At 38.0% G+C, this 122,803-nt stretch overlaps 3 protein-coding genes across 8 annotated transcripts; 2 read left to right on the forward strand and 1 right to left on the reverse strand.

Moving 5' to 3' along the window:
* The first annotated feature begins 37,881 nt into the window (after positions 1-37,881).
* On the forward strand, positions 37,882-65,791 carry SLC24A5 (solute carrier family 24 member 5). Its single transcript, XM_047736856.1, has 9 exons — positions 37,882-38,002; positions 38,699-38,878; positions 57,632-57,715; positions 57,809-57,912; positions 58,251-58,351; positions 60,061-60,344; positions 62,629-62,835; positions 64,729-64,830; positions 65,323-65,791. The coding sequence occupies exons 1-9, from the start codon at positions 37,882-37,884 to the stop codon at positions 65,643-65,645; spliced, it is 1,506 nt and encodes a 501-aa protein (XP_047592812.1). The 3' UTR covers positions 65,646-65,791.
* On the reverse strand, positions 61,459-97,579 carry MYEF2 (myelin expression factor 2). Of its 5 annotated transcripts, XM_047736850.1 has the most exons (17): positions 97,309-97,576; positions 90,957-91,165; positions 89,675-89,727; positions 88,422-88,429; positions 88,225-88,318; positions 84,071-84,262; positions 83,218-83,371; positions 82,618-82,667; positions 82,435-82,498; positions 78,169-78,270; positions 76,613-76,663; positions 76,248-76,316; positions 75,908-76,006; positions 75,545-75,607; positions 73,597-73,805; positions 73,466-73,517; positions 61,459-66,379 (listed from the first exon to the last, which is right to left on the reverse strand). In XM_047736850.1, exons 1-17 carry the CDS (start codon positions 97,467-97,469, stop codon positions 66,216-66,218), a joined length of 1,794 nt encoding a protein of 597 aa, XP_047592806.1. In that variant the 5' UTR covers positions 97,470-97,576; the 3' UTR covers positions 61,459-66,215. The 5 variants fall into 5 exon arrangements, with proteins under 5 accessions (XP_047592806.1, XP_047592807.1, XP_047592809.1 ...); XM_047736851.1 differs by lacking the exon at positions 76,613-76,663 and having other exon boundaries at positions 97,309-97,577; XM_047736853.1 differs by lacking the exon at positions 75,545-75,607 and having other exon boundaries at positions 97,309-97,577.
* A 15,795-nt stretch (positions 97,580-113,374) lies between these two features.
* On the forward strand, positions 113,375-121,248 carry CTXN2 (cortexin 2). Of its 2 annotated transcripts, none has more exons than XM_047739098.1 (2): positions 113,375-113,499; positions 120,946-121,248. In XM_047739098.1, the coding sequence occupies exon 2, from the start codon at positions 121,003-121,005 to the stop codon at positions 121,246-121,248; it is 246 nt and encodes an 81-aa protein (XP_047595054.1). In that variant the 5' UTR covers positions 113,375-113,499; positions 120,946-121,002. The 2 variants fall into 2 exon arrangements, with proteins under 2 accessions (XP_047595054.1, XP_047595055.1); XM_047739099.1 differs by lacking the exon at positions 113,375-113,499 and adding an exon at positions 115,167-115,215.
* The last annotated feature ends 1,555 nt before the right edge of the window (positions 121,249-122,803 follow it).

Consider the following 122,803-nt stretch of genomic DNA (forward strand, 5'->3'; position numbering starts at 1 on the left):
TGCAAGCAAGGTGGAAGGGGTAGAGGGAGAAAGAGAGAGAATCTTAAGCAGGTTCCACACCCAGCATGGAGCCCAACACGGGGTTCCATCTCACAACCCTGAGATAATGGCCTAAGACAAAATCAAGAGTTGTATGCTTAACAGACTGTGCCACCCAAGCACCCCAGCAGGACTACTTTCTTACTAATTCCAACCTCCACCACTGTACCAACCTCAGAGAAACTAGATCTTAATGAAGGTGTTTAGAGATGTAATGTGGGACCTCAAGTCACACGTGTCCTATTAAGAAGGTTTAAGACCTTCTAAGTCATCCAGGAGGAAAGAGTAGATCCCTGTATGTCCCTTGGAAGGGAGATACAGTTCCTGAAGAGAATGGTCCACAAAATTCAGGTGCCCGCTTCCCCCATTTTGGAAAAAGTAAAATCACTGGTGCAATTGAGGGGTTGCATTTAGTGACTTCTTGGAACAGCTGCATCGCAGCCATTCAGTTTTTGCCCTCAACAACCCCCAGCCACTCCTGCAGTTAACCAGTGGGAAGCAGGATTGCATGATGGAAAAAGGTCCTTAACAAAAGTACAACAAAGAAGCAGATGCTGCAGTTAACTTCAAGGTAACTTTGAATATTTCAAGACTAGTTTCAGTTTTTTTTTTTTTTTTTTTAAAAAAAGACTAGTTTCAGTTTTTGATGGTTTTAAACGTATGTCGAAGGAGAAGTTAAGTCCCTTCTCTAAGCCGGTGCAGGAGACAGCTGTCAGGACCCATCACTGTCCTGTGTCTGTGGCACTTAGGCAACTGTCCCTGCGGTCCTGCTCACCTCACACTCCCAGTCCCTGCTGCCTGCACACCAGAAAACCCTCTATGCCAAATGAACGACACATTGCTTTGTTTCTACGAGGATGCCTGTCACTTTTTCACCTGCCACAGTGTAAGCAAATACCCAGCGAGGACTGCAGCCCCCGCTGCCTGCCCTGAAGGGGCAGGGGCAGCCAGGAGCCCTGTGCTGTGACTGCAGAATGCTTCTCCTGCCAGAACTCACCTGGAACCTGCAGGAAAGGAAATTGGCATTTATCGAGTGCCTACGCCCCAGTTCTGCACAGAGCCCCTGCATCGCTTAGCTCAGGGATGGGCAAAAGTTCTCCGTAAGCCCCAGGTAGTGCAAGTTTTAGGCTGCCCTTGCAGCATCAAAGCAGCCCTAGATGGTCAGTGCACAGAAGGGCGCAGCTGTGTTCCCACATAATTTTATTTACTAACACAGGATTTGGTCAGCTGGCTGTAGTTTGCTGACCCTTGGGCTGGCTTACATCACCCTCATAAGCACTCATGGTGGTAAGTCCTCTCGGGGAGTTTCTCATCAAGGGTCATCACTCTGGAGAGAAATCACTCAGCAAATCTCAAGTGTCTTAGCATGATTTAATTCACCATCTGCACTTCTAGAGATGAGAAATGGAGGAAGGAGAAGCAACTCTCCAGAATAAATATATCTGGAGATGAAAAAGAAAGAGGGAGAAGAAAGGAGGAGGTGACAAGCTGAGCTTAGGGTGGGGAGGAAGGAGAAGGGCAGCTTTAAGGGATGTTGTCACAGGATTCTATCATCCCAACTTTTCCCAGGATGACTGGAATCAGTATCCACTGTCACACGAAGGTTGAGAACATAGTCTGGAAGTCAACAGCATTGATGTCACTGGCCAAGTTTCTGCAAGGTGGTGGGAACTTGGATAAATTGTGAGTCCCGGACATCAGGTTTCTCATCTGTCAAGTGTGGACTCATAAGACTGAAGTGAGGATTCAGTTAGATCATTAATGGAAAGGGCATGACCATGTCCTTGGTGTGATGTGAGCACTCAGTAAAAGCTGGTTGTTTTAACCATTTTTACCTAGAATGAGCCCAAGGAAGGAAAGGCTAGCAGAATGAAAATGTCAGCTCTCGGTTCACAGATCCTCTTGTGGATGTTCTATAGCTCTTCCCTCCTTCTAAGAAACCTATCAGTGAGTCAGCTGGCATGTCCGGACCACTGCTAATCCTAAGCAATGATAGGCATTCAGACAGCAGTTCCTCTGTAAGCCAGGATCCATCAGACTTTGCCCTAACGTAGTTTCCCTTCCATGGTTTTATCCACTTAAACGTTTGTGTTATGTCTTAGCAGTTGATCACTGATACTAGAGGGAGTGCTTCTGTTGATCCAACCTAAATGCTGGGGCTTGTTTTTCCAGTCATTTATTTCAAGCATGCTTTCTGGAGGGCTTACTGGGGCTTGAGTGGGAACACAAAAAAGGGGACAAATTAGATAAAATATAGATTAGATAAATTTTGGGGAACACAAGACTAACTGCTTTTTAATTTTATTTGCATGAATTCTGGCGAGCCCCTGTTTGCAAGCTCTTGAACCTAAGAGCATTTAAGATCAAGTTTCTAAGGAATCAAGTTTCTAAACGAAAATGTAGCTACCACCAGAAAAACAGGAAAATGAGAATTGGAAATTGAATGTTTCCCGGGCTCAAAACACTCATTTATTGTGTGGCTCCACTGCCCTCATCAATCCCTCCTAGCCTTTGAGGACCCATGCGTAGCCTGCCCTCTCTGGGAAGCTTGAATTCACAGCTCGAGTCTACACCGATTGTGGGCTTCTCTCGCTGCCTATGGGACAAATAACAGTTGCTCTCTCCCTCTTGGGTGCACATTAGTATAATCTAGGGAGCTTTTAAAATTACTAATGCCCAGGCCCTCCTCCAAGAAACCTGATTTAGTTAGTCTAGGTAGGATTAGACATCAGAACAGCTTTTAACTTTTGATTAAAATATAATATTACTTACAGAAAGTGTGTTAGAGTGTTCATTTTGGTCAATTCTCACACTGAAACGTGCCCATGTAATCAGCACACAGATCAAGACACAGAATGTTACCAATTCCCTACTGTCCCCTCATGTGCCCTTCCAGAAACCACTCCTCCCAAGGTAAACATTTTCCTGACTTCTAACAGCATAAGACAAATTTTGTCTGTCTTTGTATTAACATAAACAGAGCCATACAGTATGATATTTTATATTTAAATTAATTTTTAAATTTTAGAAGAGTTTACTTTTACAGAAAATCTGTACATGGTGCAGAGAGCTTCTGTGCCAAGGTTCCTGTGAGGTGAATATCTTACGTTACGAAGGCATATGGAGGCGTGATTTTTTTTTATCTGGTTGCTTTCACTCTACATTATACAAAAGAGATGTATCCATGTCAATGTGTGTAGTTGTCATTCTTTCCATCTCATTGCTGAATGGTACTCCATTACGTGAATAATCCATAACTATTTATCCAAACTCCTGTTGATGTGCTTTTGAAGACTTTCCAGTTTGGAGCACTTACAAGTAGTGGTCATACTATGAACATTCTAGTAGGCATCCACATTTTGTAAAAAGCTCTCTAGGGATTCTAATATGCATCCAGAACTGGAAACCACTGCTACAATCTAGTCCAAATGATTTATCCTCTTGGATTTTTGTTCTGCCATTCCTTGTCCCTGTCTTTTCTCTTGTGTGTGGGGACGTGGGGGGAGGATAAGGAGCATGGTGTTCTCATCCTCTGGTGCACGGGGTAGCGCTGGAGACAAAGTGGGTCTTCAGTAAATGGCTATTTCTTGATTATAATCAACTGATCATGCTTTCATAGTCCCCATCACCCTTTGTTCCAGGTTCGAGGAAACCCTCTCCAGGTAGCAGCACCTGGCCTGCTGATGGGTAACGAGCAAGTGGTATGGTGCCCATCTTTACTTTATGTGGCCCACTCTGAGCCTTCTCTCTGGTCCTCATAAGCTGGGTCCTGGATGTGCATCTTCAGGATACACTTAACACATTTTGAGTACAAATTTAAGAGGAGAGAAGAGGCACAATGAGCCCAGGTCATCCCAGTGGTGATTCATCAGCTTTTTCCTTTCTGTATTGATTGTTCCTCAATTTTCTTCACTTTTCTAAAAGACATTTGTCTTTTCTTTCCTGATTTTTTTGTAGCAGCTTTTCCTATATGAGGAAATCAACCCATTTCCCTATCATATCTGTTCCACTTATATGCAGTGTGTTTGCTCTTGGTCTTTGTAGGTAGTGTCCCCTGGGAGCCCTGTATCTAAGCCTTTCTTTTCTTTCCACAGTCCTCCCCAAAGCTCTGCCAATGTGCCTGGCACCATGAACATCCCAACCGAGTCCCAGAGTGGGACAACAGACCCTAACTTCTACTGGGAAATGTGGCTGGGACACTGTTGAGTTTAACTACGTATTAGTTTTCTTGGGCTACTATAACAAACGACCATAAACAACGGGGCTTAAAACATCATAAATGTGTCCTTTCACAGCTCAGGAGGACAGAAGTCCAAAATCAGGTTATTAAAACAATAACAACAACAAAATCAAGGTATTGGCAGGATGGATTCCTTCCGGAAGCTCTGTAGGAGAAACCAGCCTAGACATCTGTCCTAGCCTTACATAGTTGCCAACCGTCCTTGGTGGTTCTTGGCTTATAAACACATCACTCCAATCTCCGTCTCCGTCTTTACAGTATCTTCAGCCTTGTGTGCCTGAGTCTCTGTGAGAGTCAGTTTTGTGTGTCAATTTGGATGGGCCACATTGCCCAGATATTTGGACAAATGTTATTCTGAATGTTTCTGTGAGGGTATTTTGGGGTAAGAGTACCATTTAAATTTGCAGATTTTGAATGAAGCACATTGCCCTCCATCAAGAGGCTGAGCCTCCTTCAATCAGTTGAAGGCCTAAATACAATAAAAGATGGACATCCCATCGCCCCTAGCCCCCTCCCAAGAGGGAATTCCACCAGCAAGAGATCCTGAACTGAAATACCCGCTGTTCTTCGGGCTTCCAGACTGACGGCTGTCTCTAAAGATTTAGGGCTTGCCTGCCTCCATAATCCATGAGCCAATTCCTTAAAAAGAAACATCTTCAATGTGTCCTTGTGTCATTTTTCCTTACCACTCTGTTTACCTACCTGTATTCATCATAAAAGAAACATTCAAACATGCTCCCATTATCCGCCCTCCTCACATGCCTTACTGAGTGGGGCTGAGTCATACCAGCCCAGCTCTGAAGGCATGAGTTAGCCAGGCCACACGTTTCCAATACTGGAAACCTCATCTTAGCCCTTCTCATTGCTGTTGTGCCTACATTATTGCACAAGAATATTCCTATCCTTTGGGAATATGGCAAATTTACCTGTAAACTGACCTGTCCAATCAGAGAAATTAGCCAAGTTCTTACCTGAGGGATCTAAAAAACATAAACAACTGAGACATGAAGCAGAATCCCAAAGTGTTTGAGTTCCACCCCCAGGCAGATGGTAATGCAACCAGGTAGTGTCCAAAGAGTCAGCCAGATGGCTAGATAAGTTTTTTAGGAAGCCCAAAATATAGGAAGAAAACTGGCATCAAAATTCCTTATGCCTCTGGTGAGAGATGATGAAGGATTTTCTTTAAAGTATATTCTTGGATTCTTGGCAATGACATTTAGGACTGCTAGCCAGTAGGCATGATGGAAACAAGCAACTCTGACTCCTCTCTCTAAGCTACCCTCTCTACACTGTGACCAAAGATGTTACTCTGGACTCTGACCATACCCCTGTACTGACTCAAATGGCCCAGCACTCGTCCCTATTTCATACAGAGCCAAGCATCATCCAGGTTCAAACCTCCTCTTGAGCGGGGGGTCACTCCATGCTTCTCACCCACACCTGACCGTGCTGCTCTGTTCTTCCTCCATGCCTTGGTCATGCTATTCCTCTGTGTTTATTTCCGTCTTCTTTCATCTTCCTGGAAAATGCAACTGTCTCTCCATGTATATGGAGAGATACAATAATAATAATAATATATACATCCCTTTATTTCCATATTTCCACTAAACTACATTATACAGTGAATCAATCAGAACTGGAAACCATGGTAAACTTTTTTGGGGGGGTAGAATGGGGGTGTGAGAACAGGTGTTACAAAGATAGTCATAGCCTATGGGCATGGAAGAGCTTCGGAGAAGTCTGGAAGCACGTTCTACAACAGCCTCCTACCTTCCCCCTGTTCACACTGCTTCAAGTGGGGTTGCTGCTCAGTCCCACCGGTGAGGAAGGCTGGAACACGTAATAATGCTTTCGGTGCTTACTCGCCATTAGGGCTTAGTCACGAACTCCTGTTATATTACTTAGACAACCAAATGACCTAATCAGATTCCAAGCTCCTCTGAGGGCTGTCACTAAAGCTTTGCATCACATAAAACACGACCTCATGAAGCAGCCAATTTGAGTTGTGAAATTGGATTGAAAAAATGAGTCTTCACAGCCCACAACTCTGATTTGTACACCACCTGTCATCCTACCTAGCTTTGACTGCCCACCATTCCTGCCCATCCCCGGACTTCATCAAAGCCCTAACTCCTGCCTTCTCCCTTATCTTTAATGGGGTGAGCATCAGAGCAGCTGAGGGACGGGGTGAAGGAGTGCAGTGATGCCCCCATGCATGTGTGTTATTTGATAACATCTTGCAAGGTGAAAGTTTGATTGTTTTACAGTACAGTCAAAATACTCTCAAATTATATGAATCAACACATCATGTGACACAAGACAAGGAAACAGTAATTGCTGTGGCTAGGGGAGAGGGTTGCAGGGACCTCACTTTTCAGTATAAATTACTAACACCTTTTGCATTTTGTATTATGTGCATGTGTTACCTTTACCAAAATATAAGTGAATTTTCTTTAAGATTGTGTATTCCCTCAAGAAACCCCTTGCACTCGAGTCCTAGAGAATAGTGAATGACAACTCCAGGAGGGGACATATTTAATTAAAATTCCTATTAATTCCAATGTATTTGCACCATCCCTTTGGTGGAGATGTAAACTTGAAGGTTCTCTTAGAAATTTTCTCTTTTTCTAAAATTGGAATTGGAGCCTAGAATTGGCTGTGAACTTGTAAATAGCAACTGAACATAGGATTGAGGTTCAACATCACTCCTCCCACAGGAAGCTGAAGAATTATACAAACATGTGTCTGAAAAGCAAAGGCCTGTTTAGGGATGCAAACTCACGTTTCCTGATTGGTGAATAAATATTACAACCCTGTAACTCAACATAATCTTCAGTGGTGGAGTTTACTGGCTTATGTATTTTTCGGAAACGAAACCAGCAAAATACACCAGACTGCAAATACGTGTCATGTGCTCTCCTCCGTCAAGTCCGGGTGAGTTATTCAGAGTGTTACTCTTTCCTAGGCTATCGATAGTTATTCCATCAAAAAGCTATTTTAATTCATTATGGATGCTTTTTAAAAATGCCTCTGTCTAGCCACCACCCTATTGATGGCAGAGGATAAAAGAGAAAACATCTGAGGAAATGTGAAACATGAATACAACCATTGCTTTTGTTTAAAATGGTTCATTTAATGATCTCTGCCAATGCAAGTAAACTCAGTGATGTCTCCATTACCAAGCAAAATGCTGGGAGTGCTAACAGAAATTCCCTGGGCATGCCCTGCTCTGCTCTCCTGAAAGCAGACAGTCGCTGTGGCAGAAGAATTACACTCAGGGGCTCTGGAGCCAGACTTCGGTGCTTTCCTAGCTACTAGCTAATAACCTTGGCTAATTGTCTTAACCCTTCTGCCTAAATTTCCCCATCCGTAAAATGGGGCTAACAGTGGTAGCACCTGCATGGGGTTGTTTTGTGCAGTAAATAAGATGATGCATGTCAAGAGCTTGGCAGCAAGTCAGTGCTCAATAAATTGCACTATTATGGTTATGTGATAATAGAATGGCCAGATTTGGTGCTATTAAATCTGGAAATTTTTCTATCTGGGTACTCCTCCATTTCACCATTGTCTCCCTGATGATCCAAAATGTGTGGGGAAAGCATGCTTCCATTGGTCGCCATGTTCCTCACATTTCATTGTTGCATTCTGCCTCGGGTCTTTCCCATGTTTGGAATTGGGCAATTTATATTAGCTGAGCAACCTGGAGACATTCCCTCTCTTCTGCCCTCTCCTCCTGTTTGCTCTGACATGGTTCTCAGGCATAGACAGGCTGGTGAGGGCTCATGCAGTAGCACTCTGAAGGAGAAGGGAGCTCTAAACCGCTCCCCGTCCCCAGTCATCCCTGATGGAGTATGTCTCAACTCACCCCTGGCTCAGCTCAGTCTTCAGTTAAAAAGGTTGGAAAGGAAAAAGGAAATGGAATTAAAGCCCTCCTAAAAAGAAAAGGAACACAATCTTTCCTTGCTCCAATCTGCCTCAAACTCAGACTTAAGATGTGATGGGAAAATATGGTGTTTTGGATTGCCTATGGGTTATCTTAAGAACCAAATCCATAGGCTTTATTATAAAACTTCATGAGTAATAAAACATAAATATTTTGCCTTCTTTCTTTTTTTAAAGATTTTATTTATTTACTTGTTGGGGAGGGGGGAAGAGAGAAAGAGAGAGAGAGAGAGAATGAGCACACAAGCAGGCAGAGTAGCAGGCAGAGGCAGAGAGAGAAGCAGGCTCCCCACCGAGCCTGATGTGGGACTCAATCCCAGGACCCTGGGACCATGACCTGAGCCAAAGGCAGTGTCTTAACCGACTGAGCCACCCAGGCATCCCAATTTTTGCCTTCTCCCTACACAAATCCTCTGCATCATTCAGAACTATGCTACACACATTCCATCCAGGAATGAACTCTCCCATTTTTAAATGCCCATAATGCTCTGCAAGTTGATTATAGCCCTTATTAATACCTGCCTTATATTAAGGTTGTGTGTTACAGGTGTTGGGGACTATGTTCTAACTTTTCCACTGAGCTGTCGGAAAGCTGAGATCAGGGCTGCTACCTTTATTTTTCAGCCACAGCTTGTAATCCAAGCTCATTTTCATGGTGTGCCATCCTTATTGCCCCAGCCTGCACTGATAGCCCCATTTAATCCATAAGCAGCAACTATCAGAGCTCCAAACTTACAGTGACTTTATTATCTGCACAGCCTTAGACACCATGATATAAACCAAGGAATAATCAATGGCGTCATTTTAAATAGCGCAACTAAAAATGGATTACCTGCTCCGACACAGAGAGAAAAAATTAGAGCTGGCGCTGCTACAGAGGGAATGGATGAGGCTTACCAACATGATAGACAAAATCTCAGAAGCTACAGAAATGGTCTGTGTCTGCTCAGCTCCAACCTGGAAGTGACTTTTCCTGCACAAAGGAGTTGCAAATCCCATTAATAACTGAAGTCCTTAAAAATTCAGCTTCTGGGGGGGGAGGAGTCAAGATGGCGGAGAAGTAGCAGGCTGAGACTACTTCAGGTAGCGGGAGATCAGCTAGATAGCTTATCTAAAGATTACAAACACCTACAAATCCAACGGGAGATCAAAGAGAAGAAGAACAGCAACTCTAGAAACAGAAAATCAACCACTTTCTGCAAGGTAGGACTGGCGGAGAAGTGAATCCAAAGCGACGGGAAGATAGACCGCGGGGGAAGGGGCCGGCTCCCGGCGAGCGGCGGAGCAATGGAGCACAAAATCAGGACTTTTAAAAGTCTGTTCCACTGAGGGACATCGCTCCAGAGGCTTAACCGGGGTGAAGCCCACGCAGGGTCAGCGTGTCCTCAGGTCCAGCAGGGTCACAGAAGGAGCGGGGGTGTCTGAGTGTCGCAGAGCTCACAGGTATTAGAACGGGGAAGCCGGCTACAGAGACAGAGCCGAGGAGTGACTCTCAGCTCGGGGTTACCTTGAACCGGTCGCAGGCTCGGTCAGCTTGGAGCCCGGCCGGAGGCCAGGGTGGCGGGAGTCATTGGGCGCTGTTCTCTGGGGGCACGCTGAGGAGTGGGTCCCCGGGCTCTCAGCTCCTCTGGGCCGGAGACTGGGAGGCCGCCATCTTCACTCCCGTCCTCCGGAACTCTACGGAAAGTGCTCAGGGAACAAAAGCTCCCGAAAGCAAACCCGAGCGGATTACTCAGCCCGGCCCTGGGGTAAGGGCGGTGCAATTCCACCTGGGGCAAAGACACTTGAGAATCACTACAACAGGCCCCTCCCCCAGAAGATCAGCAAGAAACCCAGCCAGGACCAAGTTCACCTACCAATAGCAAGGAGAGCGGCAGAATTCCAGAGGAGGAGAAAGCAAAGCATGGAACTCATGGCTTTCTCCCCATGATTCTTTAGCCTTGCAGTTAAATTAATTTTTTTCTTTTCTTTTTCAATTTTTTTTCTTCTTCTGCTAAATTTTTTTAACTTTTACTGTTTTCTTTTTTAACATTTGTAACTAGTTTATCTAATATATATATATTTTTTTTTTCCTTTTTATACTTTTTCTTTATTGGTTTTCTTTTTTTAATTTTTTTTCTTTCTTTCTGAACCTCTTTTTATCCTCTTTCTCCCCCCCCCCCCCCCCACGATTTGGGATCTCTTCTGATTTAGCTAAAGCATATTTTCCTGGGGTTGTTGGCACCCTTTTAGTATTTTACTTGCTCCTTCATATACTCTTATCTGGACAAAATGACAAGGCGGAAAAATTCACCACAAAAAAAAAGAACAAGAGACAGTACCAAAGGCTAGGGACCTAATCAATACAGACATTGGTAATATGTCAGATCCAGAGTTCAGAATGACGATTCTCAAGGTTCTAGCCAGGCTCGAAAAAGGCATGGAAGATATTAGAGAAACCCTCTCAGGAGACATAAAAGCCCTTTCTGGAGAAATAAAAGAACTAAAATCTAACCAAGTTGAAATCAAAAAAGCTTTTAATGAGGTGCAAACAAAAATGGAGGCTCTGACGGCTAGGATAAATGAGGCAGAAGAAAGAATTAGCGATATAGAGGACCAAATGACAGAGAATAAAGAAGCTGAGCAAAAGAGGGACAAACAGCTACTGGATCACGAGGGGAGAATTCGAGAGATAAATGACACCATAAGATGAAACAACATTAGAATAATTGGGATTCCAGAAGAAGAGGAAACAGAGAGGGGAGCAGAAGGTATATTGGAGAGAATTATTGGAGAGAATTTCCCCAATATGGCAAAGGGAACAAGCATCAAAATCCAGGAGGTTCAGAGAACCCCCCTCAAAATCAATAAGAATAGGTCCACACCCCGTCACCTAATAGTAAAATTTACAAGTCTTAGTGACAAAGAAAAGATCCTGAAAGCAGCCCGGGAAAAGAAGTCTGTAACATACAATGGTAAAAATATTAGATTGGCAGCAGACTTATCCACAGAGACCTGGCAGGCCAGAAAGAGCTGGCATGATATATTCAGAGTACTAAACGAGAAAAACATGCAGCCAAGAATACTATATCCAGCTAGGCTATCATTGAAAATAGAAGGAGAGATTAAAAGCTTCCAGGACAAACAAAAACTGAAAGAATTTGCAAATACCAAACCAGCTCTACAGGAAATATTGAAAGGGGTCCTCTAAGCAAAGAGAGACCCTAAAAGAAGTAGATCAGAAAGAAACAGAGACAATATACAATAACAGTCACCTTACAGGCAATACAATGGCACTAAATTCATATCTCTCAATACTTACCCTGAATGTTAATGGGCTAAATGCCCCAATCAAAAGACACAGGGTATCAGAATGGATAAAAAAAACCCATCTATATGTTGCCTACAAGAAACTCATCTTAAACCCGAAGACACCTCCAGATTTAAAGTGAGGGGGTGGAAAAGAATTTACCATGCTAATGGACATAAGAAGAAAGCAGGAGTGGCAATCCTTATATCAGATCAATTAGATTTTAAGCCAAAGACTATAATAAGAGATGAGGGAGGATACCATATCATACTCAAAGGATCTGTCCAACAAGAAGATCTAACAATTTTAAATATCTATGCCCCTAACGTGGGAGCAGCCAACTATATAAACCAATTAATAACAAAATCAAAGAAACACATCAACAATAATACAATAATAGTAGGGGACTTTAACACTCCCCTCACTGAAATGGACAGATCATCCAAGCAAAAGATCAACAAGGAAATAAAGGCCTTAAATGACACACTGGACCAGATGGACATCACAGATATATTCAGAACATTCCATCTCAAAGCAACAGAATACACATTCTTCTCTAGTGCCCATGGAACATTCTCCAGAATAGATCACATCCTCGGTCCTAAATCAGGTCTCAACCTGTATCAAAAGATTGGGATCATTCCCTGCATATTTTCAGACCACAATGCTCTAAAGCTAGAACTCAATAACAAGAGGAAATTTTGAAAGAACCCAAATACATGGAGACTAAACAGCATCCTTCTAAAGAATGAATGGGTCAACCAGGAAATTAAAGAAGAATTAAAAAAATTCATGGAAACAAATGATAATGAAAACACAATGGTTCAGAATCTGTGGGACACAACAAAGGCAGTCCTGAGAGGAAAATATATAGCGGTACAACCCTTTCTCAAGAAACAAGAAAGGTCTCAGGTACACAACCTAACCCTATACCTAAAGGAGCTGGAGCAAGAACAACAAAGAAACCCTAAACCCAGCAGGAGAAGAGAAATCATAAAGATCAAAGCAGAAATCAATGAAATAGAAACCAAAAAAACAATAGAACAAATCAAGGAAACTAGGAGCTGGTTCTTTGAAAGAATTAATAAGATTGATAAACCCCTGGCCAGACTTATCAAAAAGAAGAGAGAAAGGACCCAAATAGATAAAATCATGAATGAAAGAGGAGAGATCACAACGAAACCAAAGAAATACAGACAATTATAAGAACATACTATGAGCAACTCTACGCCAACAAATTTGACAATCTGGAAGAAATGGATGCATTCCTAGAGACATATAAACTACCACAACTGAACCAGGAAGAAATAGAAAGCCTGAACAGACCCATAACCAGTAAGGAGATTGAAACAGTCATCAAAAATCTCCAAACAAACAAAAGCCCAGGGCTGGACAGCTTCCCCGGGGGAATTCTACCAAACATTTAAAGAAGAACTAATTCCTATTCTCCTGAATCTGTTCCAAAAAATAGAAATGGAAGGAAAACTTCCAAACTCATTTGATGAGGCCAGCATCACCTTGATCCCAAAACCAGACAAGGATCCCATCAAAAAAGAGAACTACAGACCAATATCCTTGATGAACACAGATGCAAACATTCTCACCAAAATACTAGCCAATAGGATTCAACAGTACATTAAAAGGATTATTCACCACGACCAAGTGGGATTTATTCCAGGGCTGCAAGGTTGGTTCAACATCCGCAAATCAATCAGTGTGATACAACACATTAATAAAAGAAAGAACAAGAACCATATGATACTCTCAGTAGATGCTGAAAAAGCATTTGACAAAGTACAGCATCCCTTCCTGATCAAAACTCCTCAAAGTGTAGGGATAGAGGGCACACTCCTCAATATTATCAAAGCCATCTATAAAAAACCCACAGCAAATATCATTCTCAATGGAGAAAAACTGAAAACTTTTCTGCTAAGGTCAGGAACACGGCAGGGATGTCTGTTATCACCACTGCTATTCAACATAGTACTAGAAGTCCTAGCCTCAGCAATCAGACAACAAAAGGAAATTAAAGGCATCCAAATCGGCAAAGAAGAAGTCAAACTATCACTCTTCGCAGATGATATGATACTCTATGTGGAAAACCCAAAAGACTCCACTCCAAAACTGCTAGAACTTGTACAGGAATTCAGTAAAGTGTCAGGATATAAAATCAATGCACAGAAATCAGTTGCATTTCTCTACACCAACAACAAGACAGAAGAAAGAGAAATTAAGGAGTCCATCCCATTTACAATTGCACCCAAAACTATAAGATACCTAGGAATAAACCTAACCAAAGAGACTAAGAATCTATACACAGAAAACTATAAAGTACTCATGAAAGAAATTGAGGAAGACACAAAGAAATGGAAAAATGTTCCATGCTCCTGGATTGGAAGAATAAATATGGTGAAAATGTCTATGCTACCTAAAGCAATCTACACATTTAATGCAATTCCTATCAAAGTACCATCCATTTTTTTCAAAGAAATGGAACAAATAATCCTAAAATTTATATGGAACCAGAAAAGACCTCGAATAGCCAAAGGAATATTGAAAAAGAAAGCCAAAGTTGGTGGCATCACAATTCCGGACTTCAAGCTCTATTACAAAGCTGTCATCATCAAGACAGCATGGTACTGGCACAAAAACAGACACATAGATCAATGGAACAGAATAGAGAGCCCAGAAATAGACCCTCAACTCTATGGTCAACTAATCTTCGACAAAGCAGGAAAGAATGTCCAATGGAAAAAAGACAGCCTCTTCAATAAATGGTGTTGGAAAAATTGGACAGCCACATGCAGAAAAATGAAATTGGATCATTTCCTTACACCACACACGAAAATAGACTCAAAGTGGATGAAGGATCTCAATGTGAGAAAGGAATCCATCAAAATCCTTGAGGAGAACACAGGCAACAACCTCTTCGACCTCAGCCGCAGCAACATCTTCCTAGGAACATCACCAAAGTCAAGGGAAGCAAGGGCAAAAATGAACTATTGGGATTTTATCAAGATCAAAAGCTTTTGCACAGCAAAGGAAACAGTGAACAAAACCAAAAGACAACTGACAGAATGGGAGAAGATATTTGCAAATGACATATCAGATAAAGGGCTAGTGTCCAAAATCTATAAAGAACTTAGCAAACTCAACACCCAAAGAACAAATAATCCAATCAAGAAATGGGCAGAAGACATGAACAGACATTTCTGCAAAGAAGACAACAGACACATGAAAAAGTGCTCCATATCACTCGGCATCAGGGAAATACAAATCAAAACCACCATGAGATATCACCTCACACCAGTCAGAATGGCTAAAATTAACAAGTCAGGAAATGACAGATGCTGGCGAGGATTTGGAGAAAGGGGAACCCTCCTACACTGTTGGTGGGAATGCAAGCTGGTGCAACCACTCTGGAAAACAGCATGGAGGTTCCTCAAAATGTTGAAAATAGAACTACCCTATGACCCAGCAATTGCACTACTGGGTATTTACCCTAAAGATACAAACGTAGTGATCCGAAGGGGCACGTGCACCCGAATGTTTATAGCAGCCATGTCTACAATAGCCAAACTATGGAAAGAACCTAGATGTCCATCAACAGACGAATAGATAAAGAAGATGTGGTATATATACACAATGGAATACTATGCAGCCATCAAAAGAAATGAAATCTTGCCATCTGCGACGACGTGGATGGAACTAGAGGGTATCATGCTTAGCGAAATAAGTCAATCAGAGAAAGACAACTATCATATGATCTCCCTGATATGAGGGAGAGGTGATGCAACATGGGGGGTTAAGGGGGTAGGAGAAGAGTAAATGAAACAAGATGGAATTGGGAGGGAGGCAAACCATAAGTGACTCTTAATCTCACAAAACAAACTGAGGGTTGATGGGGGGGGGGGGGGTTGGGAGGGGGGTGGGATTATGGTCACTGGGGAGGGTATGTGCTATGGTGAGTGCTGTGAAGTGTGTAAACCTGGTGATTCACAGACCTGTACCCCTGGGGATAAAAATATATTATATGTTTATAAAAAATAAAATTAATAAAAAAAAAAAATTCAGCTTCTGACCACCACATTACTTATCCTCGCAAAGGGAATGCAGTAGTCCAATCTCATTTTAGATCTACAAATCTCAGAAATGTATATGACCATCAGCACCATGTTGGAGGAATATTGAAAGGAAACAGGTGTTCTAAAAATATATATATCTGATGGACTCAGAGCCAGTAACATCAGAGACAGAAACAGCATTTTCTTTCCATCCACCTAAGTCTATCTCAAAACTCATGTCATTCAGAGCTGGAGATACATGGCCTCTCACACTTTACTCCAGTCTCCTTCCCCTCCACTATTTGGAAGATTTATCAAAAAAAAACCCTAAACTAGGGGCAGGTCCTCATTTCTCCCAACAGCTTCTTCTGACATGTTCAAAGGGCCCACAGGGTTTCTTGAAGTGTGACTGCTCCAAAGCATAAGGTCTCTGCCCATCTTGCTGGTGCTGCAATGACCTTTACCCTCCTGAAGCCTTGGTCCTCCCAGAGCACTGCTGGGAACAGGGTGTAGGTCCCACCCCACCTCCATTCTTTGTCACGGCCAGCGCGACAAATCGACCAGGAACGTGAGGGTAAGAGGATGCTGAAAAGAAATTAAGAGACAAAGAGATGGGGGCAGGAGGAGCACCAAGGAGGATGTCCAATAGTGCCAATTTTATCCAAGGCTGTGAGGCATTATACAGCTAACAGAAACAATCATAAGAAAGTATCTATTTTTAGCTGATTACTAAAGAGTTTGCAACATGCACAGAAAATCCTTCAAGCTTTCCCATTATCTATTTCTCAAGCACCAATAGCAGACCTTCTAGCGCCAGATGTACTGACTTCAAGGCTACTCAAGACATAGTTTATGTAAGCACAGCACAGTCTTACAGTGGTGTAGTCTATAGCCCGTGCAAAGACAGCAAGGACCAGCCAAGAATTTCTGACCCTGGCCAAATCGTCTCTATCTGACTAGCAAATGTGTGGGATGTCACGTAGGCTAGCGCACAACACACAGCACAGACCCTTTCTCAGTGCTACTCGACTTTATCGACCTAAGCCTTTTGTTCAGCTATTCAGCCTTTAAAGGAGGCACAAGTCAGGGCCTGGTTTGGTTCTCGTCTCAAGCCTTACTGTGGCTCCCACAATTCTTAATACCTGGGATGCCCCTACTCTCATCTTGTCCTCAAAGGTTCTCCCCCGACATCACTCTTCTCCAGAATACCCAACACCTTCTCTGAGGAGCTCAAGATTTTATAACACACTGGGCTTTTTGCCCTCATGAAGCTTCCCCTCACTGCTCTGCAAGTTTCCAGGGCAAAGAAACACAACACCCTTGTTTCCCATCTGAACCAAGAAAGGAGGAGGGAAAACTTGCACCAATTAATATCTCAATCCTTTGTTCTGCCATAAATAAAGTCTTTGTAATAAAGGTACAAGCAGGTTGTAGATACCCCAGGGCAGATAAGACCTTCTCAGAAAAAAGCAACAGGAGACTTGCAGAAAAGAATCTAGTTTGGACCAGAGCTAATCTAGTGAAATGTTATCTCCAAGTTCAGCAATGAGGAAGGCAAAGAGAAATGGGCAGGATCTGCTATGTATCTTTCCTTGCAGCTTGAAATCAATATGTAAGAACAATGAACGACATTTCAATTCATTTTCCATAATGTGTTTATGACCTTCATAAAATCCAAGGTAGATGTCCATCAACAGATGAATGGATAAAGAAGATGTGGCATATATATACAATGCAATACTGTGCAGCCATCAAAAAAATGAAATCTTGTCATTTGAAAAGATGTGGATAGAACTAGAGAGTATTATGCTAAGCAAAATAAGTCAGTCAGAGAAAGATAATTATCATATAATCTCACTGCTATGAGGAATTTGAGAAACAAGACAGAGGGTCATAGGGTCATAGGGGAAGGGAGGGAAAAATGAAACAAAATGAAACCAGACAGGGTGACAAGCCATAAGATACTCTTAATCTCAGGAAACAAACAGGGTTGCTGGAGGGGAGGAGGATGGGAGGGATGGGTTGGCTGAGTGATGGACATTGGGGAGGGTATGTGCTATGGTGAGTGCTGTGAATTGTGTAAGACTGATGAATCACAGACCTGCACCCCTGAAACAAATAATACATTATATGTTCATTTAAAGGAAAAAGAAAGTCATGGTTTTTGAAAAACAATCCAGGTGTCTGGGTGAGACTTTTGCACAACACAGATGACTTGAAAAATAGCAGATGCTTTTATCCAATTTATTACCCTGCTCAGTTACTAAGGAAATGGAAATTCTGGAGTTTTGCCAGCAATGTTTAATCTAAAGATATGTGCTTTCCAGAAAGGAATGAAGATAAGCCTAGCTTATCTTTCTGATCACAGACATGGCCTACACAAGGCAGAAGTTTTCCAAACATAATATACGGTCCCCAGACTCTTTTTTTTTTTTTTTTTTCATGTTCCTGAGTTGTTGGCCAAACAGTCTGGATGGAATAACAGAAGAATTTTTAAAAGGTGTGGTAAACAGTCAACCAGCCAGTGTGCACACACGTGGGGAAATTAATTATATTCCATAAGCTATACAGTAATACAAGTCTATTGTTAAACAAACAAAAAACCCTAGAAATCATATAGATAAACCAGTAGTAAGACTTGAGAATTATTTATTATCCTACTACCACTATTAACATCTTTGTATATAATTTTTTGGACTTTTTTTTTATACATACACATAAGTAGACTATACATCTAAGTTTTACAAGATTAGAGTCATCATATATATTATTTTATAAACTGTATTTTTCACTTAGGAACACATTTCCATAAAAACAAATAAACTTCTGTTTAATCCCTTTAACATCAACAGTGCTCTCCATTATACTGTATTTTATTAGAAAATGTAGGTGATCTCATTTTTTGACATCATAAAAAATGCTACCAAGAATAAATACTCTAGATGCATCTCTGGTCATTCCTCTAGGATAAATTCTTTAAAAAGGAGTTTGAGGTCAATGCTGTGTAGATTGCATAGGTTGTTTTGATGCACGTTGCCAAATTGCTCTTCAGAAATGCTGTTCCAATTTATACTCCCACCTGCATGGTGTGGGTGAGCGTCCAAAGCATCAGTCTTCATGCTGTGCAGTGAACTCATTGACAGAACCAACTTTTCATGACTGTAAGAATCCACAGCCCTTATGACACATTGTCCATCACTTGCACACAAGCATAGCTAAGGGAGAAAAATCATACATAAATGATACATACATGTGCAAACAAAACAAAAATCTTCAGGAATTTCTCACTTAGCAATATCTCCTAAATCATATTCTATTTTTAAATATCTAGTTTAATCAAGTCACCATCTGAGTGTCAGTTTCTTTTTTTTTTTTTAATGTTATGCTAGTCACGAAAGAGTACATTGTTAGTTTTTGATGTTGTGTTCCATGATTCATTATTTGCATATAATACCCAGTGCTCATTACAACACATGCCCTCCTTAAAACCCAACACCAGGGTACCCCATCCCACGACTCCCCGCCCCTCTGAAACCCTCAGATTGTTTCCCAGAGTCCAGAGTCTCTCATGGTTCGTCTCCTCCTCCAACTCCCCCCACTTCAGTTTTCCCCTCATGTCCTTCGCTATTCCTTATACTATATATACATATACCATATGTGGAACCACATATGAGTGAAACCATATGATAATTGTTTTTCTCTGCTTGACTTATTTCACTTAGCATAATCCCGTCCAGTTCCATCCATGTCGATGCATGGGTAATCATCCCTTTTTTTTTTTTTTTAAAGATTTTATTTATTTATTTGTCATAGAGAGAGAAGCGAGAGTGAGCACAGGCAGACAGAGTGGCAGGCAGAGGCAGAGGGAGAAGCAGGCTCCCTGCCAAGCAAGGAGCCCGATGTGGGACTTGATCCCAGGACGCTGGGATCATGACCTGAGCCGAAGGCAGCTGCTTAACCAACTGAGCCACCCAGGCGTCCCGGGTAATCATCCTTTTTGATGGCTGAATAATAGTCTATTGTATATATCGACCACATCTTCTTTATCCATTCGTGTGTTGAAGGGCATCTTGGCTCCTTCCACAGTTGGGCTACTGTGGACATTGCTGCTATGAACACTGGGGTGTAAGTGCCCCTTCTTTTCACTACATCCATATCTTTGGGGTAAATACCCAGTAGTACAATTGTTGGGTCATAGGGTAGCTCTAATTTTAACTTTTTTTTTTTTTTATAAATATCTATTTTTATCCCCAGGGGTACAGGTCTGCGAATCGCCAGGTTTACACACTTCACAGCACTCACCATAGCACATACCCTCCTCAATATCCATAACCCCACCCCCCCTCTCCCAACCCCCCTCCCCCCATCAACCCTCAGTTTGCTTTGTGAGATTAAGAGTCACTTATGGTTTCTCTCCCTCCCAATCCCATCTTGTTTCATTTATTCTTCTCCTACCCCCTCAACCCCCCATGTTGCATCTCCTCTCCCTCATATCAGGGAGATCATATGATAGTTGTCTTTCTCCGATTGACTTATTTCGCTAAGCATGATACCCTCTAGTTCCATCCACGTGGTCGCAAATGGCATGATTTCATTTCTTTTGATGGCTGCATAGTACTCGGCATCAGGGAAATACAAATCAAAACCACCATGAGATATCACCTCACACCAGTCAGAATGGCTAAAATTAACAAGTCAGGAAATGACAGATGCTGGCGAGGATGCGGAGAAAGGGGAACCCTCCTACATTGTTGGTGGGAATGCAAGCTGGTGCAACCACTCTGGAAAACAGCATGGAGGTTCCTCAAAATGTTGAAAATAGAACTACCCTATGACCCAGCAATTGCACTGCTGGGTATTTACCCTAAAGATACAAACGTAGTGATACAAAGGGGCACGTGCACCCGAATGTTTATAGCAGCAATGTCTACAATAGCCAAACTATGGAAAGAACCTAGATGTCCATCAACAGACGAATGGATAAAGAAGATGTGGTATATATACATAATTTTAACTTTTTGAGGAAACTCCATACTGTTTTCCAGAATGGCTGCACAGCTTGCATTCCCAAGAGTGTAAGAGAGTTCCAGCTCCCCTTTCTCCACATCCTCTCCAACATTTGTTGTTTCCTGTCTTGTTAATTTTTGTCATTCTAACTGGTGTAAGGTGTTATCTCAACGTGGTTTGAAAATGGGCAAAAGACATGAACAGACACTTCTCCAAAGAAGACATATAAATGGCTGACAGACACATGAAAAGATGTTCAACATCATTAGCCCTCTGGGCATCAGGGTTTTTATCCACTAAATGTTCCCAAAACTTACGGTTCCACTCCACAGAGGGAGAGAAAAAGGCCTGAGCTCCTTGGCTGGGAAGAGAAGGCCCTGCATCTGGGCCAGCCAGCTTCCCCTCCAGCCATCCCTCTTTTGGTTCCCTGCAGAGGCATCTCATGCCCCATTGCTGTTTCCTGAGTCAGCCAGGCCACTTCTGAATTCTGCCTTTGGACATGCCATCCCCTCTATCTTAGAAAACTGCCTTCATTCTTTCCTTCTCTGGCAAATTCTACTTCTCCACTAAGGTCCACCCCCAAGAACACATCCTCTGAAGCTACTCTGAACTCCCCAGCAGTCACTTTTTGTGTTTCTGACATCACCCCATGTGTACCTCTTTTGCACCACTTGTAATACTGAATGCAATGGTCTTATTCAAATCTGTCTGTCCCATGAGACCACCTTCCAGGATAAGAACAGTGCTGTGGTTATGGAAGGTGCCTAATAAGTACGTGGAAAATGTACACGTGAGCAAATGAACAAACAGTCTAGAATTCTACTGAGCCCTTCTATGACCTCTCCAACAACTTCAGAGGTTTATTCAAATCTACATCAACTCAAAGACTGTTATTTTGCATATTTAGGGACCAGGCTTTCCTTGGGGACTTACCTCAGCCTGGGCTCCCACCAACAGTATGCTCTCCCCTCCTTCTCATGAACAAACACTACCACCAGGGCTCATTCCTACCTTGGAGGAGGTGATTAAACACAGTCTATATACACAGTACCAGGGGACCAGCCAGGGACTGTCCATTCTCCATATTGAGGGGATCAGGGAGAGAAGGGTTGGTGACAGGAATTCTAGCTGAACAAAGGTGGGTTGTGAAGTGTAAATAGGACAGTCTTTGCATCCCCTTCTAGCAGCCACTATAATATGTTAGGGAAAACTAGTGAGAAGAGGTTAAAAGAGGCAAATGTGTTTTCACTCTATCAACTTGATCCTGTAGGACTTGGGTGCAGGACACAACATGAATTACCCTCAAGCAATGTGAACATTCTGCAGGTACCTCATCAAGTAACGCTTTAGAAGTGCCGACACAACACAACACAGCTCCCAAAGACACTCCCCTCTCACTATTTTCACACGGCAGAACAGATCCCAGCTGGTTTTCAAATCTGTTTTCATCAAAGACATGTTTACCTTTTTGCCGTGAAACTGAAGCCAAGCCCCACTGCTGTGGCCACAGCAGGGCTGCCACCACGCAGCAGCGGAAGCCCTGACTTTGGAAGATGGAATTCCAGGAGTTGAGATTTTACTTTCAAAACCATCCTTGAGGCATCTGGTAGAATTAGCCCAGAACTTGGTGTTTATGAAATGACTGACTTTCTCACCATATGCAGGTTTCTTCCCAAATGTCACCTCAGCAGAGGGGCTCTCCCCAACCACTCTTTGTGAAAATGTACCCCTTGTCCCTCTCCATTTCCTTGTCTAGCTTTACATTTCTCCCAACATTTAGACATTTATTACTATTGGTATTCTGTTAGATTCTGTATTTATTGTCTTCCTTTGGTAAGGAAACACATGAAAGCAAGGTTTTTGTCTGACTTATGAGAAAAGTTGCCAGTGCATAGTAGGAACTCAATATTTGCTGTATGCATGAATGGGAATCCTGATCATTCCTGTAATCAGATTACAATGAGGATTAAATGAGTAAGACAAAAAAAAATGTTTAGCCTTTGCTTAGCACATTAGAAGCACACCATATATGATAGTTAATAGATCTAATAATATTAATAATAAACATTCCACTCCCAGAGTCATTTTTTAAATTCAATACTGAAAATATAACTTTATATAGTCTGGTTTTACATTCTTTAATGAACAGCCCTGCTTCTCCCAAGAAAGGATGCAAGGTAGCTTATAAAAATATGTAAAACTTGCCTTGCCAACATAACTTATACCATTCTGGAATATTTTTACACTTGTTGATAAAATATTGATGTATTTTATTTTCCTATGCATCTATTTCATGGCCAACACAATCAACAATCTCATTCTTCTCAGATACAATACTTAATGAGACCACTGATCAAACTTTACAGGAAGAAGGTTACAGTCGTCTCCAACCAAATTACAAATGGTGGTCTGGTCTTGGCCTCACTGGTGTAGGCACCATTGCTGAGCTGTACTTGTGTATCCTTCTCTACCCTGTGAGTTCCACATTTCCATCTGCAGAAAGCAACTCTTGTAAAATATAGTAGGTATCTCAGCTTGTGTTCTGGAATAAACTTTCCCATAATGACAGTATTTATGTACTCTCTCAGTGTATTTAATGACTCTCCAATATCGTGTATTGCAAAGCTCATAGCTGTGATATGTTTTCTGTTTTTCCTTTTCATTTTCTTTCATGTGTAGATTTTTGTGTCCAGTATTCCTCTGTGGCTGGTCCTATAGAGTTTCTTACGTCCTCTTATTTCCAGTTATCCTTCTCGTTCTTCAGTGGCCTTCGTCCATATTTGTCATCTTGATCTCTGCCTTATTATTGCATTTGCATTTGTAATAAGGTTCCCAAAGTCCTTAGTCATGATTTAGTTCTTTTCGCACTTTTTCAATTATTTGATTAAGCAAATATATGCTCAAAAAATTCATAAGATTCTTTAATTAAATTAATAAAGGCTCAGATAGGAGCTTTTGATTTAATTGATAAATGCTCAAAAATGTGTTTACTCTTTGTAAGCAATTTTGTGCTTGTTATTAAGCCCCAAATAGGTGACATGTTTAACATTCTATGTAGAAATTCCGAACTTAACTCAAAAAGATTAGGTCAATAAATTCTGAGAAATGTGTATTGTTTATAAATTGTTATAAGTTAAATCTTCACTATTATAGGTTATGAAATAACAGGCTCACTTTTAACCTGATCACCAGAAGCATGCACCAGTCGAAGTGGTCAAGATAAAATCCAACCAGCTAAACCTTGGGGAAACAAACTTTAGCTTTACATATTCAAGAAATATTCTAGAATAGAAATTAAATGTGAGAAGAAATCACCGACTTGAGGAAACCAGGAAAAGAGAACCAGATAAAGCAAAGGGTAAAATTATTCCTAAGAAATTGATAGCATATTTTTCTGCATAATTGCTTAGTTGAGCCTGAGCCACAAATCTGACTATAATGGGCAAAGCAAAGAGGAGTACATATTTGCTTACAAGGTACACAAAGTGTCAGTTCACTTAAGAGAGTCACAGGTCTTCCAAGCAATGAAATCTTAGAAAAGTTTCCCTTGTGGGTCCTAATGAAGGGAATACTGGGTAAGAGAGTGAATTACTTCCTCAGCAAGCCCTATATTAAATACCAGGGAGAATTAGACAGGAGTGCTTCCATAGAAGCAGAAAATGTCATTACTGACAAGGCAGCTCACAGAAAGATGTCCATAAGGAGTCAAGACAATTGTCCTAGGGTGCAGCTCTCAATTCAGAAACAACTTCTAGAATTTTTTAAAAGAATAGACCTCTTTGCCCATTCAGTAAATATTTATTGAGTATTTTATGGGTCAGGTACTGTGCTGGGCATGAGGGAGAAAGCAGTGACAAGACAAATGTAGTTCCTTCCTTCAGAGAACATACCTGTTGGAAAGATAGACCAACCACCACAAAACATTAAGATGTGTTCAAAATGAGATAAAATATAAACCACTAAATTTTAGCTCCTTAATGTTCTCATCTCCAATTGCATTTCCCTCCACCCTATTACTGGTAAGCTAGTCTTACTGTCACCCACTCCTGTGTTACTGCTGCAGCACACCACCTCCATCTTTGTTTCACGAAAGCCAGTCTCTAATCCACACCTCCTCCCCTAGCTCGTCCTCACCAACATGATTCTTTAACCTCTCTGCTATCTCCAAACCATCAGCCACCTTCCCATTATCCGTCAGTCAGTCAGTCCCCTCTTTCTGTTATCCTTCTGAATCATTTCGATTACGGGCTCTATAATTATTATCGCCTCCTTGAAAGTTTCCTCTCCTCCTTTACACCTCTCTCTTCTGTCACACTTGCCTGGAATAAAGCCAAGCCTGGTGTACTCCAGTTTATCCATACCTATACTTAAAAGACAGAATACTCCTGGAGGAAAAACACACGCACGAAATACAGCAAACCAGGTTCACTCTAAATTCATGACCAGAAACCTGGAACAAAACCAACACTCCTCTTCTGTTTCCTCAGTAAATTAGCTTTTCTAATCTTGTTATGATTAGTTTATACCTTCTACAGTCTCTTTTCCCAAACCGTCTTTATGAATTAAACATGATTTTTTAAATGCTCTGATTAAAAGATAGACACTGTCAGGTAAGAATTCCTACTTTTCCTCTCCGCTAAATCTGTGAATCTGCCTCATCTCTACCTGTTTCTACCCCATTTCTCGTTTTTTTTTTTTTTTTAAAGATTTTTATTTATTTATTTGACAGAGAGAGATCACAAGTAGACGGAGAGGCAGGCAGAGAGAGAGAGGGAAGCAGGCTTCTTGCTGAGCAGAGAGCCCGATGTGGGACTCGATCCCAGGACCCTGAGATCATGACCTGAGCTGAAGGCAGCGGCTTAACCCACTGAGCCACCCAGGCGCCCCATTTCTCTTGTTTCATGGGAGAAGAAAATCTCCTCCAACAATGGCCCATCTACCACCTCTGGAGCTCTGGGGCCCTGATCCTTCTAAGGGATTCCCTTAGTTTGTTGCCCTTTCACTCTCTTGCTTGTTATTGGATCATCCCATCAATGCATAAGCATGCTGTAGAATTTCCCATGGTAAAAAACAAATGAAAACCCAAATCCCCTACCCAATATTCTCAATTTCTGTTTCACATACATTAACAATAAGTAAATAAATAAATAAATAAATAAGATTTTTAAAAAAATAAACCCTACTTCTTTCCTTCTCAAAGTTACTCCCATTTTACTTATCCATAGGACTCTAATGAAACTTTTCTGTTAAGGTCATCCTTGATCTCTGTGCTGCCAAATATACTGGACTGTTCTGTATTTCACCTTAACCTCTAACCAGTCCCTCCTTGAAACCTACCCATCTTCCACTCTAGCAATACCACAACTCTCTGGCTTTCCTCCCACCTCAGTGACCTACTTGCTGAAACTCATTTGCTGGCTCCTCCTCTTCTATCAGGCTGCACCTCTGAGTTCATACTCCTATATTCAACTGTCTGCTTGACTCACAAGGACAGTGGGATACAGGGGGGCAAGAGACATGACACCCTGTCAGAAGAATTCTGGGGAACAAATGATGGTAACAGTGGACATGGAGAGAAGCGTGTTGACCCAAAAGATGTTCAGGAGAAAGAAATAGCTGGACCCAGAGACTGAGAGATATGGTAGGGGGTGGGAAAAGTAGGACAAGTAGTCAAGGATGCCAAAAGGGTGATCTCATTCACTAAGACTGGGAATTTGGGAGGAAAATGGGCTGCATATAATACATTCTTTAGAAGTTTTCCAGAAACCTGACTTTTCTCAGCTTAGCCTTTAAGAAAAATTGGACAGCAAGCAGAGGGTTAGAGGTAGATTCCCCAGCCAAAAACCTTGATATGCAGGTATTGCCCCTGAAGAACGAGATGTTCTGACCGTCTCTGACTTCCAACAGTGCAGAGACCCTGTCTGCTTTATCCAGCACTCTATTCTCCAGTGCTGGCATTGCACCTGACCCACAACAGGTGCTCAGTGAATAGTTATTGAGTAACTGAAAAGAAAACATAGTTATGAATAGAATAAGGAGATTACCTGCACCCTTCCCCACAAAAAATAAAACAATAAAAGAAAACATAGCTAGCAACTTCTTATGAACAGTTAAGAAATGAACCAGAATAGATGGATGCCTTTTTCCTTTGTCTCTTTCTTCATGACAAAATGGAAATATTAGTATCAACTTTCTTTTACAGTTATTGGAAGAATATAGTAATAACTAGAAAAGCTTAGAACAGTGCATGGATCATAGTAGATGCTCGATAAAAGCTATTTTGTCATCTTTTTTTTTTTTTTTACCACAACCTCTACTTGGCCATGAGGAAGTACCAAATGACTTTTATGATTTTTTTTTTTTTTTTAAAGAAAACCATGAGTCTTAAAGAAAGAGAAGAAGAATCCTGAGACTTGGTTAGAACTTCTGAGCTCTACTTTAGTCTGCCAGGCACAAAAAAAGAGACTTTACTTGCAGGGCAGCCCTATTTCTGTTTCTGTCTGTGACCTCGCCTCAAAGAAAGCCAAGTCTCCTAAGGGGGTGCTGGGTGAATCTTAAATGTTGCAGTGAAATTCCTTGTGAAGGGAATCCAAGGCTGCTGGTCTTTGGGGTTCTCCCAGGTCACACCTCCCACAGACATGAGTCCACATGCAGGACAAATGGACAGCTGCACAAGTCACATTCAAAAGGTTAAGCACACAAGGCACAGGAGAGGCAGCCCTCCAACAATGAACCTCTCACTACCTTTGTATCTAGGAGGAAAGTCTGAAAATCTCCAGATTAGAGGGATCAACCAGAGCCACAAAATAAGCACATGAGCAAAAGGAGAGTAGAAAGCATGATAGACAATAGACACAGCAGCTGAAATTAAAATACCCTAACTTGACGAAAGCCATTTCTGCCATCATAACCACTGTTCCCTCCCATCTAAATCACCTTCCAAAGTATCTGAGAACAACCAAGTTGGCTGAGGCCAGCCCAGTTATTCAGTGGACTGCAACATGGTGAAAGGGATAGCCCTCATCCATGAAAAGAGCCACAACCATCAAGGTTTATCCAGTGCTCTACAGTTTACAAAGCCATGTAATAGGGATATAATGATACTTTCCAACTCTTTCTTTTCCCCCATTTCTTCTTGCCCTGTGACCAACTACCCATCCATGGAATCAATGGCATTCATGGCTTCAAGGAAAGTGTAGACGCAGCCTATAACAAAGGAGTCATTCCTCAACATTGAGTTTCAAGCTCATCCTGTTTTTTTTTTTCTTTCCAGAGACAACATTTTTGAAACCCAAGATACGTTGGAAGAAAAAAAGCATTTTCTAAAATCTAAAACTCACTTGTTTATACACCTAGAATAAAGTTTGGAGTTCTGAGCATAGAACTATCAGGCAGGTTAGAGCCCCTCACATGTAGGTTTCTCTGAAGTTGTCACTGAGATGGAGTTGGGGTATAAGATGTTTACTGGGGCTCAGCATCTGTGAGAGGAAAAGGAGGAAGCAGGATTTGGGGGAGGAAGAATTTTAACTTGGGGGCAGATGAACGAAGCTGTAGCCAAACCAGTGAGAAGCTCTGAAATGAGTAGTGCCCATCAGAGTTGTCTATGTCAGGACAAAATGTCTGTGCTTCCACAGCCCTCCCTTATTTAGATGTGGGCTGCCCTGGTAACAGCATGATGGCAGGTGAGGCAGCTCTCTGCAGCTCAGGCTGCCCTTCAAGGATCTGAGAGGTAGAGGCCATCCACTGACAGCACCCTCAGGGCTGGGGCAGCAATCTTCCCTCAAAGGGGATCTGGGAGACACAAGTTCATGTCTCCCACAGTGACCTTCCAGTTGGAGAAGAACTGAGAAGGGAGGCAGAGAAGAGGAAAGAGTGAGAAACGGGCGTCCTTAGGTTCCGGGCGGGGGTGGGCGGGTGCGGGTAGTAATATTGTTCTAGTTCTTTGGGAATATCTAGCCAAAGACAGAGAAGTACGAGTAGCCCAGCATTCTGGAAGGCGAGGGCCTTTTTCACAGATACTTGTGCAGACCACGCCTCGAGAGATTGATTTACAAAGACCAGCCACGGTCACAGTCCCATCAGCTGTCCTGGACTGCATGGGTATGGTGTACTAAGCTGCTCTTATTACGGTGGCCCATCTTTTTGGTCCACTTCCCTACTTCTCTTCTAGCTCCATACCCCGCCCCCATCACAGCATCTCCCTTCTCTGTTAGCTAAGCAAGGACTTCAAAGCACATAATATAATCTGTACAGCCAATCCCAGCACAGAGAGACATTACAGAGCACTTACTGTCTTTCTCTCTTCAGGACCAGATTCTCTTACATTCAGTCTTTATGAGCTCTAGGGCTTTTGAGTTCCAAGCCTACTGGGGAGAAGTTCTAAGGCCAGCAAATTTTGAAGAATCCCTGATAAATGCCTTCATCCCGATTATTTATAGTAAAGGAGGCATCAATCTCTTCACGTAGGGTTGGCAGCCTTCAGAGAGCAGACTAAGGAAAAATGATGATGCTAACTCAGACCCTGAGGGGGTTTATTATATTAAAGTGAAGAAAATAAATCTTCACACTCCAGCATATTTTAGTCAGGGGCCCTCTACTTGTCTCACTTGCCACCCCTTCACAGCACCTCAATGAAATAGAGTGGGAGGAGAAAATGCAAAGTCAGGCTACGGCAGGCCCTTTTCCGGATCATTCATTCAACCACCAGGTACTGAATCACTCAGGGAAGGCTTTTATTTGCACTCAGAGAGCAAAGACAAAGAAAGGCTACCACAAATTAAGTGGCAGTAACAAGTATCAAAAAGCAGGCTAGGGACACCTGGGTGGCTCAGTGGGTTAAGCCTCTGCCTTCGGCTCAGGTCATCATCCCAGGGTCCTGGGATGGAGCCCCGCATCGGGCTCTCTGCTCAGCGGGGAGCCTGCTTCCTCCTCTCTCTCTCTCTCTCTCTGCCTGCCTCTCTGCCTACTTGTGATCTCTATCTGTCAAATAAATAAATAAATAAATCTTAAAAAAAAAAAAAGGCAGGCTAAAAGCAAAATTTCAATTTTTGTAAATATAGCTAATAAAAATCCTTTATCATTTTGTTCCCAGATGATGGCCTGCCTGATGTATTCAATTTCATTGAGAGCTAAGCACTCTGCCAAGTTCTAATAACATAAAATGTGCTCTCATGGAGTTGCAACACAGAGGGAAGGGGGACGAGTATTTATATTTAGGTCTATAATCACACAGCCTAAAAACAAGTGGTATTATCCCCACTTACTAAGTTTCAGAAATAATGAAGAAGGGGAAATTTAACTGAGATTTAGTTAATTCTAAAATTATTTCTATGCTATGGTAAGTGCTGTGAATTGTGTAAGACTGATGAATCACAGACCTATACTCTGGAAACAAATAATAAATTATATGTTAATAAAAAATAAAATAAAATTATTTCTACTCCAAAATGTTTTTTAAATAATATTTGATCTGAAAAACTTGAACTCCCCTTCAGGACTCAGAGAACTGAAATATGCCCTCCCATAAAAAGGGGGGAAAGGGAGAAATTCTGAGAAAACTGTGAAGGCCTTCTAGGAATTGAAAATGTTTTTGAATAATTTTCATGGAGTTGGACACACACATCAGTGTGTGTGACCAACCTGTCCTGGGTTGAAAATTGAACATACTCAGTCATATCCTAAACCAATGCTCAACCCTGATTTTTGGCTTATAAACTCCCTGAGGATGGGAGTGTGGGAAAGATGGCAGGCACCTTGTGAATGAATATGTGAACCATGAAGCAGAATGCTGCTCAGCTCACAGCCGTGGCTATGGCTTAAGCTGGCAGCTCTTGTGATGGCTGGAGACAAAACAGGAAGGTTCTTGGTGGACTGAGGTAAAATTTCCTTGTCCTGAGGATTCCCAGGCTACTCTCCTAAGTGAGCAGCCACTCATAGGACAGCAACAACTGAGACCCTGAAGGCTCCCTGTAACAATGCATTCCCACACAACACTCCCTTCCCAGGCTGTGCTGAACACACGTAGGGACACGTAATCCCTCACCTTATTAAGGATCACCTATGGGGCTTGATTCTGCTGTCTAAACTGCAAAAGGCATTGGCAAAATACACACACTTTTCTGTATATATATGTCATATCCATGTGTAATATGTGTATATATATTATATATTACATAATATACAATAAAAAGTTAAAAAATAAAAAAGTTCTATCAAGAAGCTAGAGTCAGAGCACAGGGACAGCCTTAGTCATGTGATTCTTTCTCCTCCTCTGTCCTCAGAAGAAGAGCGCAGACTGTGAAAGCTTTCATTTAAGGGAGCAAATACTCAAAGGCAGGAAGTAGCAAACATCCCTAGCTCTGATTCTATGGAGGAGAATCAAAATGTCTTTTCAAATGACTGATTTCACAGGGCTTCTTAGAGTAGATTTTTCCATATTTCCTCCAACAGGAAGTTGGAGAGCCCAACTGTGTTTGAAGCATCAGCAGGTGGAGCTGGAGAGCTAACTGAGCTGCTCTGTTAGGGGACACTCAGACAAATACTCAGACAATGCAGCCAATGGCATTGGAACGGGACAAAAGACCCTGCACATTCTTGTGGGTCCCAGGGATGTTGTCAAGGAACAGTCACTGTGAAATTCCCTATGTACTTCATTCATTCATGCCTTCCACAATATTTATTAGATATCCACACCATGTGCCTGGCACCAGCTGAACACTGGAAATGCAATAGGAAATTAGATAGGCATGGGTTTGCCCTCATGAAACTCACTTTCTGAGGAGCTGGCTCAGGTTGCAAGTGAGGATGCCATGTACTTTGGCCTTAGACAGACCTTTCCCTACATCCTGGCTCTGCCACTTTGGTGGATGCTATGTAACCTTAGATCTTAGGCAATCAATTCAATCTATCCTTTTTAAAGCAAGGATAGCAATATCCATCCTGGTAGTTCTGGTACCTCTGGTACCACTCCTGGTACCAGCTGGGAATTTTTTTTAAATATCCATGCTTGAGTCATGCCCAGAAATCTTGATTCAATTCGTCTGGGTAAGTGCCAGATCATTAGTAATTTTAAAAGCCACCAGGTACTTCTACTGAGAAACCAGTGAGAACTCCTCTTCTGTCCTTTTGGGCTGGTAGGAAATTTATACTGCATGATACACAAGGAGATCTCAGGTTTAGTAAACACGGACTGTTGGCTTTGATTCCTAAGCACAACTGGTGACATCTTACTCAGCAGAGGCCCAGGTATTCCAGAGAAGACTGTTAAACTGAAGTTGGTCAGTAAGTAAGGAAGAGCTGAAGGTAATTCTGAGAGTTTTACACCTTAAAAGAAAGGATGACTACCAGTCTACAATTTGACCACAGCTCAATAACCATCTCTGTACCAATCTGAATGGATTAGTTCCTTGGCCACTTCAAGAGATGGCTTCTTCTGGAGATTCTCTATTTTTTGTTTATTTTAATTTCCATTTCAATACAAACCACCACTCAAGAGTCTGATAATGTTGACTACTAGCAAATGCTAATAAAAAGAATTAAGAACATATCTAGCCCAGCCCTTTCGTTTTACAAATGGGCACGAGAAAGCCCTAGAAAGTAAAGTCATCATCCCAAGATCAAACATCCAATAGCTTCATGGTTTTGTTTTGTTTGCACAGCAGGAACCTCACTAACAGTTTGGCTGTATGCGACTTTACATAATAGATGAGTTTCCTACTGGTTATATGTAAATAGAATCTTTGTCAAGTAAACCATATGTTCAATGGACTAAAAAAAAGTTCTGGTTAACAAAATACAACTATATGTATTCCTTTGCTTAAAGATGAAAAGGTTTTTTAGGATGGAGGCAGGAGTGGCATGGCTTCTCAATCTTTCCAAATCTCCAATAGAAACAGACAAAGCAACTAGATAGCAAAGACCCATTAACAGCATTTAACAGAAAGCTGTTTGGAGCTACTACCAGCAGCCCCAAACACAAATGAGTGGGGATGAAGCACCCTCATGACACCAAATATACATGATATCAGCTTCTATGTGGGAGAAAGTACAGGCAAGGCACAGGCAATCTGACCAAACTGAGAACAGGACACCCCAAAATAACAACAAAAATTTGATGAAATAGGACTATTTGCAAACACCAGTCAAAAACAAAAACAAACAAACAAACAAAAGTTTTGGCTCAGTCTAACATTGGTTGAGTACAAGGGATCACAATAGGGTCTGAAACATATGAAGTCTCAAAACTAATCAAGCAGAACTCCCTTCCAGGATGGGGCTGACATACAGAGATTTGAAACTTCTAGTCATGGAATAAAAGCTAACCAGGATAGTGATAGTAGGGAAGAAAGGAAAGAGGAAGTCCCAATAAAAGTAGGCATGGAGGACAGAGCCAGTAAATTTCAGAGAGCAAGTTGTGATTTTTTTGAACACTACAAGAAAACAATAGAAGAGCCATCTCTGCAAATTGAGAGAAGTTACACTAAACAACACCTTCTTCTTAAAGTTCAGGAAAAATTTGTTTCACATAAAAATGAAGAAAAGAAAGATGTGAAGGTCAAATCCCACACAAAATTACCATAAGAAAAAAAGAGAATAAGGGGGGAGAAGAGCCTTGCTTCAGACACAGAAAGCATGCTAGAAAGACATGCCCACACAACAGATCAAACTGTAACTAGAATCTAAAAGACATGAAGAAAATCACACGAGATAACAACACAAATCAGATTTAGAAAGAAAAAACTCAGAAATGAGGCATTAGTCATCAGTAAATATTAGATATAAAAGAAAATTTTTTGAAAAAATGAGTATGAAACTAGAAAGAACATAGGAGCAATAAACACAACAGATAATATCTTAAAAGAAATAGAAAAGGAAAATGAAAAAATTTAAAATCAAAAAGAAATGAAAAAAAAAAGATAAAAAGAGATGCATGACCAAGTAACAATACTGATGATACCCAAAGACTATCCAACATAAAAATAGTGGAAATCCCTGAGAGAATAAATCCAAAGAAAGGGAACAGAACAAATACTGAAAACTATAATTCTCTAAAACTTTCCTGAAATCAAGAAATCTGAAACTACACACTGAGAGAGCACATTCTATACCTAAGAATAGTGACTTAAAGTGACCAACATTATGATATTCTCATAAAATTACTGAACTTTAAAGAAAGAGAATAAAAAATCTTCTGAGTATCTAGGGAAAAAGAGCAAGTGACATCTAAGGGGAGTAAAATTATATATATAATTATCAGCTTGTCAACAGTAATGCTTTATGTCATAAGAAAACAGAGCAACAGAAGATACTTAAGGGAAAAAAATGTGAGCCAGTGATTTTATATCCAGCACAGCTGACTTTCAAGTATAAAGACCATTGAGAAATCATTACAGACAGGAAAGATCTCGAAGAACACAGTTCCTATGAGTTCTTCCAAGGGATCTATTAGAAAATATGTTTCAGGGACGCCTGGGTGGCTCAGTTGGTTAAGCAGCTGCCTTCGGCTCAGGTCATGATCCCAGCGTCCTGGGATCGAGTCCCACATCAGGCTCCTTGCTTGGCGGGGAGCCTGCTTCTCCCTCTGCCTCTGCCTGCCATTCTGTCTGCCTGTGCTCGCTCTCTCTCCCTCTCTCTCTGACAAATTAAAAAAAAAAAAAATCTTAAAAAAAAAAAAAGAAAAGAAAAAAAGAAAATATGTTTCAGGCATCAAATGTCTAGAGAAACATCAACCTTAGAACAGTGGCAAAGATTAAAAAAATTGTAGTTACTTGTACTACCAAGACTAAATGAGGATTAAAGGGAGCAATGCAGATAGGCTATAGCTCTTGGAATAGAAGGAGAATGGAAAGAGTATAAGCAAAAATTTTGGACTTTTCTTAGTGATTATATTAGTGGTGGTAGAATCAATGTCATCATTTTGAGACTCACATATCTAACATAGGACCAGGAAATACATAATTATGAAATTCTAGATATGCCAATTCTATCATCCAGGACCCTTGAATAGGAAGTATGAGTATGAACTCATGAGATATTTTATAAAGAGATATGGTGAGGGGTGGGGCAGGGGGGATTACAAATAATGAGCAATCTAGTAGCAATAAGCATTGCTAGTAACCCAGATTCTTAGATCATGATATGGATATACTTTCCACTTAAAAAAATAAAGGGTCATTTTGAAGAAATGATTGGTTTTGTGTGTAGGATGAGCCTGGAATATTTCTTTTATATCAGGTAATAAGAAAGCAATTAAAACCTATTAAGGTCATGTCAAAGGCTCTCAGAAGTCAACCCAAAGATGAGGCTAAAGATGAGATGATTTGAAATTTAAAAAGGATAATCATGGCAATTGGAAGCCATCAAATATATTTAAATACATTGATTCAAAATCATTTTTAAAATCTAGCTGGTTATTTTTGGAAGAAAATTGAAAACCAATTAACTTGAGAAATGATCAGTAGAGGAAAAGGATCAAGCACATATCTTACCTTTTCCATATAAACTGGGTACCCCTGGGTACCCAAAGAGTAGATGATAGAAATCATCTCACTATAAAATATTCCAAGTAATAAGTGAAAAAAAAATTATAGAATTAGAACATGACCCTTTTGTGACCTCTAGAGAAGGAAAGGCTGCTAACATCACAAAAGAAAAGACAAATTGACCTCATGTGCTTTCTAAGGAAAGGCCACACTGCCTACCCACTTTGGTCTTGCCAGTGGGATAGAACCCAGTCTGATCAAACCTCTGTATCCAGCGGCCAATTACCAAAACCAAAAGAAATGGAGGGATATGTTGAGCTATACCATAGGACACACTCAACAGAATCAGGACTGTGGGAAACTCTACAGATCAAGTGCCCTGGGGTTTCCCAATAGATAAATTATAAAGAAAAGAAAAAGGAGGGGAAATCTGTAAACTAAAAGAAACTTAAAGGTATTTTTTTCTAGGGCTAAGCTATAGTGTCCTGAAGATGCTCCCATTTAGGGATGGGTGATAAACAATTAAAAATACACAGACACTGAAGTGATTACTGTGGAAGTCAGTGGCTGTCTACTTTCCAAGAAAAGGAGGAGGTGGGATTGAGGCACATGAAGGGGTTTCTAGGGTGGCTGGCAAAGTTCTAGTTCTTGATCTACAGTGTTTACAAGGGACTCTATCTTATAAAATAATAATAATAATAATATAACAATAAACTACACATTTATTTCATTGGGCTTTATCTATGCTTTATTTTACAATAAAAAACTTTTTAAGATCCTTTTGTAAAATGAGCAATAAATGTATAAGGTATGTATAATTAGCCTCCTAAATTCTCTTTCCTCAATAAACTCCTATTTGATTTTATCATTTGTTCAGAGCAAGTACATATGTGCTCTGGGAAATGTGTTTTGAAGAATCGTTACAATGGAGGCACCTTGGTGGCTCAGTCAGTTGGGTGTCTGCCTTCGGCTCAGGTCATGATCCCAGGGCCCTGGGATCCAGCTCTGCATCAGATTCTCTGCTTAGCAGAGAGTCCGCTTCTCCCACTCTCTCTGCCTGCTGCTCTGCCTACTTGTGCTCTCTGTCAAATAAATAAAATTTTTAAAAATTAAAAAAAAAACATTACAATGTAATCAATCAACAAACATTTTTTAAGTACCTACTATGTGTAAGCACTCTATTCCATTGTAATTAGCTGGTATCTTGAGATATGTACTATTTCCCAGATTGATATTGGGCACTGGAAATACTATGGTTTGAATGTTTGTGCTACTTTGTTTGTTTGTAATGTTTAGTTTTATCAGTTGGTGGAACTACTGCATTTTGGAAAGGAAAGGCTCATGCAACACATCCACTCAGCACAAAATTAAGTGGCCTCTGCTGGCGCTGAGGTCACGGTCTCGTGGTCCAGGGCACCGCCTTCTATGGGGGTCAGCAGCCCAGACACTGCTTGTTGAGAATCTGCTCTATTCGAGCTACACTTTGGTGACTCATCGTCCCAACCTCACAACCACACCACACATCTGGATAGACAGTTCCTAGAAATGACCGTTTCAGAGAGGTTTATAATGGCTACCAATTCCCAGCAAAACAAAAGGGCGTTTGAGAATTTTTACCAACCCAGAATCATAATAAGCATCCGCAAACAACTTACTCTTTTCCACCAGAAAAACCCAGTTTCTAAATCTAAAACTTAGCAAACACATCAATTTTTATGCTTTTTCTGCAAAGCAAAGGAACCACGAGAATTGCAAAACTTAAAAAAAAAAGAAATCCTTTGGCCAAGAAGCTTTTATTTTAATCAAAAGTAACACATTAATAATAATAAAGACAGATGATAGATAAATAGGTAACACTGACCACGTGGCAGAGGCTGTTTTAAGCAGATTACATGCATTCATTTGTGTCATTCTCACCACAGGTGAAGTGACCTACCATGCCCTTTTTACAGAGAGTAGAACTGAGAAGCAGAGAAGTTAAATAACGTGCCCAAGGACACAGAGCCAGGAAGTAGCAGTGCTACGACCCAAACTATGTGGTCTGTGCTATTAAGCACAAGTTACTTCATTGCCCCAAGTTCTTAATGCCTTGGCAAGTGCAATAAATGCTAGGGTAGGGGAGTTAGTAGTTTGTGTTTGAAACCCCCTGGCCTCTTGAATTTGCATTTCAAAATCTCTGGAAGAGAGCACAGCTAATCAATGATCAAATAGCATCCACCATGTCTCCATACAGTTCTTGAAGCTGTCCGCTTCTCCCCACCCCCATTGCTACGGCTCTGGTTCAAGCTCCCATCATTTCTCCACTAGATTATTGCAAGAGCCTCCAAAATTACCTTTCTGTCTCTAGCCCTAATGGGAGAGGAGGTAGAGAGGCCCAAAAGAAAGATAAAAATGTGCATACCTAGCCAAAGAATTCACATACACCAGTCCCAGCAACTTCTAGAAGTGAGGGCTGGAGATGAAGCAGTTGCAAACTCAGGTCATTCCAAATCTAGAGAAAGTCAAAATCACAGCCACTGTGAAGACCAGTAAATCAAACCATGCCAAAAAGAACAAGCCGCCTGGATCTGCCTCAGGGACGACTACAGCTGTACACAGGAATCATCTGCTCTCCTCCCCACCTCCCCCAGCCTCTCTGGAGCTTGGGGCTCCTGATCAGAGGAGACTGCCTGGCTCCTTTCACCCTCCCTCCTGCACAGGCCTGGCTGAGATGTGTCCTGGGCAGGGCAGTGAGCAGGAAGGAGACTCCTCACATGACCCAGCTTATTCCACCCTTTCCCCCTTCCCAAAGCAGCACTCTGCAGTAAGAGCACAGCAGGAATGCCGACCCAAGGGGGCCCACGGTGGGCAAGAAGGGCTCTGCTCCTCAGCATCCTCGGGGCTACTGCACGCTTGCCTCCCCCGAGTGCCTCCCTGCCCCAGCGTCTCCTAAGGGCCACAGGTAGGTGGACACTGGGGTCAGTTGCCCCTGCCGCAGCTGCCATGTACAGATGGAGGGACAAAGAGAGGAAAATACTCACTTGACTTACTTCGGCTCATGCTTCCTCCTCTGATTTTTAGCATTTGGAAGAATATCAAACGCTTTTGATCCCTCGGATAAGTTCTCAAAGATAGCTCAGAAAGAATTCACAGGCTTCATGAAGCAGGCGAGTCTCCAGTTCTTATTGTTGGAGACTTCATCATGAAAAAAAAAATCTTCTTTCATCTTAGAAATTCTCTCTGCAACAGTGGAGGACTCTTCACAGGCCCGTGGGCAGCTTGGGCTCTGAAATGGGAAAATGAAATTGTACAGATATTAGGAATCTTTCTCACCAGAGATACAGTTTCTCTCTGAGGAGGAGGAAGGGTTCAGAATTCCCTTTTAAGAAATAAAGCAGACAAGGAAGAGTGATTTCATGATTTTTTTAATTCTTTCATTATCATCAGCTTACTTCATTAAAGCTCCTCTTTTGAGCCCCAATAATTATTTTTTTCAAAAGCTCTACATCATATTCAAAATGCCTTATACATTTCCACTAGGGTTCTTAAAATTCCATCTGGTGACCGCACACTTAGTTTTCTTAAGAAATCTCTCTTTGTGGGCTTGGAACTAGCGACACCAGCATACTTCGAATTTTCACCTTCTTTTCCTTACCAGGAAATAGCACCCAATGTGTTATGTCTTCATCCCTGGACTTTCCCGAAGGGTTTTTCACGAAACAGGAGCGCACAGATGGAGGCATTGTCATCTACTTCCTGATTATCCTTTACATGTTCATGGCCGTGTCTATTGTCTGTGACGAGTACTTCCTACCCTCCCTGGAAATCATCAGTGAAGGTAAGTGATTGGAAATCTCCCCCATAAGCTTCCGAAATGGTGGTGCCACATGCCCGTGGCTGTCTTTAAAACAGCTCAGCAACAGTTTTGTCCATCTCAGCTGGTCACAGAGCACAGACTTCTGTGGTGAGGGGTCCTACCTCAAGGAACGGGCCTGTGTGTGGTTTTTCTTGGTAGTTCATGAGCAGCGTGGCATCTTTAAATGAGTACCCAGCACTTATTACAATGGGTCTCTCCAGAAACTCTTTGTCTCCTATACTCCTGGCCATTTGTTAGTAAACTGTTCCAAGTTTTCACATTTATGCCCTTGATGTGTATGCTTAAGGCCTTCCTAATGCTCATTTTATACTTTTAAAAACCTGCAGTTTTGCTCTAAAATTGTTTCAATTTTTTTTTAAGATAGATGGGTGGTAAACAAATGACATTTTTCATTTCAGCCTTATGCTAATAAGGAGACTAACTGGTGTTTATGAACCAATAAATAAGTAATAAGTCCTGCATCTTATGTAAAGTGACTTCAGGTATCAAATAATTGTAAATTCAGTTATTAAACTTTAAGCTCAGTCACTGGTTTCTGAAAATAAGATCTGCCAGGCCAAACCTCTCTCTTCTGTCCCCTCAGCCATGTAGATCACACAAGAATTCTGAGCATAGACCTTTCCTTGGTATCCTAGTCCCTTAAATCAGGATGTCAATGATGAGTCATGCCCTATGCAACAGAAGTGCCAGCAGAAATTTCCAGTCTGTCTCCAGCTTGGTTGGTTTAGTTGACTGAGCATGCTTACCTCAGAGAATGTCAAAGTTAAGGGTTGGGTGTCCAGCCACATGCTTACAGGATTGCACAGAAATAGCATCCTCCCCCAACTCCCCCATCCCCACCCCCACATACACTCTGCTAGCATTTCTTCCCAGAGAGAGCTAGAACATTAACTCTCCCTTTTCCCAGGGCCCCAGCCCACTGACCCTGCTGAAATGCTCCTGATTTTCTCTCCTGTTCACTGCACCATTGCAGTATCCTTAAGACCTACAACAGGACCTGACAAGAACAGAGGCTCTCAACACATATTTGTTTTAAGAAAAAAAAAACAAATTCATAGAACGGGTCAGCATAAGTTTGTTATAATTATTATGATTTAACTCAAGTAGGTCTAAATATCGTCATTTTTATATTGGCATTCCATTTTATGATGACCTTGATATTTTTCTATAAAACAGATTAAATTTCTTTAACATAGTATTTTTACCTAGACTGATAAAATGCAAGGAAAAAAGTAAAATCACCTAGAGATCCCCACAGTCAGCATCCGATGTATTTCCTTTCGGGCTTTTAGGTCTTGATATACAGTTTGAGTTTTTTTTTCTTTTTCCTCATATTTTATTCCTCACACTTTCCCATATTATTACTGCTCAAAAACATGATTTTTAATGGTAGCATAATTTTGTAAATGATGTAAGTATCTAACACTGGGTTTTATACACAGTAGGTACCCAGTAGAGATGTATAATTCTTAAAATTATTTTCTTTGGACATCTGGAGGTTTTTTTTATTCCAAGCAATAAAAGCCTGTATTTGTATAAAATCTTTGCAAAGTTCTTTGATCATATTTTGATATACAGAGCTGTGCATATTTTGAGCTTTATTTTATACATTGCCAAAACACTTCACAAAGGGTATGCTAACTTAAACCTCCAGAGTATGGGATAGCTTCTACTCCAGAAAACCACGAATAATAACATAATATTTTTGTTAATTGCTTTAAAAATGGAACTTCATTTTATAAAATTTGGATTTATCCTATTCTTTGTGAGGTTGAACATTTCATGTTTATTGAAATTTGTGGTTTTGCTTTTTGCTTTTTTGCCCATGTTTTAACAGGAGGGTATTTGTCTTTTTATTATTGATTCCCAAGACTTTTTTTTTTTCATATAAGGATATTAACACTTTTCCTAATATAATTTTATATCATATGGTTTTTCATATTCCGCTGTTTGCTTTTATATTTTGTGTTTCTCACATTGAAGTTTATTTATTTTTAAGTGAATTAATAAATATTTTCTTTTATGATTCTCCTTTTGGTTTTATATTAGAAAGATATTTATCCCCAGGTCAGAAAAATTGTCATATTTTCTTTTACATGTAGTTTCTCTCTCTCTTTTTTTTTTACACTTATTTCTTTCTTTCACTAAGAATTTGTTTTACTATAGGTGCAATGCTATCTTCAGAAAGTTGACCAATTTTCACATACTAAATTCTTACATATAGATGTATGTACATCCGCTTCTATACTCTTTTTTTTTTTTTAAGATTTTATTTATTTATTTGACAGAGAGAGATCACAAGCAGGCAGAGAGGCACGCAGAGAGACAGGAGGAAGCAGGCTCCCTGCTGAGCAGAGAGCCCGATGCAGGACTCGATCCCAGGACTCTGAGATCATGACCCGAGCCGAAGGCAGCGGCTTAACCCACTGAGCCACCCAGGCGCCCCACGCTTCTATACTCTTAACTATTGTAATAATCTCCCTTTTGCCAAGACTGAACCTTTAGTTAGAAAACCTACATAGATCATGTTAATTACATTAAAATAAGAATTTTTTCATTTTTATTTATCTTATTTTTTTAAAGATTTATTTATTTATGGTAGAGAGAGAAAAAGTGTTCAAGCAGGAGAAGGGCAGAGGGAGAAGGAGAGAGAGAACCCCAAGAAGACCCCATGCTGAGCTCAGAGCCTGACTCAAGGCTCAATCTCATGACCCTCAGGACCATGACCTGGGTGCCTGGACTGCCTAGATGATTTAGTCAGTTGAGCATGACTCTCAGTTTTGCCTCAGGTCATGATCTCAGGGTGGTGAGATCGCACCCCTCATCAAGCTCTAAGCTCAGCACAGAGTCTGCTTAAGTTTCTCTCTCCCTCTCCCTCTGCCTCTCATCCCCCCACTCCCAACTCCAGGCTCACACATTCTCTTTCTCTAAAATAAATAAATCTTTAAAAACAAAACAGAAAAAAAAAATAAAAACAGAAACTAGGAAATTCTAAATTCAAGGTACTTTGTCCCACCCTGAAAATTTCTCTTCCTGGAAAATAGAAAGTCAAAAAGTGTTGTTGTTTTTGTTTTTGTTTTTGTTTTTCGTTTTCACATTTCTAAACAATGACTTGACTAAAAGAATAAATTCATCAAGAATTTTGTTTATAGAAAAATTGTCTTGGGAGCAGTAAATAAATAAATAACTTTTCTAGGCCTGCAGCAGAAACTGCATTAAAATTTAGATTGCTACTTCAAAATAATCTTCATTAAGTGACTTCACAGACGATTTATAATAATGACTTCCACCAGGCCACTTGTGGAATTACTCTGAAACATCATCAGCAGACAAGTGAATCGCCCTTTGCTCTGAAATATGATAACAGTAGATATTACAAATGTGTAAATTGGTATTCAGTCCAGAACTGGGTCCACAATTCCAACATGTGGGAGGTAGGGTGGCGGGGGGGGGGGTGCAGTTCCCCCAACAGCAAGCAATTCTGACACTATCTACCGAAAGATAGTGTCTGATTTCAGAATGCCCCCACACTTGGCCCTCACTGCCTTTAGATGGCATCTGCAAGCGCAAGTATTATCTATGCTTCTGACTGACTGGCTATTGATTGGGAGTTCCAACAACCCCCTTCTTGGGTTTTGGATACCAGGCATAAGGCTAGGTTCTTACCTATACTTCTGACCAATGGGCTATCAATCAGAGGTTCCCATGACCTCCTCCTTAGGTTTAATTAATTTGCTAGAGTGACTCACAGAACTCAGAGAAACATTCTACTTACCAGATTACTAGTTTATTGTAAAAGGATATATACTCAGAAACAGCCAGAGGGAAAAGATCATGCCGCAAGGTACAAGGAAGGGAAGCAGAGCTTCTATGTCCTTTCCAGACATGTCACTCCCCCAGCTCTTCAAATCCCATCTTTTTATTTTTTGCTTAGGGAGGTTCCATCACATAAGCATTGACCACTGACAACTGATTCAGCCTCCAGCCCTTCTCTTTTCTCCTCCTCTGGAGGCCAGAAGTTAGGACTAAAAGTTCCCATCCTCTAATCACGTGGTTTGCTACCTTGGCAACCAACAGCCATGCTAGATAGTGTCCAAAATATGCCTTGTTAACATAACAGAAGGCACCTTTATCACTCTCTACACTTAAGAATTTCCAGGGCTTTTGGGAGCTGGAAGCCAGGAACTATGGATGAAAACATATATATATATATATTTTTTTTTTAACTACATCACAATATCACAGCCCACTTCCTGGTCTTCACACACATATTCCCCTTATGGCAAAACAATCATGGCAGTCCAAAGATACTGTGCCATTACCAGACTCTCATTCAGTCATTGGTAACTACCCAGCCCACTGTGCTGGTCTAGATCACGGACAGCAACACGAGCAAGCACTTCTCCCTCAGCCCATTCCTCATCGCACAGTGTAAGGCCACATGGTGCACAACTAGTGAGCTATTTTTACTACAAACAATAAAGCTGAATTCACTATTAACCCCAATTTGGCAAAGGGGGTGAAGGTACACCCTATCCCACCAGGCTCTCAGCAATCATGACAGAAGTGTTAAAAACATGGTCCCACAGTTTCTGGCTTTTCATCCTCCCTGCTTCCAGCCCTTGTAGCTGCAGCCCTGGTCCTGGGACCCCCTGCACCTAGCAGGGGAACAAAACAAACAATACATAAGTTGAGGCAACGTGCAGAAGAAAGAATACCAACAGCTCCCCTTCCTGCTCTTGCCCAGACCCACCAGAAACCAGGAAGCTATCAAGCGGGGCCACCCCTTCAGGACTCCGCACTTTTAGGGTGAGCACACTCTGGTGATAGCTGGTGAGCCAGTCCTCCGTGCCCTTTTCTTTTTTCTTTTTTTTTTTTTTTGTTTGTTTGGGGTTTTTTTGTTTTTATTTATTTGACAGAAAGAGAGAGAGATCACAAGTAGGCAGAGAGGCAGGCAGAGAGAGGAGGAAGCAGGCTCACTGCTGAGCAGAGAGCCCGATGCGGGGCTCAATCCCAGGACCCTAAGATCATGACGGGAGCCGAAGGCAGAGGCTTAACCCACTGAGCCACACAGGCGCCCCCTCCGTGCCCTTTTCTTCCCCCATTTTCGATAACCAGTGTTTCAATCGCCCACTCCAATTCTCCATCAAACTTATCTCTCTGCCCATTGTTGGCTGTTATCGGTTGCAAAATGTGTTCCTTGGTCTGGAGGAACCATGCAATTATTTTCTGCTGCTATTGTTTTATAGTATTTTGAGCATTTGCATCTAATACCAAGGAAGCGACACCCAGTCTGGAGGCAGTAAATACTCCTGTAAGGCAGGACCCATTTGTAGTCCCCGAAGGTTACCAGCATCAATCTCACTTGCCAGCTATGTTCAGGACCTTCCCACCAGGGAATCTGACACATAGCCGTCTCTGTCTCTCTTGTTGGCAGGTAGGACAGCTCTTATTGGCATTTTGTGCTTCAGAGGGTGCGAGAAAAATGTGTCTGGCTTCAGCCCATCTTTGCACTGCTGCAGACACTCCTGTCTAGTCATTTCATGGACCCCCAGGCAGCCATCTCAAGGGAGCACACAGGCATATCTACTTATCTATTTCAATCACCTTCCAGACTTAAAAGGGCATTCTTCTTATAGGCTCCTCCTTTGACGCACCTTTCACATTTTCATAGTGATTTCCACAGGGTTATGTCTTATACAGGCATACATTTAGTACCCAGGTTCCTATTGCCTTTCTAATCTGACCATATGGCCAGGCCATTGGGCACTGCCTTGGAAACTACTCTTCTCCACCACTGCCCAATTTATCCACACTTGCACATAAGGTCCTCAGTGGTCAACCCAAGGGACTTCTGGCCCCTTCATCAATCTTTAATTTGATTCATCTGCCTAACCACTGCCCCAAGTGGTTGCTGGTCCATTTTCTCATAGTAACCGCTACATTCCAGTTTTTATAATTTCTCCAGACAAGGTAAATAGAACACATGTGTTTGGGGTCCTTTAATGATGGGTGACCAATAGGGGGTCCCACGGGCCCACCAACCGTAGGTAACACTCATTAAAACCTTTGTTTTAACCCAGTCAATGTCTGCTTTATTCATCCCATTTCCTTTTTTTTTTTTTTTTAAGATTTTATTTATTTGTTTGTCAGAGAGCGAGCATAAGCAGGGGGAACAGCAGGCGGAACAGGCAAAGGGAGAAGCAGGCTGCCTGCTGAGGAGGGAGCCCAATTTGTGACTCGATCCCAGGACCCTGGGATCATGACCTGAGCTGAAGGTAGATGCTTAACCGACTGAGCCACCCAGGCATCCCTATTCATCCCATTTACTAATAATCATCTAAAGACTTCCACCCCATTGCGACAAGTCCTACCACTTTCTCCTTTCTGATTCTTTTGTTTTGTCCCTTTCAATATTTGGTTTGTTAATGTATTTCTTAATAACCTTCTAGAAATTTTCATTCGTCTTCTTGGAAACAGTCCCTTGACTCTCCCCTTGGCCTCTTCCCATTTTCTTATTAATTAACCTAATGTTTTCATTAGCATCTGTAAGACCCAGGCGAGGAAGCTCAGCAGATTTGATATAGATTCCCTATTTTTCCATTTTGCAACAATAAGGTGATATGGGGTGCTCATGAAAGCTCCCTTAACTACAGCATTTGTCATGACATGGGTAATGGACATATTCAGTGGGTGAATACCCTAATCTTCATAAAGCCTACATACAAATGTATGGCCTACATACAATGGCCTACATACAAAGCATTATCAACAGCTTTATCTGGGATGTCCCACTTGATATTCATAGGGGAAACTGGGCAGTCTGCATTCTCAGGGTAAACAGACCTTTCCATGTCTTTTATCCAGTCCTTCTCTCTCTGGAATAATTTCCTATGTGTATGGATCACATATAGCCATCTGTAATTTTTTCACAGTGAGCTAGCTCTATGTCCCATTAACAACCTGAACATGCTCTTTCACTCTGCAGCGTCCAAAACCAGACACAGCCCCCAAACCACCCTTACAATGCCCTTAGGAAAGGTTCCTCGGGAAGCTACTGATACCAATACACAAAACGAAACAGTTCCTTCACACTATACCCTCTGGTTTCAATGGTTTCTCCTTTTTGCTTATTGACCACTTTCTTGGCAACCAGAGGTCTTAAAAGTACTTTCTGATACCCCTGCGTCATTCTCCCCTTGCTGGGAGGCTCTGAGGCTAGTAGCCTATGCTCAGACTCACTGAAATCTGAGCTTGATTTAGCATCAAGGTCTGGTCAGGCATCCTCTTTTAGGTTAGCTATTACAGATAACAACTAAGGGGTAGAATATTTTGCTTTTTCTCATACTTCACATTTCCTTATGCATTAAGTGAATCAACCACAGGAGTTGGATCCATCTCTAAATTCCTGGCAACTTTTTTTTTTTTTTTTTTTAATTTGTCAGAGAGAGAGAGGGAGAGAGAGTGAGCACAGGCAGACAGAATGGCAGGCAGAGGCAGAGGGAGAAGCAGGTTCCCTGACGAGCAAGGAGCCCGATGTGGGACTCGATCCCAGGACGCTGGGATCATGACCTGAGCCGAAGGCAGCTGCTTAACCAACTGAGCCACCCAGGCGTCCCCCTGGTAACTTTTATCTTTAGTTAACTTTTACTCTTAGTAACTGACCACAGCACAGCTGTGGCTCCATACCATGGGTGACCACATGGCCACCCAGAAATCAAAGGTTCCTCATTCCCTGTCCTTTCACCTTTTCTCTTTCCAAACCAAATGCTTCTGTGAGCCAGAGTCATTCTAGCAAACCCCACTTCACCGATGCCAAACTAAATAGGTTCTGAACCCAATTCCAATGTATATGCATGGGGGTGGGGGAGGGTTCCCACACCAGCAAAAGCAATGCTCAGACACTAGCACGGTGTCCAAGATATCAATTCAATTCTGACAGTATTAGCCTGGAAATAGCATCAAATTTCACGGGTAAGGGCTCAGGCCTACAAGACTTCTCTCCCACCCCCCAACTCAGATGCCATTGCAAACCTGTGCTTCTGAAAACTAGCCATAGATTGGGGATTCCAACTGACCCCTCCCTGGGTTTCAGACACCAGTTATAATCCCAGGTTGTTAGCCCTACTTCTGGCCAATGGGCTATCTATCACAGATTCCCACAACCTCCTTCTTGGGTTCAATTAATTTGCTAGAGTGGCTCACAGAACACAGAGAAACATTTTACTTACTAGATTACTAGTTTATGAAAAATGATATACATATATAATTATATATATAATAAATATAAATATAATAAATACATAATTATATATAATAATATGTTTGTTATATACTGGTATTATAAAATGACATAATAGCCAGATGGAAGAGATACATGGGGCAAGGTATAAGGAAAGGGCATGGAGTTTCCACCCTCCTTGAACCTCCACATGTTCACCAACCTGGGAGCTCTCCAGAAAACTTCTTTTGAGTTTTATGGAAGCTTCATTAAATAGGCATGATTGAATAAATCATTAACCATTGACATTGGATCCAGCTTCCAGTCCCTCTCCTTCCTAGAGGGCAGGGGTGGGACTGAAAGTTCTAACCCTCTAATTACAGTGTTCGCTCTTAGGTGGGGCCCAAAAGTCACCTTGTTAACATAATGAAAGATGCCTTCATCGCTCTCAATACTTAGGAAATTCCAAGGGTTTGGGGAGCCTGAGTCAGTAACTGTGGCTCAAGACCAAATATATATGAAAAATACATTTTGTTCATGTATTTTCATCTGAATGACCAACTATATATTTCTTATAGATCACAATATCGCATGTATGACTGATGGATGCCCACGCTACTGCTAAATCTTCTTCAGCTGCTAGGAATTGACCCTGGTCTTGAGTACTGAAAATAACCGGCAACAAAATGAGATAGAAATAGTGCTGGCTAGATTCATTTTTTAAGTGCCTATAGATTAATTCTGTCATTTCTCTGTTCAAGGTCTAGCATACTCTCATCCAAATTAGGACATCAGCAATAAAAAACAATTTCCCTAGAATTTGTTTACAGACACAGAAACTGGCTTCAGAGAAATCTGCAAATGCTTTATATTTCCCCAAGTTCTTTGATGAGCACTGAGTTGTAATAATTCCACCCATTTTGTCAACTAATAAGGATTAATATAATCCTGAAAACAGTTTACTGAAGCATTCCACAGTGTGATGGAGGGGTTTTATTTATATATTTATTTTTTAGCTATTTATCATAAAACAATTATAGAAGACCAAGCATGGTTCTAAACTAAATAGAGATAGTTTTATTTAGTCTTCACAAAAACCCTACCAAATCAGGACTATAGATTGGTTTTACTGATGAGAAAACTGAGGCTCAGATGATAACTAATTACTTAAGACTATACAGCCTGGGGGCACCAGGGTGGCTCAGTCAGTTAAGTGTCAGACTCTTGGTTTCAGGTCAGGTCATGATTTCATGGGTTGTGGGATTTAAACCCCAGTCAGGGTCCTCAATTAGCGGGCAGGGGGGTCTGCTTGAAAGATTCTCTCCCTCTGCCCTACCCCCCTGCACCCACCCCCAACCCCACCAGTGCTCTCTCTCTAAATCTTAAAAAAAAAAAAAAAAAAAGACTACACAGCTTGGACCCTGCAGAGACTGTTCTAATGCTAAAATCCAAGAACGTTCTCAATTTTATACATCCTTGTTTGAGGTTAACTGCCATAATATGGTTATTTCGGAAGTACCATTCTATTTAAACAGTCTTAAGTGGCATTTTCCTCACAAGGGAATGGAATTTTGACCAAAACAAAAAATACACCAAATATCCATTGTTACTATGGAGGAAGTATAGTACAAAATAAATAGAATCTGCTGAATTGCTTAAATAAAAAATCAGTTTAGACTTTCAGCAACCTGTTAGAGGTTGTAAATTAATGTTATAAATACTTGCCCACAGTATAATAACTAGACTCTGAGGCCTAAGCATTTTGTCTAGGATGTCCTTGAGCACACAGTATAGTACTGTGGGACCTAGTCATCATGTATGATGCAATGACTTTCTGTAAGGTGCATGGTCTGAGTCCCAGCCTAGAACACAAAGGGAGAATTCGCAGGACCCTGGTCCACCCCAGCCTCATTACCCCATTACCCCCTCCTCAAGTCACAGCAGTGGTTCATTTGGTCAGCAGAAGGGTCTTCAGCAAGATGAAGACTAGAAGAGGCTCAGGACTGGAGTCTCCGTGGAGAGGACAAGCAGGAGGTGGCAGAGGGCAGAGCCTCTCTCTAATACCTTGGCTGGCACCTTTTTCCGTCTGCCACTATCTATGTTGATCTGGCAATTTCTTCTAGAGCCACCACCACCCGAGGCTTCCTCCAGCAAGGATCTTTGCTTTCTCCTTGCCCTACTCATGATAACAGAAGTCATACAGACTCTCTCCCCACCTACCATCAATACGTACCTCTTAGACAACCTGAGATATTCTGCTGTCATCTTAACTGTGTGGCACTCATATGAGAAAATGCTGTTGCTGTACCCTCTTCCTCTAATCCTATCTTCTTTCACACCCATTTAGGTTCTATAGGAAAGGATGATAATGATGATTCTTTGAACACAGAGGAATAAAGTGAAATTAATTCCATATCATAGAAGGAATAAAAATCACACTCTAGCTGTCCAGAGCATTTTACCTTCGAGATAAGATCTAGTTTCTGAGTTGAGAAATAGGATGAGGATTCAGGGAAGGGGTTAAAAGGTGTCATCAGAGGTCGAATATTATCTGAGATCAAAGAAGCTAGAGGTAACAGGGTAAAGAACATACTTAAGGGAGCTCCCTCATCCCTGCCAGCCATGCTCCTCTAGCCCTAGACCCATAATTGGTGGACACACTGAGGTGTGTGGGTGACAGAAAAACGGAGACAGACATAGCTCATAGAGCTGTGTGCCATGTACAGGAGGTAATATAACTAAACTGCTTACATAAAAACCTAGAACATAGTAAACATTCACAACTTATTCATTATTACATAAGAATAGACTATAAAGACTATAATCCTTTACTCAGCAAAGATGGAAGTGCAGAAGTTGAGTGATCAAAGTCAATATGAATATATTTGGGGCAAACACCAAATCTAGGGAGCATCTGCTAGAGCCTGAACACCAAGTTCAAGGTAAATAAAAGCAAGTACTACCTTCACAAGCTAGGAGGTAAATTTATGAAACCCACTCTTTGATCTAATAATCCATGCGGCAACTTAAATGATACTTCTTTGGGATATTCTGTTTAGGGTTCCTTTTACTTCTTTTACATTAAAATTCATATGATTTTATTCTCTCTTTAGCAATCTTGTTTAAAAAATGATATCTTTAAAGTATGTTTCATTTAAATATAAATTAATATTTCATATATGATATAAATTAAAAATACAAACCATATTAACTGTTAGCCCAAAGAGGACTATTATCTCTCATCTCTATAAGCAGTCCAATTTTAGAAACAACAAAAGTTCAGTATAAAGCCAAAATAAATGCTTTTTATGTGTCCTTATGATAGGTAATGGGGACTTATTTAACCACTGTTTAAAGCAGCTTTCTTTACCTTTTTCCAAGCTAACTACACAGAAAACTGAGAATCCTTTATGACTGGGCACTTGATACACTCAAAGACTACCATAAGTTCGCTAAGACATGTTTCTTTTTAAACGTTACACTAATATACTATTCAGAAATGCTAATCCCTCCATTGTGCTGATCCTTTGAGGTATAACATGTCTTAAGTGAAAATTATCTTAACAAGGTGTTGGGGAAACATACTTAAATAAAATATTTAATTTTGTATTAAAAACTTATTTTTGTTCATTTTGCTTTGAACTAATGTTTGCCCATGTTCAATTTCAATGTTATGTCTCAGAAAGAGTAAGAAAGAAATGCAAGTTTTAATTCCACATAGAATTGATTCTAACTTGATAAAATTGAAAGGGAGTTTAATAATTCCATGAGTGTGGCATTTGGATAGCCTACAGTTTCATGGGATTGTTTGATTCTTAATCCTCATGAAATTTACAGAGGCAAAGCCTTCCCAAAGAACAAAGAGTCTAAGAATAGTGCTTCCTCCCTGACTCAAGGGTACTCATCCTTCTCCAGAGCATTTCCATCCTCTTTGTTTTTCTTTTCCCTCTGATCTAAATTGTGGTTCCCCTGGATTGCATCTAACTCTACCCCAGGTGTATGGATCTAGATAAGTATCCAGTCATCTGGGTATTACCTGAGTAGTCTGCAATAGCAGAAACAGAAACAAAAACAACGACAACAAAAATAAAGCTATGCATTCATCTCTTCACTTTACCTACATGGATAACGAAAGAGTAGCTTCTTGGAGTAAAAAAGAGCTAGGTGCCCATCCCATCTCTCCAATTACTATCTATGTGACCTTGGGCAAGTTATGGAGCCAAAACTGAGGTAACTGTGAGGTTACATCTTATGCATGTGCTATATGATAGGCTTAGGAAAGTTGGAAATTCATTATAATATTACAGGCCTCAGACTGGGGGTTTGTGGGAGTCCTCTTAAGTGGAATTACCTTCAAAGTATTATATTATATTATATTATATTATATTATATTATATTATATTATATATTGCGTATAAATTGTATATTATACAGGGTTTCAAAATTTATGAGTAACTATAAAGAACTCAAAATGTTTGTATTTATTGTTAAAAAATCACAGAATAGGGGCACCTGAGTGGCTCAGTGGGTTAAGCCTCTGCCTTCGGCTCGGGTCATGATCTCGGGGTCCTGGGATCGAGCCCCACATCGGGCTCTCTGCTCAGTGGGGAGCCTGCTTCCCCTCTCTCTCTGCCTGCCTCTCTGCCTACTTGTAATCTCTGTCAAATGAATAAATAAAATCTTTAAAAAATATATGCATCATGAAAACGGCTGTAAATATCTTAAAATTATAGCAGTGGTTAAAACACAATAGCAAACATGTGATACTTCCCCTTCTATATTTCCACTCTATCTCCTAAATTTTTAATAATGTAGGGTTTTTTTTTATTAAAAGAAACTTATTTAACAATAAAAAGTGGTATAGAGTCTAAAAGCATAGAATCCATATTCTACATTTTGATAAAAATTGATAAAATTAGAAGATACCTCAAAGATCATGCCATCCAATGTTCCATTGTATAGACAGCAAAACACAAGGCTTGTCTGAATGACTTGTCTGAAGTCTCATATTAGGGCAGGGCCAGAATACAGGTCTTCATTTTAGTTTAAATTCTTCCTACTGAATTGTATTTCCAGAAGAGAGTTTTCAAAAACTGTTATAAGCTTTTCAACATGGTGTCAGAGAAGACAATATGCTTAAGAAAAAGTCTGATGAGTTTTGGTCTAAGTTGTGGTACCCATGGACCACAGCTCATTATCATAAATAAAGTTGCACTTTATTTAAACAATGTAACGATATCTAAACCTATAAAGAAAACTCACCTTGAACAGTTCTTCTATATCCTGAAGGAAATGTGATTATTCCTTTAGAGTAATAAAGAGGAAAAAAGTAATAGCTCTAGGGGAGAAAAAACCAGAACAATTTATCTTCAATAATAAACTATAACAGAGAGAAATGCTACCCAAAGGTCAGCGAAGACAAAGTCAGTCTATTCTAAAGTTCAAAGGTATAAACCATTTTACAAAATATTCTTAGAACCTTAAGATGTAACTTGTTAAAATATCTTTGAAGTTTTATATATCCATCTTTACAGAATCTTTCCTTTCATAACTCAATTAGAGTCCAGTGAATAGCAACCAGCTTTATTGTTACTGTCTTTTGATAGTGGAAGTGTTCAGAAGAGTTACTTATTTTTCTACCTTACAACAAACAGCTCAATAGATCACCTTTTCCCTCCTGAGACTGAATTTTTCTAACGAAGCATTCTTCAGCTAGTGTTAAGCAGCTGAAGATTCTTCTGGTCATTCACTCTTCAGCTGTACCGAGTTTGGACATTTAGTTCAAAATAGATTCAGGGTGTATGCCCTAACTCCTCACACTGAAGATCCTTACTAACTGAGGTCCCTGGACCTGTGTCTTCATCTGTTAAAAATAAATACCACCACTCATATCCGAGGATAACTGAGATGATTATGTACATGAAAGTGAACTATATACCATGAATGTAAGATAACATTTACTTCACTCCTAAAATGAAAAAACTTAATCACAGAGCAATACGCCTTATCATGTCCTATTTTAAATTTTATGGCCAATTGGTCTTACTACACATCACAGGGATGAATGGATGGATAGATCAATCAATCGATGGATAGGCAGATACTCTAAACAGCAAAAGAAATGTTATGAAATCTGTTCCACGAAACATTACTTCTCTCCCTTCATTCATCACTGCAACATGTTCATCAAGCAACATGACCAAAGGCAAATAGTGAGGAATCATTCCAGCTCTTCTAAGAGGACTTTTCACAAAATGGCTCAGCCTCCAGCTAGTCTCTCAGACCAAAAAAAACCCCATGAGAGAAAAGATGACCAGGGCTGGTTTATCACTGACAGGCAGTATGTGGATGACTTTCCAAGGACTGCCTATGTATTTCAAAATAAAAGCCAAAATCCTTGCTAAGATTCACAAGTCTTGCCTGATCTAGCCACTTACATTATCTCCTACTGCTATCCCTTTACACTCTTTATTCCAGACATGCCAGCCTTTTTCTGTTTTTTGAACACACAGGCTAGCCTCCAGCATCCAATCTTTACGCTCACTCCTGCCTTGAGCACTCTTAGCCCAGGTACAGGCACACCTCAGATGGTGCAGGTTTGGTTCCAGACCACCAAACAGAGCAAATACTACAATAAAGTAGTGAGTGAAATCAGTATTTTGGTCTCCCCATGCATATAAAAGTTACATTTACATTAAGTGTGCAGCAGCATTATGACTAAAAATGTTCATACCTTCATTTTAAAATACTTTGTTAAAAAAAAGCTAACCATCATATGAGCTGTCGGAGCATCATCTTTTTGCTGGTAGAAGGTCCTGCCTCAGTGTTGATGGCTGCTGACTGATTGGGATGGTGGTTGCTGAAGGCTGGGGTGGCTGTGGCAATTTTGTAAAATAAGACAACAATGACTTTAGCCACAATGATGGACTCTTCCTTTCATGACCAACTTCTCTGTAGCATGCAATGCTGTTTGATAGCAGTTTACCCACACTAGAACTTCTTTCAAAATGGCAGTCCATACTCTCAAACCCTGCTGCTTCATTATCAACCAATTGTATGCAGTATTCTAAATCCTCTGTTGTCATTTAACCGTCTTCAGAGCATCTTCACCAGGAGTAGATGCCATCTCAAGAAACCACTTTCTTTGCTCATCCATAAGAAGCAACACCTCATCCATCACAGTCTTGTCATGAGATTGCCACAATTCAATTGCATCTTCAGGCTCCACTTCTCGTTCTAGCTCTCTTGCTATTCTTACCACATGTGCAGTTACTTCTTCCACTGAAGAAGTCATCAAAGTCATCCACGAGGGTTGGAATCAACTTCTTCCAAATTCCTGTTCTGTTCTGTTGATATTTTGATCTTGTCCCATGAATCATGAATGTTCTCAATGCCATTTAGAATGGTGAATCCTTTCCAGGTTTTCAATTAACTTTCCTGAAATCCATCAGAAGAATCGTTATCTATGGCAGCTATAGTCTTACAAAATGTATTTCTTAAATAATAAGACTTGAGAGTTGAAATTACTTCCTGATCCATGGGCTGCAGAACAGATGCTGTGTTAGCATGAAAACAACAGTCATTTGTACATCTCCATCAGAGCTCTTGAGTGACCAGGTGCATTGTCAATGAGCAGTTATATTTTGAAAGGAATCTTTTCTTCTGAGCAGCAGGTCTTAACAGTGGGCATAAAATATTCAGTAAACTGTAAACACAGGCCAAGTAGATTTAGCATCATTCTTAAGGGCCCTAGAATTTTCAGAATGGTCAATGAGCATTGGCTTCAACTTCAAGTCACCAGCTGCAAGAGTCAAGAGTCAACCTGTTCTTGAAGCCTTGAAGCCAGGCTTCGACTTCTCCTCTCTAGTTATGAAGAAAGTCTTAGATGGCATCTTCCTCCAACAGAACAGTTTTGTCTGCACTGGAAATCTGTTGTTTAGTGTAGCCACCTTCATTAATGACCTTAGCTCAATCTTCGGGATACCTTGTTGCAGCTTCCACATCAGCATGTGCTGCTTCACCTTGCACTTTTATGTCGTGGAGATGGCTTTTCCTTAAATCACATGAACCACCTCTGATAGCCTCAAACTCTTCTATAGCTTCCTCCTCTCTCTCTCAGCCTTCATAGAATTAAGGAGAGTTAGAGCTTTGTGGATTAGGTTTTGACTTAAGGGAATGTAGCGTCTGGTTCGATCTTCTAGCCAGACTATTGAAATTTCCTCCGTATCAGCATTTAGGAGGTTTCCACTTTCTTACCTTCTGTGTGTTCACTAGAGTAGCACTTGTAATTTCCTTCAAGAACTTTCCTTTGCATTCACAACTTGGCTATTTGACCACAAGAGGCCTACCTTTTGGCATATCCCTGCTTTCATCATGCTTTCCTCACTAAGCTTAATCATTTCCAGCTTTTGATTTAAAGTGAGAGATGTGCAACTCTTCCTTTCATTTGAACATTTGAAGGCCATGGTAGGGTTATGCACTGGCCTAATTTCAATATTTCTGTGTCTCAGGGACTAGGGAGGCCTGAGGAGAGGGCGAGAAATAGCAGAATAGCCAGTTGGTAGAGCAGTCTGAACACATACAATATTTATCAGCTAAATTCACTGTCTTGTATGAGTGAGGTTCATGGCAACCCCAAACAATTCCAATAATAACATCAAAAATCTAACACAACATATATTTTGCTTGTGTTTCTTTTCACTAGAATGAAAGTTCCACAAGAGCAGAAACTTTGTGTTTTTTTCTGTCCTATTCCTAACACTTAAAAAAGCATCTGGCATAGTAGATACTCAGAAAGTGTAACAAATTAAGTGAACAACAGCCAGGTGTTCAGTTATCAATGGCTGCTTAACCAATCACCCCAAAACTAGTGGCTTAAAACAACAATCACCATATTACCACTCACAGCTTTGAGGGTTTACTGGGCTCAGCTGGCAGTTCCAGCTTGAGGTCGCTCATGCAATGATAGAAGGTTGGAATTATCTCAAACCTTCCTCCCTTTCACGTGTCTGGTGCCTGGGATGGGGAAATTCAAAATTTGTGGGCTGAAATAGTTAACGGTGCGTCAGGCATCTCAGCTTCTGTATGCTTTCTTATGAGGTATCTCCAGTACAGGAGTTCCGTGGAAGTCAGAGTTTTATGTGGTGGCTTAGGGCCCCTAAAGTAAAGGTCCCTAGAGAGAATCATGAGAAAGTTTTGTCACCTTTTATGTCCCAGCCTCAAAGATTTTACGGCCCTGCCATGTTCTGCTAGTCAAAGCAGTTACAGGACATATAAACTCTACCTTTTTTTTGGTTGGGGGGAGGGCAGGAAATGGAAAGGTTCTGGAAATTCACACAGATGCAAATATTGTAGCCATCTTTGTAAAATACAATCTGCCACACCAAGAATAAAAAAGCATGCTATTTCTATGGGCTACTTTTTAGTGTACCAGCAAAGCCCAGTTGGGCATTTCTGATGCAACCTGTTTTGGCCTCCCCAAAGCAAGTTTCAACATGGCTTTCTCTTTTCCTTCCGATAGTAGATCCCTTAACTCTAAAATTGAAAGAGCCAAAAGTTTCTTAAGACTCTCATCCCAGGGGCACCTGGGTGGCTCAGTGGGTTAAGCTGCTGCCTTTGGCTCGGGTCGTGATCTCAGGGTCCTAGGATCGAGTCCCGCATCAGGCTCTCTGCTCAGCAGGGAGCCTACTTCCCTCTCTCTCTGCCTGCCTCTCTGTCTACTTGTGATCTCTCTCTGACAAATAAATGAATAAAATCTTTAAAAGAAAAAAAAACAAAAAACTCTCATCCCAGCAATCACCAAAGATAAGGGATTTCCACACTTGTTAAGTCTGAGGGATATACACAAACTCTTTGAATAGTAGTGTTTTCTTATATTTCCTACTCTAGAGCAGTCTTAATGGTTTTAGGTCTTAAATCAATAGATTCTAATTTTACAATAGTAAATCTTTTTGGTTCCTAGTTAACCAGTTTCCTCTCATTTGTAATGACAAGGTTGAAATTGCCAATTTGTGAATAAGCTCCTTAATTCAGGTTCACTTGCAGATCTTAAAAACGACCAATATTTACTTCTTCCTCCTGTTTCAAATTGGATTAAGACTCCTAAAATACTTTACTTTCCCAACTCCTATTGGAGCACTGTTGAGAGTGTCATTTTAAAGAATTTATGCTGTCACTATACACCTACAAGCCATACAGCTAGAAGAGAATCTTTTCTGGGTCCTAAAAAACCCTGTTATCTTGGCATTCACAACACTGAGTCTCAGCATAGCTCCACAAGCCCTGGTCTTCTCTCCCTTCCTACAGAACCATTAACTAATGAATTCAGAGAGAAAGCAAGGCACGGGATTCCTCTAATTTTTTTAACCTGCCTGTTTTATTTTTCCAGTTTAAGTCACTGTCCGCGCTTGTCTATGAAGCTATAGATGTGAATACTTAGGTATAGAGACGTACCCTTTCATTTGCCACTTTAACATAATTTCATTTGTCTTCAGCCCTTGGATTGTCTCAGGATGTTGCAGGTGCCACTTTCATGGCAGCCGGTAGTTCAGCTCCTGAATTAGTTACTGCTTTCCTGGGTAAATATTGCTCCTTATATTTTCTGCTTACTCAATGTGATTTTCTCATCTTCAAGTCTAGTAACACTTACTTAGCAATTACCTTGCTCATAGGTGTATTTATCACAAAGGGAGATATCGGCATTAGCACCATCCTTGGATCTGCAATGTATAACCTCTTGGGTATCTGTGCAGCTTGTGGCTTGCTATCTAATGTGGTATGTAAGAAAACATCACTCAACACGTTTATTGTTTTGACCAACTCTTAAAACTATTTATAATCTAGAACAAAGAAGGCACTAGTAATGTGTTCAATCAAATTTATTAATCAGTAGAAAAACATGTATTCCATTAAAGTTTACCCACAAATAGCTCTTGGTCAAATTTATGAAAACCAGAGTAGGCTTTAAAACACAATTTTTCTTAAAATTCCTTTTTCTCTTAAGCAAAATGCAAAAGATAACAATATTTGGCTACAAACATACAATTTCAGTATCACGCTAAGCATGTACTTAAAGTTACAGTGTAATGGAAACAGAAAATTATCATTTTACAGGTCTCAACGCTATCATGTTGGCCCCTATTCAGAGACTGTGCAGCATATGCAATTAGTGTAGCTGCAGTTCTTGGCATAATATTCGACAACCAAGTTTACTGGTAAGCTCGAAATAATTGTTACTCTTATGTAAAACACAACTACAGAGAGTATTTTATGAAATTCCAATGCTTTAGCAATGTTGTTTTGTTGTTTTTTTTAACTGAGATCTCAATTATCTGCCACTTCTGCACCATTTTCCTATATGCCTCTGAGCTAACTTCCTCATCACAGCTGCTGGTTGGGCTTTCCCATCTTTAAAGTTTCTGTAGTCATGTCAATCTCCTTGTCTCACAATCACTGGATATTACCAACCTTCCTTCTTCACACTACCTGTTCAGAAAGTCTCTCCTTTTGTTGTCCATTAAAGCCCCAACAGTTGGGTTTTTCAACTACTGGGTTGTTTACCTTGCCTTGGTTAGAAGTGGTCATGGTCACAAGACTGGAGAGAAATGATGGAGGAAGTAAGTTTTAAAATCTTCAGGTTCTTCCAACTTTCTCTCTGATGTTCATTTAGCAGAGGAATTACAGCCTTCTTCCTCTAAGAATCAACAATATTTAGGTATTAATAATTGTTTGCCTTCTTTGTAACCTCCCAGTATATTGCTGTTCCAAGAAAATGAAAAAAAAAAAGGGTGAATCAGTGGACAGCTAATAACTTTTTCAACTAATAAGAACCAGGTATTTAGTAGGTGTTTAACACTATGCTAGGAATCATAAGGGATGGAGAGGAATGTATAATGCACAACCAAAGAGGTTGTGCATTGCTCAATGCCAGAGGATACCAGAAAAGAAGAGAAAACAATGTAAATGGCACCTTTCTGGAATACTACAACTTAGCAACCCTGCAAAATACCTCCTAACAAGAAACTTAAAATCTAGCAGGGAGAAAAATTTCTAAATGAATCATCCTAAACTCTGGTCTGTTTCCCAAAGAAAGACCAATGGATATAGTAGGGATCCTTCTGGGACCCAGCAGTCATCTCTAATGGGACACTGACAAGGATAGTATCCAAGCTTATGCTCCCTCCATTAGGGAAATCAAGAACTCTGTGCTTCCAGCTGTAGCAGAAATTCACTGGCTATCAAATAAAAGGTAAATGACAGGTGCAAATACGATATTAGCCAATCATAACTCTTTAGGAAATCAGAGCATAGAGTAACAGTTCTCAGGGCCTAAGGTATAATTTTATTTTTAAGACTATCCTCATTTTCTTATGAATACACACAAAATTTAATTACATCAAAATAAAAAAACTCTGTAAACTGAAAAGTCCCAGTGAAAGACTCCTATATTCTGAATATTTTACACAAAATTCTTATATCAGATTTGAATAGACTCAGTTGAAATGAACTGATACTATATTCTTTTATAATTACCATACATTTTGGGGAATATTTGTGCCAATGAACTGAGATGGAGGATACCCATCACTATTCATTAACTTTTATTCTGAAAATCTACAATTATTATTTTCAAAGCATTGTTTATGCCTACCATTTATAAAGAATCTGTAAATGAAGACAGTGAGTTTATAATTCTTGGTTTTATTTGAAATATAGAAAGGACTGTTAAGCTTTTACCAATAAATTTATAGTAATGCTGTAACCAAGTGAGGACACATCCATAAAACCAAAATACACCTAGAAATGTTCTTTGCTTGTTCTATTGCTATGCTGTAAAATTATTAAGCAGATATGCCCAAAGCTATTAACTTTAAAAAAAAAAGTGTTTTTAATTTTAAAACACACAAATTTCTCTGATTTATAGGTATGAAGGAACTTTGCTGCTTTTGATATATGGATTATATGTTTTGGTGCTGTGTTTTAACATTAAAATTAACCAATATATTATAAAGAAATTCAGTCCTTGGTGCACCTGTCTTGCCCAAGCTATGGAGGAGAGCAGTGAACAACAGCCACTGATGGGATGGGAAGATGAGGGTCAGCCATTCATCCGTCGGCAATCAAGAAGTGACAGTGGGATATTTCATGAAGAGTCTGGCTACTCTCAGCTTCCTTTAAGTTTACAGGATCTTAGTCAGGTTTCTGAAGGTAATAAGCACATCATGCCCGCTATTCAGTCTATTCACTAGAAAAACTTAAAAATCTCATTTCAATTCAGCAATTACTATATATACTTATGTAAAAGATACTGTGGAGATTCAGAAATGACGAAGACGTGGTCCCTATCTTTTTTTTTTTTTTAAAGATTTTATTTATTTATTTGACAGAGAGAAATCACAAGTAAGCAGAGAGGCAGGCAGAGAGAGAGGAGGAAGCAGGCTCCCTGCTGAGCAGAAAGCCCGATGTGGGGCTCAAACCCAGGACCTGGGATCATGACCTGAGCCGAAGGCAGAGGCTTAACCCACTGAGCCACCCAGGCGCCCCTGCGTGGTCCCTATCTTTAAGAAGCTTCCAATGCTGTACAGAAAAAATAGCTAAAATATGAAGGTTTAAGTACTATAAAAGAAAAAAGTGTAAGTGTAGTTCCTAAATGGGACAGATTGTATAAAATTCGATGGCTACATAGAAAAGATTATCACAGAGAAGGGAGTATTTAAACTGAGCCTTGTAGAACTGATCAGATTTTAGCTGATGACCTGATTTATGAACAAAGCTACATAAATAAATATGTAATGTGTATAGTAACAGCTATATAAGTCTATTATGTAAATGATGTAGAAGTAAGAGTATAGTCTATATTTGATGCCAAGGAATTAACATGAGCAAGAGGCCTATTCAAGTACTAGCATGCCTGGAGCACAGAATGTACATAGTAAGGAAGCAGAGAAAAGGTAGATAAGAAAGAATAGGATAGGAAGCGTCTTAAATGCTAGTATATAAGTCTTTGTAGGTTTATGAAGCAGGGAAATTTGAGGACAAAAAAAATGGAGGTCTGTAAGAGGCTACTAAAAAAGCTGATGTTTGGTAGATGCCTAGACGAAAGGAAAGTAGGAATAAAAAAGACAATGCAAAGGAAGCATCACCAATCTAGGCAATGGAAGGACTACATGGGACAAGAAAAGGGAGGAGAGAAAATTCTGAGGCTTTCTTCATGATTGAGAAAAAAGAAATACCACTTATAGAAACTTGTAATTTAGAAAAAAGGGCTGGTGTGGGAAAAAATAAATAGTTGAGTTTTAAACATGCCATCTGAAGCAGCAGCAACACATTTAGATATTTAATAGAAGTCAAATTCATCCACGGCCAGAAATAAAAACTTATGTGTTAGTTTTTTACAAAGTGGTTCTATGAAACAGATTCTAAATTTATCTAAGTACATTAGGAAGGGAAGTTATTCTTTTACTACCTTAAAAAAAAAAAAAGACTTTTCCCCTTTTTACAATAATTATAGTTTTTAGCCTTTCAAGTACAAGTGGTATATATTGCCAAGTTAAATTTTATAACAATTCAAAAAGAACCACTCTAAATTTTTTCCATTACACTGAGATTACATCTAAAATTTACCTAGTGGCCTACTGGCTGAGGCTTGGCAAATTTTTTTTCACGAGTTATTTTACCAGCATTAGTTGTAATGTAATTTGATCTAATATATGGGTGCATTCTTTTGTAAATGCCATGCAAATTTTAAATAATTTTAAAGTGAATGCTTATTTTTATCCAATCTATTATTGTTTTCCATTAATTTAATAAAACAAATTGTATAAAGGAACATTCTCGAGTTTTGTAAGTTATATTGTAGATTCCATGCTAGTTCCTATTTTCTTCAAGGTTCTTTTTAAGAATGGTAGTGAATTCCAAATTTGGTAAACTAATGGAAGAAAGAAAAATGAAGCAAGCCTCCAAAACACACTTACGATGAGAATTAGGATGGAATATTCAAAACTTAATAAAAAGATTACTCTGTAATTATTTTATACCTAAGTATGCATTATCTGACACACAGGGCAGGCTAGAGACATCAACAATACTGGGAAATAGACAACTATAATAGCTATAATAGGTAGAAGCCAGGTTAATCCCATAAGCAAAAAAAAGTTACTAAAGACCACCCACACTGTAGAAAACCAGAGAAGTCCAACTGACACTTCATAAACATTATGGCTAATATATTTAGTGAATGATCCAAGATTATTTTGATGGATTTAAGGCCCCAAATCAAGAAATGCTGAGTATTACATTTTATACTATCTGCCCTAAAGTCTCAGTTAGTTTCTTTTTGCCAGCAGTATCAGTAATGAGGTATTCAAATGTTTTAAATAGCCTCTTAAAAACTGATACAGCTAATTTATTTCAATATAGCTTTCTAAATGGACATTTCCAACTGAAGTGGCCATTAGAGAAAACTCAAAATCATTTGTTTTTCCCTCAACAGATCCACCAAGTGTTTTCAGCGTGCCTGAAGCTGACTTAAAAAGAATTTTTTGGGTACTATCCCTTCCTATTATTACCTTACTTTTTCTAACCATACCAGACTGTAGAAGAAAGTTTTGGAAAAATTACTTTGTAATAACATTTTTCATGTCAGCACTATGGATATCTGCATTTACCTATATCCTGGTTTGGATGGTCACAATAACTGGTACGTATCTTTAGCATAAGAGCATAGTTTAAAAAGAAAATAATCAGTTTTATAGAAGAACAAACTGCATATATTCACAAAAAGTAGTCTAGCTACAGAGGAAATTTCTCTTTCAGCAAAGACTAAAGAGATGTGCTACTTACAAAAAGATTAAATATTAATATACCAACAAGATCATTCAGGGTTTGTAAGTTGCATATTACATATCAACTATATTCCCAATATTATACAGCCCAGAGTTACAAGCCACAGGATCTTATAAATGGAATCAAATACACAGGATGTCTTTCTACTGTGCTAATAATTACAGCACATCATATGGGGTCCACAATATACTATTTATATTGAATTCCATTCCATAATGAAAAATATAGCAAGGGGCCAGCATTTTGAGAAAACGATATATGCTCACTGTTTAACTGAACTGCACTTTATTTTGCTTTTTAATATGGACATATAAACAAACTATGAAATGCGTGAAAAGGGTATAAAATAAAATTTCAATTTAGGTTTCTACTATCTTCATGACTAGAATTTAAATATTACTGCTTGGCCATAATCCATTCTAGTCCCACACAACTCCAGAAGAAAAAACTGAATATAAACATGGAAAAAAAAAAAAAAATCAAGAATTTCTCCCAAAAAGGTTAGCCTGAATGGACATATCAGAGGTGAGCAAACTATAGCCTATGTGACCAAATGACCAGGTCTCCTGTTTTTGCTAATGAAGTTTTACTAAACATAATCATGCCCACTCATTTAATTCATTTATACATTATCTACGGATGCTTTCACACTACAGTGGCCAAGGTGAATAGATGCAACATAAACCATATAGCCTGCATGGCCTAAAGTAATCACTACGTGGCCTTTTACAAAAAAAGGCTGATCTCTGACTTTTCACAAATTAATATATGACTTAGAATAGCATGCTAGCAAGAAAGCACGATTTTTTTTAATGAGAAAGATCAAAAAGTCCAATTAGCTTGTATATTAAATCTCTTCAAATTTTCTGAGCCAGAATATATTTCACAATAGGAAATCAGGAAAAGAACAAAATCAAGTAATAGACCATAAAACAGCCCCCAAGATGATAAATATTACTGTTATTTATGTACATATGAACTCTGGCAAACCAGTAACAAAAATTAACAACCAATTACAATTCCAATATCAATATATAAAGCATGCAATAAACAGCTAAAATTCTTTCAATTGACAATTTAAGAAAAAAAAAGATTCTAAAGTAAGTTTTCAATCACAACATTAGAAGAGCAGTTACATGTACCTTTTTTTAACTTCCCTCTGATTGCTTCCCAAAATGAACACATATCTGAAAAATGTTGAACTGATACTGAATTTACCAGAACAGGACCAAAATGTTAGGAAGACTCCGAGTAGAACCCTATTTGTTTTCCTTTGTTTAAGATAGATCACCAAAGTACGTACAACTTAAAAAATGGATACCATGTAACACATTTACAGGTTAAAAATAGCTATAAACAATTTGCTTAATTCTGATCACTTTAAGAAAATAGTTTGAAAAGCAGAAAATGACCAATCTCATTAGCATATATTAAGCAACGGCCTTGATGAGCTAACAGTGAACATCTAAACCTTCTGTAAGTATATCAGGTAGGGGAATTACTCCTTAGTAGAATTCTATTAAATATCTTTAGATATCTGCTATTAAAAATTTGTGCTACCTGGGCTACCCAATTTACCAATCTTATTCAAATATTTTGCTAGGTAAAACTTAAGTACATATTGGTTCTGAAATGTAAATGTGCCTATTTTCTTTTTGTTCAGGAAGGAAATATCTGAAGTAATTGCAGAGAATGGTTATTGAATTTGTAAGATTTGCAACTTGTAGTATATCTCTGTTAATTACAGGGGAAACGTTAGAAATTCCAGATACAGTAATGGGCCTTACTTTATTAGCAGCAGGAACAAGTCTGCCAGACACGATTGCAAGTGTATTGGTTGCAAGAAAAGGTAAGAGCTAGGTCCCTCAAGCTGCAATGCCCATTCTACAAGGCTGGCTGAAATACTGAGCAAAGGTACCTTTAAAAATATTTATTTCCCCAGTTAACATACTTTGAAGAAAAAAAAGAATGACTCAAATAGAAGGGTTTACTATTTAATAGCAGAGTAATTTCACTAAATCTAATCCCCCAAATAATATTCAGCTGAAATGTGCATCAAATTGTAATTAACTGTATTAAATTAGAATGAAAAGCAACAAGTAATCTACAGACCTTATTGAAAAATGATTTAATAAATAAAGATAATTATTATTAAATAAATGTTAAGACTTTAAATACTAACCCCCAAATTAAAAAATACAAATTCAGTAAGACTTTTGCTCTAATATAACAATTTTCCAAAACCAACAAGCAAAAAAGAATTTCCAGTGTTTTTTTTATGAAGCTTATTAATAAAATACAGTATTGGTGTGCACATTTTAACAATATGCTTTTTTTGCAGGCAAAGGAGATATGGCTATGTCTAATATCATGGGATCCAACGTGTTTGATATGCTGTGCCTAGGTGTTCCATGGTTTATTAAAACTGCATTTATGAATGCATCAGCTCCTGTAGAAGTGAACAGCAGAGGACTAACTTACATAACCATCGCTCTCAACATATCAATTATTTTTCTTTTTTCAGCAGTTCACTTCAATGGCTGGAAACTAGACAGGAAGTTGGGAGCAGTCTGCCTGTTATTATACTTGGGACTTACCACATTATCAGTTCTATATGAACTTGGAATCATTGGAAATAATAAAATAAGGGGCTGTGGAGGTTAACATTAATAGTGTTATGTGGAAAATGTGAATGATGGGAGAGGGAAGAGAAAGAAAACTCCATTTCTTCATTTAAGTGAAATAAAAAATATCCTGAACTAAAACTTACTTACAGTAATTCTTTATCACCAAAGAAAAGTAATTTAAAGCCAACCAAAATCACATCCTAATTTGTCTGAGCCCTTTCTTTCAAGGACAATTACATATATAAAACGGAAGTTTTGAAAAAATCATCTATGTTTTACCTTACAATAAGTTGATAAAAGCTGAGGAAACTTGAACAAACAAATCCCACTATGTAGTACTGAAAGTAACAACAAGAAAATGGCTTATTTCATTAAAAACAGTATAACCATTCATTTAAACTGAATGACTGACTTGCTGTCTTTAAAAACCCAAACTTGAGATTAACAAAAATCACAGTATATTTAACACTATACTGTTAAAAGCTGGTGGGAGTCTTAAAAGTTCATTTTTACAGCTTTTGTAAGCATACAGTATTACTAAAAAAATGACTTTTTACTAGGAGATTCAGCAAAACAGATGTAAGAATGTTCCAACCGTGGTTTGAAATTATGCATTACGATCCAAGCGAACATCGATTTCTCTGCCACTGATTTTTATGCCATTCATTATTCTGCAGGCTTTTTCAGCTGATTCTGGGGAGTCAAATCTGACTGTTCCACAGCCTTTTGACTTTCCATTCTCCATTTTTATTTCTGCAAACATTACATGACCTGTAAAAGATAAATTACAGAATTATTACTCAGTTTAAATGGGTTTCATTTGACTGCACAGGTCTGAAATTCCTCACAGCCAATGAAATGATAAATAACTGACTAAAAACATTAACGATTTAAATAACACATCATATAAACATTATTCTCATCATTTCATATTCTGACTATAAGGCAATTCATATAAAGTAATAAATATACACATTAAAATATACAAAATAGGAATTAAACTTACTTAGTATTTAAGATTTTATCAAAATAAAAAAATAAACAATTTATTTCTTATGTTAAATTCTTAGCTTCTGGGGGTGCCTGGGTGGCTAAGTTGGTTAAGTGACTGCCTTTGGCTCAGGTCATGATCCCGGGGTCCTGGGATCAAGCCCCGTGTCAGGCTCCCTGCTCCTCCCTCTTCTTCTGCCCCTCCCCCCAGCTTGTGCACACACGCGTGCAAATACACACTCTCTCAAATGAATAAAGACTTTAAAAAAAATTTATTAGTTTCTGAAGTGAATTTTATAGCAATATGGCAAACTAGCACAAAAATGCCACCAAGTCACCATGCCCAATAACAAACTTATAAATTTAAACAAAATTAGTTTTAGAAAAAATTGTCACTTTCTGCCCAATCTCCTTACTTAATCTCTCTTCTTTCTCTTTTATCCTCCTTTTCATTCCTTCATAACTGCAAATAGTAGCAACTGCCCAGAATTTTAATTTTTACTAGGCCACAAAGGGCCCCCGTAATTCTGCTTATCAACCACAGTGCAAAATCATTTATTTATTCAACATCACAATTTGAACTCCGGTGTTAAGAGTGGTACCAAATGGGCTATGGATATAGGCATGGAAGAGGTATCATAGATTTAAATCAATAAAAGTAAAAACAGTGATGGTCAGAACAAAAAGAACCTCAGAGAAGCTTCGAAGAGGAGGAAGAAAATCAGACAACTGTTCCATATGTAGTTAGTATCATTGCTGACTCTAGAGACTGATATTTGAATAAAACAGTATCATTCATCAAATCGTAAATGTCCATAAAAATCGACCATCCAAACTAGAACACTTTAGAGAGTTAAATTGAGAGTTATTAGTAATAATACACTAAATAACAGATGCAAAGGGAGACTAGCCCCAGGCAAACTGGGATATATTATCACCTGATCCACAACAGGTAAGTTGTATGCCTACTTACCATAATATTTCTTTTCCTTGATTATTATATAGTTGCCAAATTACCATGGGCTAATTTTAGCCTAGCAACCAACATAGAAAGCCAACTAAATTTAGTTCTATAAAGGGACTAAAAAGGAAGAGGGGAACAATGAAAGCAAAAGGCTTATCAAAAAAATTGCTTAAGCCCTTTTCCAGGTGATAGGATCAATTTTAATTTCAATGCATGAGTAGAAAAATTTGTTTTCTTTTTAAATCTTGATCTGAATGCTTTCTTATGTACAACATCCTGGACCACTTTTCTACTTTTATTTTTTCATCCATTTCCCATCCCACCATTACTATATCTTTTTAAACCAACTGCTGGCCAACTGCTCACCCACTCAATACTGATTAAATGGTCCAAGTTAATAAATGTCATAGTGAACCAAAACCATGATCTTGTAACCCAGGCTGGGTAGCCTTTAACTATTTCTAAAAGTTATAAAACAGACTAATCCCCCCCAAAATTATATATTGTTTGGATCTACAACCTACAACTGGTTAAAACAAAATAGAACAAAAAACACAGAAATCACATTTTCTAATAAACAACATAAAATGAAATTTTAAAAAGCTTTAAAGATAGATGCAGAGCAATTTCCAGAATCCTCTTAATATCTTGAATGCTGGGACCTGAAAAAAAGAAGTTTAATTAAAGAAGCATACCTTGGTCAATGGCAGCATTGTACAGTGATTCCAAAGGAGATGGCGGAGAATTTTTAAGGGCTTTTAAGGTTAGAGGTTCCTCCTTATTCTACTTTTACCTTTTATAAAAACTTAGGGCTTTTCTTAATGTAAGCATCCCATCATGTATTTATTAGAATAATACTAAGGTTCACTCAAGCAAGAAACCTTCAGAACTTCAAAGGAAAATATGTAATTACCTCGTGCAAAATCTGTCTTAATCTTTCAAGATAAGCTTCTCTCTCTTTTTTCTTCTTCTCTTAAACTGTATCTCTCAATTTAGGAATCAATACTCAGACCCCTAAATTCCTAAACTCACAATGACCTCATGGCATTTCAATTTGACAAGGTCTCTCAGCCAAGATGCTTCAACATGCTTACAGTTTGGACACTTACGCTATAGAAAATGTCCTATAGATACTTGTGTTTCATGGTTTAGACTGTCCAAAAATCCCCACTAGGCATAGAACCAGAAAGAGCTGTGTGTTTTCTAAGTTTCTTCCTAATCCCATAAAAACACTGATTGAGATAACTTACTTTTCTAAAGCAATAATTGAGGAGAAAAAAAAATTTGTTTCAAAAAGTTAGAATCTGACTTCCCTGGCTATTTTTACATGCTCTTGAGGATTTTCTTAAATGACTTAAATATCTACTGATCTTGTATGATTCCACAAAAAGCAAAAATAGAACTGCTATTTTAACAACACTATAGGACAAAATAGTATGCAATGAGAAATCAGTACCACAGAATAATCAAACATGTTGCTGTTTCATGTACTAGTTATAAAAATGATTTATCCTGCAGTGAAAGAAAACTTCTCACTTTATTCAGTCCAGCCTATTAATATTATCCTGTGGTATGATTTGGGAAATGCTGATATAAAAGCTTATCTAAAAATACACCAAGGGGCACCTGGGTGGCTCAGTGGGTTAAAGCCTCTGCCTTCAGCACAGGTCATGATCCCAGGGTCCTGGGATCGAGCCCCACATTGGGCTCTCTGCTCAGTGGGGAGCCTGCTTCTCCCTCTCCCTCTGCCTGCCTCTCTGCCTACTTGTGATCTCTGTCTGTCAAATAAATAAATAAAATCTTTAAAAAAATAAAATAAAATAAAAATAAAAATATACCAAATTAAAAGCAGAAACAAGTGGTTCAATAAAATCTACTACCAAAGTGAAGTGTAACATAGAAACAAAAGAAAAAAAAAGCAAAATCAGATCCTACAAAAAGCCATAATTATGATATAAAGGACAAAAAACAAAGATTTAATGCTATCAATGAATGTTCTCCATGCATTATTTTTACTATTAAAATATTCCAGAGTTAAAATCCACTAGTCATGCTTGAAGCAGCATATGCTTTAGTAAATAAAATCTGGGTCTCTACTTTCTAGCCGGTTAACAAGCATACTGATCTAGAAAACTCCATAATGGAAATGTGTGAAACAAAGCTGTATTTGTTTACATGGTTTATAGGAAGAATAATTAAATGCGCTTTCCTTGCACTGCAGTTCTAAAATGTTATGGTACATCATCATACTGAGCTAGAAGGTCAAAGTACAGCTAAAGTGGACAGTAAATATGGGAGCAAGTTTGAAAGACTATCTATTTGACTCCATTAGCACAACTTAAACTAATGTGGTGTCCAATTCTGAATGAGTCAGTTTATTTATACTCAGCCTTCTAAAAAATGCATGTCACTGAGGAATCACATAGGATAGGATAGGATAGATAGGATCTATTTTTATTACAGTCACTTATTTCTCATATTGTTACATATTGGGATATCTGAACACATTTTCCCCTAAATTATAAAGGCTGAGGAAATGTACTGAAGGTAGTATAACCTAAAGTGCATTTTCTAGGGCCTCTGTATTTGCCCTATCAAGGACATTTAACCACTATATAGATGGTCCCAAATTATAATGGTTCTACTTACAATGTTTTGACATCATGATGGTACAACAGCGATACACAATAGAAACTGTACTTTGAATTTTGATCTTTTTCCAAGCTGATGATACGTGATATGATATGATACAGGGCAGAAGACACTGAACAGCAGCCCTCAGTAAGCCAGGTGATCACGAGGATAAACAATGCATACATTTATAACCATTGTGTACCCACCTAACCACTCTGTTTTTCACTTTCACTGTAAGTATATAATCAATTACGTGAGATACTCAACACCTTATTATAAAATAAGCTTTGTGTTAGAGGATTTTGCCCAACTGTAGGCTAATATTAAGTGTTCTGAGCATGTTTAAGGTAGGCTAAGTGAGGCTATGATGCTCAGTAGGTTAAGCATAGCTCCATCGTAAGTCGTGGAAGATCTGCACAGATATTTAATAAGCAAACTGCTTGCTGGTGAGCCACCTATGGGCAGATACTGTCTAGGGAAGCTGCTTGAACTACCTTAAGACTCTTACTAAGAAGCAATCAAGCATATATACTTACTCACTTTGGGCTCAAGGGAGAAAAAAAACAACAAAAACCTGCCTTTTGCTGTTAAAGAGATCATTACTGACTGCAGCAGGTTAAAAAGAAACTCCCCATACTAACAAAGAAAAAACTTTCCAAGATTTGAAAATAAATAAATAAAAGGACGTGGCAGAAAAAGAAAGATGGTTCAGTTCATACAAGCCAGATAATTTCCATAGCTGTCAATAGCTGAACACCAAATTCCATATTACCATAACTTATTTTCTTTTCCATCAATGTAGTTCAAGGTCAAAAACAGGAAGATGGCAGGGAATTATTTAAATATGGTATTACCTTAATATAAATCTAAAAGTCAGAGGCTCTTACAATAGAATTGAGAAAAACGGGGCGCCTGGGTGGCTCAGTAGTTAAGCATCTGCCTTTGGCTCAGGGCATGATCCCAGGGTTCTGGGATTGAGCCCCACATGGGGCTCCCTGCTCAGCGGGAAGCCTGCTTCTCCCTCTCTCACTCCCCCTGCTTGTGTTCCCTCTCTCGCTGTGTCTCTCTCTGTCAAATAAATAAATAAAATCTTAAAAAAACTGAGAAAAACAAAAATCATTACTCTCATACTATAGACTAATCAAAAAAGGACATAAAAAGAGAGCTAAGATAACAAAGCAAAGAATAATTATTTTATCAGCTAAAATGTTGTACACATTTTTAAGTGTAGATTTGGATACTTTTTTTTTCGTTTCAGAAAATATTTTTGAATTGTTCACGTCCTTCTATCAGAACAACGCCACTCCATCAATAAGCCCACCGAAAGACCTCGGGTTTGCTGCAAGCCTTGCTCATGTCTGACCTCAAAAAGAAATATGCCTACAAATGACAAAAGTCAACTCATAATTAGTCACATTTTCATTAAGGTCATTTGTTTGCCTCGCTTTGTTCTTTATTTGTCTCAGTTCTACTGTTAAAAAAAATGGCATATATCTCATTTGGAGATTTTTTTTTCTACCGAAACTATCACAGAGATCATCTATACCTGCTGCCACTGCTCCTCATTTGACATATTTCACAAGGCCCTAATATATTCATTCCTCTGCAGTCTATGTGATTCATTGCCAAATGTCACTTACTCATTCTGGTAGACTTCTTACTTCTACAAATATTTCCAACTCTGCAAAACTGTCACAATTCTACTTTCTCTTAGTGGTACCTATTTAGTAGTTAACTCATTTTCAACAACTTTTTTACAATAAAAAAAATCAAGTTTCTCTTCTTTGAATAAAATATAAATGAAATACAAAAAAAAAAAAAATCCACAAAAGGAGTCCCACGAACATCCTAAACAGATTTACACTGTACATTCTTTGAGGCCAAGAGGGATAATGTCTTTCTTTGTTCACATTTCTAATTCTAATGACAATCGACTGTCAAAAATACAGTATTTGTAGATTTATTCAATGATTAAAAACTGAATAAATGAATAAGATTTGCTCAGAGTGTTTAACTCACTCATAAACCCTTAACAAACTCTTACTCCATATACCAACGGGGTGAAAAATGTTAGACTAAAAATGACAGTTCTTCCATCAAGAGCCTCCATCTAGGAGGGAAGAAAACATGTGAGCACATTATTACCACAGAGTCGGGTATATAAAGTATTCTGAGAACAGAGCAGATGACAGCCACATGATCACTTTGATCACAACTAAAGTTATTCCCCTCATGATCTCAAAAAATTAAAGATATATTCCAAATACACCTAACTTTCCATCAACTCTCAGAAACTGAATGTCCCTTTTCATCACTATATGCCACCTCTATAACTTACCATTATGATTATAGTCTCTGGGATACAATGCAATAGCAGAAAAGTACTGGCAGAAAATCTGTTTATGTTGTTCCACTCACACTAATTCTCTCATCATCTAAAAAAAAGGCCTTGGGACACTTAGGTGCCTTAGTCATTAAGTGTCTGCCTTTGGCTCAGGTCATGATCCCAGGTTTCTTGGATCGAGCCCCACATCAGGCTTCCTGCTCAACAGGAAGCTTGCTTCTGCCTCTCCCACTCCCCCTGCTTGTGTTCTCTCTCTCACTGCATCTCTCTCTGTAAAATAAATAAACAAAAGCTTAAAAAAAAAAAAAAGGCCCTCTTCTAAAGTAAGAAGACCTACAGGCCTAATGAACACAGTAAGGTTGTATACATAGCATCATCACAGCCAAGAATAGTTTATGAAAGGGCTAGAAGGGCCACCAGAATGTACCTGTCTAAGGAATTCCTTAGCTATCAACTAAGTTTCCTGTGTCCTAGAGGTAATAGAGTATGCAGAATAGGTGTCATCTATTAACTCCACATCATTTGGATGTCAGCATTTTAGGGTCATGTTGACAATGTACTGCACTACACTACAAACAAGGAAATAAATACACCCTTCATTAATATTTCCCACAGAGAAAAAAAAGGTTTTTAAATGCAAGCAATGATGATATATTAACCTTTTTAAAATCAGGTAATAAAACAAGCCCTTTATCCACAGAAGACAATAACAGGCTCTACTCTAAATCTTGTTATTTAGTAGTAATTTGCCCTGCTCTATGTCAGAGGACAACAGAGTAATTTATTTGAAGTAGAATCAGACCTGTCGTACTATCCAGGAACAAACATCCGGACAGGTCAGGTCTAAATACAATGTTTAAAAGTTAAAAATCAGTTTTCCCTCCATAATCAATATTAACATGTCTGCAGTCATTAGCATACTTACCACACTGACTGAATTTCTCTTTTAGTTTCTGCCAAGTCAAGTCAAAAGGCAGCTAGAATGAAAAAAGGTATTAGTAACAGATATACAAAGAAAAAAAAAAATTTAAGTATCCTTTACATTTAGTTGCTTACATTTCTGACAAATATCTGGTTGCCTTTGGAGCCTATTCTTTCTCTTATTCCGCTTCCCATTGGACCAGATAGAAATCCTCGATCCATATCAATGCTCCTTTCCAGTATGGCTCCTATACCTGGTCCCATTCTATCAAAGCTGGAGCTCATCCGGTCCAGTCCCATCCCCATTCCTCCAGTCACACTGTTCATGCCACCCATGCCACCACCTAGATTTCAAGAAGGGAAGGGGGGGGATTTGGGAATTTGGGTGTTTTTGTTTTAAAAACAGAAGAAAAATGAGAAAGAAGAGGAAAAAGAGGAGGGAGAGAATCATTTTTGAGAAAGAAAGGGAGAGAAAAATTAATTCATTTATATAATTAGATCCTATATAAACATAAAATCATTTTCATATATACAACAGAAAAATCTTCCAAGAAACAGAATATAATTTGATGTATATTCATTTAGTTGACTGTTAATGGCTAAATGAATCTCATTCTAGCCACTACACAAATACATCATACATACATACTTCTATAAAATTATATTCTGATCATAAAATATATCATATAAGTTATATAAATTCTCTGCCAATTATCTGATCCATTAATGGAATGTGAGTTTTTATCATTTTTCTTTAATAATACCATGTTTAATAAATGCAAGAACAAAGATATATGAAGTGAATTCAAATTATTACAACTCCAACGCATTAACTGTTGATCTCATCATACTCTCCCATATAATATTCTTTTCACCTCAGTATCTTCTGTTTTACATGCAATTTCTCTTTCATATCAATTCAATATGCAATAACCACAGAAAAACCTAACTTTTAATCTCAATATTATATAGATCTTAAGGAGATAACAAAAAATGGAATCATATGCCTTTGGCCAGAGCTTGAGAATTTAACTCACAGTGCATACCCAATTCATTCTTATGCACTGAGTCCCCTTTAATTAATTCCAATCCTATTCATCCTCAAAATTCATCTTTTTTTCTTATACTTAATATCCCCATACATAGAAATTCTAAAAATTAACATCACCTTCAAATTGACTTTCTATGAATAACAAATATAAAGCTAGGGAAACAGAAGTATGACCACTGAGGTGAAAAAGGAAGGTAGGGAAGTTACGATTAATGGGAAGATGACCAAGGCTAAAAAAAATGATGAAAGGGAACGAGAAGCAAGGTACAATGGAAGTAAATATCTTCAGCTGACAGGATTTTACAAAAGTTAAGTGGGCTATATTTCCTATTTGTGAGATTTCAATCAATGAAAGGAATTCAGTTAAGTACGGAGAGCTCACAAAGACATGGCTCAGTAAGCAACAGAGATCAAAAACTGAGCAATGTCTTAAGACTTAATATAAGGCCTCAAATGTAGTAGTGGAAACAGATGGAAGATATGGGGCATTCCCCAGTGTTGCAACTACTCTTGATTCTATCACAGGAAAAGTTTAAGAGGAGAGGAAATAAGCATCTCTTTCAACCTTAGCCTTCAACCTCAGGAAGTCTCTAGAGGTGTTATAACTAGGGCGATTCACCTGCATCTATCAAAAGACACAAGATGTTCACAGATGAAATAAGTTAGTCACCAACCAGCAGCTGTAGACAATAGGCAAGGAAACAAAGTTGGTGCTAAAGCAAAAGTTGCTCCTGACATGTGATCACAGAAATCCCCAGATTCCTTAGTTGGAATGGAGCTTCTTGGATTAGCTGACAACACATACTCTGGTGTTAGTTTAGAAATGTCAAAGAAGTAAAATTCAAAGTTAGTTTATAAATTTCAAACAGTGATCAAACAGAAAAGCTCAGTAAATATTAAAATTTCTCTAAATTATGACAAGACATTAACACATAAGAACAAAGTATTACTATACTACAATAACTACTCTTGCAAAGTCTTTTGCAAGCACTCAAATATTACTGAATAAATTCTAGTAAAATTTAAACCTACTTATTCCAGATCCTACTGGACCCATGTTAGAAGCTCCTATTCTTCCTGCAATCATTGCACTGCCTAAACAAGGATGGAAAGATAATATACTAATTAATTTGAATAATCATATTTTAAAATTCCCAAGGTACTATGCTTTCAGATGTACAGTAACCAAAAAACTATATGTCTTCTAGAAATAGGATTCAAATACATAACATACTGAAGTAGCGAGAGAGTACATTAAAATACCTAAAGTGTTTTTCATCAAGTAATAAATTACGTGAAACATTATAAATTTCCAACTATTCACAATAAAAGGGAAACAGACTTTGAAAAATATGACCTGCAAAAAGAAAAGGAGAAATATGCAGCCAACCCTACCAAGTCTACCAAAGGAATCTCCAAAGCCTCGATTTATTCCAATATCACCACGTCCAAAATCTCTCTCCATGCTACTAGTCATCGCACCACGGTATAGCTCTGAAATGATTATGCAACAAATTAACCCTTTTTCAAATGCATCAGTACACAGTAATCTATTTAGGAAAATTTTGAAACTAAACTGAAAAGACAGCAAAAGTCACAAATACAAAAAAGTCTCTGATTTACCAACTTACCTCACATGCCATATAATATCCCAGTCCCGTCATGCGTGTCTCTATTCCCTATGCCCATATGCCCTCCGAAGACCTCTACAGTACCCATTCCTACATTTACCTACCTCCCATTCGGCCAACTCCTCCAAATCCTCCCATGCTATTCATTGCTTCCAGACCACCAAACCCAATTCCTATGGAATAAAGATTAATTTTGAGATCCGACTGTCAGTTAGAGAGCTGAAAGGTACATTTTGTAAATGCTGAGTTTCATCAGTAAGCTCTTCATCCACCCTACCTTGTCCAAGGGGCTTCTTAACACATCCATTTCCATATCCCTTAAGTATGTACCAGGCTCAATCTCTGCTAGCAGTCTTTAGGTGTGAGCCAACAATAAACCATGACTTTTTTTCCTTGGAATTCTCAACACAGCTTCTAATTTACTAAAAATGGTGATAGGTACATACAAAAAACAAATGCTTATACATACCTCCTCCAATTCTATTCATTCCTCCAAAACCTGGACCATCCATTCCCATACCTCAAATAAAATACACAGTATGTACGTTCAGTCAATCTTATTTTTATGACTAAAGAATGACATAACACAATACAGCAAAAGATACCACTAGTCTAGTCATGATGGAATGCTAGAGAAGCAGCGGAACACAGGTGGCATGCGTGCTATGCCACATCAGCTATCTAATCATGAGTCTTCAAAAAGGCCTCTACAAATATTTATTGAATGAGAAAACAAAATTCACTGGTCACACTCATATTCAAGCAGAGACTATCTAGGACCAGGTAATCGCTCTCTCTTTTTTTTCAACACACACACACACACACACAAACACAAATATCACAACAGATTTAGAGATCACGTTAGAGAGTAAGGACTCCTTACATGGCAGCTAAGGGAGCAAAAAAAAACTAAGAATAAAAAAGCATGTATTTAGGAGGGCAGAGGGCCTAAGAGTAAGGGACAAAGTTTCTATCTCTTTCGGTCAGAATGATTTCTGAGCTACCCTAATAATTTAAAAGTTTAACTATAGCATCTCAGCAAAAAAAGGAATCTGATAGCATTTATTAGTCCATCAATTAAGACACAGTTCTCAAAGTACGGTCTGGGTCTAATAAGTCAAAATTATTTCATTCATCACATAACATTAAGATATTATTTGACTGTTTTACTCTCATTCTCTCATGAATATAAGATGCAATTTCCCAGAAACTATATGATGTTTGATACTATAACAAACTAAATGCAGAAGTAGACACAAGAACATGGCTGTCTTGCATTAAGCCAAACATTAAAGAGATGTACAAAAAGGTAAAACAATGCTACTCTTCTATTTTTTTTGTATTGGAAAATACAACTTAGCTTCTTAAAAATTATACTTATGTTAACACAAGTTTATTATTGTTATTTTAAATACATAAGTAGTTTTAAATTTCTAAGTTTTAATTTCTAATACAGTAAATACTGACAAACATAACTACATAACTACATAAACAAAACAAAACATAACTACATAAACAAAAGCACTTTGAGATCCTCAACAAATTTTGAGAGTAAAAGAATTCTGAAATCACAAAGTGTAAAAACTAATCTTCAAAGACAAACTATAAATTAGTCCAGGTGAAGAGCCAAACAGCTATTTGAAGAGCTACCGTCCCAGCTATACATTTCAATTTAACCTGCTTATAATAGGGAAGCATTTCAGTCATATACAAATATTGTATAACCATGATACACAAAGCACTACATTTAAACATTCTCCTTCTGCCTTACAGACATTTTAAAATCCAAAGTGCTAAAAGGCTAGCTACAACACAACTGGCCCCAGAGGAACCTGACTGACCTCCGCTCAGCCTTTTTCATGTTCTCTGCTCTCAAGGTTTCATTCTTTTATCAAACTGAATGACATTCTAAATGCTCAACTATAAAACAGAGTCCTTTGAACATTATTACAAACTAGTAAATGTAAGCTTTATAATCTAGCAAGTGTACCATTTAAAAAGAAATAAGAATCTGAGAATACTCACCACTTGGACCTAAATTTCCCATTACACCACCTATGTTCAACTGGCTGGCACTAATAGGCTGTCCACCTGGACCAAGTCCCATTCCAATGCCTCCAAGACCACCTAAAACATAAATAAGAATATTACTCACCCATATATAATTAACTAACTGGCACTAAGTAAATGTTTTAAAGCTAGATGCCTGTAGTAATACTTCCAAAACTTTGCAAATTTGCAAATAAGAGCTCTGGTTCTTCTTTTTATCAGAATGCAGCACACTGAAGCGTCACTATAATACCATTTATTAATGAGAAGTGTTTTATGAAGCAGCCCCATTTATATCCTAGGTTCAAGACATACTGAAAAGGACTAATGAAATACCAAGAGGATTTTGAATAACATTATATACCTTAAAAATGGTATATATATCTGAAAATGAGAAGTTGCTCAAATTTGTAGAACCACTTAAAATAGAAGAATTACATTTAAGATGCATTAAATCAAACTAAAGTCAACAACAATGATAACATAATACTGAATATAACAAAACATTACATTACTTGGTTTTGCCCATGACATATTTATTGACATTTATATGGCAACCTTAAGTGTTTTCACATCTATTTTCCATAGAGGAGGAAATGTTTGAAACCTTTAGTTATTTGTATAATGCTATTTTAGCTATGTAATTGAGCTAGGACTAGAATTTAAGTTTTCTGTCTCTAAATCCAGTATTCTTTTTACTACCTCTCTTAAACTAATTAAATTTGTTGAAAATAGACTTTAAGAAGTTAATTGATGAACTTAAAGACTTAATATTTGAGTGGGAACTATTTTATTCTACTAAATCTGAGTATGACTTTAAAGTTCTTGCTAGCAATGTAGCAATTAAATGGTAGAGGCTGAGAAAATTATATACCATATATAGTTTTCCAATACATATTTTTCAATACATACAAAAGCATGTTGTGTTAAGTTGGAAAGATGAATGTGCTCTGCTAAGAGAAATATTTTTCAACTCAGTTCCCAATAATGGTCTAACTGAAAGCAATAGCACATTTGACTATCAGTAATGCTCATGTCTGTGCTTAAAACTCATATTTTCATCTCTAATGTCATTCTTTATTAAAAGGAACCAGGACTCCTTGAAACTAGGCCAATCCCATGTCTCTGGGACCAAAAAAAAAAAACAAAAACAAAAACAAAAAACCCACCAAAAAACAAAACCTTCCCAGATCTGGGAAATCATGCTTTTACCAAAAGTAAGAGTATCAGCAGCACAGGAAATGAGAAGGCTCCCACCCGACAAAGTTACAGTAATTTGAGCAAAAGAAGAGAAGGGAAAAATGAGGACATTAATAATGATTAACTAGAACAACAAACTGATTCTGTTAAAGTCTATGAATTCAGGGTGCCTGGGTGGCTCAGTGGGTTAAAGCCTCTGCCTTCAGCTCAGGTCATGGTCTCAGGGTCTTGGGATCAAGCCCCCATCAGGCTTTCTGCTCAGCAGGGAGCCTGCTTCCCCCTCTTGCTCTGCCTGACTCTCTGCCAACTTGTGATCTGTCTGTCAAATAAATAAAATCTTTAAAAAAAAAGTCTATGAATTCATATTATATCTCAAGAAAGAAGAATATATAAAAATGTAAATCTCAAAAAAACAGATAGAGAAGAAGTCTGAATACAACAGAGGATTTTTTTTTTATAAAAATAAATAGAAGAGAAAAGAAATAAAAATAAAAATAAATAAATAAATAGAAGAGTACTAATAGTGGAAAGTAAACCAGAAGTCCCCTGCAGAAAGCCAGGCAGGATCTTGAAAGACGAAAAGTAGTAAGTGATAAATTTGGTTGAGGCAGGAAAAGACTGCCCTTATCTTATAAAGAGAGAAAAGACAATATTCAAAGAGACATGAGCTGAGAATTTTCCAGAAATTACCAAAAAACCTTGAATTTTCATATTGTGAAAGCCCAATAAAAAGTAATTCATACCCACACTGTAGAAAACTATATACCAAAGACAAATATCTTAAAATCAGCTACATGAAGAACAAAGATTACCCAAAAAGAAAGGACATTTCAACTGATAGCTGGCTTAAAATAACAACAATGGAAGCCAAAAGACTGGGATATTTTCAAAGTGCTGAGACAAAATAACTATCAATCTTAAACTGCAAACCAATAAAACTATCTTTGAAGACATTTACAGAGTATCCAAAATTAAGACAATTTACTAACAACAGATCCTCATTGAAAGAGTTTTTAAAATATATCTTTCAGGGGGAAAAAAAATTAGTGCCAGGGTCTGTAAAAGCAGAGAAAGGTAAGGTTAAAAAAAAAAAAAGGTAAGTAATAGTAACGTCTAATTTGTGGGACTGAAAAAAATATATACAACTAAGACAATGAGCAATAATAACACATAATTCAGTAAAGGAGTGATCAGAACTAAAACATTCAAAGGGCACTCTATTATTGAGTAAACAAATAATTATATTAACTTCAGACTTTGAATCACTATATTAAAAATCCAGGATAATCAGTAGATGAGAAAGCAAGATGGGAGAAAAATATTTGTAAAAGAACAGAAAAACAGAATACAAAATAAGATAATGGGCATTAATCCAAATAAATCAATAAATGTGAATAAATAAAACAAAGCTCTTGTATCTACATTAATATTAGATAAGACTTAGCTACTAAAGATAAAAAATCACTTTAAAATGATAAAATCTTACACTGAAAAAAATTAAATTAAAAAATAAAATAAAATGATAAAATTTTGATTCATTGGGAAACTATATCACTCCTAAACTTGGATGTAGCTACTAATTTAGTTTCAAAATATTTAAAGCAAAAACAAGAAAAAAGAAGACAAATCCAACATTCTAGTGGGAAATTTTACCACATACAACTCTTAGTAACTGACAGCACAAACAGACATTACTATTAGTAGAGACATAAGAAAATGTAAATGATTAATAAACTTGTTTAATGGACATATACAGAACACTGCACTCACCAAGCACACCTGGAATATATATTAAAAAGTGCCATATATTAAGCTACCATAATGCAAACTCCAAATCAATTCCAAGAATCACAATCCTATCTTCTTTTGCCACACTGTTAAGTTAAAAATTAATAAGAAAAAGCCCCAAACATTTAGAAACTCAAAAAAGATGGCTTAAGAAAAAATCATAATAGTAATTTAATAAAAACTAAATCACAATAAAAGTACTCCATACCAAAACCTGCATACAACAGCTGAATTTAATAGTTGTAACTACTTTTACTAGAAGAGAGAGGCTGCAAAATTAGTGAACTAAACATTCAACTTAAGGAATTTGGACAAAATAAGAGACTAAACCCAAAGAGACAGAAGAAAATATTAAAGCAAAGAGCAGAAATTAAGATACAAAAATGAAATTCACTTCTTTAAAAGCACTTATTATAATAAAACTGAAAAATCTAAGCAAAACTGACCAAGATAAGATAAAAGAGAAATTGCAAACCTTTGGAATTTATCAGAGCGAAGAACTAGAGATGTAGCAGAAATTTAAGAGACTATTTTATGCCAGTAAATGTGAAAATGAACAAAAATTATAAAAATCTTAGAAAAATAGAAATGACCAATACTGACTCAAGAAGCAATAGGAAATATGAACAATCATTAGTTCAAGTCTTCCCCCAAATAATAGAGGAAGGCCAGACAGTATTTACAAGTAATTTCTCATAAACAGTGCGAGAACAGATTATTCTAACAGAAAAAGAATAAATACTCCCCAACTTAGTACTGTTTCTAATGGCCGAAAACGCATATAACCTAAAACACAGAAATACATATAAAATGCGGTATTGGCAAGTTAAAATGAAGGAATTAGAGCGACATCTATCACTATAAATGCATCTCAAAACAATATTAAACCTAAAACAGCAAGTTTCAGAATAATATATACAATATGGTATCACTCACCCCAAATTTTTATCCAGCAAAACAATTTCATGGAGTGTTTATGGATGTATAAATGCGTAGCCAAATGACTAAAGCCTAAATGATAAACACTATATTCCTTAAGTTGTTTCCTCTTGGTATGGTATCTGGTGGTCAGGAAAGAGGGGGAGTCTCAATTTTATCTGTAAAATTTTACTTTAAAGAAAACTCATCTAAAACAATATGACCTGTGATAACAGGAGTAATTTTATTTTGTTTGTATAAAGAGTTTTGCTTAGCATATAATAAAATTGAAAAACAAAATAGTCTGCACTGTTTCTAATAATAACTTTTACTTACGTGGTAACTGTGGTGTTTTACTATCATGTGAACGGTAGTCTTCATGAGGGACAGACTTGTCATCCTAATTGCAAAAAAAGTTTATTGTACGGTTAATTCATAACTGAAAGGATCTATAATGCAGAGAAGAGCAGATAAAGATTTGAAGAGGTTGGAGGGTTGAAGTGATATATAGGAACTCACCATTTTCACATGCATAGGTCTATCAAACAAAAACTGCCCATTGAACATAGCTGTTGGTTCAGTCAAGGAAACTCAGTTAAGACTATAAAGTTATACTTGAACACACATTTTTAATAATCTTAGAGTTAAGAGTCGGACTAACCCTAAAATTCTAATCAACATCTTTACTATTGTACTTATCTGTATTAGTCCCTTCCATATACTCAAAGAAAAATCTTGAATTCTTTGCTTTACAGTTTTACTTTATAAATAAAATACAATCTAATCCAACCACTGAAAAAAGAAAATTAACAAGGCTTCATTTAAAGCAATTGCATTAATGTACAATGGATTACATTAACTGTCAACAGCAGATATACATACAATTAGTTGTGGCAGGAAAAGAAAGTAGAAAAAAGTTCATTACCAGGCTATACAATATGGCTAATTCAAGTTTTAAGAGTGACTTTAGTACTTGGACATAGTAAAGGTTTTATGTGCTGGAGACTAAAGTCTAATACACATTTCTAAGCCAAGCAACCTTAAATTCCACAACCCCCACAAAATAGTATCAAACTTCTTCAACCTTATTAAATAATGCTAAAGTGTAAATCAGGATACAAATTGCTTGAACTGCTTCAATTGCTTGTTCAAAAGTGACTGTGCCCATTCCTCTGCTCTTGCCATCTTTGTCTTCTTTAATATCTGCCCGCTTTACAGTTCCAGCTATGCTGAACACCTCCTTTAGCTTCTTCCAACCAACTTTGAAGTCAAGCTTAACATAAAATTATATAAAGTTACATACCTAATAAACCCTTCTTCCCATTTATAAATAATACAAACATATCTTTTCTAAACTGTCAAAACTACAAAGAAGTATACTTCTTATTAGACAGTACATCAAGAATATTCAAATAAAAACATCTTAAGTTGTTTAAAATCAATTAAGCTACATCCACATTGTTTTTTATCCTTAATTTTTTTTTATTCCCAAAATGGTCTCTCAACTGCCCAACCCTGTTTTATACATTTAAAACTTGCACATCTATTTTTACTGAGAAATTCAGTCTTTGGAAAGTATTGTTGATTTCACTGACTTTCAAAAGCTTCGAACAAATGACAAACCAACTACAACGTGCACATTCAGAAATATCAAATAACAAAACTAAAGAAAGAAATCCATTTCCCAATATGAACAAAATCACAATGTAATGCAAGTAAACATTTTCAAGAACTGCTTAGGTATTTATAAATTCCACAGTTCTCTTTTAAAAGAATCCTACTCATACTTACACCCTAATCTTATATATATAGACTTAAATTGGGTTCGAGTTTACCATTACTGTTTCGCTTACTTTAGTTAAAAATAAGCAAAATGTTCTATAAACCTACAACCCATTCATCTAATTTAAAAATCTCATGATTAGAATTAAACACCTGAATGACAAAATTTTAGACTAAAACTTAAACTTACATTAGCAACAAAAATTGTGGAACCAAGTCTACCAGCCTGCAAATTACTGATAACCTCAGGAGGAATGTTTGGATTATTGAGAATGGAAGGTGGTAAATTCATCAACCCCGATCCCATATCGGGTACATGTCCTCCTGGAAATGATCCTCCTGTTCGTTGCAATGCCCTACGAGCATTTTCTCCATCAGGATCCTATAACACACATTGAATGTTAAATACCACTAGATACATCAGTAAATCTGTATCATTAAAATAACAACTTCAGATTCTACAATAGCTATCCCAACTGGCTCAAATTATTGGCCCTCTTGAAGAGTGAGTTTTTCTTATCCAGGGAATTCAGTCCCATAAAAACCTGTGGACAGACAAAAGATTTCAGTCTCCAGGGGTGTCAATTAAATACCTCTTTCCAATCACTAAAGTCACTTAAGAACTTGAAATTAGTTTAATTTTGCCCTTATATTAGTGTACAAATATATGACAGAAAACACAAATATACATAACTCAAAGAGGAACAAAATACTTACTGTTGACTCTTTTCTTTCCAAAATGCGGTAATGGTGAATTCTCACCACCAGATGCCCAAAGCAATGCCAAATGAGACTAATTCAAAGCTTTTCAATAGCGGAACAGACTGTCATAAAACCCAGGAATATTGGAGTAAAGGGGAACTATTATAATGTAAAAATTTCATTCCTAAACAAAATATAATTACCCAATTTCCAACCTTTTTCCTTCCTCAACAATGTTTATGACCTGACAATTTTACCAGAGATGAAGGGGGCCAGGGAGTGATAAAGAATGGCTAAGTGTTCCAAGTAAAGAATGATGCTAAACATTGCTTTTTATTAATAAGTTCATTAACTTTATAAGAGAAATAGTCTTTTTTTTTTTTTAAAGATTTTATTTATTTATTTGATAGAGAGAGCACAAGTAGTCAGAGAGACAGGCAGGGAGAAAGGAGGAAGCAGGCTCTCCGCTGAGCAGAGAGCCCGATGCGGGGCTAGATCCCAGGACCCTGGGATCATGACCTTAGCCGAAGGCAGAGGCTTTAACCCACTGAGCCACCCTGGCACCCCGAGATAGTCTATTTTAAACAAAACTAAAAAAGTGAGTTTCAATGTACTTCTCACTCATATCTCACTAGGTAGAATGCAAAAAACAAAAAAATCCACGTTAACACACTGTACACTATCATCTCCAATACCAAATGATAATGATAAATGTAACCAATCAGTGCTACTCTGCTGGTCTCATTTTGGGGATACTAATAAAAAGAAAACTGGATAACCTTAAGAAATTCTCTAGGAAGGCTGGAAGAACAGAAGGTGAAAAAGTAAATGCAAGTATAAAGGTACACCAGCTTCCAAAGTATTTCTTCACCATGAAGAAATAAAAATACAAATGTAAAGAAATAAATGTTTTGGAAAATGCTATAAAATTTTTAAGTTAATAATGCTTCACATCTAACTAAAGCTTCAGAACTTTTACAAATGCAAAATTTAGGATAGTGGTTACCTATGGGGAGAAGAGGAGGGGTAGGAGAGGTTGCTTCATAAACCATTAAGATAGGTTGATTGTCCTTAACATCTTAACAATAATAAAGCATATTCCTATATGTCTTTTTATATTTAACATGTATATAAATGTGTACATACAAAAATATATACATACACATAAAATACATAAAACATATATAAAATACAATTTATCGGGGCACCTGGGTGGCTCAGTGGGTTAAGCCTCTGCCTCTGGCTCAGGTCATGATCTCAGGGTCCTGGGATAAAGCCCTGCATTGGGCTCTCTGAGCAGTGGGGAGCCTGCTTTCCCCTCTCTCTCTGCCTCTCTGCCTACTTGCAATCTCTCTCTCTGTGTCAAATAAATAAAATCTTTAAAAAAAAATAAAAATACAGTTTATCTAAAACAAATTAACCACTATATAACATGGTTTTTATTCCTCTTTCCCCTTGGATGAGAGCCTGCCAGTCACTACCAGCTATTGCTATTAGAGGGCCTATAAGCTTATAACTGCTACTAAGTCCCATTTAATATAATGAAAAAAACACAATTCTAATATCTGGGAAGGAATACCGGCAATATATTTTTCCTTCCTGAGCTCATCCACCCACCTATAAATTAGATATTCCTGGGAAACGGACCTTTATGATATTAATCCAAAAAAGCTAGCTGAATGAAGAATACCTCTTCACTTGGCTAGACCAAACTCGGTTATTTTTCTCTCTTAAAAAAGTTTAAAATGCAAGTATCCTACATCAATTTGGATCACATTAACTCTATACTAGGGTCTCTGAAATATTACTAAGGATCTACGATGTGCTAAAAAAGTAACACAAACAACATGGACTTGGCCTTTAGCATAAAAACCACCACATAAATGGCTGGCATAGACTACAACAGTAGTTCCCTACTAATTCTCCACTTCCCAGTCAAAATATTAAAAAAGAAAAAGAGGGTGCCTGGGTGGCTCAGTTGGTTAGGTGACTGCCTTCAGCTCAGGTCATGACCCTGGAGTCCCAGGAGTCCCTGGAGTCCCTGCTGGGCAGGGAGTCTGCTTCTCCCTCGGACCCTCCCCCTTCTCATGCTCTCTATCGTTCTCTCTCTCTCTCATTCTCTCTCCCTCTCAAATAAATAAAATCTTAATAAAAAAGAAAAATAAGCAAAGAAATAAAGAATGAAATAACCCCCAGACTCAAACAGAAGTAGAAGAATTCTGAAGCTGACTCCAATAAAGGCATTTGGCATACCTGTACTTTTTGGTGGCACAGCCTTTCATTTTAAGCTATTAACACCTCATACTTAGGATCAAGAAGTCAACAACCAGTAACATTCTCACCTCAGACAGGAGTAACAATTATTATTACAGCTAACATTTACTATGTAGTTATTTCATATTTTGACTACCATGCTAAGTGCTTTATATAATAACATCACAATCATAGTAGCTAACATTTATCAAATGCTTTACATATATGAACTGAGTCCTTGTAAAATCATCAGATAGCTTCTAATATTATTCCCATTTTAGTGATAAGGAAACAAAGAAATAGAGAGTAATTAAAGTTGGGGAATTTGTTAAGTAATTAAAGGTAAGTAATTTGCCCTAAGTCACAGATTATCTGATACCAAAGCCTGACTTCTTTACCATGTTATCTCATTTAATCCTCATAAAAACCCTATTAGGTGAATACTATCAGTAGTGCTATTATAACTACTGAGGTTTAGAGTATAAGTAACATGCCTACTCACAGAGTTAGAAAGTGATGGAGTTGGGACTCAAATCATTACTATACCAAATTAAACTGTGACCAACAGTAATGCTCTACTCCAATGACTTGCAACCTTGCTGGTGGAGACTATTCAGGGTCCTAAAGTATATTCTCAATTATTTATAATACAGATTTTGGTAAAAATAGATACTCATCTGTGATCAAACTATTCAGATAAGAGTAACAATATGAACTAAAGGAAGATATGAGAATGACTTCTATTCAAGCTAATCATTACCAAGGTCAATTACACCTAATTGTAAATAGTTTTTTATCTATCTTCTGATCATTCTTTTTTCAACAGACTCATGCTACTACAGTTCCTATAGTACAAAGGGAATACCTCCACTTTAGGGGTTTCCAAGTTCCAGTTACAAATTTCACTAATAGATTCATAAGTTTTCTTAAATTTTAATCTGGTGCAGTTTCAGGGTAATTTTAATTAAAAGTGAGTATTAATCTTACTCAAAGCCATTAGGTATTTGCATTATTAAGCAACCTTTTATTATTAACTATAAGAATATCCGTTACACTTCTCAAATTAAGCAACACAGTCTAAAAATTGAAAATGTCTATACCAAATAAAGTCAGCAACTAAAGTTCGCCATCTTGAAATATCTGAGTTTTTTTATCATAATCCTCTGCTTATAATAACTTACAACAAATCAAATATATAAAAGTGCTTAAAGACAAATAGGAAACCATGTACAGGCAAAACTATCATCAAATATATAATGCTCTGATAAGCATCTATGCTTAGAAAAAAAAAAGTTGTAGTCAGAGAAATACATCCCCAAAGACGAAAATCAAAGAAAACATGTCCTTATATTCAAAAGTTTAAATTATTCCTAATATAAGAAATCTTACCTCTTTAATATTCAGGGGTCTTCCACTAAGATCATATTTGTTCATAGTTTCTAGTGCTTTCTTTACGAATTCTTCATCTTTGAATTCAACCACACTTAAGGAGGAAAAATTTATAGGAAATGTTTATTTACTAAGTTTACTTCTTTCCAATCAGAAGTTTAAATTTGACTTAAGATACTTTAAAAAAAAATTCTTACCCACAACCCTATATATCCAGGTAGATTGGTCAATATATGCAAAAGAAAAAAAGTTTTAGATCAGTAGATGAAGTTAATGGCAGACTCTAATATTTAAGTCCATTAAAAGCAATCAATAATTACATTGTCTTTTACACTTCCAGAACATAATAGGCAAGTACCACAAATTTCCTGTCAATGTTTAAATCTATATTTCAGACAATAAAATCTAGCATTTATTTATTTTTATTTTTTTTTAAATCTAGCATTTAACAATCTTAGAGCAAATATTTACTTTTAGAGGCCTCTTTAAATTAAAACTAAGTAATGCCATTGCACAAATTCAATCAAAAGTAACTGAAGGAAATAATTGAAGGTTTCAACATACCTATTCTTATACTGTTAAGAATATTTTCAAAAGATGTATGATGTACAAATTTTATGTATACCTTTCAATTAAAATCAAAATAGGAAATAATTGCATTTTTAACTAAGTGCTCTATTACAGAAAACTGGCTGCATACAATTTAACAGCATCCAGTTTAAGTATGTAAAAGAAAATCACCTATGCTAAAGAAACAAATTCATAGAATCATTTTAAAATAATTATTTGTCATTATACTGTTTGAAGTGCCATTTGAATGTGATGACAAAGCTTTTCTCATGCACCAACTGGTTTTTGCAATATAATTTAACACTTTTAAAAGCTTTCCATTGTATTCTTCTGTGTATTGCTTTCTTGTTGCTAAAAATCAAAATAGTACGACTATCAACCAATTCCTTCTATGTCAATTTAATCATCAAAGTCATTCATACCAATTGGTCAGAGCCCTGCCTATTAACGTAGTCTTGCAGGCTACCAAATTACGTTCTTCAATATAAGTTTCAAACATACATTCTGAATTAACACCTTTAAGCTATGGGCTTCTCATAGAACTCTTAGGGAAAATTATCAATTCAGTAACTTTTAAAATATCCTTGAAGACATCAAAACACAACAAAAAAAAAATCCTATATTAAAATCTGTTGGCTAAGAAAAAGCATTACCTTAGAGCATTAGAAAAGTGAATGCCCTTTATGAAACCCATCCCTTCCAGGCAGCTAGTTTGGTCTGGATAAGTGTCAGAGTTGCTAGCATAAAGCCTCAAATCTTGCATAATAAGGTAAAACAAAATGAAACTTAAGTTTCCAAAAACTGGTACAAATATTATACAAAAAAGTAAACTGCTGAGGAACTTTTAAACCTCAAGCAGATTATTGCCCACAGCACTTACCCTTGATTTTCCTTCCGCATCCTTAAAGAGCTCCACGTATGTAACCTCACCAACTACATAAGACATACAAAAGGAAGATACCAAGAAACAATACATTTAAACACCAATATCTTGCTTTACTGCACACCTGTGCACAACTCTACAGAAAAGCACCTATTATTCACCAACAATCAAAACCAGACCAACATACCTCCTATCAATGGCTATGTAAATTTAACTAATTTTCTGAAATGTACATCATCCACGTTCTCTAAAAAAAGCTAACAACCATATTAACCTAATTCATACTACAGATCATATTTTGGCCAGCATGATATAGTTGGTGAACAAATGCACATATACATACAAATGGTCCCTTAGCCTATCATATTAAAAACATCAACATTAACACTTTTCAAATAACTTTGGTCGCCTACACACAACAGCTGTTTTAAGGTGACTTTCTACCTGAATGTCTTCAATCATATTTGCCATCAGTAAACTAAATTTACAAGTCATGCTTCACAGCAAGCCACACACTTTCTAAATAAAGTCAATGAATAAAACCAATCAAATAGTTGTCACCTTACAACAGATACACCAATGCAAAATTTTTTTTATTTATTAGAAGAGATCAGCCTCAAAGCCAAGTACATAATTTGCAGGACTGTTGAAACTCAATTTTTCAAGAGATAACAAAGCTAACTTTTACAAGATCAAATATTAAAATTATTTTTCCCCAAAACCAACCATGTATATAAAATGAAGGTTTTCAGGTTTTTCTAAAAACAAAACTGCAACAGCAGTAACGCAATTTTAATATAGAACTGCAGAGACAGCATCATGGCATTCATGACAATGCAAACAAAATGAACTCCACAGCCAGATTCCAGACTCCACCAAGATAATAACAAAACAGCGTTTGGAAAAAAATAATCAGACCTTATTATTCATACTTTAACACGCTAAATGTATTGCTTAACTAATGCAATAGTCCTTTAAAAATCTATAAAAACTTCAACTAGACAAAGCAATCACTTTAACAAAATTCTTGGTGGCATGCATATGCTGGCTCACTACTATACCACTAAAATGGGAAAAAAAAAAAAGAACTTCATTTATCCATAAGACTTTGTAATGAAATCGTGTCAAGTGAAAGAGGAGGAAAAGAATTCATGTCAAGAAATAAACAAAATTCAATTTTTTGAGTCTGTGTGGCTCAGGGGAATAAAAAACGTTTGCTTAGTTCCCTCCCCTTTCTATATGAAGATTATCCAACAGTGGGTTTATCAGGGATGGTTACCTTTTTCTCTCATTAGATCTTTAATAGCTTGCCATTTCATGTCATATGGAATGTTGCTAATGAAAACTCTGTTTCGATTTGGACCCTTCTTTTCTCCAGTGCCTGAATTCTTGTCTTTTGAATAAGGATGAAATCTATTAGCCTTCTTATTTCCTGAAGATTTTTCTTTTAATTCAGATTTATCTTCTTTGACTGATTCATCATTCTCCCTATGAATTAAAAACAAAACAAGAAGAAAACCTCAGTCATGTTTCTAATAATAGAAGCCTACATTACACAAATATTTTATATTTATCACTTCACTTCACAAAACTCTCCACTAAGACCTTAGCAAAGCAGCTGGAGAGTCAGCTTGCTTGCTTTGAAATTACCCAGTGCCATTTCAAAGCAGGGATTTGGGCATCTTACCAAGCTTCTCATTTAATAATCCTCTTTTTTGCATATTAAATAGTTGCAGCATCCAGTCTCCCAGCTTCTCCCATTATACTACTTAATAAATATTATTAGAACCTAACAAGAGGGGAAAATGGGTGATCTTATTCCTAGAATATATATAACAGCCCTCTTTAAAGAAGTCCTAACTTTCCAAGCTTCAATCAGAACTCTATCAAGAATTAATCTGCAAAAGGATACCCTGAAAAAAGTTTCTCTCTTCAAGGTTAACAGTTTCTTCACACAACTTTTCTCCTCCTTGTTTAAAAACATAACTAAAATACATAGTTTTATTATCTATATATGCATACACTCCTACATGTCTTGTAAATTTTTTCTATTCTCAATTTTGATCAATGTAATTAATTGGTCAGGTATTCTAATATTTTCATACTCAGTATTTCCTGCATATTAACCTATAAACTACGATAGGGTACTTCATAGAATCATATAACTTTTACTGGTAGTTGTTACCTAGAAGGTGAGATGGAGTATGAGTGGAGATGGGAAGCAGTACATAGAGGCAACACAAATCAGAATTTTATAAATCTACTTTTTAATGAGAACCTAACTGGAAAAATATTTAATTTATAAGACTGCAATCACACGTGGGGGGTTTGGGAGGTAGGAAAAGAATAAATGAAACAAGATGGGATCCGGAGGGAGACAAACCATTAAGAGACTCTTGATCTCACAAAACAAACATAGGGTTGCAGGGCAGGGAGAAGGTGGTGGGGTTATGGGCACTTGGGAGGGTATGTGCTATGGTGAGTCCTATGAAGTGTGTAAACCTGGCAACTCACAGACCTGTACCCCTGGGGCTAATAAAACATTATATGTTAATTAAAAAATAAAAAATTATAAAAAAAGACTGCAATCACAATGCAACTATATGATGGTACCCACCAACCATCTATAACATGTAAATATATGCCTAAAGAAAACCTTAGAGATAGAAATCTGGGTATATATTATAAAAATATAATTTACTTTTCAAAAGTAACATTTTTTACAGAAGAAATAACAATAGGTTTCTTTTAAATCACTAATTACTCTAGTGAATCAAAAACTATTTAATTAAAACTTCAATTTAAAGTAATTTTCCATGAGGTGCCTGGGTGGCTCAGTTGGTTAAGCATCCAACTCTCGAGTTCGGCTCAGGTCATGACCTCAAAGCCCCGCATCTTGCTCTATATTGGGCATGAAACCCACTTAGGAATCTTTCTTTCCCTCTCCGTCTGCACCTCCCCATACATGCCACCCCTCCACCGCCCCCCTATTATCTCCCCCCCCCAAAAAATAAAAACAAACAGATAAAATAAATAATTTTCCACAAACATATACTAATAAAAATCTCTGGGAATGACATTCAGAAATCCAAATCTCATAAAGCTTCCTTGCTTAGTCCAACAACCAACCAGGATTCATAATGCAGGCTCTAATTTATCTTCTAAGCCAAGTAACTGTGGGAATCTATACACTGCAGTGCTCCACACACACCTAATGTGGTCATTTGTTCCTTACTATACTAAGCTTTCTAGGTACTACTTTCCTGAGCAGGTAAGAGCACAGCCATAAATAAATTATGTAAAACTGTAAGAACAAAAACTATCTGCATTGGTATGAGCAGCATCTAGCACTGTGACTGCACATAATATGTCACTCAATAAATATTAATTTTTGAATGCATGAACAGTCAATTAAGAACCCATCCTAATATGAGCAGATGGTGCTGCTGTCTGCCAGAAAAACTGCTAAAATCAAGGAAGAGACATTAAGGGCCAAACTTGCTCTGCCAGCCTTTTCAGACCTCGACAGGGGCACCTTTCCTGTCAAACATCTCCTCTCACCAGAAATAGCACAGCCTAGAAGTGGTCTTCACAACTGTCCAACTCCACCAAGTACCTATCTGTCTGAACAGTGTGCCACTTCTGAAAATGGCAGGAAGCAGCCAAAAGGTATAGAGGCCTTTTCTCTGGTTTCTGAGTACAGCAGATACAAGAACTCTTCTTTTTAATTCCCCAAAGAACCCATTTACATGGTAGGCTGAATTCAGTGAATGGCTTTAAAATAAGTCTGTTCAGGTAACCCGACATGTATACACAGTCGCTAGCTCAATGTGCCTTCTCCTACCTATTTTCTTCCCGGATGGAACCAATTATGAAAATGGCACAAAGTTCTAAAATACTATGTCCTTCTATTCTTACATGAATGTTGTGTTTGCTGACAACAATCTGATAATTCCATTAAAAAGCAATATTATAGGGACACCTGGGTGGCTCAGTTGTTTAAGCAACTGCCTTTGGCTCAGGTCACGTTCCCAGAGTCCCGGGATTGAGCCCTGCATCGGGCTCTCAGCTCTACAGGGAGTCTGCTTCTCCCTCTGACTTTCTCCCCTTTCATGCTCTCTGTCTCTCTTTCAAATAAATAAATCAAATCTTTTTTTTAAAAAAGCAATTATTGTGTAGGGTAGGATACCTTCTTTAAAATACTTATTCCAGCAATGATAAGACAGAGCAATTTCTTCAAGTTTTCTCCAATTAGCAGCATATTAAAGATACTGTTACACTGCTCATCTATAATGCATAAATTATCTATGAAAGGCAGATCAGTTTAGTGGCTAGAGGTATGGTCTGATTATTAAGAAACTAAGATATAATTATTCAATTCCTAAACTCTTTTTATGCCATAAATACACCATGGAATAGACAATTAAGATACATGTGAAAACTCTCAGAGAAACGACACTACATAATATCAAATATTGTCCCTAGATCCTGAATTCCATGTAATAATGCTCAAACTATTCATTTAAACAAACCTTTTTCTTAATGTACTTGAAATAAAGACTGTGACTATTTTTTTTAATATATCAATTATTTATTTGACAGAGATCACAAGTAGGCAGAGCAGCAGGCAGAGAGAGAGGAGGAAGCAGGCTCCCTGCTGAGCAGAGAGCCCCATGCGGGGCTCAATCCCAGGACCCTGGGACCATGACCTGAGCTGAAAGCAGAGGCTTTAAACCCACCGAACCACCCAGGCACCCCAAGACTGTGACTATTTTAAATCACTAACAGGTTATCTACTCTTAAAATGGAATTATGCCTACCCAAATTATAATATAAATATCTGAAAAATCAATATTCAACACCAAATAAGGAAAATAGTTTTAATTTTAAAAACAGTGCTATAGTATGCAATCTAAAATTAAGCACAGTTCCATTCTTTACTACCAATATGATTAAAAAAAAATGCTATACTTCAAACACTTCCCCTTGCTTCAGTGCTTAATATTTCATACAATATTTTATACCCTAATGTAACTCTCAATCTCTATATACAGTGTTACCTAAGCACACAGAAATAATAAAGAGTTGTAACAATACCGCTATTTTACCTCCTAGTCACTTAAGGAGAAGGTATACCATTTTGACATAAACAAAAAGACTAAACCTAGGAAAACATCTTTAATTTCTTGTCAAAAGATGTGAACATGCCCACAAAGTCCTTGTGCATAAGTTTCACGACAAATATACTAGGCCTTTTAAAGCGTAAGGCCTAGGGGCACCTGGGTGGCTCAGTGGGTTAAGCCTCTGCCTCAGGTCATGATCTCAGGGCTCTGGAATGGAGCCCTATGTCTGGTTCTCTGCTCAGCAGGGAGCCTGCTTCCCCTTGCCTCTCTGCCTACTTGTGATCTCTCTGTCAAATAAATAAATAAAATCTTTAATAAATAAATAAATAAATAAATAAATAAAGCATAAGGCCTTGGGGATACAAAGATGAATAAGACACAGGGGTCTCCATCCTCGATGACTATGGATTAACCTCAGAAAAGTCATTTCAATCTTGGTAAGTGGCACTCTGTTCACTTCTAAGTAAGGCAATATTTGGTAATTTTTATAATCTGTGAATCCTTATCCTTAAAAATGTATGGTAATCAACTCAAGGATTGTGTGTTGGATTGTTAAGTACACATACAGTAATCAACTCAAGGGTTATGTGTTGGATTATTAACTACTCCAGTTGGTTCTTAGAGTAAAAAAAAAAAAAAAAAAAAAAGGTTTTTTAGGTTGACGCAGGTAAATGTCCCTAGTTATGCAGTATGAGTGACCCATGCTGGACCACTATATGGTTCTTATGGAACTGACAGTACAAGAAACCCTTGAGAGTAAATTTGCATCTTTACTCAACTTTTGAGAAAAGAGGAAGGGCGAGAGATGAATCATAAGCAATATGAAAGAATCTTCTTTGTATTTACTAGTAACATTCCCTAATTTCTTCACTTTATATTCTCCTCATCTTCAGTTAGAAGTGAAAGAGATTCTTTCCTACCTCTGTCCTCTCCTATCCAGGTAAACCAAAATGAGACTTTAAAAGGGATTAGAGACTTGGGAGGTTTAGATACCAGCTTTATCTGTACTGACACTATTATACTAATCATACCCAAGTATAGTAGGGCTTCTTTCTGTAATTCAAGGCTGTACCTTTTGTTCAGGAGGAAAGGGTGGCAAGCCCATGTTTAGATATAAACAAAAAGCACATATTTTCTATTTAGCATTCCAATGCTTTTTATTCGAATTTATGATGCCAAATTCCAGACAGCCAACATTTTGGCAGGCATGGTATAAAGTGCTCACTTTCCCGCAGCCCAGTTACTGAGGTGCGCTACTTTGCACCTAGCAACAAATTCCACTGAGGTTGAATCTCTTATACCTACATCTCTATTCTACCTAGAAGATGCCACTTGTGCTATTCAAACCAGCTAAGAACAAGAGTGTCATAACTGAGCTGGGAGAGCAACCTCATCTGCACTCAACCCCTACACAAACTAGTCCAGGTCTTACCCTACTGCTTCAAACATTTTATACAAAAGAAAAGAACATTTCTCTTCCCTATTTTAGTGTGACCATATGTTCACTGCCTTCTACTCTGAAGCATAACTGAGAGAAGGAAAAGGATGTTTTGGCTAAATTATTAACATACTTTCAACTCCAAGTTTAAAGAGCTGGGGACATGGAAAGGAATGCCTGATTCATATCCCCTACATAACAAGAACAATGGGAAGCATGGTATTTTCTTATAACTAGAAATTATGGATTCAAGCTAACTAAATTCTTTATAAGCCCTGATGACTGGGGCAATCTTAGAAGTAGTGGATTTTCTTCAATTAAAAAACAAAATCTTATTTTACCAACTTACCAAAATTAAGAATAAACCATCACACGATGAGTTCTTAAAAAAGAACCTGCCTGACTTACAAACATTTGCGGGGGCGGGAGTGGGAGGGGAGCAAGACACCACGCACATTTCCCTTTCAGAATAACCTCTTACCAATTCAAGAATAACACAATGGATTCAGTCTAACAGCACACTATTAAACTTCCTCTTGGTATGTATCAGTTCAGAAATTAATATATACTTTGGAAAGCGACAATAAACACTGAACTTATAAAGCTCAGAATAAGGCCAGGAGAAGGGGCACTATTCCGTTTAAATACGTTCTCTGTAGTTAAGAGGAAATGTCCGATGATGTCATCCCTAGATACTCCCTAGTGATGAACACTAACTACAGTACTGGGCTTTAAAGGGGGACCATTTTCCTGCAGACCGTGGTGGCCGCGGAGCTTTGCTCAAAGGTTCTCCAGCTGAAGTCTGGGAAGAAGGGGTGACCCACAGTCTCGGGAGGATCAACAGGGGAGGGGCGTCGGCCCCGGGCTCGCACCCCGGCTCCCCCCGCACGGTGCGGGAGGGTAAGGCCTGGGAGCGGCCCGGCTTGCACCTGCTCCTCCCGCCGCCCACGGCCCTGGGGCTCTTATCCCTCACCGAGGCCCAGGCCGGCTTCGACGCCCCCACCCCCGGCCACCACAGGCCGACTCTCCACCCCCCACCTCGCCCCGGTCCCCGGAGAAAAAGACAATACATTTTAACGCCATTGGAGCTGCTGCTGTGCTGCGGCGGCTGCTTCTCCGGCTCCGGCGGGTGCGGTTCTCGCCGCGGCTCGCCCGGCTGCTCCACGGGCTGCTGATGCGGACTGTCGTCGCCAGCGGCCCGGAGCACCTCGGGCTTGTCGGCGTCCGCCATCCCGCTACCGCTGCCTCCGCCTCAGCCGACTGCGCTGAGGGGCTCCGTGCGCTACAATGGCGGCGGCCGGGAAAGCGGTAACGGATCCCGATTTGAAAAGGCCCCGAGCGCTCAGTTGCCCGGATCTCGCGAGAACCGGTCGGAGCCGGGAGACTGGGAGAGGGTGTGAGCCTGATGTGGGGGGTGGGAGTGGAGGGGTAGCGGGGAGGGATGGGGTGGCGGCGGGTCAGGGTAGCCATTGCTGCAGTCCGCCCTGCCTGAGCCCGGGGAGGTGTTGACTTGTCCAGAAGCCCCCGGTGGGGCCATGTTCTGACCACCAGCCTGCCTGTCGCTTGGCACCCAATGGGGTCTTCGCTTACAGAAGTCGGCTCTGAGTGCTAGAAATCCCTAGAGCTCTGAAACCCAGACTATTCAATTCATTCCTGGTAGGGGCAGTTTATATTAAAGAGGCACATACCACTTTGCATCTTTAAAGACATCTGCAAATCTTCAGACTCTCCTCAGAAATCCTTTGAATAATGCAAATAAATCACTTGCCACTTGAATGCCTAGGCACCCTGTGGACATTCAATAAATAGTTATTGATGACAGGTTGCAATTCACCAAAATGAATAGCTTTGAATTTCTTTGAATTCTGGTTGTTCTTAAGAAGGAGGCTTTCCTTTAGAACTCAGCTATCGGCTTACAAAGAGAAGACTGAAGTTTTTGAATTCTCTGAGCAGCAACCAATGAGGAGAATCTATAATTTTAATAAGAAATCTTCTACTAGACTGGCTGATAATGGACATCTTGGTTTGGAGTTATGTTTATTTTATGTTGATGAAAATTATATTTGAAGCAGTTAATAGGTTTTCAAACAAATTTAATTACCATGTGGAGTTTTAAAATATAGTCATAGATTTTTCCCCTAAATATGAAAAAGTAACCCGTTAAACTTAATCAACTCCTAACTCCTGAATACTGTAATAATATTTCACATTTAAATAACCTTCGTCAGCCGAAAAGTTTAAAGACCTTCCCAAAAGCTTCTTTTAATAAAGAAGCTAACACATGGTTTACATGCTTTGCAGAATATCACACACAGATTAGTGGTAAAGTGGTAGCTAGAAACTAATATTCAAGAAATACATAATTTCCTCATTTTTCCCCGTTCTTTGGCATTTTAATTATGTAGATTTCTGCCCTTAACCAAAAAAATACCTTGGAACAGAAGATTTGAACTACTTCATCAAACATACACACATAAAAAAATCGGAACAGTCTTAGTCCTGAGGAATACACTTGGTAAAATACTGCTGTTTTGGGTGCTATTGACATTATTTCATAAACACAACACATGCTGTTGTAGTTGCTTCATGAATTCCTTATCTTCAGTCAGTCCCAAAACTTAGCATTTGGAAGAGCAGAAAGGCATTGAATTCTGACACAGAAAACCTGGGTTTGAACCCCAGCTCTGCCACTTCTGCCTGTTACTCCTTGGGCAGGTCACTTAACTTCTCAATCTTTCTGTAATTAATAAGGATGATAATACCTACTTTATAGGATTAAGGTGAGAATTAAAAGAAAGCACTTTATGTAGGGCAAAATGCTATATGAATATAAAGTAGTATTAGAATTCCCTATCTCTCCAGGCTGAGCAGGGTTTTAGTCAAAGAGAAGTCAGGTGATTTTTCCATATAACTGAACTATAAGTAATTTCAAACATTCATCACCCTCTATTATTCTTTTGCTATAGTTGAATTTAATGATGAAAACATAATCCAGCTGTCCCTAATACAGTATATTCTTACAAAATCTTTCAATAGATGGAATTTAATATTTTTAAGAGAACTTTATGCTTAAAAAAGAGTAGTAAGCACATGAGGAATATGAAAATGCATATAACACTGTTGGGAAAACATTTATAAAAAGTATTATTTGAGTGCTATAGCAGAGATAAATGTGAAGCATAATTAAAATTTTATTTATAAAAAATTTTATTTACCAAGAGACTGATCTGCTTGGTGCAGTCTGTTAATTAAAATATTCCATTAAAATATTTTTCTTGATTGCTGAGCTTTTTTGGCACCCCTTAAAATGTGCCTAAAACAAATACTTCCCTTACTGTAACTTAGTCCTGGCCCTAATAAATGCAACAAAGGGGAGAGGCTAATTTCTGAAGAGGGGTTGGTGAGCATTTCATGGAAGAGCTGGATCTTTAAAAGATGAAGAGAATTGGGGCAGCTTCTAAAGAGAAAATAATTAATACTACTGCATTAGTATGCTCTGTAGATGTTTCCTTCCTCTCATGTTATCAATATTATACTTACCTTAGCTAAATCTGCAAAAAATAAAAAATTGTTATTAACATTCTATTACTACATTCTATTTCTCTATTGTCCTTCCTTCCTTCCTTCCACTGTTTTTTTTTCTAAGTCTGTGTATACATACTGAAAAATTCTTGAGTAATGCTTTAGTTTTTATCTTCTTACAATTCCCACTGCAAATGTTATTATTTGCAATTGCAGAAAATGTATAACTGGTACAACAGCACATAACCACTTAGTTGGTGTGTGTGTGTGTGTGTGTGTGTGTGTATGAAGGGAGGGGTAGATTGAAAGAGGCCATTATACCTATCTGGAAATTTAAGCCTAAAATTCCAAAATATTTTCAATCAATACTTTAATGTGTGTGTTGTTTAGGAATTGTGTTCACCTGCTAGTAATAAAGACCAGAAATAATTGTGTCTTCAAAAAAATATAAGTTACTACTTTCTTAAGTAAAAGCGGTGCAGAAGTAGGCATCACAAAGCAGGTATGGTCATCATGGGCTAAGGTTCCTTCTAAATCTTGCACCATCCTTGTGTGTGGCTTCCAATGTTATGGCCCAAAATGGCTACTGGAGATCTAGGCATCTTGTCCTCACTGGAGGCCAGATGTAGTTCAGAAAAGGGGGATCCTATCTAGAAGTCTCAAATGTTAATTCCCCAATAACGGGTCCGTGATTAAAGGAGCGAGACTGATATAAAGTGAAGGTCAAGCAAAGCTTTATTTCACGCCAAGCATGAAGACTCTAACCAAACGTTCGGGGACGCACCTCTTACAAGAGAGGGCGACCCTTCTCTGTTTCATAGTCTAGCTTTTAAGGGCAAAGGCCATGCGGTCAGGCCTGGCCGCGCACAGGTGACCAATGAGATTGTAACACACACAGGAAATTCCACAGTGATGCTAGGTAGCCAATTGAGTTACAATTTACCCTAGTAGACATTTGAACCAGCCTATCACACCTTGGTTAGGATTGGCGCCACAAGGCTCCCAAAGGGCGTGGCCCATACTCCTTGGTAACCAGGGAGACAGTATGCGTCCCCCCACTGATCCCATGTCTCCACCTGGCCTGACCCACCCTTGAATCTGGGCTTTGTTACCTGGAGCTGGTTTCAGGGGCTTGTTCCCTGGGGGAAGGGGAGCAGGGACAGTTTAACTTTAATAAAAGCCTCTTACTAAGTAGGTCCTTACATCAAACAACACTTCCATCATGGGTCAAAACTTAGTAATATGACACACTCAACTATAAAGGAGGTGGGCAAATAATTTCCCAGTTGGGCTCACTGCCCAGGGTTGTGTTACCAAAGAAGAGGATGGAGTGTCAATTTAGGTATGATAATCCTTTTAATTTGTTTTTAAGAATTGAAGGCAGGGGCGCCTGGGTGGCTCAGTGGGTTAAAGCCTCTGCCTTCGGCTCAGGTCATGATCCCAGGGTCCTGGGATCGAGCCCCGCATTGGGCTCTCTGCTCAGCAGGGAGCTTGCTTCCCTTCCTCTCTCTCTCTCTCTCTCTCTGCCTGATTCTCTGCCTGCTTGTGATCTCTGTCAGTCAAATAAATAAACAAAATCTTAAAAAAAAAATTGAAGGCAAATACCAACAATATGAAGTCAAACAGTACAGTATGATTTTTTTTAAAGATTTTATTTATTTATTTGACAGACAGATCACAAGTAGGCAGAGAGAGAGGAGGAAGCAGGCTCCCCGCTGAGCAGAGAGCCCAATGAGATGTAGGGCTCAATCCCAGGACCCTGAGATCATGACCTGAGCCGAAGGCAGAGGCTTTAACCTACTGAACCACCCAAGCGCCCCAGTACAGTATGATTTTTAAGTCAATTTACTTGGCTTTGTAAAATTAAATGGCTGAATTTGGAGCCACTAAGTTTCCACACTTTTAAAGAATTGAAACCCAAAAAGGAATTTATAACTTTAGGAAATACCATGGGTCGTATCTGAGATCCATATATAGTTCCTTTTTTCATCATGGAAGTTCATTGTATGATGAAAAAGTGGATGCCAGTTATTGTCATTAGAAAAATGTGGGGAAAAAGTATGGTTTATTCTGACAATGAACTGGTTATATTTCTCTCTCTCTTCTCTCCCCTCTCTCTCATTGTTTCTCTCTCTCTCCTCCCACATTCCCTCATTCTATTGCTCTGCTTAATTTAGGAATCTAATTTTTCACATTAGCATTCTAAAAATACATCCTAAGGAAAGGTCTCCACCAACTAAATGAATCTTGGAATTAAGGCAATTATCTGAATAATCCAGGCAGAAATCCCACGTTCACCTCAATTATTCAAATAACTCAGATAATACAAAGGGTTTTGCTTGAATTCCTTGGATAACTGTTTCATTTTTCAACTTTAAATGCCAGGGTCATCACCCAATCACAAATTTACTTTTGATTTTTATAAATAATATTTGGACATTTTTTTCCTTGAAGACTAAAGACTCCTATAACTCCTAGACATTTACTTGTCTCAATTTTTGTCCACTTTCTAATTTCTTAAATCATCCTGCTTTTTCCTCAATCTCACTCCAGTAACTCCATTAAAAGGTGGCTCAGAAGAGCCAATTTCTAAGGTTTCTGCCCTGCTTTTCTGCCTATAGGCATAGTTGCTCCTTCTTCTTTAATAATCCAATGAATTGGGCTTCCTCTGTCCAAGGCAATGGGTATTGTATGGTAATATTTTTAATTATTCTAGGTTTAGTCCTAATCCAAAGAATACTAATGAAAATGATTATAACAAATATTGTTTTTCATTTAAATAATTACCTTTTTAAACTATTATTCTCAATTTTCAACTACAACATTTGGAAGAGAAAATAGATTTCTTACAGTGATGAATAATAAGATTCAACCCATATGTTTCCCTACATATTTGAAGATAATCCTATAAATCGTCGTGATAGAGATAATAACTAACATAATCCATATTCCTCTTCTTGTTTGATAATAGAAATTTATTTAAGACTATTCCCTAGTCTCACTTATAGCTCTCCATGACCAAGTAACTCTGTTCTGACTAGGAAAATATAAGCAGAAATGTTGTGAGGACCAAACAGGAGGTTCCTTAGAAAGAACTGACTTAATTGGAAGAATGGACCTTTTTGTCCTGCCTTGCTGCCTTCCGCTGGCTGGCTTGAAATGAAGAAATGATGTCTGTAGCAATAGCAACCATGTTTGACCATAAAGTAATTTTGTGATTGGAAACTAAGTGCTAAGGATGATGGAACTTGAAAATAGACTAATAGGGGAAAAAAAAGAAGAAGAAAGAAAGAAAATAGACTAATAGATTAATCAGCCCATCATTAGATAGCCACAGTAACAACCTTCACATTCCCACCCAAAACTGTTGTCAAGAGGAGGAAATAAATTTCTATCCTAATTAAATTGCTACTATTCTTCTATACAGCTAAACTTAATCCTGATGATCAGTATTTTTATTGAAATGACTGAGTTACTTTAATAGTTTCTTCTACACTGTGGTCACACAACACTACTTTTAAAATGTTTTTTTTCTGAAGACAGCATTTACATTGGTTTTTGTTTGCTCCTTTGCTTTATGGTTTAGAACACGATAAATTTCCTATCTGGTATTCATTCTCCCTTTTTTCCTTACTGACAGAACCACAGTTTTGGTTAGACTAACAATGTGCCCAGCTAAAATCCTGGGAGTGGCTTTGGAACACAACTCTATCTAAGAAGCTGTAAGGAGAAATACACTAGGGATTCCAGAGGGTCTTTCTTAACAAGTTATTTGCCTTCTTTCTTTCTTGTGAGGCTAGAGGGTGGAGTATCCCTTTGGAAACCATGAGAGAATAGGAATAAGAACAAAAGCCACAGCTAAGGATGACAGATCAGAAAAACAGGGGACTGAAACACTTAGGATCTTACAGAGCCATTGTAAAACTCCCAGCCTGCCTATACTCAAACTTCTTATTTGGGGAGAAAAATAACTTCCTTTACCTTAGACATTGCTGTTGGATTTCTGTTACCTCAGTTTCATGAAACTGAACAGAATTTAAAAATCCTACCCTCTTACTACCCTTTTTAACAAAGGACGCACCATTCCTGATGGCTGCTTATGAGCCTAGTTCATCGGAAGCAATGGTTTTCGGTAGTATACAAATGTGGTACATTTTGTCATAATGTATTACAGAATGGTAGGCTGGAGTGATTTCATGTCATTACATTTCTATTCACAAACTAAACATGCTAAAAATATTAACCAATATCCAACCAAACATGGTAGATATTTCATGTAAGTTTTAATGCAGAAAGACTGAGGTTTACACAATAATTAGGGCTGGTGAAAATAAAGGTCTAGGAGCTATTGCTAGAATTTGACAAATTGGGAAGAGCAGGAATCATGGAGAATCTATCACCAGTGATCACTATGCCTATAGCAGAAAGTTAAGTCTCAGAGCTTACTAACACCCCAAAACTGCTGGTGTAACACCTCACCTGCCACTTGCTAATAACTATAAGTTTAGTGAGATTAAAGATTTCTTTTTCTTTTCCGCCCTCTTAAATTTTAAACCAGTGCCTCTCATTGGTAGAATTTACGTTGAATACTGCTGGCTACAGAATCTGAGATGTCTCATAAAGGAGAAAGGTGAGGATGGGGCTGGGCATCAATTGATAATATTTGGCACAGTATCTAGGCCATTTAGTATATATTCTGAGGTACCCAAAACAAAAGAGAGAATTACAATGTCCATTTTTTCATTCATCAGTTCATTCATTGTATCTGTTAAATTTAGGAATGTCTGTGCCTCTAAATAAGGTTAAATATGTAAAAATACTTAGAGCAATGTTACTCTTTTTTTAAACTTTTTTTTTAAGATTTTATTTATTTATTTGACAGACACAGATCACAAGCAGGCAGATAGGCAGGGGTGGCGGGGCGGGGGGGGAAGCAGGCTACCTGCTGAGCAGAGAACCTGATGCAAGGCTCCATCCCAGGGTCCTGGGATCAAGACCTGAGCCGAAGGCAGCAGCTTAACCCACTGAGCCACCCAGGCGCCCCAGCAATGTTACTCTTTTGACTACATCAACAAATCTCAATTGTGAGTGCTTTGAGCTATCCTTCAGATTTTTAAGGAAACTGAATGGTAGTACTGTTAAGGTCATTGTTCTGATAGTCCCAAAGTCATTGAGGAAATTCAGGTGTACATAAATTTCCATTTACTTCAACCTAGATTTCCACATCTAGACTCTTAATATTTCTGGAAGCCAGTGTCAAAAATATTTCTGAAAAATCAAACCTCATTCTTCCCAACTGTTTATTGCTTTGAGCATCAGATAAAGAGAGATTATATAAAAATTGTAAAATTAATCAGTCCTCAGAACATTAGGTTTATACTTTCTCCTAAGAATTTTCATACTTTCAAGTATTCCTTTATGCACTACTCACTAACTTGAACTTATTTTACTGATTTTTAGGTAGTATTGAAAGATAGGGTCCGTATGTAGGCCTTTCTAGTTATCTTCTATAGTTATCTAAAGTGATTAAACAAACACTCATACAGTTTAGTTTTACTTAGAATATGAGAAGTGTGAATTTTACTTGTCTAGCTTAGTTGTAGAAATCTGATATCAAGTATACAAGTGTTTCTTCTTTAACAATGCACACATTCCTGGAGGGGATTGGGGGGGAACAACTCCTGTTCTACAAAATTATCCCCTGAAAATAACTAGCCACTTAAAAAGTAAAAAGACAGACTGGGATAAGATCTTTGCAAAACACGTATATGGTAAAGAACATTTATCCAAAATATTCAAAACTCAATGATAAGAAAGCAAACAACCCAATTAAAAACTGAGAAAAGGGGCGCCTGGGTGGCTCAGTGGGTTAAAGCCTCTGCCTTCGGCTCAGGTCATGATCCCAGGGTCCTGGGATCGAGCCCCACATCGGGCTCTCTGCTCAGCGGGGAGCCTGCTTCCTCCTCTCTCTCTGCCTGCCTCTCTGCCTACTTGTGATCTCTGTCTGTCAAATAAATAAATAAAATCTTAAAAAAAAAAAAAACTGAGAAAAGATCTGAACAGACACCTCACCAAAGAAGATACAAGATGGAAAATGAGCATAAGATGTTCCAAATCTTATATCATTAGAGAATTGAAAATTAAAACAATGAGATATCATGATTAACCATTAAAATGGTTAGAATCCAAACATTGACAATACCAAATGCTGGTGATGAACATAAAGCAACAGGAACTCTCATTCATTGCTGGTAAGACTGCAAATGGTATAGTCACTTGGAAGGACAGTATGGCAGTTTCTTACAAAGCTAAACATAGTCTTAGCATTCAACCCAGCAATCGAACTCTTAGGTTATTTACCAAAATGAGTTTACACAAAATGAGTTCACACAAAAATCAGTACTTGAACGTTTATAGCGTCTTTATTCATAATTTTCAAAAATTGGAAGCAACCAAGCTGTCCTTCAATAAGTGAATGGCTAAACTGTGGTATAACCATGCAGTGAAACTTTGTTAGGCAATAAAAAGAAATGAGGGCGTCTGGGTGGTTCAGTCGGTTAAGCATCTGCCTTCAGCTCAGGTCATGATCCCAGGGTCCAGAAATCGAGTCCTGCATCAGGTTCCTTGCTCAGCAGGGAGTCTGCTTCTCTCTCTCCCTCTGTTTCTCCCCCAGCTTGTGCTCTCTCATGCTTAGAATCTGTCTCTCTCTCTCAAATAAATAATATTTTTAAAAAAAGAAATGAGGGATCAAGTCATGAAAAGTCACGAGGGAAACTTAAATGCATATTGCTAAGTGAAAAAAGCTGAAAAAGTAACAGTCTATATGACTCCGTATATACAATTCTGGAAAAGAAAAACTATAGAAACAGTAAAAAGATCAATAGTTTCCAGGGGTTCATGCTGCAGGTGGGTGGAAGGGAGGGGAGAAAATAAGTAAGTGGGGCACCAGATATTTAAAGAAGTAAAACTATTATAATACTATAATGGTGGATGGATAACATTAAACATTTGTCAAAACCCATAGAACTGAACAACACAAAGAGGAACTCTAAACTATGGACTTTAGTTAATAATAATCTATCGATATTGGTTTACCAATTATACCAAATGCACCACACTAATGCAATATGTTAATAGTAGATGAAATTGTAGGGCAAGGGGAGAAGAGGCATTTGGGAACTTGCTGTACTTTCTGATCCATTTTTCTGTAATACTAAAACTTCTCTAAACAATAAAGCCCACTTGGGGTGCCTGGGTGGCTCAGTCAGTTAAGCATCGGACTTCATTTTGGCTCAGGTTATGATCTCAGGGTCGTGAGATTGAGCCGCACCCAGGCTATGCTGGGTGTGGAGCCTGCTTAAGATTCTTTCTCTCCCTCTGCCCCCATCCCAGAAAAAAATTAAAATTAAAAATAAAGCCCACTCAATTAAAAAAAACTGAAAATATTTAGGAGAAAAAAAAATCACATTGGAGGGAAAATGTAAAGCCCATTCATCTTCACAGCCAGAACACCACAAAAAACATTTACAAAAAATGAAAATCTAACATACTTAAAAATACAAGTTAAAAATATACATTACAATATAACTAGAACCTCACAAGAAAATTTTTAGTTAGGAAAGAATGATAGAAAAAGTGTAAAGAAAGGTTGAATTATGAATATAGGGACCAATGCACAAAGACCAGGAAGAACTGATAAGTATGCATTTACAAGACAAAGCACATAGCCAGACTGAGCCAAGAGTAAGAAGGAGTGAAATGGGCATGTGTATAGGACTGCTTTTCTCCACAGTTCACTGCATTCAGCTGTGTTAGTGTAGACTTGGGTTTAAGCCGCTTTCACTTGGTAGTCGAGCCCTAACATTTGGAGGAAAACCGTATATAAACCAATTGATTTCCACATGCTATTGACATACTTATTTGCCAATTATGTATTAACTGATTCATAGTACTGACACATGCACTGCAGCAAAATAAACTCCTTCTGTTTCTTTGTTTCTTTAACCCAGTAAAATAAACCAATTTAATATATTATACCACGGTTATTGCTCACACATTTGTGGAGATTGTGCCCAAGGTATCCTTTCATACTCATTAGATTCAACAGTAAATATAGTACAGGGCTTCAAGTATACTTTAAATGAAACAATTTAAAGCTTATGGGCTGTAAATTAAAGCCAATTAAATGAAACTTCATTCAAATAGATCACTCTAAACTGAAGCATTTAGCACATTTTTTTCTTTGCAGAAAAGTTTACCAGCAAAACATAACATCTCATTTCCAATGGTACTCATCAAACAGAGCAGCATTAGATCATTAACCACACTGAAGTGTCATCATGCTCAATTCACTTATGAGTCCACTTACTTTAGATAGTTTCTTCACTGTTGACAAAAATCCCACAGTCATTTTCTAATCAAATCTAATCATCCTATTATTGTACTCTCTAATCTTATGTCAGCATATTCAGCATTGGCTACTCTCTAGAGATCAGATGTAAAATGACCTAGAGGAAGAACTCCAAGGAAAGAAAATAGAAAACTAATAGGATGGTTAGAACAAAAAAAGTACAGAACTTTAAGCCAGTCAACACTAAGTTACAAAACTGAGAACAAGACCATGGACCATTCATTTTTGCTGAGATTTTTAGATTGTTCCTTGAATTACTTTGGGATAATAGAAATGGGCTTCCAAGCCCCAAGAATGCTCTAAGCTGTGAGCAGAATTTCCCACATGTATTTTTAGGTAGAGGGCATGTATTTCTTACGGTATTTTCAATCAATCTTAACACTCAAAAAAAATTAAAACCACTCACATGAGAAAAGGGCATGGCTAGATAAAAAAGACACTAGAATAGGTAAGAATGTACTTTTAAAGATAAAGGGGACATTTGGATATAGCTAATTATTGCCTACCATCTAAAGCCAAATAAGCATTGGATTAATTTTTTAGTGCTTATAGCAAAAATAATTTATATTTGTCTTTAATACATTTTTTAGAGTTCAGTAGCTGAGTAAATAGCAATACTTCAAATAAAAAGACCCAGCTATATTAAGACATTTTAGTTTAGAAAGAATAATCAAACTTCAGCCAGACAAGATGTAGGTTTCCACGAAAAGCTGAAGGTAACATGTTGGCCTAATAAGTTCAAGAGATGATCTCACCATAGAAAACATGACAGCAAGAATTCAGCTGGAGCCAGGGTAGCAAGAATTCACAGCAAGGAAAATTTCCCTCTGAAAAGTATCCTGAGCCAGCTTGTTAGAAGAAATTCTTGATTTTAGTTCCTTTGTTGCACTATTATTCTAACGTATGTTCATAAAAGGGGGGCTATCATGTTCTTTAAATTTCTATAGTTGCCACATCTTCTAGTAAGTTGGATAATCAACACTTCTGCTCTCTGACATAAAAAAAAGTCCTACTCATACAAAGGATACTATTTAGGATACAGACAGAGAAACAGAGAAACAAAGTGTTTTGAAATAAACCTGATCTGTAGTCATATAAGTTAAAATATCTTCTGCTAGCTTAACATTTATGTAGTCATAATAAATTATATGTTTATCTTCATAGCTAACTATATGATTTTTTCTATATTTTAGTGTCTTATTAAAAAAAACTTATAGAACAACTAACTATATATACCCACACAGTAGTCAACAGTTTTGGCCAAAAAACAGAAAAATAAATGTAGAAAAATAAATGTATTTATTTACTTACTTCTAATTTCTTTAGTTCCTTTCTGATTTTGTGAGGACATTTATATAGGACACACATTAAAACAGATAATGAAAAAAAAGTAATATACCAGTACATGAGAAAACAAAATTGCAGTAGTCAAGGCAATAGAGAAAAAAAACATAAAGTCCTTAATATTTTACACAGTTATTAATTTCTAGATATTAATTTTACTTGGACATCCCTAGTGACTAAAAGAAAAAGCAAATGGAATCAATTTTATGATGCACATTGTGTATAAGAGAACGTACCACTTAGCTTTGGATAGTTTAAGTGAGGAGGAGGAGTATGAGAGTTCAATTCAGGAAACTGTCAATGAAAGAAATGTTTTTGAAGAGATTTAATATAAGAAATAGTAAGTGATGTGTTGGGCAAATCTGAGTCTGTAGTAACAACCCTATAGTACATATAGAGCAGGGCATGTAAACTGAGGGTTGTTTTATACAGAATATTTGCATATAAGCTGAAAGTAGAATATTGAAGCATAGGAAAGGCAATTCAATTTGGAGGAGGTCTAAACAATGCTACATATATATTTACCTTTCCAATAATTTGTATTGCTCTGAAAATAAATAAGAGACTATCCAGAAGTATGGATTAATCATGTGTGCTTTAGAAAAGCATTTATATGTTTCTTATCTGTCAATAATTTTTTAAAATAAAAATTGAGTAGCAGGCATTGACAAGGACCTGAAATGCAGGTATTCTGGGTTTTGTCTATTTTGCTATTCTTCGTCACTTCTTTGGCAATGGAGAATAGAATATAAATTACTAATCTCTGCACTTCTATAAAACTTAGTAGACTTGCCATGTTATTTTGCAATGTACCTCATCAAGGTCAGAGACCAAAGATCATCTATCTTTGTATCCCAGCCACTAGCAAAGGAAGTAGAACATAATGGATTTTTAATTCATTACATTTTCCTAAGTGAGCCACTTTGCCGACTTTCCAGAACATCATCACCTTTCATATAGCTTGAGAAAGATCAAGATCATGCACAAACTAACACCAAGGAACTTAATATATAGTCAAAACTTATCTTTCACATCAACTCAAAAATATTGACTAAAAACAGAGTATCAACTGATATATGCATGAATTTAAGAAGAAGAAGGAGGAGAGGGAGGAGGAAAAAATCCAGAAGAATCTTCAGAATCTAACTATACTTATGCTATGTCAATGACATGACAGATCAGCATTTACTCAAATGATCTATGAAACAATAGCCCTATCTCACTTTCTAATTTGGATGAGAATTAGATTGTAACATTCAGATTTGTAAAGTCAGTATAATGAGCATTTAGTATGAAGCCATACTAAAAGTCATAAAATTACAAGTCAAAATCTCCAGTCATGACAACAAATCCTTGGTGTGGGGCCCATACATGAGCAGTAAAATCATGTTACTTAGGTTTTTTTTCCTTGAGTTTGGAATTCAAAGAGAATGAGTGATTGCCAGTTATAGTATGAAAATATAGGGTGATGTAAACTGCAGTATGTGTCTAGACAGTGTCAAAATCAAAACCAAATGAACAAATTTAAAAGCAGTTTGAGGCACAAACAGTTGGTTAATATTGTGTAAATTAAATGGTTAACTTCTGAACTTATTTGAATAGAACATTCTTGCAACAGTCTAGAAACATACAAAGAATAATAGATGGAAGAAAATGACCTCCTTTCCCATACTCTATGACTGTATTGCCAGAATACAATATTTCTGGAACTTGTTGCTTGAAGTGTGGTCCTGAACTCGCAACCTCTGGCATCACGTTGGATATTAGAAATGCAGAATCTGAGACCCAAACTCATTCTTGCTGAATGAAAACCTGCATTTTTTCAAGATCCTGAGGGGTTTCATATGCACATTAAATTTCAGGAGGCACTGCTGTAGCATATACTACCAAAATAGGATGGGGGCCCTTAGCAAGTTTTATTTTATTTTAAAGATTTTATTTATTTATTTGACATGGAGAGAGAGATCACAAGTAGGCAGAGTGGCAGGCAGAGGGAGAGAGAGGAGGAAGCAGGCTCCCCACTGAGCAGAGAGCCCGATGCTTAACAGAGGCTTTAACCCACTGAGCCACCCGGGCGCCCCCACTTAGCAAGTTTTAAAAAAGAGTCAATAAAGACATGGCTAGGAACATGTTACTGGAAGAACTTCTTCCACTTTCTTCATTGGTGGGCAGTTCACCTATATTATAGAGTGTTTAATAGTTTTGTTTTGTTTTGTTTTAAGATTTATTTATTTATTTATTTATTTATTTGAGAGAGGGGAGTAGGTGAGAGAAATTTCCAAGCAGGCTCCAGGCTAAGTGCTGAGCCCACTGTGGGACTCAATCTCACCAACCTGAGATCATGACCTGAGCAGAAATCAAGAGTTGGGCACTTAAACAATTGAACCACCTGTGTATCCCCAGGGTGTTTAAAAGTTTTAAATGAAAAAGAATAAGTATTTTTCAGTATAGTCTTGTATGAACTCCCATTTATACGTTGCCCATTTCTTGTAAGACCATGAAATTTCCTAAATTAGTAAATACTCTAAATACATTGTCTTCACTTTATTGTTTAATTCTTTTTTTTTTGGTTTTTTTTTTAAGATTATTTATTTATTTGACAGACAGACAAGTAGGCAGAGAGGCAGGTAGAGAGAGGAGGAAGCAGGCTCCCTGAGGCGCAGAGAGCCCGATGCAGGGCTGGATCACAGGACCCTAAGATCATGAACTGAGCCGAAGGCAGAGGCTTTAACCCACTGAGCCACCCAGGCGCCCCTTATTGTTGAATTCTAACTCATCTTTACATCATGGGCTTTCAGCATTTTTTACACTAACAATGACCCAATTCTGCATCAACATTTCCCCCAATTGCTGACAATTTAATAACATACAGAACTAATAATTAAGTTTTTAGAGAATCTACAGGTGTTTGCAATTTGAAGGTTCTGAATATAGTATCCAAACATAAATAGAATTGGACCCTTATAATTGAGTTGGACAAGACCCCCAAGTAAGAATGCAGGAAGAGATTGTATTGTTGTTTTCTTTTGTTTTGTTTTTGTTTTGCTTTCAATGCCGTTTAAGTTTAGAGTCTATGTACTGAACAGTGTTTAGAAAACGTGCCATGCAATCACATATGGGCTTTTATGGAACATTCCTGTCTTGGTGTATTCTAGCTCATTGGTAGGTCTACGCAATTTTTCAGCACTACGGACAGCGCCTGGACGCCAATCCCTAAAAAGCAGGGGCGGGGAGGGAGGGCAGGATCCGGTTGGGTTTGCGCAGAAAAGAAAAGGTGAAGAATAGGAAAAAAGAATTCCAAATGACGCATGCGGTCCCCAGTTAAACCAACACACTATCACTCTCGTCTTCCTCTTATCAGACGAGAAGGAAGACGTATTTAGCGTCAACTCCCCGGCTGAGACTGCGGTCAACCAGTACAACAAAATGCCCGCGGCACAGCTACGGATGCAGAGGAGAGGAAAACACGGATTTTAAGAATAAATTAATTAAACCTCCACTGCCTTAAGAAGCCAAATGAACTCCGATTGCTACCCTGCAGTGTGACAGTGAAAATGAGCACCTTCTTTTTTTTCTTCTTTTTTCGAAAAACTGAGGAATAGAGCCTGTTGCTGCGGTGGCCCATTCCCCGCCCCCTCTCATTTCCCAACTCTTCTCTGTCTCACAAACACAGTCGCCTTCACATACATGCGCGCGCGCGCAAATATTTACACTCTGCCACATCGAATAAATCCAGGCACATTTTCCTGCAAATACACTAGCGCGCGCACACGTACTTCGCGGGCGCCCACGTCCTCTGTCTCTCACTGACAGATACAGACATTTACACACCTAGGCCAGGAGAGCGCTAACCACGGTCCTGTGACTCCACGAAGGTTCCCAGGACACGCCTTTTTGTTACTGAACCGATCAGCGAACACAGACAAACCTGCCAACACTTAAGTCTACTCGCTGGATTTCATCTCCATGGCAACAAGCATGGAAGGTGAGACATTGCTGCCTGCGAAGTAACTTTCTCCCCCTACCCTCCGCATTAACTGACAGGGTTTCAGTGAAGATCCAGAGGAGAAGCCTGTCCTCATTCTCTTGTATTTCTGAAGCTAGGGAGCCGGAAAGGGAAGGGGGGTGGGGGATACAGCCTGCAGGTCTGGTCAGTTCAAATTCTAAAGGAGAAAAGAGCCCTGATGTTTCTGCTGCTGCTGCTGCTGCTGCTGCTGCTGCTGCTGCTGCTGCTGCTGCTGCTGCTGCTGTCAAAAAGAAAAAATAAAATGTGTTTTGCGTTTGCAGTTAGCTTTCGGATGCTTCTCCCATGTTTTGTAGGAGGTTTCTACGCTTCTTTAGTTTAATACGTCCAAAGAGAACTGGAGACAAACAAAGCAGAACAATAATGACAGTCCAGGTTTCTCTAGTGAGAAATTTTGAAAAATTTCAGACCAGATATCCAGTATTTGAAAAAATCCAATGTCAGAGTCCTTGGGGAGCCATACGAAGATTCTCTAAAGGTTGAAATCTGAAAGGTTGGGGGGAGGGTATTGGTTCTGGCAGATCCCAGAGTTTTGGATCTCTGGCAAGGCCTGAAATGTATGTACTTCACCATTATGACGACATCTGGGTTTGTAATTTAAGGTTTTCCTTTAATTCCAACACATTCCATTCCTAATGATTAACTAGTCTGTGCAGAAATGGCCTGAACAATGCTTCATTTCCCTGTTTACTTTGAATGGGATTTAATAACCTTGATATTTGGTGGGGGATGTGTATATGTGTATATGTGTATATGGGAGGAGTCATTATTTTTTTAGCCTGGGTTTTCTTACATGTCTCATTTTATGAAATCATGTGTGTTCATATTATTAGCATTAAAGATCATTATATCTGATATCCAGTATCAAAATACTTTTCACCGAGAATACCATATTCCACTATAATAGTTGTCATTTCAGATATACTGTTTGGATTATCATTACTAGATAAATATACCAGAGGGAAAAAACCTGTTGATTAAAATAAAATACAAGAGGTTCTCTCTCTTTTTTTTAAAAATGGGCATATACTTTTCAATATTGGTTTCTACAGTTGCACATTGTGGCATGCAAACGAACTATAGGTTTCTGAAAAGTGAAATTTTATATTTCTAATCAGTAAACTTATTCACAGAAGAAAAAAATCACATACAACATCCATGTCGTATGTGGTTATACATATATGTATGTATATGTATATGCATATTATATACATATATACACACATATATATGGTATAAAATACTGGTATCTTTGACTACTCACAATGGTATGATTTGTATGATCATAGAAAGACTTTGTTTATTGGTTATTAATTACAAAGCTATTGAGTGAGATTTTGGCCTTTTGGTCTACAGCTATACTGTTGGCCCAATCCTATGACTCATCAGGACTTAAAAATCTCAGTTCCTAACAATTGCCATGAAGGAAATGATGTACTTTCAACACAATTGCTCATTTCTAAAGTACCTATATGTTGATCTTGTTCATTTTTTGTGGTGTAGCATATTTAAAATAACTTCTACTACACAATTTTACATCTACTCTTTTTTTGAAAATTCATTTCTTTTTTCTCAACAGGGTTTATTTATCCTGGTTTTATAACTTCATGGTCTAAATGTCTCTCATTTTTCTATTTCCCAGTAAACAAGATATTAAGATGATGTTTTCCTTCTGAGGTAGGCATTAAAATGTCTGTTTTACAGAAACTAATGATTTATTTTGCTTTTCCATCTCTGTCACAGACTAGAGAAAGTGAAAATGTATCTTTTATCCACATTCATTGAGTAATTTCAGATATCTTATTGATTATGAAGAAGTCAGTATTGTAAGTGGAGAGTTCTATTTATTTTTAACAATATTTTGTTACTAGCAATACTTTCTTTCATCAAATTATGCTCTATATCAATAGAAAAGTACAAAGCTCACTGCACTTACAATATATTCTCAAAAACTTCAAAACTTGCTGTTGAAATGAGACAAGTGTTCATTTCACACAACAAGCAAAATGGAAAGTTTGGGCAAATGTTTGAAAAAAATAGGACTGAAAATATTGGTATTTCATTTGCTACACCTATGGCTTAAATTACCATGAGCATCTATTTGCTGAACATATTGTTAGGCAATTGCTTAACTTTTTATTTATTTGCTTATGGAGACAGCCTGCAGCAATGGTCAGACTTTTTTCCAATCTTAAATACTACCCTTAAATTGTTTACCTTGACTTATATCTTGCTTTCATCTTTAGTATAGGTAGAATTTTAAAATGAATTTAAAAGTCCAAATTCTTTTAAGATATTAATAAAACCTCTGTTCTTTATCTCCCGAATTTCTGGCTAAAAATAGAAATTTCCTAGTTCTTTGAACCCCAACTGAATTTATTTGGTTCTACTTTTAAAAGTTGAATATATAATCATGTCTTTATTATTAGAAATAATTGGTTTTTAGATCTAAACTTTTGCACTTAAATTTTTGTGCAAGTAAATCATCTTTTTTGTCAAGTTTCTTTTATCATTTGGCTTTATTTATTCATTACCCATCACTCCAAAACCCTCTTCAATTTAGTGTCCCTCCTGGACATTCCACCAAAATTTTTAAAGTAATGAAAAAATTCTGAAGGCCAAACCCAAGGCCCTGTTTTTCAGCACGTAGTTTCTATCACCGCTGCAGAATTTGACACTGTTCACCAATACCTTTAGAAACTTTAGCTTCCTTTGTTCTAAGTGAACTTCCTACTACAGATTCACTTATGACTCTGATCATTCCTAATACAACTCCACTAGCAGATCCTGCTTTCTTCTTGTAAGAGAAGGATTCTCAGAGGTTCATTGCTAGGTTTCTTTCATCTTCAACCCTTTTTGGTGACTGCAAATAGAACCTTAATGGGATGACATAAAAATTGCTTTCTGGATCAATTCAGAACAAGTAGATCTGGCTTCCTACAGTAACATTTCAAATATCTGAATGCAGTTAGCACCCTTCTTGGTCTTCCTTTTCTGCAAAACTCAGCAACTCTTTCTTTCCTCTTAAGTTTTGATCTGTAAATTCTTCTATATATTAAACTCTCTTCATCCTGGAACTATTCTTCCACACAAATTATATTTGTCAGTAATATCCTTAAGATATTCTTCCCACCAGTAATTTTATGCTAAACAGCATGATCTGGGTTAATTTGTTTAAAACTGCCTATTGAATATCTACTATGTCCCAGGTATGGACACCATAAGTTCACTAAGCACAGAACTAAACTTTTCATTTACTTTCTAAATTGACACTTTGTACATATTTTCTTAATTTTGGTTAATGAAAGCACTGTCTTTACACTTGTCCAGGCTTAATAGAGAGGAGTCATCTTTGATATCTCTCTCTCCATGGCCCTCTACCTTCCATCATTTGCCAGAACTTCCCCAATATCTTTATAAATATCTTTAAAACCCATTTCCTCTCCCACATATCTATTTTGTTAGTCCAAGCCCTCATTGCTTCTCACCTGGACCATTTCTTTCCCATGATGCTCCCTCCCTGAAATCTTTGTCTATTTTGGCCTCACCATCAAGCATCTCAACCTTTAGGCAAATAAATTGCAAACTCAGCCTGACAGTCAAGGAATTTCACATCTTGGCTCAACCTACCTTTCTAATGTACTGTTTCCCATACTCCGCTTTACTTGTGCCAAACTGTGAACAAATTCAGCACTCTTCTACCTTCGTGTTTATTGTCATGCTGTTTCCTTCTGCACATACCTAAATCTTCTGTTTTTCAAGACTAAGCTCAAATACAATTTCTTACAATCTCTTTCCTGATCCCTAAATGAGCGAAATCTCTATTTCCTCTAAATTTGTTGGCTTTGCATCTCTTCTGTCATCAGGATATTAAAGATACTAATATTAACCTTGCATGGTTATTATGGGGATTAAATAAAATAATAGATGTAAAGCAATGTTTGGTATATGGTGTATGCTAAATACAAGTTTATTCCCTCTTCCCTTCTATTGCCTTTGTAGAAATCTATGCTGTTTTCTTCCTGTTTGTGCATGGACCCTCGCCCTTATGGGTTGGAATCACCTAGAGTACAAATCATGTGAATCTTTCTAGGAATGCTATCATTTATCAATCTGATAAAAAATAAACAAGAAACACTGAACTCTGAGCTGCTGAATCTTGATATTTATCTCCGAGGCCAATTTTTTTTAATCAAACAGAAGTTTTCTTATTCACTTCAACTAAATGTTAAATATTTTTTGACATGTTTTCTGGGTGCCTAAAAATCAGATTTTCAGAAACCAGAACTTTATTCATCAAAAATTATATTTTTCAATAAATTTACTTTGATTCAGTTCAGATGTTTTTTTGGATAACTATGATAGAAGCTGAGAACTATAATTAGTACTTGAAAACTAGTTATTTTTGCATTAAAAAGGAAAGTAATTCAGATTGTCTGAGACCCTCAGGACGAGGCATTATCTGGTGTGTTAGGTAATTTAATAAGGGATTTTGTAAGTCAAGCAGAGAGAGTCAATTATCATATGGTTTCACTTATTTGTGGAGCATAACAAATAGCATGGAGGACAAGGGGAGATGGAGAGGAGAAGGGAGTTGAGGGAAATTTGAAGGGGAGGTGAACCATGAGAGACTATGGACTCTGAAAAACGATCTGAGAATTTTGAAGGGGGGGGGGGTGGGAGGTTGGGGGCACCAGGTGGTGGGTATTGTAGAGGGCACGGATTGCATGGAGCACTGGGTGTGGTGCAAAAAATAATGAATATTGTTATGCTGAAAAAATAAAAAAATTTAAATTAGAAAAAAAAAATAAGGGATTTTGTATCTCAAACTTGGAAGATACTGTGTTTTAATTTTAATAGTGACAAATGAGATGAGTGTTTTATTGCTACAGCTAGAAAATGCCTCTTTTTGTTTGTCTGTTTGTTTGGTCAATTGATGGGTTTTAATATAAATAACAGAGACTAGTGGATTACTCATTAAGAGCTAACTGACTTAACTCTTCTAATGCTTAGCTACAACCCTTTGTTTCTGTCTGCAGTATGATTTTTAAAAACATAAATAAATTGAACTAATATCATAATTATACATAGTTTAGGTTGTTTCTACATAATGTCAATATGGACCAGTTGAAAAATGTACAGATGTTTTAACTTTTGCATTAGCAATTGTTGCGAGTGTGGTCCTCAGAAACTGGTCTTTGAGCAGAGTTCAGTGTGAGGACGTTTATTAAGTGGTGCTCTTGGGCCCAACACTTGTGAAAGAGTGGGGAATAGGCAGGAGTGTGCAGAAGTTGAACTATAATGTAGAACCAGTGCAGTCTTATTTTACTGTATGTACAACTCTAGATCTAGAATGGTCTTTCAGAGTTGTGCTCTATTGAGTCGAAATGACCAGGCTTTTTAATTTTGCATCAATCAGTCATTAGAAATGGTCTGCCCTGGGAACAGACTGTGACCTTGCATGAGGCAGGCAGCTCCCCACGAAAGGGGCTACATACAGCTGAAGATTACCTAGTGGCAGCACTCCCAGCTTCTGGGCAAGAAGTCCTCCATTAGAGGGAGCCTGTTAGACACGCCACACGCATCCACCAGTAAAGCAGGTTTATTGCCTCCTCTTATCTGCATGTCTTCTGAAATAGGCAAATGATATAGCCTAGCAAAGTCATGACTCTAATGAAAAAAATAGTTCAAACTAGCTACTTGGCTGAATCAGTCAGTTATACAACAAAGGTTTGGTTCAGCATGTCCATGTAGAAACATCCTGCTTTTCAGTGTCTTCACTTGTTAAACAAATGAACCAGAGAATGTATGGATCTCAACAAAAGACCTTTAACTGATAAAAGCAATAAAAGTGGAGCTTTCCTCAGGGAAAAAGGTTCTTGTTAAGTCCCAAGGTCATTAGATATTCAGTCCAGTCTCATGTCTTCTACAGTATAAATAGTACAAGAGCTCAATTAGAAAAATCACTCTGATCCATCTAAGTGATACTAAATTTTGAAAAAATTAAAGTATAGTCACTATACTATACATATTAAGGAAGAAAAAAATGATTTGATGGGAAGAAGTGTAACAGAGAAGTTTGAAACAATATTTTTCCGTTTAAAGCATACTGCACAATGTATTAAATATTCCTGAAGGTAAAGCTGTTTTGTAATCCAAAGTATTATAAAGTAAAATATTGTTTAATATTAACTGGCTTATTCATTAGTGAATAACAGTGAAAGCTACAAATTTGTTCTTATTAATTACTTCCTTTCTTTACTCTTCTGTATCAGTTGTTTTCTGAAAATCGAATCCAAAAAAATTTGAAGGGTCAGCCATTTTAATAAGTAATTCTTACAAATTATTAGAAAAAGCAATAATAAAAATGCAAACAAGAAAAATCTATTATTCTTTGTTATTGGATGACAAGTTACTTGCTAGAAGTCCCCTCAAGAAGGGTGGCTATGGGTTAGTAACCATATGATTTAATTAACTAATCTTAATTTAATTAATTAATTTAATTAATATTAAGACATCAAATGGGAAAATCTGTTTTGCTTTAATCCAACACATACTTTGTGAATACTTTTGCTGTAGTTTTAAAATCTCGGTACAGAAGGAGCTTAGGACTGGGAATCTGTTTGGGAAGAGAACTGGGGAGCTCATCTTGAAGCTGAATGTTTATAGCAAATAATGCTGTTTCACTTGGTTTTATGTTTATTTAGGATGCTGAAAGCTAATGGGGCTGGTGGGGAGACAATTAATGCACAGCTACTGCTGCTTACTACCTACAAGATGCTATATTGGATACTGCTCTTATTAAAATAATTTTGTAAACACAATCTATCTCTTTAAGAAATTAATATTTAGCATATGGAGCAGTAGTGGGAAAGAAAAACAGGTATATAAGTCTAAAAGCTAAGAGAATGAAAAAGAGAGAAGACATTGCACCTATTTAAAAGGATCAGAATCTGTATCAGACAAAATGGCACTGGAGAGAGACCTTAAAACATGGACCTTAGAGGGTGTGACCAGCCTACACCCTATGATTATTTATGGTGTTATCTACACATGGAAAAATCAAAGTAAATATTAGATGACAATTCAGGTCAAGGAAGCCATGACTTAACCATCTTACACTGAACCAAAAGCTTCTGGGGTTAATTATCTGAATATTCACTGCCATACCTGATTTTATATTTAGTGCATATGGGTAGTTTCAGGTGTCCCCAAAGGCAATTCTGTAATGAGTACAATAGAAGTAGCATCTCCAATGCCAATTTGATCTTGATCCATATCTGATGTTTTCACATGTCTTTTGTGAGCTAAGTCAAGAGAGTTTGAAAACTGCCAGATTTTAGAAAACAGTTACCTGCTCAATACCATACATGAATAACACTAAACTGAGTCCAATTTTGTGTCTAGGTCAAGAGGTGACTCCAGCAGCACTTCTGAAGAGCCATAATGCTGTGACAGTGAATAATGAGTAGTACCTATTGTGGCAACTCTTCAGCTAAAATGAGTGTCAACGAAGTATCAGCTTTTTCATTGACTCTGGAGCAAAAAACTGGCTTTGCTTTTGTTGGGATTTTGTGTATATTCTTGGGACTTCTTATTATCAGATGCTTCAAAATCCTCTTAGACCCGTATAGTAGCATGCCTTCCTCTACATGGGAAGACGAAGTTGAAGAGTTTGATAAAGGGACATTTGAATATGCACTTGCGTGAGAGTTTCACCATTTAAGGCTTTTAGGGCTATGCCACTACGACACATGGAAGATACAATTGTAATTTCCTTGAGCATGCTGGAAGAAGCTCATTTCATTCAGTAAATTCAATAAACACGTGTGGTTGGACAAGTCATCTAACCTGTATGGACTTCAAGGAGGAGGCTAATCAAAGCATTTTTAATGTCCCTTTCAATTCTAGTGCCCTATGAACCCAGTGAATGTATCTGGAAGCCAGAGACCTGAGATGAATGAAGGTTTAAGATGTCATTAGATGTTTTGCAGTTTAGGAGTCTAATCTCTTGTGATTTGAATTCTAATGTTGACTTAGTCAAGAACTAGCCTTATGACTAAGGGACACTTTTCCAGATCTGCAAAACAAGGATAAAGAAACCTATCCTGCATATTTTACAGGGATGTTGAGAGGACCAAGTGATGTGTAATGAATGTGAAAGCAACTTGAAAATCATAAAATATTGTTGGAACATACCATGTGATCATTATTTATTACCCTCATTGGCAATAGAAATAGAGATTCTCAAACCTCAAGAAGGAACGGTTTAGTGTAAGTTATTCCTCTTCAATCTTCATTCTCTTCCTTTGATGTATGAAAGGATAGAATTATATTATTCTAAAATTCTTTCCAACTATGAAATTCTGACTCTTTCTGATTAACAAGTGGAAGAATATAGTAGGAGATAAATAAATACAAAAATATTTGTGTCTCCAGAACACAAAACTGCCAAACACACTAAAAAAAAAAAAGGGCTAATATTTACTATGAGTTAGCACTAAATTGAGTGCTTTCCACTTATTATGTGATTTGATACCCTTATGAATCCTTTGAGTTCAATACTACTATTTCCATTTTATTATATTAATGTCACAGGTGAGGAACTAAAGCTGAGAGAGATTAAATAACTTTCCAAGGTCATCAAGTGAGAGAGTGGTTGTGTTAGGAATTGAACATGGCGGGCAACTGGGTGGCTCAGTGGATTAAGGAATTGAACATGGGCAGTCCAATGTCAGATGCCTTGTTTATAAAGACCATGCTGTACTCCAAGACACTATCCTCAGCATTTCTGTACACCTTACAAGTATGGTTATTGCTCAAGTCTATGGCATTCCAAAACAAGTTGTCTCATTCCTGATACTTTCTATCTCCTAGTAGACTTAGAACACGTCAGTGTTGGTTATTAATCTTCTGGATCAAACCCACACCTCAAGGAGCTCTTTGAACCCCAGTAGGTACAGGAGTGTGGGCCTGGGACACCTCATAGCCAGTTAGTTTTATCCAAGAACATCTCCTTGAGCCAAGTCAGCTGGATGTACTGAAAATTATGTGTGCCCAGGGACACTAGGCATCTCCTTTGTGACCCAGGCTTCTAAAGTATTTGTTAAGATATACATCCAAGTATGAGATGTACCATTTGTCCCCCAAGGAGGACACCCAGCAAGACCCTCCATTTTGGTGACTAGAACATAACAAGGACAGATTTTTCCTTTGAAAAGAAGAAAGACCATAAAACCCAAAACACAAGAAAAGTTGATGACAT

The sequence above is a fragment of the Lutra lutra genome, chromosome 7 (assembly GCF_902655055.1).
Source record: "Lutra lutra chromosome 7, mLutLut1.2, whole genome shotgun sequence".
In the NCBI taxonomy this organism is placed as follows: domain Eukaryota; kingdom Metazoa; phylum Chordata; class Mammalia; order Carnivora; family Mustelidae; genus Lutra; species Lutra lutra.

Bases quoted from the DNA above. Each gene is read 5' to 3' on its own strand.
- SLC24A5 (XM_047736856.1), top strand. From the start codon at position 37,882: ATGCCGACCCAAGGGGGCCCACGGTGGGCAAGAAGGGCTCTGCTCCTC. The intron at 62,836-64,728 runs GTACGTATCTTT...TGTTAATTACAG, and splicing joins TTGGATGGTCACAATAACTG to GGGAAACGTTAGAAATTCCA. The intron at 64,831-65,322 runs GTAAGAGCTAGG...CTTTTTTTGCAG, and splicing joins TGTATTGGTTGCAAGAAAAG to GCAAAGGAGATATGGCTATG.
- CTXN2 (XM_047739098.1), top strand. From the start codon at position 121,003: ATGAGTAGTACCTATTGTGGCAACTCTTCAGCTAAAATGAGTGTCAAC.
- MYEF2 (XM_047736850.1), bottom strand. From the start codon at position 97,469: ATGGCGGACGCCGACAAGCCCGAGGTGCTCCGGGCCGCTGGCGACGAC. The intron at 89,728-90,956 runs GTAACCATCCCT...TGTCTTATGTAG, and splicing joins AGATCTAATGAGAGAAAAAG to TTGGTGAGGTTACATACGTG. The intron at 76,317-76,612 runs GTATGTATAAGC...TTTATTCCATAG, and splicing joins AATGAATAGAATTGGAGGAG to GAATTGGGTTTGGTGGTCTG.